The sequence below is a fragment of the Cuculus canorus genome, chromosome 5 (assembly GCF_017976375.1).
Source record: "Cuculus canorus isolate bCucCan1 chromosome 5, bCucCan1.pri, whole genome shotgun sequence".
In the NCBI taxonomy this organism is placed as follows: domain Eukaryota; kingdom Metazoa; phylum Chordata; class Aves; order Cuculiformes; family Cuculidae; genus Cuculus; species Cuculus canorus.
In genome coordinates, this window is record NC_071405.1 from 48,955,786 (window position 1) to 49,073,424 (window position 117,639).

The following is a 117,639-nucleotide window of genomic DNA, read 5'->3' on the forward strand; positions in this document are numbered from 1 at the left end:
TTGATTCTTTCTTGAAGCCATAGCAATCAAGTTCTCACCTGCTGCTGTTTAGTAGCAGATCTTAATCACTTTCTTAGGGAGCAGTTCTCTCCCAACGAGGAACCACCACCACAGCCCGTCTCATTGAGCACATCAGAAAGAAAAATGAAGTCTGAAAGACAGGTGGAGTTGCCTTCTGATCTGTAGATGAAATGTTGCAACCTTTTCCACTCACCTGAAACACACTGGTTTAAAAGATACTGTGTTATTATTAAAGTAAATCTATTAGCTCTAGGGCTTCTCTTGGTCAACGTCTGTTAGGTTTTTTTCTCTAATATTGTGTGAGATGCAAAATGACTTTTACTGAAAATATTTGCTACGGTTAACAGTAGAGAGGCCCTGTGAATCCAGAATCAGCCAACAGTGTGGAAAAAAGACCAGTGAGAGGTCATGCAGAAATGGAGAGAATTCCTATGAATGGAAGATTTCCCATAAAAGGCTGCACATTGTTACCTGCTTATTCTTATTTATCTTCCTTTCAGGTTTGAGATTGTACTGGAATGTAAAGCTTTTTTTTTCCACATTCTTTTCTGTGTATCATTTTCTTCTATTTCTCCACCCTTTTCCCCTCTTCTCTAATATTTGTGTTTGAGTTAAAGCTGGACACAGCAGGAGAGACATTCCAGTTCCCCTGTATTCTTCCCTTCTGATCTCTCATCTCTTATTTATGTTGTAAATGTTTTGAGTTTTTTTCATTTGATGTGCATTTGCCAGAGATATGTGGGGCCCAGCTCCAGGCAGTCTTGTTTCCCTCTTCCAACTTGAGATATTCCAGACCTGAACAGTGTGATCTTGCACAGCTAAATATTTGGGAGAAAGAAATGCAGCTGTGTCACCAAAAAGCTCTGAATATCCCTCAGAATAAAATGAGATTATTTAGTATGTGCAGAAAAAGATCTACCACACCTTTTCTATGAAAAGTCTTGGAGCAGACTGGAAAGGCCTATGTTTAAACTTCTGACTATTGTGATCAAGATAGTGTCTCACTTAAGACTCATATCAGAGGTAAGGTACCACCACACTCAACTCACCTCTAACCCCAGATCACTGAAAGATCCTGGTATGGTGGTGACTTTGCAGTCCATTAGGGTCCCAGACCCCTCCTACCACAGATCAGCTTCTTTTACTGAAGATCAGGGTCTTTGTGTTTCTTCATCTTATTCCTTTTTTAATCTTTCAGTATTTCCTATGAACATGGAGAGAAATTACAGCAAAGCATGCTTCACTTGGAGCACAGGCACTGTACTTCTCATCTTTGTTGAGATGAACACCACCTGCTGCTATGAGTTTCAAATCTGGCTCCAGTGACTTTGTATGCAAAGGTTTCAGAGATTTCTAAACCTCTCTTGAAGTTGATGCAGAAGTTTGCCAGAGGTTACCACAACCTGTAGGAGTGATAGTCTTCAGCAGAAGAATAAAGAAGCCAGCTAGGACTGTCTGTCTTACTTATACTGTTGCAGCTAATTTTGACAGAGACTGTGAACCAGAACACAAAGTCTGAAAAAAGCATCAGAGTTTTGGAGTAGCTTCCAGACATCAGCGCTCGTATGAATCAAGCTCCAAGCCTTCAGATTGGACAAGTCCATGAAAGCAGCTCTTTCTCCTCCATTGCCACATGCCCCAGATGTGATGGCAGTAGACAAAAGTGAAAGCAAATGGGATTCTTGAGAAAGAGGTCAAATTTATCCTCAGTGATGCTGGAATAACTCCACGCAGCGGCTCCTTCATGTCCACACAAACAAGAAAAAGACGAGACTGGCTGCCTGTATGAGCTTGCCCTGCCTGGTAGTGGCTAGAGTATGCCGCATCTTCCAGTTGCTACCTGCCTATCATAAAGGTTTTTAACTCTTCTCTAATAAAGTAAGGACAACACTGCATTTAATCAGTTGCCTTTCAGCTGGCATGAGGCCTTGAAGTGGTTTTGGAGAGGGAAGACAAACACTGCACACCTGCTTCCAGCCTCTGCCCAAGACAATCTTGGCAACATCAAGCACTCCTGTTCTGTTTGTTTCTAGGTTACACGGAAGTATTAGAAAAGGGCTATTAGTTACACAGACATACAATATCTTTGCACCAGCCTAGGCCCAACAGTTTACTCATTAGTTCATCAGTTTTATTGGAAACATCTGAAGTCTGGTTATAAGTGAATAAATATTCCCAGTAGACGAGACGGAGAGCTAAGCCAACAGCTTGACTGAATACAAATGAAAAGAAAGTGAGATAGCTTTGCATTGGCAAAGTCTGGATTCCTCTATCAACCTTGTGATTGCTTTTGCTTTTCTTTATGTCCCAGCTCCATGGAAATCAGCGTTTGCTTACTCATATTTGACTAGTGCATTCCTAGCTCTTGTGTTTGTAGCATAAAGCTACAACTGGAGTCTAAACTCACTAGCATCCTGAAAAAACCAACAAATTTATTATTGTTTCTCAAAAACTGGAGCTTTAAGGCAAGTATCCTGGCAAAGAGGTATTTTTTGAATGTTTGATAGCTCAATACATTGATAATAAAATTTTTGGTGGAATACAAATGCTGCTTTTAATTTCTGGTTTTATTAATTGGAATGAGTTTTATACAGACCTCAGGGAATTACATATTTTTGTGTGTGTTAATATTAATATACACATTTGTCTTTTAACTGAGCAGCTGATGGAGAAAAATCTATGAAAGCCGTAAATAAAGCTTCTTTTATTTCTCTCTTCTTGTAAATTGTTCTGTAAAAAATTATGCTTGGTTTTGGACCAGAGGCCAGACCTTGACTACTTAATCAGTGGGTCACCTGTGCTTTTTCCCCTGCATCACTTGGGAGCATCTGGTACGTTCTCCGCGTGGGACAGGCGTGTGGTGTGTACTTGGGTTTGGAAGGGAGGCAACGATGAACTCTCACTCTACCTGCAAAGGTTTGAGCACAAGAGAGTGCCTGGTGAGATAACACAGCTAAGTGGTGACTCCTGCCTTGGTGCAGAAAGTCTTCCACACCAGTGCCTTCTGCTTCTGGTTACATATAAGTGATAGAGAATGCTGCCTCCTGTGTACCAAGCAACAACTGCCATTTAGGAAAGTTCCTGCCTCAAGGGTTAGTAATGTAGATTAGATTTGGAGGGGTTTAAAACTAGCTACTATTATTAGAGCAGATAATATTAACTGAAATAATCTGGTTTCTGACAGGTATCCTTCTGTCTGCAGACAGAGATTCTATGAGGAGAGCTGGTCTGGAAATCTGTGCCATCTCTCTGAACATAACTATACTCTGACTTCTCTGGGTTTGCATATTTGAAATCAGTGAAGTTTCAGGAGTTTTGTGGAGACAGAGCGAATGAAATCTCAGCCATCAGACTGAAGCAGCCTGGGCACAGGCAGAACATATTTCCTTGTGTGCTGCCACTGCTTGCCAAAATATTTCTTGTTTCCAATTGAAAAGAGGCATATTTCCTTGAGAGACAAACAGCCTGCTTCAGTCATTACCTCTGGGCCAGCAACACACTTAAAGTTTTTGCTGTGAGGTATCACTTGATGGTAATTGAAATGTAACTGATTTCCTTCATAAAAGTTACTGTAATCTTGGTCACTTCTGAATCAAAGCAGTTTCAGTCAAACTAAAAAATAGGAAAGCAGAGGGAAGAAATACTGTTACAATACGCACATTTCAAAGGGAAGGTTTACATGTGTACTCTTTGATAATTACCCTACTTGGTTGCAATGAATCCAAATCTGCAGAGGAGAAGAGGAGAAGAGACATGAACTAAATATGGCCAGTAAGACAGCTTTTTAAGGGTAGACTCAAACTCGGGTTCAATTAAAGCAGTCCCAAGAGTGGGTAAGATACTCCTGGAGTATACAGTCAGATGGTAACAGGACAGACTGAAAGGCTGAGAAATTGGAAATGCGATCTGAAGGCTTTTGTGTGTAAGTCTTTGATAGTACTGCAGGTGAGATCATGTTTGCTTTGTCCCACCTGTCCTTGATTTACAAAGGATGGAGGCTGCTACAACAATCCTGGTTATAGACGCGGCTCAAATTCAAGCCAAGCATCTCACTTATTAAATATTGGTGATCACCCTTTCCTTTCCCATGTCCACTAGGGTGGTGATGGTCCTGGATGCGATCCAGTAGTCTGGATGGGAGGTTTGAGTGGAACTGGCCTTTGCTCAGTTTCTGTTGCACAACTCCCATGGCACAAAAGCAGTTCTCTTACTGAAGTCTTGCCAGATGCATTGAGGAATTAAATAGACATAGAAAGAAAATCATTCATCTCTTGCAGTTACCCACCACTGTGCAACAATGGCAGGGAAACATGGGAAAAGTTTTCTTTGTCAACTGAGCGTGACGTGCCCCTTCTAGTTGTATTCAGGGCATGAGTGCCTTGACTCAGTTCACTGGCACTATGTTTACCTATTATTTAATAAGATTACTTACAGAACCAGAGCAGATTCCTTTTCTCCCACCATGTATTATATTGGGAAAAAAACATGAACTTGCCAGCAGCAGAGACTGACTATTGGCAGGCTTGAGAGACCCTGCAAAGGGGTCTCAGCTTGCCAGAGATTTATTAGCTTTGGAAAGAGAGGTTTTGAGTGTTCTCTCAGGCTCTGGGATAGGAGTTTGTTGTGACAGTCTCAGATTAGGAGGTGATCTCTGCAGAAACCCTCTAGTCTTTGCAAATCTGAGGTTAGGGACTGGAAAAACATAGTTAGCATTGCCATTGTTCAAGGCACTGACATTTGATGTTATTGATATCTGGACCAGTGAGTAGCTGAACAGCCTGTCACTTAAAGATATAAAAGTATTTTCTTAAATGTTTTTAGAACCTTTTGTGAAGTTCCTAGAATGAATCACTGTTTAACAACAGCTCAGTAAATATCATACAGCTAAAATGACTGAACACAGTACAGTTTGAACTGAGATTGAGTTCTCAAATAAAAGGTTTCCCAAAAACTGCAAAACAAACTCTGTTCTTTTCCTTAATGTAATGAACCCCCTGTCAGTCCCCAAGGAATGAGATTTTCAGAATTTTCTAGCAATAGCTGTCATTTCTGAATGTTTTCTTCCACCACAGAAAGCTCACATCTCATGATTGTTAACCAGAAAACATGCTGCTCTTTAAATACTGCAAGGAAGGTATACGACCCTAGCCAAGGGCACAAGGACATGGCCTCTGATTGGGAAAACCTTGCAAGGGAGGTGTGTGATTCTTGCACATGCTTTCCTGGGAGCTCTTTGATGCAATCCGAGTCTAATGAACACACCTGACAAAGTAAACAAACACAGAACACTTCCTTAGCCTTTTTGCCAAAGTTATAGTTGCAGCTGTGCCCAGAGTCATAAGGCAAAATCTGACTGACTGTCCAAGCAGCCTATTTCTATTTTTGCCAGCAAAGTCCACAGGTAAGAGCAAAAATAATTGTTTCTTACTCCAGCTGTGTTTTGCTTCAGCTGTAAGGCATGGGGAAATATTTTTGTCTGCTTTAGACAGTGGGTATAGTTAATTTCTGGGGTATCCTAGTTCTGGATAAATGATGATGCTGTCATTTCTGGGCACTGAACTCAGAGAAGATGGTCAGCACCTCTTGTTGATACTTCTCTGCACATGTTTTTTTTTGATGTGTCACAAGTCACTGAATTGCTCTGTGCCTCTCATTCTTAGATGTGAAGTGAGAACAAGCTGAATGACTGTGTTGCGAGGTTACAATCATAAATACATGTGAGGCATTTACCTACTCTATGAGTAGAAAACAAGATTGGGATGACCGGCAGCCATATTTTTAAGAGTAATTTTTTTCCCCCTCTTCCAAATTTTTTGGAACTGGATCAGCATAGTGGCAGGATTGATAGTTGTCTCACCATTATTTGTTTGGTAGGGGAGAATACACTGGATATTGGGGTGGTGGAGCTGCATGTCGGACCAAAGCAGCACAGGACCCGCAAATGAAATTAGTTTTGTGGTAGCTGCCTGGATGGGTCTGCACCACTGTAAAGCAGAGAGTGAGAAAAAACAGTGAGGTCTGGCAGAGTTTATGAAGTCAGACTCAGCACTGCATGGTCGTTGTTGTTTTGCTTGAGGATTGAGTTGGTTCAGGACCAGTGTTGGAAAGAATGGACCTCTGACAGATTCAAACTGGCTTTGCATAGCACCACTTGGTGCACAGTGCAGTCCTAGAATTGCTCAGGCACTGCTTGGATGCATGTCTTCATGTTCCCTTGAACTCCAGTGTTGATGGAACTGGCCGAGATAGCTGCATAAGTATTAGGAATTATTTCTGATATATTATGGGAATAGATCAAAAAATGTAGGACAAGGGTGCATGTAATGATGGTCTTTGAAGAAAGGAAAGAAAGACGTGAGAAGGATTGGGTAGTAGTCACTATAGCTCCAATTCCTGGAAAAAGTAGAACAAATGAGCTGTGCATGAGTATATAGAAGATAATAAGGTGACAAGTTGCAGCATGTGGGCCTGTCAAGCAGAAATCCTATCAGACCAGCCTGCCCTCTTTTTTTCTGACAAAGTAACCAACTAGGGAAGAAAAAGGAGATGTCCTGTATTCCTAGCTGGGTGAGGTCTTCCACGTTCCTTCACATGATCCTCATAAGTCAGCTACAGACACACGCCCTAGCTTAAGCTTGTAAGCACAGGCCATGGAAAAGCTTATACACTGAAGAGCCCTCAGGTATTTGTATCAAATCGGAGGAGAGTAACCAAGGGACTGCAGGGTGTCTTTTGGTCAGTCAGTCTTGTCATTATTGGCTCCATAGATGCAAGATAAAATGCTTATCAAATGTGATAGCAGCATCATGCTGGGGAGCATGCAAGCACTCAGGAGAATAAGGTCAGAATTCAAAGGGGTCTTCAGGTCCTGGAGGACCGAATGGACAAATATTCTGTATGGATAGGCACAAAATAAAGAATACTCCACTGTGCAAATTCAAGGCAGGCAATAGTTTGGAGGACAGCAAAAAGGAAGATTTTAGCAGTTATAAGGGATCACAAAATTAATGTGTTTCAAGAGAACAACAGAGAACCTAACAGTACAGTTGTGAAAACCAAACAAACCTTTGGGCAAGCTATTGGTAATCCTGCTGTGAAGCAGACCAGTTAGTGTCCCTCCCAATCTGTGCCAGACAAGTGGCAGGGGCAGGAGGAATTCAAAAGGAAGAAAAGAAAAAAAGAAGTGCTTGGCAACCCTTATAGAAACAAAGGTAGCAGCAGGACCGGCACAATTTCATTGCCTGCTTCTGCCTTATTTTATTCTCCAAATACTAATGGCAGGTTGCACAACCTTCAGGACAAGCTTATCTTCTCCCTGGCTTCCATTTAAGTGTCTGGGGGCCACAGGCTTTAAAGGTATTTCAGGTTCTGGTTCCAGGTCCATGTGGGAAATCGGGAAGATTTCCAGTCTTGTGAGAACTACTTCCATCCTGACGACTTCTGTATTTCTTTCGCTGACCAATGCTTTTTCATCCACATACTACTCCAAAGGGAAGATAGACTCTTAGCAGCATTGATATGTATCTACTAAAAGGTATCAGATCCTTGTGCTATTCTAACTTCTGGTTTTGTCTCCTCTAAAGACAGTAATTAATTCAATGTGGTTGATTGAATTTAAATGTTAGCATAAAATTTATGCTAGCCTTATTAAAAAATGTATGTTCTGCAGCTCAAAAACCTCCCTGTCATTCACTCCCTTGAACAGCCAGACATCAATGATTTCCCCAGCCTATTCTCAGGAAGTTTGCATTAAAACTGTACTTAAAAATTGGATTTTTTTTTCTGGGTCACATCAAGTTCAGATAAACATAGCGTAGCTGGATGAAGCACAAAAGAGTTGTACAACTCAGGCAGCTGGTATTATGCAGTTCAGCAGGACTGATGACCCATAGTCCTAGGCTATTTCCCAACTGTGCCGGTAGTTATACAAGGATCATCCATTCCTGGGAGTGTTCCTGGGAGCAGCTACTGACTTCGTAAGGGCAACATCACTGGAGATCTTGCACAAGAAGGGGAGAGTGAGGGAAGAACAGAAAGGTCTCCAGCTCTCATGAACTGACTGCAAAGGAAAGGTTAAGAGAAAAATAGTATCTATGAGCAGTTATTAAGAAAGGTTAGACAGCATTGACAGGACATGAGGGGAACGTTCCTTTTTGAGGATTATACTTGGGTCAGGAAAGCAGAAGTGGAGCACAGCTCAGCTGGATGGGCACACTGATGCTGCCTTTATAGTTCTGTGTTCAAGATAAGCAGTAATGTGAGTTTTGCAGCCTCAGACACAAGGCTACCTATAAATGTTAGCATCATTTGTTATTCTCAGGCCTGGCAGAGCAGAAAAGAAGGTTGAGATGAGGACGCTGATCTTCTGTCAGTGCAGTGAGGCTGGAGCAGAATAGCTGTGGGGCTCAGGCATGTTAGGATTGAGTTGCACTGGCTGAGCTCTGTGAAAACCAGGGATATCCATAGAAGTGGGTGCTGCAGGCCAGCATTACAGCTTTATGGGGAAGTCCTCTTTACGTACATGGTTTCTCACTGTATATAAATACTTATTTATTCCTGTAATCTCAAAACACAACACTAACCACCGCCTTCATCTCCTACCACTCCCATTCCCCCACACAGTTAGAAAAGACTCATTGTAAATGAACATGTCTTGCTCGGGGCACATTAGAAGTATCCTGCTTAGCTTTTAGTCATGCTGCAGGAAACAAGATCCCAACTTCAACTCATGGTTATTTCAGGTGGTAGCAATGTAAACTCCTTACTATTATAAATGAAAATATAGAAGAATTCTTGTCCATGGTTTTATCTAGAAATTTAATCCCAGCTGTTTTCTGTGTCAGACCAAACATGGAGGTCTCAGTGTCTATCTTTAGCATAAGATCCAGTCAATCCACTCTCCTCCTCACCTTTGGCTTTTCTCTTCTAAGGCAAATGGTGACAGATCCTGAAATACGTCTTACTTAAAACTAGAGGGGCAAAAGGCTTTTGGCAGTTGAAGGGCACAGTCCAGCCAAGCACAGAGAGGGAACTGGGTTGATAACTGGTCATTACTTGGGGAAATTTCTCCTGTATTTGCCTCAGTGATGCAGTTTTGGTGTTAGAGCATTCTGATTTTGTAGAGTGATCTAGCAACACCTATACCCTTGCAGGCTGTTGTTGTGTTCCAGAGTGTATTAGCTATTTATTTAATATCTCTTTCAGGATAAAGAATAATAGCATCAAAATGCGTAGCCTTCTGTGGTAAAAACTGTAATCTTATCTTGTCAAGCTGAGATTTTTGTGATCTGCAGATGTGAGTTTGGAGGCCACAAAAGGGGCCGAGGGGTTCTTGGCTTTGTGTCTGTGGGTTCTGAAATGACGCATGTTGTTTTCTGGCAGCAGAGGGGAAGAAAACATTTGCATGTCTCCTTGCAAAGAACTGATAGTACAGAACAGAGCCAGACTAAGAAGCACCAATGGCCAAAAAGAAAGAAACTAGGCAAAAAAAAAAAAAAAAAAGCAAGACTGGCTAGTATAAACAGCATGTCAAGAGGGAAGTAAGTTTACTCATTTTCCAGCTAGCACCAATACCTATTCATTTCCTCTACTCTCTTCAATGCATTTTCTCTCTGCAGTCCTTTTCCAGTGTCAGTGACCATGACAAAGCTGCAAACAGAGGTCGCTTCATTAGACGTCACACCATGTGTCCTTCATGCTGAAGCCTCTCAAGGTTTCTTTAGGGCAATCCAAAATCACTGCATTTAGAAAGGGAAGATTTCAACCAAGGAAATTGAATGTACATGTGAATCTGCAAGCAATGAGTGCTTGTGCTTGCCTTGGCCACAAGATGCCCGGCAAGCCTTAGCAGAGGGATACACAGGATATGAAGCACTGCAAGAACTTTCTCTACACATAGTATGACACTTGGTAGTGTAGTATGGAAAGTTAAATTTCTTTCCTCTAATAGACCCATTGGGTTTGATTTCTTGCCTTAGACATCAGTCACTGTTGCTTCACCCTGAAGAAGAAAATACAGACCTTGTCACTCCCTAGTTAACTGCGGTGTGCTCATCAGTTTTGCAGAAGTGCAATCCTCTCCTGCACTGAAGTTTGTCACTTTTTCATCTGTAACATAGACACTTATTCAGTCAAAACTTACAAAAATTGTATTATAGCAGATGAATCTACAAGCATTTAAAGATCTTTAAAAAAGAGAAATGGCCTAGGTCTGAAACTGCAGAAGTAGGCTTGGTCACAGGAATCTGGATCCATTCCCTTTCTTGAACCCCATTAATGTATGAATTTAGACACTGGGATTCATTTTATCTCTGTTATTAGTCACAAGGTAAGCCAGTATTTAAAATACCCTCAAACCACTTGCTGTTCCACGGAATACCATAAAGTAGTTGCATGGGATGACTAAGCAGGCCTGGGTCCTATCGAAGTAATATGCACAGAAAGTAGGAAAACCAGTTTCTCAGTCATCTGTGTGGATGTCATACTGATCGAGGGTGGAAAACACTCAGCACTTCCACAGCTCCTTCTGCCTGCAATAGAACAGGTCCTGTGGGTCTGCCCAGAGTTTCACAGAAAACATGATGTGCTGTTTAATCAGTTACAGAATTGACACTTGGAGGGGGGGGAAAAATCAGTCCCAGAAAATCTTGGTGCTTAATAATCAAACTCTCCTGCAGTTTTCCTTGTCCATCTCCACTTTACCAAAGGTTTTTGAAGACTGTCCTACCGCCCTCTGCGGGTGTTACTGTAAATTACCTTAAATAACCCTTTGGGCACATGTTGGGAGCGAGAGCCCCCCAGAAACTTTCACTTCTCTCATGTCCGTCTGCTGAAACTGCTTATTAAAATGATGTCTTAATTTAACAAGGCAAACTATACCCCTCCTGTACCTGTGAATGCAATAAGAAGCCTAAGAGAAAATATCTGTAATGGTTGTTGGGGTTTTCTTTCTCTGAAAGCCAGTGAAATATAAATTCATCTCTGAAGAAGCAGAGATGGAAGAATTAATAATAAGTCAGGAGGATCCTGGTACATATGAGATCAGATCTTGCCTTAGCTTTTGTTCGAGTGCTTTATTTGAGTCATCATTTTGTGGTTTTCAGGGGATGGGCTGAGAAGTTTTGCAGGAGGATTTAGTGGATAATCAATATTACAAATAAGATTCATACCTCAAAAACTCTTTGTGGAGCAGAAAGCGTGTTTTCCAGCACTTCTCTGCAACGGTCAGTTCTTAAAGAATGTAAAAATAAATGCTACTTGATGGCTTCAGCTGCCCGGTGTCCCTTGGCAATCTGGGAAATGAGATGTGGAACAGAGAGTGCCCAGGGTGGTCTTCTGCACCATCTCTGACCAGGGCGTCAGCTCCGATCCCGAGAAACTAACAGAATTGAGAGAGTTTCGATTTGTTGCGATTTCTCCAATAACAGGGCAAAATCTCATATTTATTTACACTATTTACCAACCTAGGGAATGTAAGAATGTTTCTGTCTCGCCCATCTCTTTGGACTTTAATTTTTAACTTGCAGTTATTGCAAAGAATTTTTACCGGTGTGATCTCTTAGGAACTAGATCTGAATCTGCTCAATTCAACTAACTCCAAGTCAGTATTGAAACCGGCATTAGATGGTTGTGGTTTTGGTCAGAGTGCTCCTGGGCTTTAAGTGCTGCCAGCAGCACCTACGCTTCTCAGGGAAATATCCTTCTTCTGATCTAAAGCATCATAAGAGTCAAACCCAGCATCCTTTTGCACGTCGGAGGCTGTTGAAGAGAGTTGTGTTTTAGTCAACCGCAACAGAAATTTCCTCTTACACTCAACCACAGAGAGCCATGTACTGAACTTCTAGAAAACAGGCCAGCTGGGCTACTGACCCTCTGGTTCAACCCCACGCTCACGCATTCCCGGCCTGCCAAGGTCCCCTTGCCTGCACGTGCTCCTTCCCAACAGTGGCTTTGCAGGAAAACCCGAAGCAGCGCCAGCTGGGGGAAGGTAGCCGGGGCTGGAGCACCCTCTGCAGGGACCTTCCTCCCATCACCAGCCGCCGAGCCGCCTGCTTGGGCAGCGCGACTGCCGGGAACACGGCCACCACACCCAGGTTTTGCTTTCCTAAGCTTCGTCTCGAGTTCTGGCAGCCGTGGGAGCAGCTGAATGCCCTCTCCGCTGGGAGGGGATGCGAACGGCTTTCTTTGTAAGAGGGTAGAGTACATCGATTGTGGAGATGCCAACCCAAGCTGCTGATCATTATTAGCCATCCTCTGCACTAAGAAGGCTTCTCTAATTTTAATGCTTTATATATATATATGCATATATATATATAAAAGTTCCTGTAGTTACAAAAAAGATTTTATTATCACCATCCAACATTTAACTGAGTTGCAAGGTCTCCATTTGCTTTTGCAAAAATTCTCCCTACCGAAATGACCGTGATGGTTGTCACTTTTCCCAGCTGAAGGCTTGATAGTCAAGGGGCCCCTTCCGCTCAGCTGGAAATACAACATAAATAAACAGAAATTACAACTTCCAGGGCTTTCATTTCAGTGCCATCTGAAGCCATGCCATTGAGCTAGACTCTGTAACTAAAGAAAATTTATTTTTCATGTAATTGATTATGGGCACTGGGAGGAGAGCACAGCCCCCTGCTCTGATGGCCAGCAATGTGTAGGGCAAACACTGTTAACTGAGATATAGCTGGTCGTCAACTAGTTGCAGCAATGGAGACCTTTAATAAATTAAACTTAACAAAATAGTGAAACTCAGCACCAAAAGGGATATTTTCAGGATCACAAAATGAGTTTTGCTATGCAGTTTGTTCAGGGAAGGAATGCCCTATAACTATGGCACTTGGCTGTCATCTGCTGAGGTGAAACCGAGGCATGAAATTCTCTGAGAATAAGGAAGGTACTCTGTGACAGCATTCAGTTTGGATTCCTGAGCTTGCTGCATGAAAAGGAAAGTTAAAGAGGGATTTTTGTCAAGCAAGTGTTAAAAAAATTAGCCTGTCTTAGATACATCAAAGACTTTTGTCACTAAAACAGGTGTACAAGCCAGTTCAGAAAATAGTCTACCTTTTTGGTTTTGCAGCTCTCAGTAGCTTGCACTGTGCATATTTCAATGCCATCACTTCTTGCACTTTGGGATTGCAGCCCCTTAAGTCCTCTTTTCTGTCTGAATTGGAAAAGCAGCTCAAGGAACTGGCTGCTCAATTATCTCAGCAATAAAGCACCATGTGATCTGTTTGTTTCCAATGCCATACGTACCTGATTTATATGATTGCCAGGGAAGCTCTTAATTTCATTTAAAAAACCAAGTTTCCACTTCATGTGGCATAAAAGGGTGAAAACAACTGAACCATGAAGAGTAGTTCAAGATTTATAATTATTGTTGTATATCATTAATCTAGGTTCCATCCCTTTTAATGCTTGCATTTTGAAATAGTGGTTCTGTCTGAAGTCAGACTATATGTTGAGTTACATTTGAGAACGCTCTCTCTGCTGCTGCCTGGCTAAGTTATGGCCCTCAGCTATAACAGGCTGCAGCCAGGCTCTCAGGCTTCTTTGAAGAGCTTTTTAAAAAGACTATACTACGCCGCCTTTAATCTATTTATATTTGCTATTAAACTTCTATCATCAATGGCCCTATTCATTATTGTCCTGATCTCTGTGTGCTCTGGTACATAGTCAGTGTTAATGTCCTTATATAATTGAGTCTGTATTCATAGAATACAGAGTGCTGTTCCCATGAAAAAGTCTAGGAAAGCAAAAGCACATCTTTCTCAAGAGGGTGTGGAAGTACAAACTCTAGTTAAGCAGATCACTGCAAAAGAATCCAAACTACTGTCTGATCAGTAGTTATTAGGAAAGGTAGTATCATTTTTAAAGTTATCTTCCCCCTCCCCCAAAGATGGAATTCAATGTATTTCACAAAATATAATGAAGATCAGGATTTTTTATTTCCATTTCACTGGTGAAGAAATGGAATCATAGATGCTGTGAACGATTTATTAAAATCCAGAGCGAAGTTAATAAGGGTTGGTCAAAAAAAACAGCTGCTGCAATGAAGCTACCTTTTATTGTAATAGGAAAATAAAGACCAAGTATGCGCTACACAACCTGTACACTAACCGTGAGAACTGAGATACAGGACACAGGCACACTGTGTTTATTCTGTTTTTCTCATAAATCACTGTTTTTACCTTCACCCCTGCTGCCTGAGGACTCGGTCCTTAACCTGCCAGGCTCACACCTGGACTGACATTTCCAAAACAATGGGCCACAACGCAACACACCGTCTTGCAGCAGAGCTCGAGGCCGTCTTTGTGGCTGGTGCAGCAGGACAGGTCTACGAAGACTCGAAGACTGGTTCTGCAACTACAGATCCCTGTAGGGAATTTGACCTGATGACGTAGAGAAAAAGTAAGAAATCCTGCATTTGCTCTCTGCAGTCCTCCACCCCATTCAGGCAAGCAGCAAAGGACAGGAGGCACTTGGGAGGATTTGAACGGCGCAGCTAACTGATGGTTGTAGCAAATAGAGTGGTGAGCTGATGCACCTGCTGCTTGCTGAGCTCTCTGGTGTGGGAGGGGAGGCAGCCAAAGTGGATGCACAAGTCCTTCTCTGGTGTCCAGGGATGGCAGGCAGTGACTTGTCCTCGCTCCTCTCCCCAGGGGATGCGGAGGCTGCTGCTGCTGCACCTCTGCCAGAACCAGGCCCACCCCACAGAGCCACTCCGCCAGTGCTGATACAAGAAGTCCCTATTACAGAGAGAGGAATATTTTTGATTTAAGCTAAAGTTTCACCTAAGTAATTGTGTTCTTTGAAAGTTAGACAGAATGTCCCTCTGGTAGTATTTTTTCTTTAAAAAGATGTTTTTCAGACACTATTCATTTTTGGAAGATGATAATGCCTTGTATGCAGCCTGGTCTGTGATGAACACACATGTCTTCTGTAATCGCCTGTGTGCAGTCTCTCCTGATCTCAAAGGCAAGGTCAGGCAGAGCTGGCTCCAGAGCTCCAAGTCAGCAAGAGATTGGGCTGTTGCAAAGTTTCATAATACTATTAAAATCTGACCTTGGAAAGAAACAGAAAATGCATAAGATTTCTGGGAAAGTTTCTCCACGTGTGTTTAAGAGGGAAATCCATCCTGTCCCGCTGCACACAATGGATGGCAAGATCCGTGCTGCCCAAGCCAGATAAAGGATGCTTGCTTTCTAAAACTCCAAATCAAATCTTGGAGGGTTTATTTGCCGGCATTTTCACCATCACTGCTGAGCAGGTGAGGGACTTGGCTTGGCACGGCAAAGACCGGCTCGGCACGGAGTGGCTTAGCTCGACTTGGCTTGGCTCGGCTCAGCACGGCTTGGCTCGGCTCAGCTCGGCTCGGCACGGCTCAGCTCGTCTCGGTTCGGCACGGCTCGGCGCTGCACTGGGAGCCACAAGCCGGGGGCGGGGCCAGCCGGGAGGTGTGTCCGAAGCCCGCAGCGCTGCGCGGAGTCCAGCGCGGCCCCGAGAGCGCGTCCAGTGTTTGGCACGGGCTAAACTTATCCCGGAATAAGGCTGCACGCATGTGCGTCACCCCGGATGTGAACATGCCGGCCCGGCTCCCTGCTAGCTCGCTCCGCCCGGCTCTAGCCGAGGGGATAAACCGAGCCGAGCCGTGCCGAGCCGTGCCAAGACGTGCCGAGCCGAGCCGTGCCGAGCCGTGCCAAGCCGTTCCGTGCCGAGCCGAGCCGAACCGTGCTAAGCCGCACCATGCCGTGCCGAGCTAAGCCGAGCCGTGCCGAGTAGGGCTGGGGGCCAGCGCCCCGGGGCCCGAGGGCAGGGTCTGCCCCGGCGGTCGCCCAGGAGCGATGGATTTCCGTGGGAAGAAGTACGAGCGCGGCAGCAACTGGTCGGACCCCGAGGTGGTGGAGCTGCTGCAGCTCTGGGCGGACGAGTCGGTGCAGATGGAGCTGGAGAGCTGCCTGCGCAACCAGCACGTCTTCAACCGCATCGCCGAGGTGCTGCGGGAGAAGGGCATCCACCGCACGGGCGACCAGTGCCGGGAGAAGATCAAGAAGATGAAGCTGGAGTACCGGCGCATCAAGGACAACAGCAAGACCCCGCGGGGCGGCAGGACGTGGAAGTTCTACGAGGTGATGGACCGGGTGCTGACCAGCCGGCCGGCCCTGGCGTACGGCTCGCTGGGCGGCAGCGTGATGGCTCAGCAGGTGCTGCAGGGCACCATGGTGGAGAGCTACCACCACCAGTTCGCCTCCTCCGCCCTGCCCTTCGCACACTCGCAGCACCCCGAGCTGATGGAGATCAAGTGTGAGGAGGTGAATTCCGACGAGCACTGCTTGACCCCAGAGCCCCCACCATCCATGTCTTACCAGCAGGGCTCCCCCGAAGAACACGAGGTGGAGAGAGCCTTCTTGGAGAGGGCTCAGAATGACTCTCCCATCTCCAGGGTGGAGATTCCCATTGAAACCAGTGTTTCACCTTCAGGTAGGGATAGCGTTTTACATTCCAGCATAAAGTTTCTGCCCAGTTTCCCAGAAAGAGAGGTTATTTCTGCTGCAGAGATAGACACCTGGTTTTTGCACTCACATTCAGATCCTTATTATTCCACATCCCAAAAAGCTTTAAAGTTGAAGGTTGGTATCTGCTTTCATGGTCTTCTCACCATTCCTGAAACATATCTTGCTGCAGGTACATAAAATCTGAAATTGCTGCACTGGGCAGCAATATAGCGCGTACGAAATCCAAAGGGTCAGCATATCTACCATAATGCAGGCTAGGCATTTGTGCTAGATTTCTACCTATGATACTGTCAGTGCTTACCTTACTGAAAAAAAAAAAAAAAATGCATGCTTTTTGGGTATTATTAGAACATGACCAGAGCTGGCTGTGATCCTCATGCTGAATTGTGTCAGGGGACCTTCTTTTGCCAGGGCTGTCCTATAAACCTGCAGGTGAAAATTTTGTTGTGTTCTATTAAGATGTTTTCCAGACCTATTCTTTTAGGACACTCATCAATGAAGAATATTTGGGAATAATCATTGCCTGGTTTTCTACGCTTGGAAAGAAGATGAGTTTGAAAGTCACTGACAGAAACAGCTTATCAGTTTACAGGAGATGAGGCTGTTGTGCTGAAAGTGCAATTGATGGTTGCCTGAGGGCCGTGAAGGATACAATCCAGATATCCTCCGTATTTCAGACCAGCTTAGGACAGGTTTATGGAAGAGTGTGGTATGTTGGGGAAGAAGAGAGACAATAAACGGTGTGAGGTTACTGTCTGAGGTCAGGAAGAAATGTTACGTCCCCTTCGCCTTGATGGTTGCATAGTTAGCCCAGTGGAGGAAACCGACGATCATTTGGGTTAATTTAGAGGCTGAGTACAGAGCTGGGGCTGGCAGTGTAATGAGAAGCCCGATGCGTCAAGGTAAAAAGGAACTTTAAACAAACTCGCAGACTTCGAGATACACCTGACAAGTTTTACTTTGTTTTTCCTGTAAAACCCTGCAGTAGATAAAAGGGTCTTTTCTACAAAGAGCAGAGGAAGGCAGCAATGCATGACCACACCACTTTACTTGCTGCACATTTAATTTTTCTTCTTTGGCTTTACATACTCACAGGTTTCAGTGAGCCGAACATGGCAAACTCATCACGGATCCAGAATGTGGTTCCCCGGCCTGGCTTCTCTGCCTTGCATCGGCTGCGAAAAAAGCGGAAAGGACAGCGTGTGAAGGATCCGCTTGATGATCTTTTGCTGAAGACCTTGACATCTCAGCGGGCCATGGAAGAGCGCTTTTTGCAGATGGAAGAACGCCGATTTCAGCGAGATTTAGATTTCGAGGAGCGTCGGATGCAACTAGAGCAGCGCCGGTTTGAACTGGAACGAGAGCATGAGTTTCGCATGTTCAATGTCTTTGCTCAGATGCTGAGCATCCTAAAGCAGAGCCACAGTGGCTCCTCCTCCTCCACTGTGATGCCTCGGGGTACGGACTTCAGCCAGGCACTGTATGAAATTGCAGGAATGGGAGGAGGAGGAGGCAACCTGCAAGATACGAGGGCTCATCCGCTTGCAGAGAGGCGGGTAGACATACGTGGCTTCTGTAACCCTGCCCGTGATTTCCAGAAAAGCCCTTACCTCTCTGCTCGTGGCAACATGGCCAACATTTTCCATGGCTCCACTGAGGAAGGGTACGAAGCTTATCATGCTGACAAGTATGATGAAGACAAGAACCCCAATGTGAGTGTGAGCGTTAAAGTGTTTTCCTGGCTTTCTTGCTAGGAAAAAAACTTTCCTAGAGATTTGCCGACAGGTCTGCTAAATGTATGGGGGCAGTTTTTTGATCTAACTAATACATGGCAGGTCAAGCTGTTTGCTTGAGGAAGAGAAATAAAATGTAGCTTTGCAGATCATTGATATATCAAAGATGAACACTGTGTTCAGCTCAGATTTGCAGGTCTGATTCCTCTGTTGAGCACTAGTAGCAGTTGTAGACCTTGAAAGATGTGAGAAATCTGCAGGAACAAGCAGAGCTCCTGTTCCTACTTTCACCTCATCACCTCTGTCATCCACTGAAGACTGTCTTTGATTATCTGATTGTGGGTGATGGATGCAGGAGGTACAAAAATTAAGTTGTAGGCTTTTTTTTTTTTTTTTTTAAAAATTACTTTAACTGGCTCTCAGCACCATTTCTGCCTATTTACACTTGGCTTCTCAGTAGCTCATCATACCCCCCTTGTGGCACAAAGGCTGAGTGTTAATGCTTCGTGGCAAATTATTACTGAGTAACAAATATGGTAAATATAAATAACGATTTATACGTGGATTACTTTTAAATAGATCCCACATTCAGATACTGAACGACTTGAAACTTTAAAAATGTTTTACTACCAGCCCTGACTTCAATCACACTAATGTAGTGCTAAGTAAACAGGGCCAAATCTTAAACCTAGAACTGTAGAGGGGAAAAATTACTGTTTTGACTAGTTTTCATGACTACATCTTCATGTTGTTTCTGAGCAAATCAGTGAAACAGAATGGTAATGACTGTAAAACGAATTATTTTAGATAAAGAAATTTATCCAAAACTTTGTTTAAAACTGCTGCAGAAGAGTAAACCTTGGTTTCCTCAGAGCTGTTTTAGAGTTTCTTTTGTAGTTAGATATATATACTAGTGAGTGAATTCAAGGTAAAGTTAAACATATTCTGTAAAGTATAAACCATTAGTATGCATTCATTTATAGACAGTTTATTGACTAAGAAGCTGAGTGCCTGGGATATATATGTAAACACAGACACATGAGTACATGGCTTGAGTTATATATGGTGAAGTTTATGTGAACTGTGTTCTGGCTTTTCCTTGGTAAGCTTTTTGGAAGCAGTTTTGTGAAGTGTTAGCTAAGGTGATGTGTAGCTAAGGTGATGTATGCATGTTTCTTGTGTTCATAAACAAATTATATCTTTTTCTAGGGTATAATAAACTTTGGCACCAGTGAGAATAAACTCTGCTTTGATCTGATGTCTAAGCGGGTAAGTCCTATTCCAAAAAGAAACACCGAATTTGTTGTGTAGTTCCTCCTCAGTGCCTGCATTTTCCTAGAGTTATAGCTGTTGCTCAGGTTTCTCTGGTAAAGTTTTTCATTGGTAATTTTTTATTTGTTGGAGGTCACTTTTGAATCTAGCTATTTGTACATTTATTTATGTTATTTCTCCAGGAGGATAGGAACAAGAATGTTTTTCTATTTACCTTCAGGACGGGTTTCCATTTAGGGATATACTTGAAAATACTTGGAAAACTAAATGAAAATAAGATGCATTGTATTTTCTCTTGCTGACAGTAGTTGTTGCAATACAGAGACTTTGAAATTAGTTTTGAACTCTATTTAATTTCAAGAATCTTCACATCTATCCATTATAAAGTCACACAATTTGGACACTTAGTTCTGAACTTACTCGAAATGAGTGAGAGTGGAAGCAGTGAATGGTGGCAGCTCTTGAAATCTCTCGAAATTAGACTGGGTCAGTTGCTACCTGCTCACTTTGTTCAGTTGCGCCAGGGAGAGGCATACAACACATAGCACAACTCAAAAAGTAGAAAACATCAAGATAAAACAACGGATCTGTGCTGCAGAAGAATGTTATTTGATTTCCATCGCTGCCCAGGTGCAGCCTGCAAGGAGGTCAGGTTGCAGTTTTTCCTGCCTGAAGTTGACTGTGGGGAGGGAAGGTGGCTCAGGGTTGGACAGTTGGCCTCTGTGGTTTGAAGTTCATAGTTGCTCCCATTCCACCAATTCCCACCCTCAAAATGTTCCTTGTTTTATTTCTGCTTGCCACTCCACTGACTCGGGGAAACACTACCCCACCACGCCACCTTCCCGCTAAAAGAACAGGTAAGGTAGAGACACTGCCTGCAGTAAAAAGGTGCCTTCTAGGCTGTGTAGGTGGTACATTCCTTCCTTCACTGTCCTTTCCCCTTAAAACTCGCCCGCAGTAAGTGGTGCAGAAGGACACAGTAGTCTGCTGCATCTTAATTACCCTTATTATGGAAATGAGTTAAGACTTCATTGGCTGTAGTGAGATGAACTATTACACTTGTGGTAACAAGGTGAACAAAGATATTTTTGCCAGCTTCTCAGTCATCGCAGCCTGGAGTTACAGTATGGATTCACTGATTGCAGCAACAGCTGGGATTGTAGACAAGTAGTTTGTTGCTCTTTGGGAAAATAAATACTTACTGTTTCCACAGAGTAATGTATCAAATTTCTGTCTTCTTTGACCCTTAAATTAGAGAATGTTTTGTGGCGTGAGACCTCAGATGATCTTCCTTTCAGTTGGCTCATCTGTTTCCTTAACCCTTAATGCATTAAGGGTTCTCCTCTTCACTATTGCATAGTTATTTTTGGCCAAGTCTGCTGATATGTTTTATGTTGCATTGTCTAGATGAGTTTAGGAGGGAGATGGAACAAGGCACAGTTCTGTGCTACATAGGCTTCAAGAACATCTACAGCTGAATAAAGGAACTTTAATCCTACAATATCAAGTTGTAATTCTGTATAGTATAAGGACAGTGTCTTTAAACTCCAGAGTGTGACACCAGTTATTCAAACACCAATACAGAATATTGTGGTTTTGTTATTATCTGAGAAATTTTCACACCACATGTTGAATTTCCATTCTCCCTTGCAATATCACCTACTTGTGTCAACCCACCCTCGCCTTTTTTAATATTAACTCATAGATTCAAATGCCAGTAAATATTTGGAACGTACATTGTACATAACATTTGTTTATTCCCTTTTTGTTTCTGTAAAATGTCCTCATCTCTCTGCCCATATAACCACTGTGCTTTCCCTTGCAACTTCACAAAGCTGGATTATATGAAACCCTGATACTTACAACCTTGAAAATATTTAGATAAAAGCAGTGTGTGTACTTATATTTAAGTATAAACATTAAAAAGGCTCCACAATTCAGGTGAATCTATCTTTGAGATCAGAATGAACTCTGAATAAGGAACAAACACCTGCCCCAGAGAAGAATTATCAAGAAGATGACTTCATTTTTCTCATGTCTTTTGAAAGCTCCCGTTATGCTTTAACACTTACCAAAGCTTATCAGAATTATTGATCTCATGGAGCTGCAGTGACTTGGAACTGAAACATAAATGAAAACTAGAATTCATTCAAAAATAGTATATTGAAAGTTTATTAAAGAAAATACTTATCTGACTGTGAGCTTTCACAGTTGGGACTTCCCAGCTGAAGGCTGTTGTCCTCAGAGCTTGGGTGAAACATTCTTTGGAACCCTTTGGGTAGCTTCATATGCTGAGAAAGCCTTCTGCTTATGAGCATCTTTCTGTATCTTTCTTGTACATCTCTGTGCAGCGAAGTTTTGTCTGCAATAACTTAGCAGAGGCCCATACTTAACATAACCTGAAGTTATCACTGATCAGTTTGTTGGTCCTTCCTTCTCCAAGCTGCATTAATTTTGATGGTCAGTGGCTTTCTCAGTCCAGTTTTACAGCTGTTGAAGTCGCATGTGTGTGTTGCGTGTGTCTATTCAGTTATGTACCTGTATGTGGATCCTATCTCCATGTTTCCAATGTCAGTGATTGTGCTTTTAATGGTTCTTCTTGTTGCTTCCAGCTGACACAGAATGATATGAATCTGATGGAGCCTGCACTGCTTCAGTATCCTGACTGGAAGGGACATAAGTTGTAAGTCTTCTCTTTTCTTTAACGCTTCTCTTTTTGACTCTTTGTCTGGTAAGCAGAATGGATAAATATGAATCACTTCTGCTACGCTCGCTAGTTAAAACTTTTCTAGGTCATTTTAATTATCCTTTTCCTTGCAAAACTGAAAATTAACTGCCCTATCAGTTCATCCAGTTAAAAATCATTTTATGTAAGGGACAATGCAAATTTTCTAAAGGAAATGTAGTTTTAATAGCACTGTATACTTTAATGAACCAGGTAATTCTAAACAGTTCTTTGAATCATAGTGAACTCTTGGGGACTTTAATCCTGTCCTTCTGTGCCTTGATTAAAGCTCATCAGAAATATATGCACTGTTATAGGCATTATCCATGACACCATGTGTAAAAGTGGTGTGTGGCATGGGCCTGAGCTGTCCTCTTTTCTAGCTATTTTCAGCAGACTTTACTGTGCCCTGGCTTTATTTTCCTGAGATGTGGACTTGGGGAAGCCCAGCCTCTTGGAGAATAAGCTGAATTGCTGTTTGCTTTTATGTCTTTCTCAGTTTGCGGGAGGAAGTGGCTCGATTTTTGACCTATTACTGCAAGGCCCCTGCACCTCTTAAGGCAGAAAATGTGGGTAATCCACTTTTCATCTATTCTATTGTATTGCCATTTGTTGTCAAACAGTTTCATCTTCTTTTTATAAACAAATGATTTGGTAAGATGACTGCCTTTTATTGTGTAAATGAAATTGATTCATAGCCGATTCAGTAGCTGTTGATCTACACTTCAGCCAAAACACTTCGGGTCTACTGTATATTTAGAATCATAGAATAGTTTCGGTTGGAAGGGACCTAAAGATCATCTACTTTCAACCCCCCTGCCATGGGCAGGGACACGTCCGACTAGATCACGCTGCCCAAGGCCCCATCCATCCTGGCCTTGAACACCTCGTGCTTAACTTTTGTGCATCAACTTCTCAGGCCAGTGCGCTCAGTGGGACTTCGTATTTTCATCTCCTTCAGCTATGGGACCTACTGTGCCTGTATCCCTCAGCCTTGACAAAGAGTGCCCATTGTTTCAGTTGAGTTTAATTTCATCCCGTTCTGCTGTTACACCTCAGGACAAAAACCTGTAATTGAGCCAGGAGTGGGTTTAGCCTGTAAAAACAGACTTTTTCAAACTTTGTGGCAGTGTTGTAAGGAAGGCGTCAAGATTCAAGTCTCTGTAGAACTTGCTGGTCTGGGAGAGATGCAAGGTGAGCACAGGTGCCTGTGGAGATCAGGGACTCCTGAAGGCAGCGGGAGCTGGTGCAGCCATTGCTTTTCTGACTGCAGTGATTCAGCAGAAGCCCAGACTTCACGTGAACTGAAGTTACCACTGATCAGTTTGCTCATCACTGCTTCTTCGAGGCAGCAGATTCTGCCTGATACTGAGTGTGAAAATCACGGAACATGTGAGCATCTGTCTTCTAGAAGTAGGACCTGCTCCTGTATGAGACAGTGATTTCTACCTTTGCACAAATTTGGTAGGAGGTTGGAGCTGGTGTTACCACAAAGAGATGATAATACATATTAACTGATGAAAAGTAGCTTGTGTTTCTAGCTGTTCAGAACTGCTTCTCATGTTTTTCCCTTCTTAAAGACTATTCTTTTTTCTAAATTGCTGATTGGAATGTAGAACAGCACCAGGACAGAGTGTCTCTGAAGCAAAACTGGCATTAAAATTATTCCTAGTAGAAGTGGGATTTCAGCAGGAAAATTCTGGGAACATCCATGCTAGAGAATTGTTTTGGGTTGAAAATGTATTTCAGTGATATGGTCAGAAATTATTTTATAGTGTTGTCTTTCTATGGACAGATTTATCACTAGCCTCCCTCTTTCTTCTGTAGGTGATTGTTTTAAATGGTTGTGGCTCTTTATTTTCTGCATTAGCTACAGTCCTTTGTGATCCAGGGGGTAAGTAGTGTGGGAGATATTGTTAATGTTTGTTTTTGCTAGGAATTAGCACGTTACTCCATTTAAATGTTGTTTCATGGAAATGAACTAGTGGAACTGGCATTGGCCTATTGCACAGTTCTTGTTTACTGCAAGATTTTGCTGTGAAGTTCATCATCTCCATGGTCTGCAGGTGTTATGCACTCATGCTTGGTGTCTTGCTCTTTATGCCTTCACAGTTTTCATGGTGTCTTGTTTTAGTTTGTTAGACTGTGGGCTACACTCGGGTTTACCTGGGTTCTTGCAGAAGATGAAATAATTAACATAAAAATAAAGTGGAGGAAAGATAGTAATATTACAGCATTTGCAGAGGGCACAGGTGTAAAAAAGCTTTACTGTTTAGCTGAAGTACATTAGAAGAGAGAGAAGGACTGTGACCTATTGATAATCAGTTTTGTTTTCTCGGTTCCAGAAGCTGTTCTGATTGCTACACCCTTTTATGGTGGTATTACCTATAGTGTCTTCCTCTATGGTAATGTCAAGCTGGTGTATGCCTATTTAGACAGTAAGGTAAGATCTAAGGGAAGGGAATGCCAACCTCTGTTGTTAAAAAATAATTGCTATTGGAAAGGACCGAGCTTTGGGCGCCACTGAAGGCAGTCCTCAGAACATGAGTAGGTTATAGCCCACGATCATCTTCCCAATTTACTGCTGGGAAACTGGGCACATAATTTGCCATGAAGTTGTTAGACACCATAAATTGGGATTCTAGTCTTGCCCTTTTCTTGTCTCTTACTCCCAATAACTTCTCCTGAGAGGAAAAAGATGGCCATTTTGAGCCTTGGAGACAGAAGTATGTGCTACTAAATGTGATCTCAGGGTGGAAGAGCAGATGGAGATCTTGCATTGCTTTAGTTATTAAAGGATAACCAGAAAATTTTATATGTATGGCCAGCCTATGATGAACATTTCTTTAATTATATTTATTTGTTTATTCTCTGTTATATGAAAGGATAAGAAGATGGCTGCTGGGTCATTATTTTTGGGTTTTTATTTTCTTTTGGAGAACGTCCCTCAGGGGATTGGCTCAAGGCAGACTGTTGAAGTAACTTAGACTTTTTTATCTATGTGATGTCCTCAGATTACTGGAACAAGCACTCGCCCTTTTCAGCTTACAGTGGAAAAACTGGAAAAGGCCTTACTTGATGCCAGGGCAGAGGTAAGTGTACGTGAGCTTTCTATTACCAGTTAAGTCTATGATATGTTTGAGACAGCAGGTTCCAGAAGTGGCCTAAAGATCAAAACATTTTCAAAACCTAGCACCTGGCTTTGCAGTTGTCCTTGTAGACCACCTGAGATTACACTGCTTGCAAACTCTGGGGCAATGTAAGGGGGAATCCCTTAGTGTTGTGTCTGTCCAATTTTGGTCACAGCAGAATGAATAAGCCAGAAATACCAAACCATTCACAAAGCCCTGGAACCTGTTAATATCACAAAAAAAATGTACTTTTGTATGCAGTAAAAAATAGGGACTGCCCAGGGTTTCTCCTTCAGGAAGGCTAGCTGAGTTACCCCAGAACTGACTGCTCTACACAATAATGCAGATGAATACACTAAAACCACTGAGAGTTTTTGAAGGAGAGAGAGGTGCAAATCTAGAGGATAAGTGCAGATGGGTATCACCTTTCTGAAGAGATAATCTCTAAATTTTGATGTTGCCCTAAGCTCCATATGTGACCGGCTCCATCACAACGGGCTCTGACATCTACAGCCAAGTGTGCTCTGAATGAGAACAGTTTGCATCCATATAGCCCAAATGCCTATTTTTTTTCTCATTCATGTAATTTGTTACTCTCTTTGGTTATTTGTTACTTCTCAATTACTGATAGCACTCAGAGAAAGTTCTCTTCCATGCTGAGAGCATGTGAGAACACCGTTCTCATTAACTGGTTGACCAGAGGGCAACAGTTGTGGCCAGACTCCTTCTTTTCAAAATCAGAGATTCATTCTGTAATCTTTCCTCAGTTCACTTTGCAGGGGATAACACTGTAAAAAAATCCCTTAATTTGTGTCTAAAAGTTTCCTCAAACAAAGCTAAACTTTGAGATGAAAAAGGTGGAAGCTTAAAAGGAATTTTGTATCACTCACTGCTCGAGTAGAGGAGCTGAAAGTTTATCCCATGATGGGCATTCTCTTAATACTGCTTTATTTGTGTTCTACAGGGTGTCACGGTAAGGGCCTTAATTCTTCTGAATCCCCAAAATCCCCTTGGGGACATCTATTCCTTGTCAGAGCTGTGGGATTACCTGGAATTTGCTAAAAGGTATGTCAGTTTGGAAGGCTGAGGCATTCCGAGTTGGGTACAGCTTCCAGAATCTGGTGGACTTCTCATTGTTGCTGAATTTATCTGTGAATATCTTTTAAGTCTGACAAACAGTCTGTTCTTCACACACAGTGGTGGGCTTAAGGGAGGAAAAGGGAATGGTGGGGACAAGGGATCATGGGCCTGGATGCAGTCACCTGGAGTGGCAAAGCAACTTGCATCAACCAATGCAAGTTTTACTTGTTGGTAGTCCTAGCAAATACCATCGTGCTATGCTTGTTTGGTAAGAAATTTGAGTTTCTTTCCTCTCGGTTTCTCTGTATGTGCAGAGAAGAAGAAATATATGAATATGGTTTTCCAGCTTCATGATGGATCATGGATACTCTCTGAAATTTTGTCAATTCTGAGTGGGTGATGATGCATCTTATTCTAGATGGGTAATACATAAAGGATTTAATTTTCCCTAGTGCATTGAAAATGACTGAATTTTTATCTCATTATATCGTTGCAGTGGGTGACGGGTGGATATATCTCAAATCACTTCAGGTGCACATGATAGACCTTATGAGTTGTGAAAGAAATGCTTCTGTTCTGTAAAACTTGATGTCCCTCTTCTTGGTATAAAGCAAGCCTTTGGAGTCCAGAATTTATCTCTACCTCTAAACTAGAAGCAGCCTTCTTTCGTAATCTCCATTTTGTCCTTTTGCAGACACGAACTGCATGTGATAGTAGATGAGATCTACATGCTGTCAGTTTTTGATGAATCAGCCACGTTTCACAGTGTCCTAGGCATGGACAGGTAAAACCAGCTCCTACTTTCCTGGCCATCTTCCAGTGACAGTTCAACATGATGCTTTGCTGAGATGTTGTGACTAGAAGTTAAACCATGAGCTAGCAAATTCTGAATCTGCCTCAAGCTGATTCCTTTTCTTTTGTAATTTCTGAACAGCAAATGCATTTTGTCAAGTTCAATCTAGCAAGTAAAAAACAGTAGTTAGACTTTTGTCGTGGTACACTGTTTGATGCATGCTTCAGTATTCTCTTGTGGCAGTCCCCGAAACTGGAAACAAATATTTAATTTGTTGAGAGTGAGGCTTTTCTTCCTATCTAAACTTTGTTATCTATTTCCCACATTTCTGTTTATGACTTTTTATTGCTGTTTACTTAGGGTTTTTTTCATATAGTAGTCACAGATCAGGTGTTATTACAGACTGGTGAATGGGATTTATTAGTTGTCAATTTAATGAGATGGAAAATTTTGCAAATATCACCTTTCAGAAATACGGTGTGGTTGTTTTGATATTTTTTCTAATTTCTAGCTTTGACCAGTGGTGCTATCTTTCTTTTTGTCTCAATCACAAGGAACTAAAATACACTTTGTTAAGTGTTAGCTCAGTGTTGCTGGCCTTTGATGTACAACATTGCAAAAGAAGAACTTTATCTCCTTCTGCAAAATAATGGGATTTGAAAGAAAGAAAATTACTTTTAATTCTTGGCAAATACATTGGCACAGACCTGATTTCTAGCATTTTATGTACAAGCTTCATATGTGAAGGAAATCTGTGCATGAAATATCTTTCAAGTGTCTGTACATCTGAAATATTTTAAAATCACGTCTAACACTAGTTCCAGGGAGTCTGTAGCTTCTTAAGTTAGATCAGATTTGAATTTTCCTTACTTGACTGATGTTCCGTGCTGCACTGTCTGTCATTGTGTAATGCTGCCTCTCTGTTTCTGCAATGCTGCACTGGTGATCCAAAAGCTTCAGCACCTATGACACTAACTGCCCATCTGCATCCTTCTACATACAGATTGCCTGATCCGCAGCGGACTCATGTGATGTGGGGAATAAGCAAGGTGAGTGCTGATTACTATTGGGCTGCAGCTTCCTGGCTGGTGTGGTTGGCCTCATGTCCTCTGGTTCCTCATGTTGGAAAGAACACAGCAGCAGTAATAGGATCCCCATCTTCCTGTGCAATGAAGTAGTCTGTCTGTATCTCCTGCAGGATTTTGCTGTCTCTGGGATTCGTTTTGGAACTTTATATACAGAGAACCAAGATGTTGCTAATGCAGTGGCTTCTTTGTGTTATTTCCATGGGGTTTGTGGACCTGTCCAGTACAAGGTTGCACAGTTGCTTAGAGACAGAGGTGAGTCAGTAGCTTCATGTAGGATCCTCTGCAGTTCTCCGTATCTTGGTGGCTGGGGAATCTCTTCCTCATATTTTCCCAAATGTCTCTACAGCTTAATTGACAATCTTTCATAATCCTGAATCTGCCCATGTAACATGTGCCTGACAGTTCTACAAGAAAGGAACATTTCTGCAGAGCTCCTTATCAGCAGAATTAGAGGAGCAGCTTTGAAGAAGTGGAATAGCTGTTTGGATAGAAATAGCCAGTATTGCATAGAACCAGATGGATTTCTAGCTTTGCCCTAGACGGTGTACTAACAGTCCACAAGTAGTAGGTATGAATGTAGGGAAGCTTCCTCAGAAAAGTAAAGAAGATATTATTCTGCTTAGACATGAAACTGCTATATAGTTCTTGCCCTGTTTTTTGCTTTTTGAGGAAACAGAAACGAAAAATAAGAGGTCAAGGGTGAAATGGAAAAACCATTGTGAGTCTTTTGGAAACTTGAACATACCTGAATTCTTTGTCAACTTATGATATTTTTTTTTTTTTTATCTTCCCCTTCTGGTCAGATTGGATCAACCAAGTATTCCTGAGGGCCAACCACGCCCGCCTAAAAGCTGCCCATACATATGTGACGGATGAGCTGAAGACACTTGGGGTTCCTTTTCTCAATCGCAATGCAGGTTTCTTTGTCTGGATTGATTTCCGAAAGGTTGGTAATCATCCAGGCCTCTATTGGGAGGAGGGCAGACACAGAGTGCAACTGCATCTAGAGGAAAGTTTGTTGGTGTGATAAGCATTTTGTTAAAGCCCCGTCTGTTGTCTGAGCAGAGGGAAAGGCTGCTTGGCATTTCTGTCCATTCTTTTCTTTCTGTCTGTCTGTACATTTCCCTCTTTGCAGAAATATTACTGCTCTCAAGCCACTTTCCTCCCCATTTCTTCCTTTATATCACAACTGCTGTACTGCAGAAGTAAAAGGTGTCTGTCTCCCTTGGCCTTTGCAGACCTCATTGGTATTGCAAATTCATAAGGATCTTAATGAGTTAGCCTATATGTTACTAATATCTGGCCCTTCTGCTGACTCTCCTAGTACCTTAGGACAGGCACATTTGAGGAGGAGATGCTGCTCTGGAGGCGTTTTCTGGATAACAAAGTCCTTCTGTCCTGTGGTAAAGCCTTTGAATGCAGTGAACCTGGATGGTTCCGCATCATCTTTGCTGACAAAACCCACCGGCTACAGTTAGGTGAGTAATGTTTTCTTCTCTTTTTCCTCACACCAGAATTTCTGCAGCACTGTTTCTTCCTCTCCTTAATCCTAAACTCATCCTGTTACTATTATCCTCTTGCTTCTCCATTTTTAATCCCTTTCCTTCCATCCTCCAATTTTTTTGAGAGATCTGATGGATTTGGTGACACTAACCCACTAGTGTTTCTCCTCCTTATATCTCTGCAGGTATGCAACGGATCCGCAAGGTTTTGGAAGAGCGGGAGAAGGAGATACTGGCTGAGGAAAAAGAGCAGCCTTGTCAGTCAGATCACGATGGCAAGGCAGATAGCACAGATGAAGTAATTTTCGTGTCCCGCCACCAGGAGCCTACCTGTGCCAATACCTCCAACCTTGGTGACCTCATTGGCCTCCTGCAACAGCAGATGCGCTCATCTGACTGGCTACAGAAAAATACAGCCGAGCAGTTTGCACAGGAAAAGCCAGAGATCTATGATGTATTCAGCAAACTGATGGGGAAGCAGTAGAAGTCAGTGTGCCCTCAGGGGGTTTCCTGAGCAGTAACTGACCCTGGTCCCCTAACAGCTCAGCAGTGACTTCTGGCAAATAATATATTTTCTGTATGGCAAGAAAATCTCTTTGTAAAACTCCTCCTCTCTGACCTGTTTGAGATCTCTAATTTGTATTATATAGGTGCATTCCTTGGTTTGGGGTGAGAGTAGGGAATGGTAGGGGGCCTTGTTTGCCTGCTGCCCCCTGTCCTGCAGCATTATTGTATTTTTTATTTAATTTCTAATGAATATGCTGTTAACTCTATTATAAGGTCCTGTGCTGTCATTTTTTTGTGCTGCTTATGTCATACTTTCCAGGAAGACAGAGATTCAAGATTGTTAAAATGTGTAGTTTCCCTTTTCCTGAATGATGATTAGATGTAATTAACTATTTCAGGGCCAGAAGATGATTGCTTTCTCAAAGAGGTGTTCTTGGGAGGTAGTGTCAGCCCAACTTAGCCTCAGCTAAGGGTAAATAAGCATGTGTACGGGTTCATCTGCGTGGGTGAGGCCCTTAGGACTGTGGTCATCTAGTCTGAGTTCTGTAAAGCTTTTCATTTTGAGTTGGTTACCAGTCTAACCTCAGATCAGACAGTGTGCAACACCCTCAGCTGGTGAAATGCCCATTTTTGTTTCTATCTTTCTTTTTTTGTATTCATACAAATAAACAACGTCTACCGGCCTCTCAGCACAGTGTCCACAAAAGAGCTAAGAAGGGGGAGCTGACTGAAAGTAGGTGCATCTCTTCTGGTTAGCAGTGAGGTGTATTGGCAGGACAGTGCAGAGAATGCTGCTTCTGCCCTGCACTAGATCTAGCTACTTTAAGCCCACAGGCTTCCAAGATAGTACCTTCCACAGTTATTGTGGTGATTAGGGAAATTTTTTATCTATGTTTGTCAATTTGCAGGGTAATTTTTTGACTGAACAATATTCTTCCAAATCCTTCCTCTCTTTTCCATTTTTAAAGACACTTTTCCCTGTATGATGGTGGTAAAGTATTTCAGTTAGAAAGCTTCCTTCACAGATACAAAGCTCTTTAATTTCTGGTACTATAACATTTTAGGTATCTGAAATGATATTTAAACTGATCTTTCTGCATACATATTCATCTAGAGTTAAAGAAATTGCCCATGAAAACTAATGGAAGTGCACCTTTCTCCTCTTATAATTTATTCTAATAGTAACCAAGTTTCATCCTGGGCTCCGTTTATATAATGAGTTAGAGAGGTAAAAGATAAAATTTAGGCTAGACTCTATGCTGTTAAAGCAGTTGGAGTTTACTGATCACAAGTGAATAACCATCTTCTACTCTTCTGATCAAGCCTTCAATGAAAGGAAAGGCAGGAAAAAATCCTTGGTCCCATGAAACATGCATTTTACTTAGATTTGTTCCCTGTAGATCTTTTAGGAGAAGGGTAGTGTTAAGACTTAACAGGAAATTCACATTATTCTTTGATTCGTTCTTCAAGTAAAAGAGCTTTCATTTTGCAGTTGCTTTATGAGGTGAGTTGTTGGTGTTGGATGGCTCACAGTGGTACCATTGTGGCTGTGTTGGTTTTGTTCTTGGGCACTGTAGATTTGGGCAGGTGGGCATGTCATAATGAGTGACAAAAGCATATGTCTATATTGTAAACCAAATTACCAAGGCACAGGTAGCAAAAGTAAAGCCACTTTGGTACTTGTAATTGCACATGCAGCTATTTTTGTAAGACTGGCTCACCTAAGAGGGGATTGCTTTGTTTCTTTCTGCAGCAATTCAGACCACATCATGAAGAACAGGGCAAGGTAACCTAAAAGGCTATATATACAAGAAGACACGTATTCCATTTAAGAAAATCCAAGTGGAGAGCTACACTCATTATTCATTGCAATTAATGCTTTATTTATTACCAACTTGCATAAACACTGGCAACTGACTGATGACAAGATCCTAGATTATCTGCAGCCAGCAACTGTATTAACCAGTCTGAGATGGTTATAAATACTTTGCTTTTTGCCCTCAGTTTGCTGGCATCAGTTATTTTTAGCAAATAGCCAGTCGACCTTACCAAAATGAAGAATCAAAAATAGTCTGGAAAAACACTGCAAGGAAAGGCTATTTTTAGCTCTCTGTCTATTCCCTGCTGCTATCCAGCAAGGTCTCATGGCACAGCTCATGCACGGGCATTTAGTTATTCTAGGCAAATGCTTGTCATGACCTGTTCTTTCCCTGAATACCTCGCTGCAGAACGCATTTGATTGATTAAAGATTAATGATCTGCAAACCGTGACAGCTGAAAGCTTTAGAGAGGGGCAAAAGTACACTGACTGAGTGTTTCTATCTGCATGTTTCTGCCACATTATTGTTTTTCTGAAGGGAATTACTTGCCTGACTGAATATCCTGATGTCTCAAATCCTTCACTGGGAGCTATAGCAGCAGACCTCAAAAGTACATTTACATTTGTTTTTCCTCTCAGTTCATGAAGGCAGTAAAGGACATACAGTTACAGACATTGGGCAGATCACTGTATTGTCCAGCATCATCAATCTCAAACCAGCAGCACCAGAGGTGTATGATGGACTGGCTTGAGAGAAAATTGGCTGTTAGATAAGAGTTTATTGATGGGGTGGATTATAAATTCAACTGATATAAATAAGGGTATCATTTAGTTGTAAGACATAAAACAAAATGGTGAGCCAAAGCAATGATCTGCTTGTTACAATATCCTGCTTTCTCCTACATAAGACTTTTTTTCACTTAGTTCAGTACCTTATATATTGGTAGTAGCCATTAACAAATATTTCAGAAGAAAAACCCCTGAATTATGATTGTTAGTTGTGCTATGCCGTAGGTTGAAAATAAGGTGGAAAAAGATGTCCCTAAAACATTGGGTTTTGTATTCTAGATGAAACTTCATATTTGCCTTTTAAAACTATCTCCTTTTGTTATCAAGGACTTTTCAGAATGTGCTGCTTACAGCACTGACTGCATAAAGTACAACCATGATCTCACATGCAGCTGCTTTACATGCATGGAGACACAGCAGCAGAAGGGTCTCTGAGTGTTTCTACTCTTTATACTGATCATCCTAGCAGAAAATACGTGATGCTGTATGTGACAGTAAGCAAATGTATGGTGTGATGGTAAAGCCCTTAAAACCAAATTCCCTTAAAATCCCCAAAGAGTCACATAAGGCAGGAGATAAAAGGGCAAAGCAGAGAGAGGTAAATTACCTTGTGCATTTATAAAAAATGGTAGACCGTTATGCTGGTGAATATTTTTACAAGCTATAAATGGCAACCTGGAGTCTAAAAATAGATGCTGTGCTGCAGAATTGTCTGGCTTAGCTACATCACTAGAATATAAACAAGCTCCATGATGTAGTTTCAGGGGAATCTCTATCAAAACAGACTACATCCTCCATTTTTCCTGCTATTTTGAAATAAAGTAGTTGATGCTGCCTGCATTTCTCTAATTCTAGCTTTTAATACAATTTCACTGCTTTCCAAATTTTCCTACTGGGATGAACATTTCAGCTACAATCGATTTAATGCACTTTCTTCTCCCTGGTAGAGCAGAGAGACAGAGGAAGCACCTGTGGGAACCTCCTTGGCTGGCAAAGGCAGCACTCCGCAGCCCCCCCAGGCGCAGGTGGACCAGCCAGTGTCCCTGTCATGCGACAGGGCTGTGGATTCCCCTCCCTGGCTTGGTAACGTCCATGCTCAGGCTGATATAGTCTATTCAATGCAGAAGAGATCCACGCACTCATCCCAGCAGCCCCGGCACGTGATTGCTGCCCCTTTTAATTCACAAAATTGGACATGGTCCATCCACCCTCCAGAAGGAGAGCTCCTGCCTCTGATCCATGGACTGGGCAGCTCACAATTTCAAGCTGATGGGTTAAAATCATAACTATTATATGCTCTATCAAACCCTGATAACTTGCACTAGGGAGGAGGAAAAAGACAGTACCAGCTCAGAAGGGAAACTTTAACATTGGAATCCTTTCTGTTGTTGGCTTTGCACATCACAGACAGGGTGAACAAGGTAGCAGTGAGTCTGAGGAGAATGCTACATCACCTGCTATGCAACGAGAAGACATTGAGAGAAAGAAGAGGAAGCACCGCAGTGACAGCATTTCTTCTTTCTTTTTTGGAATACCAGAGCCGTCTCTGTGCATACATGTAGATAGATTTGCAGAAAGCAGTTTTTCCCAAGGGCAGGTGAAGTAAAAGAGAATTAACCCATTGCTGACAGTAAAGACTATACTCTGTGTGAGTCAGATTAATTTTAGAGGTTTAGAGTGGGGACAGTTACCCCCTCTCCCCATCCTTTCACAAATACATATCATAGGATGACACAGTATCACCTCACCATTTTACATAAGATATGAATATATAAAAATAGTTACAAGAAAAATTGATGAAGGGAATAATATATTTCAGGCCAGTGAAAGCTTATGCTGTGAGACACTTTGGCAAATCTTTTAAATAACCAGGGGGAGCACCGGAGCTGTCTTCTCTTACCATCCTGCACACCTTGTATACCAGGCACCAGAGAGCAGGTAGCAGACTGGAGATGCTTCTGGCCCAGAAGTCAAGCAGCTGAAGGGGCTGCAGCAACAGAAGTTAGCATGGAAGGACATTGCTGAGCTCTGGTAGCTCTGCGGCTGTTGCAATGTTCCCTGCAGACCTGCAGCTTGACAAAACAGAGGTCTTGCTCCTCAAACAGCCCATATCTGTCCTCAGACTGGCAGGAGAGGAGAGCCAGTAAACAGGTAAGAACTGTTTACAGGTGGGAGATGTAAAGTCATCCTTGTTTCCACCTCAGTGGCACTTAACATAGTCAGGGTCTACTGAGATCAGCCCAGAGAGCAGAGAAAGGTAAAGAATGTGGCTGCCACGTGCAGGGACACTACACTGCTACTGCTGAAATGTCTCTGCTGCACGGCTGCAGTATGTGTGGTTTAGCTGCAGCATCTTAGCTACTTTTTATTTTGCAAAGGATCAGTTTGCCTACAGACCAAGTCACATCCCGTTTTTGGGAATTATATCAGTGTTTGTGATTCCTGTACAGCTGGAGTTTAGCATGACAAATTTGTTGGGCTGTATTCTCTCAGGAGAGGGGTTGGTTTGTGTTACTCTTGGAAAGGGTTTGGGAGAGGTGTGGGTTTGCTGGTTTTCCTCACTTAAGTAGCGTGATCCAACCAGTTTGAAAGTGACACAGGACCCAAAATTCTTTGGTCAATGAGGAAGCGTGAAACAGTTTTGGAAAGGTGCACAGAACTGGAAGAAAGTGAGACAGGAATGCAAAGGTATGGAAAAAACAGGGCAGTGGCGGCTGGTGGGTAAAAATTTTGTGCACCCTGATAAACATTAACATCCTGGGACACAGGGAGTGTCCGTTCTGCGGAGAAAAGCCTCCCTGAACCCTGCAGCCGAGCCTCAGGCACAGGGGCATGGGCTCAGTGCTGCACAGTTTGATGGAAGGAAGTTCACCAGCAATCAGGGATACTCCTCAAAATGAGAAGCAGGCTTCGAGGGGATCTGAGGTGAGCGGCCAGCACGGCGTGGTGGGGCTGCACATGGTGTAGCATCTGCAGCTGTCCAGACAAGAGTGTGAGGTAGGGGAGGAGGAAAGGGCTCAGAAACGTCTGCAGTTGGAAAATACTGAGTTTCTTCTGATACAAGAAGTCACTATCACAGAGAGAGGAATATTTTTGATTTAAGCTAAAGTTTCATCTAAGTAATTGTGTTCTTTGAAAGTTAGATAGAATGTCCCTCTGATAGCGTGTTTTCTTTCAAACGGTGTTCTCCAGATGCTATTCTTTCTTTGGAGATGGTAACACCTTGTGTGCAGCATGGTCTGTGCTGAACAAATGTGTCTTCTCCTGTAATCCCGTTTGCAGTCTCTTCCAATCTCAAAGGCAAGGTCAGGCAAAGCTGGCTCCAAAGCTTCAAATTAGCAAGAGACTGGTCTGTTGTGAAGTTCATAATAACATTAAAATTATTCCTTGGAAAGTAGTAGAATATGCATAAAATTTCTGGCAAGATTTATCCACATGTATGGATGAAGAACCTGAAAGGATAAGCACTCTTTTAGAGTTGCAAGAATTTATTGGTCTGCTTAATTGTCTTGTGAGATGTAGTTGTCTTGGGTCAAGAGATAACCTGAAGGGAGTCTCCAGACATGGTTGGATAACCTGAAAAAAACCCCATTCTTTGAGGACTTACACAGTTCTTTGTCTAAAACTAGTCTATATACCCACGGCTTCTGTAAGATGGGATGCCATGTTTAGAAGTGCATCCCATTCAGCACTGAATTGTAAAATAAAAATATTATTGCCTTTGCTTTGAAGACTTTGTACTTTACAATACCTGACCAATGAATAAGCGTTTCTCACAGCTCTCTCATGTTGCCCAGACCAGATGAAGAACGCTTGCTTTCTAAAACACTGTTCTTTCTTTGGTGATGGTAACGCCTTGTGTGCATCACAGTCTGTACTGAACAGGTGTGTCTTCTCCTGCAATCCCCTGTTTGCCGTCTCTCCTGATCTCAAAGGCAAGGTCAGGCAGAGCTTGCTCCAAAGCTCCAGATTAGCAAGAGACTAGGCTGTTGTGAGGTTCATAATAACATTAAAATTATTCCTTGGAAAGTAATAGAATATGCATTAAATTTCTAGGAAAATTTATGCATGTGCATGTAAGTGGGAAGTCCATTCTGCCCCTGCTGCACATCATCGATGGAGATCTCTCTGTGTGAATTAATTGATAAGTTTTGCTGCAGCTGGTTTCTATATTTAATTGTTTATTATTATTTGTAATATAAAAATGTCTTGTATCAAATGATAACATGCGGACAGTCTCCAGACATGGATCTGTAAGGCAAGGTCAGGCAAAGCTGACTCCAAAGCTCCAAATTACCATGAGATTTGGCTGTTGTGAGGTTCTTGCTCTCTAAAACTCTCCAGCAAAGTCTCGGAGCGCTTACGCACCAGCGTTTTCCGTGCGTCCTCCCGTAGAGCCGGGCTGAGCGAGCTCGGAGCGGCACCACCCCTGCTCCGCGCCCTCCCGCCGCGCAGGGGCGCTCTGGCAGCAGGCGCGGCTCGGGGACCCGGGGGGCGGTGCCAGCTCCGCGCATGCGCCCCTGCCAGGCCGTGGGCGGCAGAGCTGCCCCGCGCCGAGCGGCCTGGGCGACGGCGAGCGGAGGTGAGTGGGGTCGTCACGGAGGGGAACCGGTTTCTGGCTCTTCCTCGGCAGCCCAGCCTTATTGCTCGATCCGTGTCACGCTTCGAGTGCTGCTTGACCTTACCCCGCAGGTCGCCCGAGTGGGTTGCGCGCGGTACAGCGGGGATCGAACGGTTCTGTGCGTGGAGAGTTACATTTTTGTGTGTTTTCACCCCCAGGATTCGATCTAGACGGCTTTCTGAGTGACTCAGATGCTTGCTGCAAGTGGGTAGTCTTTATCCTAACGCGAGTGGTGCTGCTCCCGTGTTAGGAAGGAGGAGAAAGATGGGCAACGGAGACATATGGAAAACTTATAGTTGTGGAACTGAGAGTAATGCAGCTTTCTGGCATATGTCGTGATAACAGCATCGTGCATGTATTGTTCTGCGCAGCAGGATCTAAAAGCTGATTTTGGCCTCAGAATGTGAATGTAAATTAATGAAGGCAGCGGTTAAAAGTGGAATTATGTATTGGCATCTGAGGTTATTTTTGTGCTGCTGTAAGTGCAGTCACTTTGTGTGTCAGCCACCCTAGTCTGACAGTCTTTTGTTAAGAACTGCCAAATAAACACCCCAGTTTGTTATAAAGACCATTTAATGCCTTATTGATGTTTATTTTATTAATATTTTCTGCCTACTGTACAGTTGACTGTCAGACTTCCTTGCTCACAAAATAAGAAAGCATCCCATTTATCCGGAAGGACAACGCATAATTATACCATCCATGTTCTTCTTCAGGAAAAACACGGTTTCTACATTTATAAAGCTCACACTGTGCAGAGTACAGGTGGGATTTATTTATTGTGGAAGCTTTAGTTGAAAACCTAGACAGGGTTTTGCATGCCACAGGTAGCTGATTCTTCAGTCTGTAATTAATATAAATTGCTTCTTGCCAGAACCACAATTCTGCTTGTAACATCAAAGACTTAAAGGAGTTGTGTGACTCTCTGATATATTACATCAGGTTTTTCACTACAAGTGGTATTCAGACTACAGTGAACTATTATTTAAAAGCTTTTTTTTAATGGGGCTGTGGTGTCATAGAACACTTTCCCCCCCTGCCCTCAAAAGACATATTGACAAAGATGACAAATTCCTTTTTCCGTCCAGAAGTCGTTAGCAGCATTGTAGTCTGATATTTTGTAAATTTCAGTTTGAAAATACTTTTACATTAGAAGCAGTATTGTGTGCTCCTGAGTTCTGTGTGATACCTCGTCATGAGTCCTTTGCAGGGTATCCAGGTTGTTTCTCTTCACTTGTAGATAAGCATTTTATTTTTTTTATTGGCATTCACTACAAAAAAAACTTAGAAATGGATGGAGTGGCACCTGTGAGGATTCACTACTTCTGTGGCATGTGAAATTCCCTCCACTCACTGCCCAAGCCGGGTCCTCTCTGATTTGTATTGTTAACTGGCCAACATAATTCCATTACAACCAGGTGCAGCAGATCAGCCTCATGTTGTCCTTGCCAAGTGACAGTCCCAGTTGGTATCTTATGTTCTGGTGGGACATGTGGACATGGAGAAATTTTTCTGTAATCTGCTGAGGCAAAGAACCTGTCTTGAAGGGTTGCCTGGATGTTTTTCTGTGTTATGATAACTATGTATCTCTTCCAGAGTTATCCCAAATATGCTCTCTTTCTGTTTTGTAGAGACAAGAGACAATTGATTCCATTATGTGTGCGTCGGCCAAATATAACACCCGGGGTCCAGCCCTCATCCCAAGGATGAAAACCAAGCATCGTATCTACTACATCACTCTCTTTTCCATAGTTCTGCTTGGCCTAATTGCCACAGGAATGTTCCAGTTCTGGCCTCACTCCATTGAGTCATCCAGTGACTGGACTGTTGAAAAACGTAGTGTCCATGATGTGCCTGTGGTCAAGCTTCCTGCTGATAGCCCCCTTCCAGAGCGGGGAGACCTCAGCTGCAGGATGCACACCTGCTTTGATGTCTATCGATGTGGCTTCAATCCCAAAAACAAAATCAAGGTATACATCTACTCACTGAGAAAGTATGTGGATGAATATGGGACATCGGTAGGCAACACCATTTCCAGGGAATACAATGAGCTGCTAACGGCCATCTCTGACAGTGAATTCTACACTGATGATGTCAACCGGGCCTGCCTTTTTGTGCCATCCATAGATGTGCTCAATCAGAACTCACTTCGTATCAAGGAGACAGCTCAGGCTTTGGCACAGTTGTCCAGGTACTTACTGAAACTTCAGTTTGTGAATTTAAAGAACACAAAGTGGAAGAAACTAAGATTAATGCAGGAGAGAAGGATGCAGTGAGTCAGTGCCAGAGTTAGGCTTTGACGGAACTTGTCATTCCCATGTAGAGAAAACCTTTCTAATTGTTGTCTGTTTCTTTTGCCTTAGGTGGGATCAAGGCACGAACCACTTGCTCTTCAATATGCTTCCTGGGGGGGCACCAGATTTTAACACTGCCCTAGATGTTCCTAGAGATAGGTATGTGTTTTGCTGTGTTTGGATGCATAGATCTCAGTTTAACTGCTGTTGAAGAAACAACAAGCTCAGAAGTACAGCTGGTAGCAAAAGACGTGCTCCTTAATCTTTACAAAGCTGGAACATGACTTCCTCTCTTCTCAAAAAAAGGGAAGTAAAGAAATCCCTGTCTTGTGTAGGACAAGTATTTGCTCCTGAAATCTGACAGTTAAGCCCCATCCGGGATGTGGCTGACAATGTTTGCTCTTAATCGTTGAGCTTGCTGTGATGGAGAATCTTGGGGTTAGACTTTTATCTTGTGTGTTGCTAAACCTGAGTGCTCTACAGAATGTCCCATTTGATGCAGATTACAGGTTCAAAGATGACTGCAGCTGCAGTATTCTGGTAGTGGTCAAGTACTTCAAGGGCATTTTAAAGCAGCTGCTCTCCTTGACAGACATATATGAATTTCAGTAGTTTTTGTTGTCTTAACAATTATGTTGTATTAGTAATCAGGCAAATGCTCTTAGTTATTTTCTGGCAAGTGTGTTTTGAAAGTACTTGCCAGAAACTTAAAAAACCTGAGTCATGAGCTCAGTTTTCACTTGCAGAGTAGTTTACTTTTGGAAAAGGAAAGGAGGTTATAAGGTAGAGAAAACTGAAGGTTGTAAGGTAAGACAAATCTGTTTAGTTTAGATACTGTTACTGAATATGGTTCTACTACATTGGCCTATATGTGCTTTGTTCTGCCGAGTCAGGTTCCGTGTAACCAATCCCTCTCTTGAAGGTCCAGATTAACTTCCTTCTCCTAATGTCAACAAACCCTTATCTGACATATGGCATCTTTGCTAAGATGACTGTTTGTGGGATATATCTTGATTTCTTTGCACCAAAGATGATTTAAAACATCCTTCAATGTCAGAACATGTTTTTTTCTGGACATGTCCAACGAGTAAGTTTAATTATGGTAGTTACATCAATGACTATGAAGTAAGGCTTTAGTTTTTCACTCTCTGTATGAAATGTTGTATGCACGTGGTTTAGCCTGAAGAGGGCAGTCAAGCATCATTCCTATGTCACCAAGCCTGTTAGTAAATAGTTGTATTTGTTGTCTTAAGATTTATACTTCTTAAGGCGAATTTCATTTGACAGTGCGCTTGTTTACTAGAGTGGACTGCTCTGGGACTGTGTGTTTGTGGATGCATGGTCCTTTTTGAGAAGCAGATTTATTAATTGAACACAGCAGATTTCTTACACTGAATAACTCTTTTTAAAATTTTTTTGTGTCAAGTGTCCATTTATATTTTACCTTATGTGTCTTGGCATACAGGAAATGTGTTATTTTGGTAGGTGTTTGTTCTAAGTGTTTGTCATGCTAACTTGGAGAGCTGAGTAATCTGAATAAAAAAATAAAATATTGTTTGGCATACAGCTGTTGTTGTAGCTTGCCAAACTGACTCACCCCGCAGCTACACGATCGCGAGCTGTAATATATAAGAGAGGCAATAACAGTACCTTGGACAAAGAAAAGGTGGAACCTCATTTTTGTAGGCAACCAACAGTTGGACTGTATTCAGTGTACTACAGAACCTGTACTACAGGTTACAGGTGCAAAGGCAGGGGAAATGTGAAAAAGTCAGTAGCGTGGACCTAACTCTGGAAGGGTCTGAGTGGTGCAATATGAGGTTACAGTATGACTTTGGAGACTTCTGGAGATGTTAGTTCATGTTGAACAGACCTAGTGACCTGGGTGTGTTTTCTTAATTTGGGAATGCCCGCACGTGTTACAGAATGGACAGTTAACAAAGCATGAAGGGCGGTTGTTTGTAGCACTGGAGGGTGAGAGGCTGCAGGTCAAAGTGAAGGTGCATTGGCAGAGTTCTGTAAGTTTTGAATGACTGGTCTGAACTGCATCAGTACAACTGCAGAAGGACAGGATTTGTGGGGTTTTGTGAATTGCTCCTGAAATACACAGATAGTTTGCACAGGCTTGCCTTCTCCATTTGGCACGTATCAGAGATCACATATAGTTGAATTGTAGAGGATCATGAGGATTGACAAGAGTTGTGCTCTCTTGATTTGTTGCAGAATATTAATCGAGGTAAAATAAGACATTATACACAAGGGGAAATTCAGTTATTTGATATTTTTATGGCTGGAAAAGTTTTTAGGTAAGTTGCCTTGCTAAAGGGTTGCTTGTTTATTAAATATTTAAATCATATCTCCAAAGACTTTGTAAAAGTTCTTTATTCCATGATATCAAAGATGGAAGTCTGCCTTGTGGTTAAGGAGGCTATGTTGTCATAACATATATAATCTCCTGGAATAAAATTTAAAAAAACCCAGCTCTTTACTGTTTGTTAATAAGTGCTATTGAATATAGTACAATACAATTAGTACAATAACGAGAATGAAAGGATTTATTTGCAAAGCTACTCTTTTAATGTGGAATTGAACATATTATCTAAGATACTTTTTGTTCTTTTTCAGTTGATGAATTGGGTTTTGGTGACTGGTGAAGTTTGGCAGAAAGCTGATGACAATGGTAGCTGGGCAGAAACATTTGTACTACAGACCAGTCGGGGAACTTCCTGGAGAGAAAGAAGGGTCAATATCTGAAAAGTGGTGAAAACTTGCTCAGGAACAGGCTCATTCCTCCCTGTTCAGTGCAATTGAAAGATGATTTGTCTTGAGTACATTAGGAGTTAATATCTCTGCCCCTTTACTGCAGTGTACAATAAAAATCTGAGTAGAGTTATTTAACTGGTGTTGGTTCCCTGTGGATTTATTTAGGTAAAAGTCTGCATGACGCACACCTGCTTTCTCAAGCTGATGAGGTGCTGTCATGTTTTCACCGGATCCAATTAAAACAATCTGGTTGTAGTTTCCCAATTTGAGAGGGGGGAGTGTTTAAAAAAAAAAAAAAAAAAAAAAGAGGGGGAATTTGAAGTGCAAGAACAGTTAACACCCAAGCTGTTTTTCTCTCCCTGCTTGTAACTGAATTAATATGGATAAGACGGAACATGCAGCTTCCAGGGTGAAACATAGTCATAACAGCATTGTACATGTAATCAAAGCAGGGGGTATTGGATAGGAATCCAGAATAATCCCTTGATTTGGAACATAAATTCTCAGTCAGCACGAACTTGATCAGCACGTACTTGATTTATCATCCTGTTCTCGAGTTGATTTCTGCTCCTGCCTTAGTTTGTGTTCTGAGTGAAGCAAGAAAGGACAAGTTGTTTCATTTTTTTTAACTGTCAAGCTGAAATGCATCTCTAATCCAGAGCATGGTGTTTTCAAAGAGCTTTCTAAAAAAAACGTAGGACTGCTTCTTGACTTGAGTGATTGTGGTGTTTGAACACTGAACAACTGTGCTACAGGTCAGAGCAGGAAGTGGGACATCTGCTGGGAGTTAGAACAGGCAGATCTATTCAGGGTGTCATGTTCTGATGGGAAAAAATGATAGGACTTGAATGATAATTAGGTACAATGACAACCTGTTATGTAACAGCTGTGGAAAACTGCTTCTCCAAACACTATAGTAAGGATTTCATTTTGTGATACCTGAAAACAAGGATAATAGATTGTTAGTGCCTCTGCCGTCTCACCTTGACTTTTTGTTCTGATATGTCTATTCTATTTACCAATGAAATGTGTGCCTGCTCTGATCTGAACTGTGATAGTACACAAGCTTGTGATAACGAGGCTTTTGGCTGTAATCATAGCTGCTACAATGGGTACAGCTGCTCAGGATCTCTGTAGTGCTTAGTGTAGTGGTGTAGTTGTGTCCTCCTGCTTTCATGGAGAAGGAGAGAAACTGGAATTGGAGAAATATTTTTCTCTGAACTGCTTTTACAGTACCTTAAGCAGACCCAGTATCCTTGGGGCAGTTTGAAGTATGGTATCCCTTTTGTTTGGTGACAAAGGACTGAAAGTTTCATCAGCTGTTTGAGACGTCTCACTGAAGAAACTGAATCTGAGCTTCTTTTGGAAAGAGGATGATGTTCATGTTGCCACTTGGTCACTGGAGACAAAATGGCAACTGAGAAGCTGATGACCTCTACCAGCATATTTCAAAGAAGCCTGATTTGGGGTAGGAGATAGTAACAAGCCCATTTTTTTCTGGCATTGTGAATGATACATTGCTTTTTTCTGTACACATTCTCTCCTGTTTTTTACAGCTCTTATATGTGGCAAAATGTTGTCCCATCTAGGAAAAGCCGCACACAATCAGGGTCATCCTATTGTGAGGTTGAATTACGTCTTAATTTATAAATCCTTGATGATTTTCATGCTGTCTAGCACATAATGTCCCAAGCAGTCTCTGCTGTTGGAAGTTAGTTTCAGAACATAGAGTGTTCTTGTTGTCATGTTTTCTGTTGATGGCATTTTTGTGTAATATGAAAGTGAAATAAACTTCACTGGTCTGTGAAGTAAGTATTTTGTAAAGTACTTTTGCGTTGTGAAAGAATCACTTTGAAAATGTATTTGCAAATAACTCTACTTTCTTTTCCAGCCTGAGAAGTACAGTCACTCTAATCTATGAAAATATTATGCTATTGTACCTGGACTTGTATCTGAAATATAGCTTGTGTCTTACACTTTGGGACTGTGCTATACCCTGTTTTAGACATCAAGGTATATTTTGTCTAGTATAAATAATTAAAAATTTATTTCACTAAATTAAAATTGACTTAGGACATGTAAGCTTGCAAAAAGGCAAAATTATCATAATGACAGCGATAGATTAAATTTCCCTATATTAATGCAAAAATGATCCATTCCTCAGTGATCATACGCAGTTGTGAGCATTGGTGACTAGATCCAATCTTGCAGTAAACCTTGTTCACAAAAACTGAAGTGAACTGAAAAATGCCATGACAAAAGCTGAGGGAAAAACTTATCTGAGAGCGTGCATCTTCTCAATGTTCTGGTAATGGCAATTAGTAAATTGTAACTTTCTTGTATTTTTCAGAGCTCTGCTAGCAGGTGGAGGCTTCTCCACATGGACTTACCGGCAAGGCTACGATGTCAGTATTCCTGTTTACAGCCCATTGTCGGGGGAAGTGGATCTGCCAGACAGAGGACCAGGGTAAAATACTTTTCATGAATTGGGCAGAATATATTCAATGTGTTTAATATTGATCCTGGTAAAATATAAATATAGCTACTAATTTGTTGGTAAGCTTGGGTAATTTTGTAAGAGTCACTGTGCTCATGTATGATTCTTCCTATTAAAATATATGCTGGTTCCAATGCTAATGGCCTTGGCTCATCTGCCAACATGTGGTTTATCTATTAACAGAATTTTTTTGGAGAGGTTTTGTTTATCCCACTCTAGAAGCTGAGGTGAGAGATGTGACAGCATGACAGCGTTTCTGGTAGAAATAGCTTCAGTATAAGATATTTTGGATATAAATAAAAATTGTTAATGTGTTTGAGTTTTTTAAGGTGTAAGTAAAGCAGGGCAGTAATTCAAAGCAATATAGATTCCCCAATAAGTGATCGGTTCAGCTAATTACTTTAGAATACTTAAGAGCAAAGTAATGGCAAAATATCACTGTTGCAATGATAAAAGGAGTGTACTATAACCTCCATTATGACTTTCAAGGGACAGAAGGGTTCGTGGGGACCAACTTGAGTGCCTCACGTAGTAGCAGCCAGTGCAAACTTTGAATGACTAATAGAATGGGAGGGGGAATGTGATCTTTACCTATGTATGTCTTTCAGATATATTCTTTGTAAATAATTTTAGATGTTTTTGTGGTTCTGAAGTAGTTCCAAAATGACACTGAGAGTTTGGAACAGGAGAATCCTGTAAATAGACCTATGAAGGAAAGAAGTTCTTGCAGAATGAATCTTAAGGAGGTTGGTGTGATTAGCTCATGAAGAAGAAGAGTGAGAGCTGTTTTGATTATGGGAATAGTTACATCCAGAGATCCAGAGATTAGAGTACTGATTTTATTTTTTTTTTGTTTTTAAAGTAATGGAGTAAGACATAAACACAAAAACAACCCCTGACCTTGCAGTTGGAAGTAAAGCAAGAAAAATGGGAAATAAAGCACTAATTTTAACAGGGAATGTTATTAGCTATTGAAATGAGCTACCCTGGAAAGCAGTGGTTTCCTTAATTCATTCGTGTCTACAGAACAAGAGTAGATAGAAGTCTGGAAGACATGTTTTAGTTGATTGTGGAAGACTATTCTTTTAATATTTCATAAGTGTCTTAATTATACAGTTGAAAGTGCTTCACTGTAGCAATGTCTTACCTCTGTTATGGTTTAAAAGACCAGCAGGCTGAGACAATGGGAATAAATGACTTGTCCACTGATTATGAAGATCAGGTTTAGAAAACTTTAGGTGCTTTTTTCTGACAGCATCCTGTAGAGAATATGAGTTCTTAAAGTTGAAAATTGTAATTGAAAAGGTGCCGACACTATCGGACACAAAAAGTTATTGTATTTTGGTTTCAATTGTCTTCTGCTCTGATAAGGGCAGTGCTCTTTCTGTTGCTCTCAGTTGCTCCAAGTAAGATACTACAGGCAATTACAGGAGAAACTTGTGCCTCAGTGGCTTGCCTTTCTCACGCCCCTTATGTTTCTGCTTGTGATGCTCCTGGATGGATGAGGCCAGTGTAGGGGCATCTACAATTGATTCTTCATAGATCTTAAGTATTATTATAGCCTGACACAGAGTGAAAGCATGCTTTGTATTTCAGTCTGGGAAGCACAAATGTGGTAATGGGCTTCAGCATGTATAGAACCAATTGTAAAGAGAGAGGCAGTCATATTATTCGTGTTCAAATAGTCAGCTAAGTGCTTATGTCTGGTTTTAGGTCGACTAACAGAAGCTGCTAGATGGGAGCTGGTGCAGTGCATGAGTCTGTGTTCAGTGAAGGTGTTGGAGATTCCATGCTCTCACAGTTGCTTTTTGCAGTCTCCGGAGTACCATCTAGTGGTCAGTTAGCGTTACTAGTTGAAACACAGTCACAGGTTGCTTTATGCAGAGCAGTGTGTCAAGGGGACGATGCTCAGAACTAAGGATTGCTTGGGGTGAGTTATTACATTACACTAATGTGTTATCTCCTGGGAGCTGGGACGTACTTTCTTTTGTAGTAAGATTTGATAGCTAGATTTTGAGTATCATAGGATGCTGACAGTTTCAAGGCAAAATTTGATTTTAAACATATACACAAACAAGCCTGCATGATTTTAACTGTTTTAGGCAGTTATTATCACTTATTTGCAGCAGTATTTCATTTTTGTAATGCAAATACTTTTTATTCCTCTTACAGAGCTCAGCTGAGGGTTTTGGTATATGCTTATTTTTATTTGGATAGTTCAAAATATTTTAAATCAACTCACCTTGAAATATATATTCTACAGAGCTGCTGGTAGGAAGTTGGTAGCAGCTAGAGGCTTGGGAAAAAAGAATGTTTAAAAAAGATTCTATGCATGTGTCATCTGTTAATTGGAGCAACTAAAGTGACTGGCATGAAAATGAGTGGAAGAGGTGAGAAGAGCAGCAGGAGACGTCCGATTTTATAAAGTGTGTGTTTGTATGTGTTTTCAGAGCTGTAAATTAAAGATAGCATCACGTGGAGCAGAACTGGAATCCTAAGCGCAGGCCTTGTGTTTCCTGTGTTCTTTTGGCAGCAAGAGGCAGGCACTCACTATGTGTTCCTTTCATTGGGAAGCAACGGAGCAGTCTGACTTAGCTGACCCATTTAAAATGGAAACCAAAGTAGGCAAGAATAACAATTATATTAGATGCTATTTTCCAACATTACTTTTTAAGGCTGTGATCCACAGTCATTGTGTTAGTTAGTATCTTGAAACACTTCAGTATTCATAGAATCGCAAAATCATAGAGTTGTTTGAATTGGAAGGGACATTTCAGGGTCATCTAGTCCAACCCTCCTGCAGTGAGCAGGGACGTCTTCAACTAGATCAGGTTGCTCAGGGCCCTGGGCAGCCTGATCTTGAATGTTTCCATGGGTGGGACATCTTCCACCTCTCTGGACAACCTGTTCAGTGATTCACTGCCCTCATTGTAAAAAAATTTTTTCCTTATATCTTGTCTGAATCAATGTCTAGTATTAGGCGTATTTTACATATTCATGGCTTTTGGAACATAGTGGGAGTTGACAATGAATGGGATAATGGGCCTTCAACTTTCTCCTGGAAACATTGCTTTATGTTGCCCAAAGGGACAGACCTGAATCACAGCTAATGAGATGAGCTTGTCCTGTCTTTGGTGTCATTATATCAAGACTAAATAAGCACCAGGTAGCTGAGCTGTCAGTTCAGCATCTTTTTTCAGTTAAAATAGATTGGAAAATACATGGGAGGAGAAAGTAGCAGCAGCATTCGGTGTCCTGTCTACTTTGTTATAGTGCAGAAATGTCAAACAAAAGAGCAAACAGTTCTGGCATCGGTAGCAAGCTGGTTTAATATGTTATTTTAAATAATGTTTGTTTGGTCTGTGATAGAAGTTATAATGCAAGTGCCTATTTTAATGTAATAAGCACTCTTTTCAAGCATAAATTTATTTAAAGTTGTAAATAATCCTGAGCCAGTTACTATCCAAGATTTAATTGTATGGCATCATTACCCTTTGCAGCCTTGGTCTTAGCAGTGCATCCACATTTAATTAATCTTGCTTTGTTTTTCCAAGTTGGAAGGAAACTTGGAAGTGTTCTAGAGCATCTTGGAAGTAAAATCACCATGCTGCCAGGTAACCTTGCTGTGGTTTTTCAGTCCTCGCAGGTATTTCATTCTGTCATCTCAAATGGCTCTGCACCCAGAATACCGATCTGAGTTGGAAGCTCTTCAGGCTGAGAATGGGGAATCAGTATTGATCCTAGACAAATGTACAAATCTGTCAGATGGGATCCCTGCTGTTCGCAAACGCTGTCACAAGAATCAAGTCTTTGATTATCCTCAAGTGCTTCAGGTAAGGCTGTCTCTCCTTCAAACTTCTTTTCCACTTGGTGACTGTCTTAGCTGTGGAGCTGTTCCTGTTTGGCACTGGTAGGGTAATTCCATGTATTTGGTTGACTTGCTGGCTATGTTTTGAAACGGCATAGTTCTTTATGTTGGATACTTTATTCTTATTTAGAAGAGGGCCAAAAACTATGTAGTCAAACTGATATGCAGACTGTGCTGTGGTTTGAAAACACTGCTTCATAACAACTTCATGAGATTGGTCATGATAGTCTTCTAGTAACGCATGATAACATCATTTAAACTTAAAAAATGATATGAAGATACTGCCAAGTCCAGTAGCAATGGGAGAAGAAACTTTTGGAGACCAGGCAAAATTGCTTACTTTAAAATTGGGGAAGAACATTGAAATCTGCACTGCCCAAAATAATTGATGCAAAGTGACCTTCACCAGGCATGGCTTTGGAATTGATTTCTCACATATGACAGTCCAGGCCTTACTAGATGGAGCCTGGAATGGAGGATAGCTTTGTCAATTGGAGGGAAGATTAAAATGAACTTTAAAGAACTTATGTGTGGATTAATTTGGGGGCACAATAGTGCTATGTTTAAGGAGAATTGTCAGATATTTTTTGTATGCAGCTTAGTAGTTAAACCCTACAAAATTCTCTGTATACATATGACAGACTGAACTAGAAGACTTGTCAGCGTGCAGCTATGAAAACATCTAGGTGAAATGTGTTTCATGGCCTTGGCCCAACTTCCAGAGACCTTTTGATGTGTCACTGAAGATAAAACCAGATAGCTTTCTCATACCTGTATGTCTCTTGGCAATCCACTAACAGAGAGGTGCTTTGGCATGCAGCGTGGTGAAGTGAGTTATGCCATAGGCCACTGTGCTCTGTCCGTGGCCACTAGCACATAATCTGTCTTTGGACTTCAGCAGATGATGATAAAACAACAAACAAGCTGAGGAAAGGCCAAGTTTCCACTCCTCCTGTTATGTTTTGTAGGAAATATGTTTAAAATTCCTTGCGGAGGATGGGGAGAGGGAAGAAAGGGTCATCCTGAGTCTTAAAGTTTCATCCAAAAGGAAAAAAATAATATTTGTTTGCTTTATTTTTTTAAATACAGACTGGATTACTCAGGGATAGCAAGTCAGGGAATCTATATCTATGTTTTGCTATATATGCTTTTATAACTCAGAAGAGAGCTGGCACATGCTGAGATTGTTAAAATACTTTCCTTTGCAGAGCCCTGTATCTCCCCTTGGAATGTCTGGCTGATAACAGTGGTGATGCGAGGAGATATATTTATAGTAACCTTTGTCTAGACAGGAAAAATAGTTATCTGGGCAGATGAGCATGTGTGTCCACATCTGGGCTTCTTTTCTTTTCTCGCCCAGGCCCTAACAGAGTCTCTTCCACCTGCTGCTGTGTGATCTAGTGAGTGAATGGTTAAAATGTGTTTTCTCCACTCCTTCCATTTCCTGCACTCTTCTCTTCTTTCTCTTCCTGTCTGAAAGTGGGGGAAGGGGAGAGCCTGAGGACTGCGGTCAGTTCATCCCTTCCAGCACTGCCTTTACAGACTTTCTACTAGACAGGCTTTTGGGCTCTGGGTTGCTAATGCTTCCTGTTTGCTCTATTCTCTTGGATGAGAATTTCAAGCCCTTTAGGACTTTATGAGTATGGACACAGGTCTTACAGTTACATTAGGAAACAAGTTAAAAGCCAGCAAACCTCCTTGTATTTCCTAGTTCCATTTTGATGTTTTGCTGCCCTGCTGAGCCTCCTGGCTCCTTTTCCTCAGGCAACAGAACACAAGCTGGAAAGATGTTTTCTTATCTGTGGGAGTCCCTGTATCAACTTTAGAAATCTTCTTTCTTAGACTTAGGGTTAATACTGACTTGGGCTTTTACCTTGTTTGTGTAGCTGTACTCTACAAGCATTTATTTTGCAATTTTAAATCTGCAGCAAGATTCCTCCGTGGCAGTGAGAATTGAGGTCCCTATTTGCAGGATGAGTGCAGCATAATCAAGAAGTCCTCTCTGCTGCAGTTTAATCTCATGGCATTTTGTCTTGTGTTGTGGACGTTAGTAAATGGTTTATGTTCTTCCTTCTTGCAGCAACTTTTTATATATTTGAAGCTTCCTTTAGGCATCTTCTTCCTGCCCTTACCCCTTCAGAATAAGTTGTATTGATATAGTCAATCTTTCCGTGTAGATCATACTTCAAGGTAAGTAGTCATCCTTTCTTTTAACCTCTGGTAGTGCATTGCCCAAAACTGAACACACTTCAGTGTCTATGGTCTTTTATTACTGAGATGAGTGAGTGATTCCTTCAGGTCTCTTAGATTGTATTAGTACTTCTTTTTCATTCTAATACAACCTGTGGATGTAGTGATTTGTTTTTTCAACTGTACAACATTGCTGACATGTGAATACTCTTTGTTTTCCTGCCCTTTTTGTAGGAAGTGTCCTCTTCTGCAAAGTGCAAACCCTAGCTGGTTACTTCATGTTTTATTATTTGTGCAATTATTTATTTTTATCTAAGTGTTGAACCTTGTAAGTGTCGTTATTTTTCAGTCGGATTATCAATATAATGTCAAACTCTAATCCCATTATCCATTATGCTCGCTAATCATACAAAATTGTAGGTATTGTCAGATCTAATCAATATGGTCTTAATTATGCTCCTTAGTTAAGCAAGGGGTACATTAAATGTTGTTGCGCCTAAAAGATTAGCAGGTCCATCACTGTTTTACCTGTCAGCCACGGCTAACTGCTTTATACTTAGAGTTCTAGCTTTATCTAGACCATGATTCCTGTTTGCTTATGCAAATGCTATCAAAGATGATGTCAAATGCCTTTTAAGGTTGAGACATGAAATTCTATTACTTCTCTGCTATCCGGGGAGCTGAGTTGCTCTATGATGGAAGAGAATGATGTTGACTTCATATAGTTTGTACTTAGTAAACCCACATTGATTGTTGCTCATCTTATTATGTGAAACTTCAATAACTTATTCATCCTCTTTAATTTTCTCAATTAGAATTTTGAAGTTTGGCCATTAAAATTAAGCGTGGAATAATCCCTTTAGCTGATTCTTTGTATCTCCACTCATGATATTTCTGAACCTCTGAAAGATAAATTTATTCAAAATAAATTATTTTGAAATAGCCTATGATTCAGAATAGATTAGTTGCATGGAGCAAGCTTGTTTTCTTTTTGGCCTGTTTTTTTACGAAGGGTAAAGCAGGGCAGCATAATGCATACATATGTACACACACATAATACAAGTCTCCTCATCTCTCTGTTGGATATAAATTTTTTTGTGTGTTGGATACCATTTGTTGACAGGAGTCTACGTTCTGTGTCGTTCTACGTGGAGCCCGCCTGGGACAGGCTGTGCTAAGTGACGTTCTTCAAGCTGGTTGTGTCCCAGTCATCATTGCTGACTCCTACATTTTGCCTTTCTCTGAGGTTCTGGACTGGAAGAGGTGTGTACCGTTCCGGTTGTACATGAAAGCACTGCATGAAAGACTTCGTCACTTTCAGTGATTTGAATAAAACGTGTGTTAAGTGTACTGGGAATTACTGGGAGTACAGAGTAAGATACATGCAGTCTTTGCCCTTGATATATTATGCATCAGAAGTAAGAGAAGAAAACGTATGAGGCAGAGATGACAGAACATTTGGTTTTCCTGCAGGTGTTGGTATTTTTTCTGAAACAGACAGTTTATTATCTTGTGTTTGAATTTACTGAGGACTGTTCTATGTTCAGGCTCTTTAAAGTATGTGCTAAAAGTTGCATAGCATAAATGCAAAATTCTCTGTTTTCTGTCATGATTTCTAAGTTCATCTGAGACTGAAAGGTATAATTATTTTGTAGTTGAGTGCACTGTGTTAAGAGCTTTGATTACTTTTCTATGCATGCACTATGCCGAGTTATGTAATCTTAGGATAATACATTAAAAAATTACTTATTTGTATACATCTCGTTTTACATGCTATTACTACTTGGTCACTCTAAAAATCTCATCTGACAGCAAGCCAGTGGCAATCTGGATATGAGAATTCAGAATTTTTGGGTCTCTGCCCCTTCCCTGTTTGTTAGATTGCCTGTACAGATCGGTCCACAGACTTCTGTGGAATTGTCTGTGGGCAGACTGGCTGATGTTGTGAAGGAACCGCTACAGAATAATTAATTATCTGAGAGAAGACCATTTCTTTCTGCTAATATCTTCTGAATGTGTCTTATTAGAATAGGACAATGTTTTGGATTGGAAAAGCTGTTGGCATCTTTTAATGTAGAGCTTCTTTTTTTTTGGTCTTACCATTTGTTTTCTGGTTTTTGCTTCAGGGCCTCTGTTGTCATCCCTGAAGAAAAGATTCCTGAAATGTACAGTATTCTGCAAAGTGTCCCCCAGCGGCAGATTGAAGAGATGCAAAGACAGGTAAAATAATGTACTATTTTTAGTTTATTTACCTTTATATATGGTTGGAGTGTAGGTTCATACACCTGCCTTACTGTGAAATCTGTCAAAATGCAGAAACATCCACTGTGCTCTCATGTTAATGTTTTGATTATTCAGCCTTCTTCTTTCTTTATGCTAAACATACTCATTTACTATTACTTTTCAATGTTGTGTCTCTACCCATCGCTGGTGCAGCTAAATGTCTTGAACAGCAGTTGTTGTTCAGTACTACATTACCCTTCAGGTCAGGAAATTAAGATTATTGCATATGATTGCGAATGCAGAAGAGCACTTCAGTAGGCAGACTTCGGTTACTCAGAGAGGGTTTTCTACAACCTACTATAGTAAAGTACATGCTTTTATAGAATCTTTAGCATCCACAGTGATCAAAACTTCCCCATCCTGGGTTGCAGCAGATCTTCTGAAATGTGAAACTGAGGTTTTGATTATCTGCTTTTTCATGTAAAGATCATGTGGTATTTGCCATAAGTGGAGACTGACTATTTCTTTCCATGTAGTCAAACTCCACTTTCATTAATTTCACTTTTTCTTGTGTCCCTTTTGCTTTCCTAATGCCCCGAGTGCTCTCCCCGAGTGCAGGTGTCCTGCCCACTCTCATAAATTAACACGTTTCTTACCAGATCACAACGAATATTTGTTTCTTTTTTTCTACATAGTATTGAAATGGTACCATAGAAGAAGTTTGAGAGTGTCTTTATCTCAAGAGAAGCTTTGGGTTGTAGGTAAATATTAACTGCTCAAAATGTGAGAGAAGAATTAAGTGCAAAATTTTTATTTTAATTAAAAATTTCTCTGAGAGGGAAATTTTACTTATTTGGTGACTGGAGGGGCTGAAATTGTACTTGAACAATGCAAACTCATGTAACCTGTGTTGGCTGGGTGTATATGTAGTCAAAAGAACTATTCTTATTTTTTTTAAGAGCTTTGCTGTTATGGACACCATACTATGACGTAGTCATAGCTGTTATAGTATGGCTGTGCTGGATCTTAAAGGTCTTTTGCAACCTGTACAATTCTGTGATTCTATGATCATTGGTTGTTTTAATGCTAGAGTTCACACATAAAGTGCAAGCTCAACAGATGAGGACTGTTAGCCAGGTGAGGATGTTCAAAGTGTGAAGGGTTTTGCTGTCAGATTAGGGGGTAGGATTCAAACACATTGTTCTTTTGGTGATTGGAATATATAGGTTACATTTTGGGGACAGTGAAGAAGTAAAATGTTAACATATGTCGTTGTATCCAGGATCTTTACTCCTTGTCACCTTATTGTTCCTGAACATATATTCTTTTATATATGTATTGTTAGTAAGAGCTAGATATGTGGGGAGAATGTATACTATTGGATCTCAGGTGAGTTTTAAAGACGCTTGGGATTTCTGTAGTCAGGCTTCTGCAAGAATTGTGAAGGTATGTTTCTGAAATTCCCTCACACAACTTTAGTGACGAAGTTGTCTTTTGTATGGCTCTTGAAAAAGGTGACCCAAGGCATGATTTTTAAGAGTGTAGCCTATAAGACTATAGTTATTTCTACCTAGACAGTGCTAAAAGCTGCACAGTGTATGTTAATACTGGGTATGTCCGGAGAAAATTGACTCTGAAATCTAGCAGTAAATCTTTTCGTGCCTGAATTCTCTTGCCAGCTTCAATTCATTCTCTGTACAGAGAGTCTGCAAATATCACAGCAGCCGTCAGAGGTCTCCTTTCTCTTTAGTCCCTTCACACAAATTGACCATTTTGGTAGGGCTCACTGGCAGCACCTAGTTGCCACCAGGGATGGCAGGTGAAAAACTAACTTTACTGCTACAGCTCCTAGAAATATGATTTTGCTTTATTTTATAACTTTTTCTCCAACATGAACATAAAGGTGCTAACACTAGGGAGTTTTGCCTAATAAAGCTTTAAGACTGACATTGATAATCATTTCAGGATGGTGTTCTACAGTGAATACACTTGACAAAAAAAAAAAAAAAGCCCCCTAAACATTTATGATGAAATAAACTAACAACTCCCCGCCCCCCCCCCCACCCCCCCCCGAATTCAGCTGGTCTGGAAGTTATCTATATTACATATAACTCCATAAAATTAAGTTAAAATAGGACATATTTTAATACCCATATAATATCTAGAATGTAGATCTAGTCTGGGTCTGGAGTGAATTTTGTTGGATTATAAATGGTTTGCAGTAGTCATTTTCATTGGGTCCAAAGCATCACTGAGCATGTTAGAAACTGTGATTGTGTTGACTGGAGGTGGAAAATATGCTTTTCCAAGGCTTTCTCTCACATATTGATGCTTTTTGTTGAGGGTATATTTATGTGTTGTGGTATTAGGAGTATGAGGATGAAACTACAAGGTCTGTCTTTCTCGTCTTTGTGACTTTATTTCTGTCTGCATATTGAGGATACTTGAATGTGTTGTCCATACACTTCATGTCCTGTCAGTCTTATCATAAAATCATAGAATGCTTTGGGTTGGAAGGGACCGTGAAGGTCATCTAGTCCAACCCCCCTGCAGTGAGCAGGGAGATCTTCAACTAGGTCAGGTTGCTCAGAGCTCCATCCCAACCTGACCTTGAGTGTTTCCACCTCTCTGGGAGACCTGTTACAGTGGTTCACTGCCCTCAATGTAAAACATTGCTTCCTAATATCTAGTCTAAACTTCTCCTCTTGTAGATTAAAACCCTTGCTATAGGCCCTGCTAAAAAGTTTTTCCGTATCTTTCTTATAGTCCCCTTTAAGTATTGAAAGGTTGCAATAAGATCTCCTGGGACTCTTCTCTTCTCCAAGCTGAACAACTTCAGCTATCTCAGTGTCTTTTCATAGAGGAGGCCTTTGATCATTTTTGTGGCTCTCCTCTGGATCCGCTCTAACAGGTCTTTCTTATGCTGATGGCTCCAGAGCTGAATGCACTATTAAAGGTGTGGTCTCACCAGAGCAAAGGGACAGAATCACCTCCCTCAACCCACTGGCCACACTTCTTGGATTGCAGCCCATGATGCAGTTTGCCTTCTGGGCTGCAAGTGCACGTTGCCAGCTCATGTCCAGCTTCTTATCCACGAAGATCTGCAGGTCCTTCTTCACAGGGCTAGTCTCAATCTCTTCATCTCCCATTCTGTATTGATACTGAAGGTTGCCCTGACCCAGGTGCAGGAGCTCGTGCTTTGCCTTGTTGAACCTTGTGAGGTTTTCACGATGCCATTTATCCAGCTTGTCAAGGCCCCTCTGGATGGTGCTCTGTCCCTCAGTGGCATCAGTCTCGCCACTCAACTTGGTGTCATCTGGAAACTTCCTGAGTATGCACTTGATACCATTGTCTGTGTCATTGATGATGATATTAAACAACACTAGTCCCAGCACAGAGCCCTAAGGGACACTCTCGTCACTGATCTCCATCTGGACATCAAGATTTTGACAACTACCCTCTGGGTGTGACCATCAAACCAATTTCTTATCTGCTGAATAGTCCATCTATCCAATCCATATCATCTGTATCTCCCAAATTTAGGGAGAAGGATGTTGTGGGGGACCATGTCAGAAGCCTTAGAGCAGTCCAGATAGATGACATCTGTAGGTCTTCCCTTGTACACTGATGTAGTCACTCCCTCATAGAAGGCCCAGAGGATTTTGAGGCAGGACTTGTCCTTGGTGAAGCCGTGCTGTCCGTCTTGAATCACCTCCCTGTGCTCCGTGTGTCTTAGCATAGCTTCCAGGAGGATCTGTTCTGTGACCTTCCCAAGCACAGAAGTGAGACTGGCTGACAGGTCAGTAGTTCCCAGGGTCCTCTTTTCTGCCAGGCGTGCTCTAGTCCCCTGTCCCTGAGGGCAGTTTCCCAGGGCATCCTTCTGTACAAGGAAAAGTTCTGATGTAAGCATCTGTGAAATTCCCTTGCTGATACATGGTTCTATGTTCTATCTATATCATATGGTGAAAAAGTACTTAGTGACTATTGATACTGGACTACCAGTAAACTGATTGCTTTTCCTCATTGATAAATATGCAGTAATATTTCACTTGTGCTACAGTTTTTTATGTCTTTCCTCCTCAGTCTCACAGCAGGGAGCAATTGCACACTTCTTGTCTTTCAATTTAAATCATTTGGGAAAGCACCTTAGGACTTTGTAGCTAGCCAAAACATCTCCCTAGTTTTTTCACTTCAGCTACATTGTACGGGAATTATTGAATAAAGATTCACAAAATAAAGCTGAAGTGATGATAGGAGAAGAGGGAATTTGAAGTTGAAATGAACCTTTTGAGGAGGCTGGTGCTAAGGGTAGTTCAGAACCGAAGTGAATTTGTCGTAAGTGCTTTATTTTGTTTCTTGGGCAAGAAAGTACTAAAATGAAACTCATCTAATAGCCATTTATAGAATGAATCTGCAAATGAGCTGGAGTGATTTAGACATGTTTTCAGGTGTGATCTATAGCAGTTGTTTACTCTGCTTAGCCATGAAAGGGCAACAAAAGCTTCAAAATATTCTGGTTTTGCAAGTAACTCGTATTTCTCCGTAGTATTTTCATTGAATCATAGAATTGCTAGGTTGGAAAAGACCTCTGAGATCATCAGGTCCAACCATACCTGTCCACTACTAAACCATATCCCTCAGCACTTCATCTGCCTGTCTCTCAAATACCTCCAGGGATGATGATTCAAACCATCTACCTGGGCAGCCTGATCTGGTGCCTTTAAACCACTTTGTGCTTCAACTTCAAAGGCTAATAATATGATACACATATTTTGACATATGTTTTTTGTCAAGCAGAAGAGGACTCACTGAAACTGTTCCTACAGTATGTTTTTTTCCAGTCCATTCTAGTTTTCACTGAGCATTGCTCTTATCTAGATGGAAACAAAGGTAGTTAGATCACAATGATCATGTTCTTTCTTGTGTTACATTGTGTAACACCTGGAGTTTGGTATAACACAAAAAGATTGGTCCATAACTGATGTTAAAATGAGGAAAAAGTGATCTTTCCAAAGAGCTGTTTTACAGCATCTCACTGATTCCTTTGCAGTTAGATGTGTTTAGGTTTTATTTCAAGAATTATTTTTGTGGAACATAAAATCACCCTAGGGGAGACTGTTTTTGATAAAGACATGTGAAACATGCTTTGTCAGTACCTGCCAAATAACATACTTTTTCAGTAAATTAAGAACCAATTGACATGTTCTGACATGACAGTGGTTGAGATCATCCTCTTTTTGGCCAAAGGGAACAAATTCTTGCTCTAAATTTCTCCTGTTTTTTAGTAGGATGATTCATCACACCTATAGGTCTGATAACCTTTGTGGATTGGAGCCTTGCTGTTCGCCTACTTTGGTTTCAGTTGTTGTTTTGATTATGACGTATTTCTTATCCTTAGTTGGAAAACTTAATAATTAAAACATTTTATTGTGAATGTTAGCTTGTCAGTTTTCTTTGTTGATTAGGTACTGTTTTTGCAGTATTTTATTGCACTTGATTCTCTGGAGATCATGTGTCAAAACTTATATATATACCACATATATATGTATGTATAGTTGTTTTTCAAGTTGAACTAGATCGTATGCTTTTAATGAGTAAACTTTTCTCTATGCTTAATTTTTACTTTGTTTCTCGAAGTACTTCTTGCCATACATCTGCTGGAGAAGAGAGGAAAGCTCTTAAAGACAAGTCATTGCATTTAAAATACATAAAAACCTGTATTTGAAAGTATTTTCTTAGAGTTTATACACTGATCAGGAGTATCACACAGTACTGTCATGAAGAGTATGGAATATGGGTGCTTTAGCTTTGGAGTCATCATCTGCTAAATCTGTGGCTGGTATGACACGGGCTGTGATTTCCTATGATACAACTTGTTTTCATTCAGTTGTTTTGTGAGACAGTACATAGTATAAACCAGAAACAAGGTTTATAGGCTTGAGCTGAGCTGGGCTGTGGGAAATAAGAATTCATTTCTACTGTCCTGCATTATACCTGATAGTACTGAGATCTCTGGAGCTTAGCCATATTAAATTATGCTTTTATTGTTCAGACTTGCAGAACATTTTGCACTCAGCAATTCCTATTTCAGTTTCCTGTCTTTCCTCACAAAAGGCAATAGTTTCTGTGCTTGTATTCTAGTCTACACTGTTGTGAAAAGTTGTTGAATAGTTTCAATACTACAGCCAATGTCCATGAGAACTGTAGACTATGATATGATAGCTCTTATAAATTCCAACATATTGACAATCAAAAAGAGCCTCTGCTATTTGAGCTGCTAAAATTAATACCAGTCTGGATGAAACTTATGCATCTCTGGGATTGCTGTCTTGTCTGTTTTCTACAGTAATGTTGTCATTCTCATTTTCTTTGAAGATTCCTTGAACCATCCCCCTCTCAAAAATGCTTCCATATGGAGGCTGAAACTCTGGCAGAAATGCCCAGAGGGAAGTCGATAAGCAGCTCAGCTGCACAGCTACTGATCCAGCAGACTTGATGCTACATCCTTAGGCTTTCATTTTCTCTTCACCACAAACCAGCACCTAGGTAACAGCGAAGTTCTAGAAGTAGAGGAGCAAGAAATAGAAGTAAATGTAGTAGGTCTATATTCTAGAGAGTGAAATTTGAAGTTTTGTCTTGAAGAGTGAAACAGGCAAAGAAAAAGAGCAAAACAACACTTTGCTTGTATTTGCTTATCTCATACCTTATGTAGTTTCCCTCATAACAGAGTATTACAATGTTTTGCTTTGAAAGCCTGTTAATCTCCAGAAACTTATTTCATCACTGTAGTTGATACATAAATATCTTCAACTTGTATGAAAGTTTTCCTCAACTAGCACCTAAGACTCTGAGCCTTTTTTCCCTTCTTTCTGTGAGTTGAATCCTTATATCTGAATATACAGACATTTTGTAAATGTTTATCCTCACTAAATATCAATGTACTTGGAAGTCTTTTAGCACAGATGGGCTTATTAGAGCATTGAATCAGAATATGAAAGTATTCTGTGATGGAAATAGAAGAGTTATTCCTCTGTTTGTTTGGGTATTCTTTCTCACTGAACGGATTTTAGGAAAGGAGGTTATTTGTGAAAGAAGGCTTTGTATGATTGTTGCTTTTTGACTTTATAACACTCCCCACCTCCCAGGAATAGATCTTTTAAATTTCTATGTAGTCTGGAAGACTAGGTGGCTTCGTGTGCTCTGATGGTACAAAAATGAAGAGTTATTGTTCTTGAGTGCAAGAATTCTTTGCATCCTGGTTTCCTAGGGAAACAAGGGTATGATCACATACAATGTGCTTGCATTTTTTTCTTCTGATTTCTGTTACTGCCCAATTTCAACCAAACTTACAGAGAGGTGGACACGTTGGAGGTAAGAAATTCTGTAGAATTATGTAGCTTTGTAGAAGGTAAGCACCCTAGAACAGCATGACTAGAATTTTTAAGGGAAAGTTTGGAGCTCAAGCTAACAAAAGTAGATAAAACTATTGTGGTTACCTCTTAGGAACATTTCTGCTTTGGGTAAAGGTTTTGTTTGGAACTGCCATATCTTAGGCCAAAGAAATTGAGGTACAGCGTGACCAAATGATAAAGCGACAAATGAAATTCAGTATACAAAGAAACCAGTATATATGCAATTTAAACCAGCCTTCTCATAGGCAGTGGTAGCTTTCAGCTAGCTGCAGTCACTTGGAAAACAGCTCTTAGAGCTGTAATAACTAGTTATGTGAAAATACAAATTCCGTGGTCAGTTACGGTCAAAAAGTTTGATATAAAGAATTTTTAGTAAAGAGGTTGAGAACAAAATAGAAAATACTGTGCCACTGTGTAAATCTGTTTTGTGTCTACACCCAGAACACAGTCCATACTTATGGTTCTTCCATCTTAAAAAAGATAGAATAAAAGTTTCACAAGAAGTGTTTAATTCAGCTGACACTTTTCATCTTGAAAATGAATGGCTGGGGATAAAGTAAGGAGCAAGAATATAATACAGAACTATAAAATAAGAAGGTTGTGAAGAAACTGTATGACTGATGACTGTAAATTGTTCGATACTATTTCATTTGATGCTTCCTAGGACTTCTTATTGGGAATCTGGTCTGAAAAAACAGAACAGGAGATGACCTTTTCCCAGAACTAGAAGGTATTCTGTGGGACTCACTGCTTCAGCGTTTTGTGAATGAGGGGTTTTTAATAGCATAAAGGGTGAGCGAAGAAATCCAGAGAAGGAAAATCTGTCAGACATGAATGCAAACATATACCCTCAGAAATTCCCAAGTTCCTCAGTTGCAGACTTCTAGAAACTGAAGGGTACTTTAAGGAAGTGGTGGCTTATGCTTGCTGTGACTGTGTGAGGGAGTTCCTAAGGCACCTGCTACAGTCCACTGTCAGAGACAGAATATGGTAGCAGAAGGCCTTTTGGTCAGACCTGGTACAGTCACAGTGATGCAACTTCAGGACACAGGTTTACAGGAGACCTTGGTATTACACCTTATGGAATAACCTTGTCAGATCATCTGTGTTATTTTAAATGCGTCTTAACTTCACTGCCAAACACTTCAGTGAGAGAATATTGACCATGATACGTAGTTTCATCCTTTGTATGAATAGATAATTCACTTTCTTGAAGCCCCACAAGGTACGCTGTCAAATAGTGGCCATGCAGCATTTTTAATTTCTATTAAAGTTTTAGATAATCACAACTTCTTGTCTTTTCAGTCCACGTGGACAATAAAAAGCTAATCAGGGCTGTAAATTCAGTTTAAAAAATGTGGATACGAAGCATGTAGTTTGCAATGTTTGTTCCCACACTCAGAATACCTGGATAAGCTGTTGTGATTTTTCTAGTGCACTTCCCGTGTTCCTCAGTCCTGACCTGAAGAAAAGTTCAGACTCTGGGTCAAACAGAGCTGAAGACACATGCATAAATCAATGACTTGTTTTAGTGCCAAGTAAAAACAACATGAGTGGCTGGGTTTTTTGCCCCCTCCTCCCTTTCGTTTAATGTGCTGCTTTGGCTCTTCTTTAAAGAGGGCTCTGTAGAGTAATTTCAACTCTTATCAGCTTGCTGACAGCTATATGAGCCTTTTTTGCTGGCTCCAGGCAATCACTGCTGGCGTGTGAAATATCCCATTCTAACAATGAAATGGTCCTCGATAGAGTTAAAGCAAATGGGTGGTGGAGTTTTCCTGTGTGTGGTGCAGTTCACATAAAAGAAATGGGATTTAGTTCTTGTTAGCCAGTTAACAGAACTTCATTTCAATATCTGGATACTGGAAGCTCTTTGAGCATAGTTAGATTTTTACAAGTCTTTTTAATGAGAATATTCAACTTCCAGCTGCAGATTTTTTCCTGTCAGGGGACAGCTTCTGTCTCTGGGTTCTTTAGACTCATCATTATCAAATTTAAATGAACTTTCATCTGTCTGCCACTTGTCGCATTTTAAGGAGTGCGATTGGAGAGGCTAACCCTACTTTAATCCTCCCAGAGTGCTTTAGTGGAGCTCCGTGTCCCCCATAAATGTCAGGCCTGGACAATTTGCCATCTTATCAGATGCAGTGAAGTTCCAGCCCTCTCACCCCTCCCCCAGAGGAAAGATTTGTTGCTGCAAACAGCAAAGGAAGAGAAGGCTTTTTCCTGGCTTACTGCCAGGATCACCAGGGGAGTTGTAGAATCCTTGGCATTTATACATGAGACTTTCATTGCTCTCCCCTCCCCACTTCGTTTGCTGCAGAGTATCCTTATCCTAGATTTTTTTTTTTTTTTTTTTAATTGTCTGTCCTGCCCTGCTGCTTTCTGGAATGAAGAAAACTGTTTTCATGCTTGTATTTCAGAGCGGTCTTCGTGGCATCTCTGAGAAAGAGCTCAGAAATTTGGAAGCCATCAGCACCTCAATGAATAATTGTGGTGTCTTTGTATCTAGGTTTGCAGACTCTAAACAACAAAAGGTTAAACTTAACTGCAAGAGGGAAATGATGCTATTTTAAGACAATATTATTTTGGGAGGGTTTTTAAGATTAGATTTTAAGAGTCCGTATGTTGTTGCAAAGTGGACTTTTGGTACTTACCCTTGGCAGATTGCTATACACAACTTGGACAGAATACAGATAAATCTGGATGATGCAAAAATTGGAAACACATGTACTACTTTTAGAAAGAATATTTGAGAATATTCTATGTCAGGCACATGAAACAGCTGCAGGTAAATGGGTGATAAAGCATCTCTCCTCGTGTTGCACTCATTCTTTGTTATTCTTGGTTCCCTCACACAGCACAGTCTAACATTAAATGCTTCCCAACACTCTAGCAAAAAAAAAAAAAAAAAAAAAGTTAAAAAATATCAGTGATGCCTGTTGATACATTGGGAAAAACTTTCCTGATCCTAGATCTGGTGACTAGATTAAGCCTGAGCGTAAATGCAACACCTATTAGCCAACTGTCCAAAATGCTTCAGTCAGTCAGCAGCACCAAGACCAGACTGTGCGCTTGTGCTCACCACATGTTTTGTTTCTGCACTGTTATTACCTGTGTTGAGTAGCCAGTGCTTCAGGGAATCTCCTGAGATGTGTTGTAGAGGCCATGTTATGTATATATCAAAGGAAGAGGGAAAACAACTCTTTCCTCACATTTCTAATTGTTCAGATGAAGCAAAAGATTACTAAAGAATAAATATGCAAATGCTGGCTGGTGATGTACATTTTTGGATGTTCTAGTTTGAGCTAAAGCTCAATGTTTATCTTAATTTATCTTATTGAGATTACTTCTCTTTTTTACAAAATTTGGCTTTGTGCAGTGAAGAATATTCCTCCTTAGAATGCTATTTCAGTTATTTGCCAAGAAGAAATAACTAACTTTTGTTGGTGTCTGGTAATTATTTTCTCCATGTAAAATTGTTTTCAATCCTGTTCTGTTGCATTGTGGCCACCACTACATGGTATTATCACAACTAGCAAGTATTAATCTATTAATGGTGAAATACTTATCTATTTCACCATCAACGATATAGCCATGCACAGTTTGAGTCATGAAGTTTGAGGTATTTTTATATAGCTTGAGCTAAAATGAGTTATTTTTAAGGTGTGGAGGAAAAAAAGCAGCACCATGCCTTAAACTGGATTTTTCCCTCAAATATAGGAAAAAAAAAACCATGGCTGCTAGTCCTTCAGCTTTTATCCCTCTAGAAGTCAGTAAGTTATATATGTGCTCAAGCAATGCTGACAGTAATGTCCCATTAAAGTTGTCCAGTGTTGAGAACTGAAGGCTGTGTGTATAGGGATATGTGTATGTTTATGCTTATGTAAAATAGAATTATATAGCATACAGGAAACTGAGCAAAATATGCCTTCATCAAAAGGGCAAGTTCTTCCTGATGTAGAGCTTAAGCTCTGAAATTGAGGTATGTGCTGATTTTTCACTACTATAATATGGTGGTAACCCTACCTAAATTTTTTTTTTTTCCTTGCTTCAAAAAACTGTTCTTTCATGTGCGTGATTGGCACTGGGCTTGCTTTGTGTTTAGCTTCTCTAATCAAGGGAATTTAAGCTTCTATTCTCCCAGCATTAGTACAGCAGTCATGGGAAAGCTCAAACAAGACAGATCTTGTTGCAGCAGTCCACACAAATAAAAGCAGTTGTGCCTTTATTTATTTATTTTTTATGCTGGATGCTGATTAAAAGTTTCCAAGCATCCTTTAGCTGTGTTATAAAGCCAACCAGCAGAGAGCAGGGCAGCTGCTGAGGAGAGGAGATGCTGGTGGACATGGGACAAGATCACAGTGGGAAGCATCAGTATGTGTAAGTCAGAAAGCTGGGAAAGGTGTAAACAGATCCCCAATTTATCTGTAGAGTGGGCTCTCCAAACACTGTTTTATTGGCTAGTGGCTCCTGCTTTACTAACCTCTAACCTCTGCAGTACTCAGAGGTGCTGCCCACCAGCCAGCCTTGTCTTTGAACCCCCTTTGGCTCCTGCCACCTCAAAGACTTGCAGTCAGATTCCTGTGTTTTGCTTGGGACCTCACCTCTCAGCAGGATGCCTGCAGCAAGGAAAACTGATCTACCCTGAGAACATAGACATATTTGAAGGCAGTACCCCTGGGACTAGAAACCTATTGCTTTCAGTTTCAGAAGCTGTCCATCATTTGACAAGAAATGTGTCTAGAAACTCCCCCCACCTCCTAACTTATGGTCATATAGTAGTTGAATATTCTCTGCAATAACATATGCATATTATTCTCTGGACTGCTGTTGAATCAATCTGTCAGTTTAGCTCACTGTAGATCTGGTTTCATGTGGTTAATAGGGTGTGTGCAAAGGACAAGCGTAGGACGAAAAGGATGATACAGATCCAAGTGATTTTGACAATTCCTCTGGTTAGGTGCCCCTTCACAGCAACAGCCTGGTGGAATTGGAGTGACTAGAGAGCCCTACAAACTCCTGGAAGACGGAGGGAGAGAGAGTGGGCTATTTTTGTGTCTTTACATAATTATCAATGATAACTATGTAGATATGACTATCTGGAAGCCAGAGTAGGATCTATATTACTCTCTTAACAGCTGTATTATTTCTGTGGTGTCAGCATATGTCAGTTGTCTGTCGATAGGGAGACTGAACTGAAAAGCTCGCTGAGAGGAATTCAGTAAATTGTAGCAATTTTTACATTACATGCTTTAAAAACTCTAAGTGCTTTACGAAACTTTGCTTTTTTCCTCATTCTGCTCCTTTCTTTGCTGTCTCTGTCTGCATGCTCTGTGACACCATTCCCAGCCACAGCTGAGAATGGGATGGTTCTTTGCTGCTTGTAGTGCTGATGCCTACTTGTTGGCTCCATAACTGAAATGTATTTTGGCAGTGGACTTGTAGGGTACCAGGGCAGTTAGTCAGGTTTCCTGGCTGGTGCAATGTTGCCTTCCTCAACAGAGTTGTGAAGTTGACATACTCATTAATCAAAGAAGCAAGCTTGAGTATATGGAGGGAGGGGAGAATGCCAGTGCTATGTGGTATTTTTATCTAGTCAAGTCTTATGTTCTTGTTATTTTTATAACTATGTTACTATCACTGGGATGAGAAATAGCAGAAATCTGTGTTTCAGGGATCAAGATAATGCAGGGTTTCAAAACCATGTAAAATGTTACTATTTCACGAGAGAGAATGAGAAGAATTCTGTTAAAAAGAGCTTCTTCTATATCATATATTTGAGTCCGATTTTAAGCAGAACAAAGCTCTTGTTCAGAACAGGAGATGAAAACCATTAAAAAAAGCTCAAACAAATGAAAACAGACACCCCAAAAGAAACAGAAACTCCCATAAATTTTCTGTAAGTATAGGAGCAAGATTCAAGGTATTAACTTTAACAGATAGATTTCAAAGAACCATGCTCATGCATGCATGTATCTGCTGTTGTATGCATGGATTACTATAATTTACATGATTGTTTTCGAAGCACTGAAGGGGAGAATTTGAGGAAGGCTGCAGAGCGAGAAGCTTAAGGTTAATATTTGAGCTTGCTCTAACATTTTCCTTTACCCTTAGCTGTCATGAGTCAGCATTTGTCAAGTAGTTTACAGCAATAAAACTGAGAGCTGGTAGAAGTGAGTTACTCCCAAGTGGCTTGTATCTGAAGAGTAAGACTAGCATTTTGAACTCTGACCTCAGTCCCCTTCTGAATCAGCAGCTTCAAAAAGAAAAAGAAAAAAAAGAAATTTGTGTAATGGAGAGATTAAGTTTTCATTCTACATTGTATCTGAGGTAGGCAAATGTGCTTGTTTCATGGCTGAAGTTACTACAGTGGAGAATATTGAGCCAGGTGATTAAATCTATGTACCGCTTTACTTTTGAAGAGAGATTCTTTGAGAGAGAATTAAAAGAAAAGCCAGCACCACTAAAAATCTGTCTAGAATCTCTTTCTTAAAATGTAGGACTGTAACAATACAAATTATTGTTTTGCTTGCTCATCCTGCAGTAGTGTCTTGTAATTAAGGAATATTCCTCTGTAGATCACTCATATTGTATAAGTTAAATAGGTGAATATTTTAAGAGCTTTACTTGGGAATCATGTATCAGAAGCAAGAGTTGAAAGATGGAATGAAAATTCAGAAGGAATTTCAAAAGAACAATGTCATTTTCTATTAGAAGCAAACCTTAGCTAAACATGGAACAGCTGAATGTGCCCTGCATATTTATATTGCTCATTCCTCCTTTTACTTTCTGGAGAAACTCCCTTTGAGCTTTGAGAAAAAACATTGTTGAATTATGGATTAATCTTCATCTGAAGTGATTACACACCTTCAAAAGTGTAATTCCTTGCTACCCCCATTTTTTGGCCTTAAAAGTGGCATGCTGGTGTTATGAGCACTCTTCATACAGTGCCTACGGTACTGCTTTTCTTGGGTAGGTCTGTGTTGGCAAATAGACACAAGACAACCAGCTTAGGTCGAATTTGAAAGATGCTTTTAGTCTTATCTTCTATAAAACATGAAAATAACTCAGAAAGCTTTTCAGTTTTAGGTAAGTTAGCATGATTTTTCCAGTATTGCATGTATTTAATGTATTAACTCTTAAAATCCCTACATAGTATTCTGTGTGTGAGGACAAGAATCTAATTTCTTCTTTCAGACATTGATTTCTAAAGAGTTTAACTCCCCTTTTGGATAACTGTACTGACAACCCAAAAGTGAGCCAACTTTTGAGAGCATGGCTCTTAGATTTTTCCATAGCCTAAACCACATGAATTATTTTTGAAAAACCTACCCTACATTCTTGTTTGTTCTCATCTCAAATCTTCATGCTTCTACAGGAAAATGAGAGCGCCCTCGGATCATTTTTTAAGATAGGGCTTTAAAGGGAGAGAAGGAACATGGCCCACAGCTGGTCACTTAATCTGTCTTCTCATACTCTCATAATAAGAGGAGAATGGATTGTTCAGGAGGTATTTTAAAGTACCAGAGCTTTAGATTTCTCTCTGAATGACCCTGGGTTTTTTTCCCACTGATTACAGAGAGAATATTGAGCCAGTGAGCTTTAGGTGTGTTGGACTTGATTGTGTGATACCACTAAGGGTCCTAAATCAAACAGCACCTTTTTTTTAATCCAAATTCTTACCACTTTCTAGAAACAACAAATTAGTGTCTAATTGTTAATAATTTAAAGTGTTCTGAAGGTTCTTCATAAGCCTGTGCAGAGAAACAAAGGCGGCACTGGTTTTAGCTGACCCAGATGATATCAACTTTGCTGAAAAACTGCGTACTAAAAGTAGTATGTGTAATCAGCAAGGAAGTTATTGGAACAGGGAACCACCTGTCGAAAGAGTAAGGCAGTCCAGAAAGAGGGAGCTGGTTACAATTCATGGGCAGAAAAATGTGGGAATTTGGTGTTGTACGGATCCCTAGTCTGAACCCACAGTTTGACTTGGGAAACTTTTTATAAAATATATGTTCCTCCAAACGAGTAACTTATGCTCTCTCTTCAGTCCCATTTCACCTTAGAGTGAGGTAGGGGGAAGTAAGGAGGCTCGAGAGCTCAAAGCTTACTATCTGATTTTTGTGTATCATCAGCTATCCTCGTATACATCTTTACTATGGGGTGAACAATTTATCTTGAACCTCGGTAGCCTATCTAATCCTACTGCACAATGGAAAGAAGTTGTGGGAGAAGGTTGCCTGTGACCAATTGCAGTAGCTTGCTTGATGGGCAATAACTTGTTCGGTCTCAGTAACTTAAAAAAACATTTGATTTTTTTTTTATGGTATCACATGTAACTTAAGAACCTGAAAGTCTTAGTTGACAAACTAAGCTGTTAGGTACACAGCAGAGCTGTAGGTGTTTCTTGAGATATTTTTTATATCTCTGCTGAAGGTACACATTTTAGCAATCAGTTCCCAGAGTCAGTCGCTTCAGTAGCATTGGATAGCTAAATATTAGTTTAATATGTGTAAGGCTTCTTTTTACAAATAATAAGAGACGATAAAGTTAATTTTTTTTCTGTTCTTCTATCCACTCCAAATTTTGAAAGGTCTGGAATGGTTAAGTCTCATAACATCTCGGTGAGGTGAATATTGCACATACTGTTGCAAGGCTGAAGTAGAAGCAAGAAATTGAGTGAATGTCAGGCATTTATCTGTAAATAAGTGACAGAACCAGGATTAAAAGTAAGATCACCGCTGGCTTTGGGACCAGTGCTGCTGCAGCAAGTAGGCCATGCTCTTTTCTTCAACCAGACTTCCCTAACCCAGCCAGTCAGGGAGTAAAAACCGGGAACACCCAGCCAGTGTGAAAATGGTTATATTTCAAGGCCTTGTAAACCCTTTCAAGGCATTTTGGAAACACTGATCTCCTGCAGTGGGGCAAAATCTTACAGCGTCATGGCGCCTGACCTAAAAGCTGAGAGAAGTAGTGGTTTATGGGCAGTTAACTTTTACTACTTTTTCACAAATCTTGTTTTTTTTCCCTTTTGTGAACTTTACCAACTCCCACAAAGTCATGGCTGTGAAAAGACAAGGGGCTAGAAAATTTCTTTCATAGACTGTTTTCTCTTTATCTAAATGTTAATAAAGTATTCTTTTCCTTGCCTCATGCCCAGTGTTTTTCTTTTCACAAACTACGCAAAAGATTTACATTGATCTGTCTTGCACTCTACGTTGGAGCACCATTAGTGGCATTAACACTAGAATTTATAAACATTATAGGAATGGACTTTGTAACTTGATGCTATGTTGGCTTGTAAAGAGGTTATAAAGAGATGCTAGGCCCCCAAGTGTGTTTATTTCTAAGGAAAATAACACCTAGATAAATGTTGCTTTCTGTAGTAGGCTACCCCGTTGCTGTGTGCTGCTGCCTGTTGTCACCTGTGAAAATAACTGCAAATATTTATATCCTAATCTCTTGCTTATGCCAGTATGTGCTGAATATTGTAAGTTTGTGTTCCTCTCCATCTGCCTTAACAAAATCCTGGAATTAAAAACAAGTGGAATTGACCTTCTGGGTTGGGTGCTTGGTTGCTTGGTTGAAGGAATGCAAAATTTCCCATACCATCTACAGTTTTGAGGAAGAAAACTACACACAAAAAAAGTTTCTAAACTTTTTCTTCTGTCTTGCAGATATTACTAATGTTCCTTAAAGTGTACCTATGAATTTGTAGAGATAAATTAATACCTCTGCATTGTATTAAGCACTTCTAGCCTTTACAGAAAGTGGTGAGTTTTCATGGCCGATTTAATGAGTATGTAGCAGTTGAACCTGGGATGGAAGAAACAACTTGGAGCTACCTGCCACCATGCCCATGTTTGTGACCTTCGTGTGCAGAACTTGCGTCTTGGAGAGAGGGTAGCATTTGATCTCTGATTCCTTTAGTCTTTCATGGTGAGCCTGTCTTGGCTTTGTACAATTTTCTGCAAAAGTTGAATTCAGTCAAATGAATTTCACAGGGAATCTGTTGTATTATAAGAGATTCCAGTCACTTCCAACCTGTTGGGCAAATCAATAATACCATATATTTCTCATTCTCAGTAAAGTCATTCAGTACTCTACCTTTGATTCTTCCACACATTGTTAAAACTGTTATAGAAAGTCTGTCTTTCATCTTGGATCTACCCTGGATTTTCTATTTATGTAGAAGTTCATAAGGTGAAGAGAAGCTGTGTTTCTTAAATACCTCTTTGCAATTTCCTTGTAAGCTGTACACCCAGAACAACATCTTATAGGTTAACGTGTTCATCTGCATTGTTTTGGCAATTGTACAAAGTACATGATAGATACCTGTTTACAATTTAGGTTGCCTGTGACCTAAGCAATATTTAGGTGTAAACAACATTGGCATTCTGTAGAAGTCTGTGGCCCACGTAACATGTTTCCTTAGAAAATTTTGAAAGCACATCAAGCAGACTACTAGAATACTAGAAGTTAATTTCAGTTAAGTCAAAAGGAACAGTAGCTTGGCCGTGTGGTAGTTGTTGACTGTATAATCAATTCTATATGGAAGAAAAGATCTATAATTACGGATTGTTTGTTTCAAGAGCCTGAAAGGCATTCTGGTAGCTCTAATTAGCATGTTACAATTGCAATATCTTACAAACATTAGCAAGTGTTTTAAAGGGACTCTTCAATATATAACCATTAGTCTTCTAAATTGATGTATGTAGAAAAGAGAAATTAACAGCTCAGAAAAACTGTGTGAGAATACTAAGAAAGGTGGCATAAGGGTCAGAAACAGATCTCTTTGTTGTTTCTCTCCTGTATCTCAAATAGGTTCATGGAGTGTTGGTTAAATTCCAGCATAAGCTTTTCAGTCACACCCAGTAGAGCAGAAAATACATTTCAAATGGAATTGACGTACATCTTCCCAATAGAAAACTTAAAATGTTTGGTAACTTTGCATGCTGAGCAGCAGAGACACTACTAGCAGGCCATGTTAATCAGTTCTACTTTATAAAAGCAAACAAGGTGGGAAGGAAGTAATGAGACCCTGAAACATCTGTTTGGAGACTTCAAATCCCCTTAGAAGGTTTTGAGTTCTGACTTAAAGAAACATAACTCCAAAAAATTACAACCAACTGTGGGAACATTTTCTAGCTCTTTACAAAAAAAATTAATTATATAAATATTAGTCTATAAAGAGTAAATTCCTTCTGCCCTCTTCTCCAGTTTTGCTTCTGGTATAAAGGTGTAATCTTGCCTGACATTGCAAACGTTCTGTCAGTAAAAAGAAGCTAGATCAGATCCATCCTAGTTTTGCTTGAAGGAGGAAAAAATGCTTTGATTTTTATGAAGCTAGATAATCAGATATTACGGTAATCATAAACAATACTAGGGTTAAACCAGTATGGAATGCTGTCATCTAATAACAATGAAATACACAGTCATATGTGTATTTCACACAAGTAATAGCTACTTTATTGCTCTATAAAGTTTGTGTGTTTATATGTAAAGTTTATATGTTAAAAGGCTGCATACAATAATTTCTCCTTCCTACTTAGTGCTGCTTGTAGCAGTGGTTCTAAAGTGTTATCTAATGTGAAAATGAAAATTGAAGTCTATGTCCTTACTCTTTTTTTATTTAGGACAGGTTACTTTCGTAGCGAGATTCACTGTTCTGGTCAATTATAATTCTCAATCTGCTTCTGGATTTCTTTTTAAATCGGTTGTTGATGACTTATGGATAATATATTTTTCTTAAGAAATGGGGCATAGGGAAAGAAATAAGTTTTTGCTTAGCATGTGATATTTGCTTTACTTAATGTCTTTTTGGTATTTTGATAAGGCAGATAATATTCTTGTTTATGTAATTCTTCTGCTTTTACAGTCGGATGTAATATTAATTTTGTTCTTCCTTCTTGATAATTGGCCTGTTATCCAGCTGTTAAGTCCTGCCAGGGAGAGAAATAAGAAGAGGGAAGAGATTCTGTTCTAGAGTGAAATTACTTGCACTCTTTCTGGATAACAAGCTCCAGAGAGGTGTAGTTTTTCGACATTCTCATTCATCTCCTTAATAAAATTTTGAAATGGTAAGGCTTATGGTTGTTAATGTTTTCTCACAGTAAAAGTAGTGCTCCAGAGAGCACTTGTCTCTTCCCTAGTTTGCTTTTTTAATTGTAACATGGATTTTTTCATCTTAAATATTTCACAGAACTATTCTGAAGAACCTGTTTTACAAACTACCCACAAAGTAGAGTTTTAGGGCCAGTGTTTTGGGCAATAGGTTTTTAGCTCTGAGTCGCATAGTTTACTCTCAGATTAAAGTACAGGGTGGCATAAGCATGAATATGCGTAAGCTCAGTTGTGAATTTACATTTTCCCTACATGTAATCTATCCTGTACACTTTTATTTAGCCTAGGAATGCTCCAGCACAAAGTGTACGTGGAGTAATCACCCTTTGTCTTCTACTAAAAATAATGACATGTTGAGTGAGACACACCGGCAACTTGCTAACAACAGCTAAATGAGTGTTATTTTTGGTTCATCTTAAAGTCTATACCTCAGAAGCTTGGTATTCCTTCAGTAAAGTAATATTCTAAGTAATATTATTTAACATTCTCATAGCATGTGATTAAAACCAGCTTGTCTATAGAGCCTTTTTGCTGTTAAGGAATCCATAGAAAGAGGGAAATAGCACTTGCCCAAATTTGTATGTTGTCTTCAGTAGTATTCTGGTCCTGAAAGCTTCAAGCTTCTAATTATAAAAAAGACTGTTTTGTTTTAATTGTTTTACAATCTAGATGCAGATACATACTGTTATAGTTGATAGTAAACCACAGGGAGACTGAAAATTAAATTACCTTCTGGACACTTTAAGTTGCTGGATTTTTCTGAATTAAAATTAAGTTGAAAAAAATCACATCTCTTGGGCCAAAACACTAGAACCACACTTACTGGTAAAGTGTGTTTCCTTCTGGATTGGATGGGGTCCCAGAGGATGATTTGATGGTTGCAGACATTTAAAAAGTATGTTTGCCTCTAGCAGAGAATCAGATAAATAAGCATTTTCCCTTCTAAAGCCCTGCTTCTCTTCCAATACTTCTGTCTTCTCTAGAAACTGGTACAATATTAAAACTTGCCGTACAGGAATTTAGCTTGAAAATGACTCATCCTTGACATTCAGTGGATGCTTCATTTCAGCACTTTTACACTGCTTATCTTGTAAATTGGCCAAGATTAATGATTGTAACAAACTGGCATATGCGTATACATTTATGTAAAAATCTTTAATATTTACTTGTATGAATAATATTTGGTTTTAGAAGACTTGTGAGGGTATTAGCTTGGTAGGGTTCATGAGTACCGAAATTCTTCAGCAGGTCAGCTGTCTTTGATGTTAAGAAGTTCTACCTTTTCGGCTGTGTGCTTTTATTTGGCTATTTAGCTGCATTGTGCCTTGGAAAAACTGAGTATAACTGCGATTTCTTCTGTTCTATGGTCAAACTGCTTTTGAGATTTTTCAAGAGGAAAACATGATAAGAGGGTGCAAGTAACTGATTCCTACAACTATTCTCATTCTGTTTAATCACTTGCAAAGTAATGCTGCTGCTTCTTTTTATTGTCTGTAAGTCCTGGTTTTTTTGGCAGATGGGATTGAGTCTGAAGCCTTCAGACTGTGGAAGTATCCTAGCTAAAATAAACATGCCTCCTAATTTAATTTTCACCTGACTTGTAGACTTTATGGGACAGATTGTGCTTGGCAATCCAAAATTGATTATTAAGCACTGGATCTGTGCAGTGTGAAAGTGAATTTTATTCTCTTTACAGGCAAGGTGGTTCTGGGAAGCATATTTTCAATCAATGAAAGCAATTGCTCTTGCTACTCTTCAGATTATCAATGATAGAATTTACCCATATGCTGCCGTTTCTTATGAAGAATGGAATGATCCCCCAGCTGTGGTGAGTAAATTCATTTGATTCACTCATAAAGCAAATTGTGGGGTTTGGTTTTTTTCCTCATATAAAAGGTATGTGCTGTGAAACTTGATAATAATTCTGTGTGTGTGTATGTGTTGTGTTTGACTTGCACAGATGAAGCTAATATATTTTATGACAACTGGCAAAATAAATAGCAGTTCATTTTATGTCCTGGCAGTGAAATGTGAACTTTTAACTTTTGCTGTTGCATGCACTAAATTGCTTACTTATTTATATATTTATTTATTTTTCATGTGTACGTGCACACACTTACTTCTTTATTTCTGTTGAATTTAGTGTGAATTTAGTGCTTTTAAAAATGGATTACTGCAGTGGAAATAGTCAGTGGAAATCCTGAAGATCTTAAGCAATCTCCAAGGCTCTTTCATGTAATTCTGATGAAATACCTAATTATTCCTATGCCTAAAATTTTCTCCATGTTATTTCTATGTAATTTCTTTTATAGTTAAGTTTTGCTGTCGTATATTTTTTTCTTAAAAAAAAAGTCTTACTGGTTGAACCCACCTCTGTTAAGAAGAAATACTGGAGTATTGATTTACCTTCTGCACCACGCAGCTGGTTCTGATTTCTAACTATAGAAAAGCCTGGAGATGATTTTCACTCATAATCAGTTAATTGTCTCTGTGTCAAAATATATAAAAAAATTCATTTTACTAATAAAACCAAACTTGTTAACTGTCTCACTTTATGGTGATTTAGAGAGAGTGTCTCTGAAATCCAGTTAAGAGTACTCATAGAATCATAGAATGATTTGAGTTGGAGGAGACCTTAAAGATCATCCAGTTCTACCTCCACCAGTCATGGGCAGCCCAGGATACAGTTAGCTTTCTGGGCTGCAAGCACACATTGCCAGCTTATGCTGAGTTTCTCATCCACCAGCACTTCCAGGTCTTTGTCTTTCAGGGCTGCTCTCAATCCCTTCTCCTCCCAGCCTGTATTTGTGCTTGGAATTGCCCTGACCCAGGTGTAGGACCTTGCACTTGGTCTTGTTGAACTTCATGAGGTTCGCACAGGCCCACCTCTCAAGCCTGTCCAGGTCTCTTTGGATGGCATCCCTTCTCTCCAGCATTTTGACCATGCCGCATAGCTTGATGTTGTCAGCAAACTTGTTGAGGGTACAGTCAATCCTACTGTCCGTGTCTGTGACAAAGATGTTAAACAACAACGAATCCCATGACTGGAGTGTGGCTGTCAATGGCTACAGGCTGTTCAGAAGGGACTGACCAGGAAGGAGGGGTGGAGGCATTGCCCTCTATGTCAGGAAAGGGAAAGTATGTGAAGAGCTGTCAATGAAGAGTGGCCACAAATACGTTGGAAGCTTGTGAGTCAGAACAAAAGATGGAGGAACCAATGGGAACCTTGTGGTTGGTGTATACTACAGGCCACCCGATCAAGGAGAGACAACCGATGAAGCCTTCTTCCTCCAGCTACAGGAGGCTTCGCGCTCGCAAGCTCTCATCCTACTCGGGGACTTCAACCACCCTGACATATGCTGGAAAAGCAGCATGGCAGGCTGTAGGCAATCCAGGAGAGTCCTGGAGTGCATTGAAGATAATTTCTTAGTCCAGCTGATAGAGACCCCCATCTGAAGGGATGAAATACTGGATCTGATGGTCACTAATACAAGGGAACTCATCACTGACATTAGGATTGGAGGCAGCCTGGGCTGCAGTGATCATGCACTGGTGGAGTTCAAGGTCTGGAGGGATATGGAAGAGCTGAGGAGTATAGTCAAGACCTTAAATTTCAGGAAAGCAGACTTCCAGCTCTTCAAGGAATTACTTAGTAGGACCCCTTGGGACACAGTGCTTCGAGACAAGGGAGCAGAACAGAGATGGAAAATATTTAAGAATGCTTACCATGAGGCACGAGAGTGCTCAGTCCTCATATGTAGGAAATCAGGCAGGAAAGGGAAGAGACTGGCATGGCTGAGTCGAGACCTGCTGGTTAAATTAAAGAACGAGAGGGAGGTGCACAGGCATTGCAAACAGGGACCGGTAACCTGGGAAGTGTATAAAAATGCTGCCCGATTGTGTAGGGATGAAGCCAGGAAGGCCAAGGCACGGCTGGAGCTGAACTTGGCAAAGGAAGTGAAGACTAACAAGAAGGGCTTTTACAGGTACGTCAATCAGAAGATGAAGGTTAAAGAGAAGGTACCCCGGCTGATGGTTGGAAATGGTAACCTTGTATCAACAGACGATGAGAAGGCTGATGTACTTAACAAGTTCTTTGCCTCAGTTTTCAGTGACAACTGCTCTCCTCACACCTCCTGGGTCATGAGACAACAAGATGGTGACCGGGGGGAAAAAACCCCTCCCACAGTAGAGGAGGATCAGGTTTATGACCACCTGAGGGACCTGAACATATGTAAGTCTATGGGACCTGATGAGATGCATCCCAGACTCCTGAGGGAATTGGCAAATGTGGTTGCCAAGCCACTCTCCATGATATTTGAAAAGTCATGGCAGTCAGGAGAAGTCTCTGGTGACTGGAAGAAGAGTAACATTTTGCCCATTTTTAAAAAGGGTAGAAAAGATCAACCTAGGAACTACCGACCTGTCAGCCTCACCTCTGTGTCTGGGAAGATCGTGGAACAGATCCTCCTAGAAGACATGCTAAACCACGTGGAGGACGGGGAGGTGATTAATGGCAGCCAGCATGGCTTCACCAGGGGAAAGTCCTGTCTGACCAACTTAGTGGCTTTCTATGGTGGGGTGACCACAGCAGTGGACACGGGAAAAACAATGGATGTGATCTATCTGGACTTCTGTAAAGCTGTTGACACAGTCCCCCACAACATCCTTCTCTCTAAATTGGAGACATATGGATTTGATGGGTGGACGGTACGGTGGATAAGAAACTGGTTGGATGGTCATATTCAGAGAGTAGTGGTCAACGGCTTGAAGTCTAGGTGGAGGTCTGTGACAAGTGGTGTTCCTCAGGGGTCTGTACTGGTACCAGTGTTGTTTAATATCTTCAATGATATTGACAGCGAGATTGAGTGCACCCTCAGCAGTTTTGCAGATGACATCAAGCTGAGTGGTGCAGTTGCCACACCAGAAAGACTTGGGGGTGCTGGTTGATGAGAAGCTCAACATGAGCTGGCAATGTGCACTTGCAGCCCTGAAGGCCAACCATATCCTGGGCTGCATCAAAAGAAGTGTGGCCAGCAGGTCAAAGGAGGCCCCTTTATTCCTCCCTTGTGAGACCTCATCTGGAGTATTGTGTCCAGTTTTGGAATCCTTAACATAAGAAGGATATGGAACTGCTGGAATGGGTCCAGAGGAGGGCTACGAAGATGATCAGAGGACTGGAGCACTTCTCATAGGAGGACAGGCTGAGAGAGTTGGTCTTGCTCAGCCTGGAGAAGAGAAGGCTCTGAGGAGATCTTATAATGACCTTCCAGTACCTGAAGGTGCTACAAGAAAGCTGAGGAAGTTCTGCTTACAAGGGCTTGTAGTGACAGGACTGGGGGCAATGGGTATAAACTGGAGAGGGGCAGATTTAGACTAGACATAAGGAAGAATTTCTTCACTATGAGAGTGGTGAGGCACTGGAACAGGTTGCCCAGGAACGCTGTGGTTGCCCCATCCCTGGAGGTGTCAAGGCCAGGTTGGATGGGGCCTTGAACAGTCTGTCCTTGCCTTGTCCCTGCCTATCTCAGGTGGGGTGGAACTAGACGATCCTTAAAGTGCCTTCCAACCCAAACTATTCTGTGAACATTCTCCTGTACTGGAAACACATCCATTTCTGGGAAGCTAATCTTGCTACACTAAATACTTAAGTAACCTTACTTAGCAAGCAGGTTTCCTTTTTTTCTTGTTTTTCCTTTTTTTGTTTTTAGTAGATACTTTCAAAAATATTTATATAACCTCAACCTAGAGGTTCTTGAGCAGAAGGTTTATTACCACAGATATAGCAACATACAGAATAGAACTCTGAAACTGTGGGGGAACACGCAACAGCAATACCGTGCTGAAGCAGTACAAGGAGTAAGCAGGAATATTGTATCAATGTGCAATTGCAAAGAAAAGTTAGAAGGCTGACTGCAATTAGACAGGCTGGAATTTATCCAGGACGTTGGAGTTAACACCTCCTATTGTGTCTCTCTCATCACAAATGGTCAGTTCCTTCGTGGGTTTTATGTCTCAGTTGAAAGAATTTGCTGTTTATTTTAGTCTATGTAAACTGCTTAATATGTACATGAATTCATTTCTTGCTTCAATATGAAACAGCAATATCATTAAAAGTTGCTTTATGGGCTGTGTAAGCTCCATATTAGCCAGCTCCATATTAGCCAGTGCCTGTGACCTTTTCTCACGGGGTCAGTTAAAGAAAATAGAATTCAGACTGGGAGCTGTTCAAGAGCCATTACATTTGTAGAACAGCAGTGTGCGATCCTGTGATATCTTTAACTTGGAATTTTGATAGCTACTCTGAGCATGTATGAAGAAATCCTTCTGTGAAGCTTTTTTTTTAAGCCAGCTAATACTGTTTAGTTTTGATCTTTGTTCTTTCATTTAAAGCAAATAACTAGAACCTTCTCCAAATTATCTTTGAGGGGTTTTTTTCTATTAATCTATTTTGTCACTTTGAGGTGAGAGCATATTGCAGTTGTGGTCTATAGAGGAGCACATTTTTCAGGACTCAGCTAATTTCTAACTTAGGACAGTTTAGGTGATGATATATACGATATCTGCCAGTAAATTTAATAAGTCAATAAATTTTATAATAGTTATTTTAATTATTTTGGTTTGGAGGCGGGACTTGTGGGGTTTGGTTTTGGTTTTTTTTTGTTTGTTTGTTTTAAAAAATAATTTTGCTATTAGGAATTCCACAGTTGCTGTCTGCTTGTCAGGGGATAATGGTTCACTTGAGCCTATGGGTGCCTCTCATGGAAGCTTATGCCTAATGTCCACTCATAATGCTGTCACAATTTCTAGTAAGCCTCCATGAGACATTATAGTTGGAAAGAAGTTACATATATGTGTTTGAGGGAGCAGAAGATGGCAGCTGTATCCTCTAATAAGAAGACAAAATAACTTAAAGCAAATTGTTTCAGGTTGGCCCCAGGGCCAGGTAACTTTAAATGAAGCACCTGTGAGGTAGCATTAATACCACAGTGAAATGCATGAGTATCTGGGTATCATAAATTTTTATGTTATTGGCTAGAGCTGTACCTCCAGAATTTAACATGTGTGTTCTGCCTTCAAACTTGGTTGGCTCAGCATCCAGTTTCTCTAGCTGTGCTGGCTGTTCCTTGTGATGTTGTGGTTAATAAGGATTAAACGCTCTTCTATATGCTCTTATTCCAGTTAGGCAGTTTAGGTAGGAATGTGGACTTGCAAAAGAATACACAGAAGCTGTAAGAAGATTAACAGAAGGTGCAGAGGTGCAATCACCATTTGAAGGCAAGGGGCTTACTGCCTAATTAGCCAGCAATTTTTTTTTTATCAGTACAAAGCTGTTCATAGAGCTCAGACCCCTGTGGTCTGAATAGTGAGGTTTTGAAAATGAGAGCATGGATTTCCCTGTGGAATATTTATACAGAAAAGGCCAGCTTTAATGGGTTTATGAGCTTACTTGCTAGGACAAATACACCTTTCTAACAAAAAGACGAACTTGCTGTCTGTGCAAGATTGTCATGCAAAGGAGAATCCTTAGCTAGAGAGAATCCTTGGCCATGGTTGCTTACCTATCTGTCTCCTTGGTTTAAGATTTCTTTTCCTTTGTGTGCATATAGAGGTTTTCTTTCTTATACTAAATAAATTCCAGCTTATACATAACTTTTTCCATTGTTGATATTATGGACAATATAGCTGAATACATGTGGTATACTTAAAAATATTGATATTTTTGTGTGTGTAAAACATGAATTAACAGTTGGTTATTTAACTAACTTGTCCAGAGACTGGAATTCTCTCACACAGTAGTGGATAACCTCACGGTTATCCTATATTGTGTGGCTGATATCCAGTGTGTGGGTTTGTTTCCATTGTAAATTATATACTTTGAGGCATAAACAACAGATCTTTGGAGTTGGTTAACAGAATTGGAATCTAGATTTCATATATTTCACTTGAATGACGTTTTGATTCTTAAGACTACACCTAATCACTTAATGCCGTTTTGCTTTGTCTTTAGCTTAGAAGGAGACATCTAAACATACGAGTGATAGCCATGATTTTAATCTTGGCAAAGCTGGTTTTGAGAGGCACCCAAAGAAACCACGATTTTACTGGCAAAGAGCAAGGATCTCATCATTGTTTTTCTTACCTTGTTTGTTGCACTGCCTGGTGCCTCCTGTGGCTTCATAAATGTGCAGCTTTATTTTATGTAATGGGAGTCATTAACTTAAAAAAAAAATAAATATTGAGACTTTATAACTTCGGATTCCACGGGTCATCTTTTCAGTACTCCCTGACTCTTCTGACTTTTGGAGCACAAAGGATGTGTTAAGGTCTGTTTTCCAATTTCAGATTATGTTGTACCCTGTTTTCTTGCATCAGGAGCTGCTACATTGACTTATACCAAGGGAAAAAAAACTTACAGAAAAGCACAAATCCTTTCCTTTCTTAGTTCTGTGGCTCTCTTTCAAATCATTTGAATATTCTTATTAAGGTTATAATGCTGTAATAGTCTTACTATAAAAGAATGGCAATAAAACCGATTGAGAGATTCTAAAAAGTGTTATGGCAGTTGTAAATATGAACTCAGATCTTGATAATTCTCCTAGCTGCAAATCTGTTCCTTTGACATATTATTGAAATTAAGCCGTTGAAGAGATGAGCCTAAAGCTAAGTTTTTGTATCAAATAATTTTTTCAGCCAGTAGATTCTATCAGGACTCAGAGACCTGATTACATTGAAGTAGCTAACCAAAATAAAAGATGCTGAATAACATATTGTTATAGTTATGTGATATATTTTGGCAATCAAAATTCATGATTTGTGACAGTATCAGACTTCAAACCTCAAGAAGGAATAGGTAGAAACCCCTGTGTGACTTGTGGCTAAAATTTTGAGGACGGTTTTTGATCTTCATCAAAACATGAAATGGTGGCCGCTGCAACTTGGCTTGTGATTCTTCAGAGTCCAAGCACTGTGGTTAGCTCTGGAAAAGTAGAGAGGCTTCATTCCTTTGGTTTTGCCCTATGACCGCTTGAGGATGGGAAGCATGATGAAATACTTTCTCAAAGTATTCAATAGAAACTTATCATGAATAATTGGAGCAACATAGAATAAATCAAGCTTTTTTTCATCTAGTAATTCATAATTGAAACCACATTGAGGTTAGGCTGATACTTAAAACAACACAGCTAAAAAAGCCTTACCAAAGAGGCAGGGACTATATGTACCTGCTTTGATTACGTGTTTAGAACTGCTTAGCAGCTGAACTTTTGAAGTTCAACATCCTATTGTCCTTATTTCTGTGCTTTTCAAAGACAGTGAGTTGTTGTTCAAACTATGTGGTTTCACTAATATGTTGGTTATATACTGAGCCTAGTTGTTGAAAATAAAATACACAAGGAGGAAACCCTGCTATCTTGTTCATGAGAGCAGTGAAATTTTATTCACTGTTGACTGAGTGTTGCTGAGTTTTCTCACTAAACAACGGCTGGGAAATACTTGACTCTCTTCTGTAATATAGGACATCTCACACAGCCTTGCTTTCCTAGAGACTGCTCTGTGATGCGGTTTGTAATGTGTCTTCAAGTCTCTTTCAATGGTACACATTGTACACCTGAATAAGAAGTTTTGGGGTAGGGCCTTGTCTTAGTTGTGTCTGGTATTTTGGCAATACCTTTGAGGCCCTGTAGCATTTATAAAGATTGGTCAGTTCTTAGTCCTATTCTATTCAATGATGTCCTGTAGTTCCCATCTATCTCCTGCTAAGAACAGTCTGTTTAAAACTTCTCTGTTAACTTGAACGTGAAGAATTCACATGAAGTCCAACCTTAGGCATCGCACATAATGAAAATTCAACTGCCTTGATATCTTGTCCTTAGAGTATTAACTTCTCCTGAAGTAGAGTGGAGTTGTTTTTAATGACCAATAAAAGCAATATTTGATGTATTTATAATAAGGAAGGTGCCTTACTTCTGAGCCATTATTACACATGCACACTTGTGGAAATGATGTGAAGGACAGCTCCAGCAGTCCAAATCCTTCCCTGTATAAATACCCATTCCTGAGTTCTCCTCTTTCCCCACCTTCACCTTCAGGCTATCCCTAAGTTTTCACTGTTGTTTAAGTCCCACTGCTTTTTAGCTTTTAATGTGAACTGCAAAGAGCTCTCAGACAGTTGAGACCTAAGTGACATGAGATTAGTCTTCAGAAACTGGAATTTGAACTTGATACTTTCTGCCCATAAAAACGGTTCACAGCAAGTAACCTATTAATCTTAGGTTAGTTACCCTGGTTCCTGGGAGGGCAAGAGTGAAGGTTGTCTTATCCATAGCTGAGTATCAGCCCATTGTCAAGGAAAGGTGGTGGATGATCAGTCCACTGTTGCTGCTTGCTCCTCTCTCTGAGAGTGAAAGTTCCTGTGAATTTCCATGAAAAGCATTTAATAAAGATGGGACTGGAGCAAATGTTCCTTCACCACTTAGTTTCTTGACCGGTGAATGGGAGAACCCATCCCTATCTATGTCATTATCCTTTCCATGCTTTGCTGCTATAATGGAGATTTGATTAGGTTACTGTTGAATTAATTGCCTGTATGGTTTGCTTTTCCCAAGCAGAAATCTGGAAAACTTTAGCAAATTATGGAGGCTTGAATTTGCCTGATTTCCTGCAGAAAGTGGGGTCAACAGGTCTCAGACTGTAGACACACTTTTTAGGCAGGCAGCAGGGGGTTTGGCTCTTAATGGCACTTGAGAGATTGCCTTTTGAAATGTTTTTTCTCAAATGAGAGGCTTGGTTCTCCCTTCCATTAGTGTGCGTCTACAGGCTTTTCCCTGCTTCTGTCATCCTTTAGTAGATGCATGAGCAAAAACATTTCAAAAGTCTGTGTTATAACCAGTAAGTGAGAATTTTCATGCCTTTCTTAAAGTAGTAAATTTGGGATTTAAGTAATGTATCTAAACCTTAGGTTTCTAAGAGAAAGCAAGACAGTACTTTAGGCACATATGCAAACACATGCATCTGTATTTTTTTCTTTAAGGCTTAGATGATAGAAAGGAATAATCATTTTCCAAGGGCATTATAGCAAGTTATGCCTTAGCAAATGCTGTGACCAGAGAGAAAAAGTTGCTACATAAACTTTAAGTGGGAGCCATTAATTTAGGTGGCGGTGCTCACCAATAAGTAGTAAATGCAGCTTTGTCTCTAGATTATCCGTTATTTCTTCTTCTAGGGCAGAAACTGAAGATTTTGTTGGCACTCTACTGACTATCATGTTAAACCTCTGCTTTAAGTATTAATGAAAAGAGATTGCTGAAATTTTTTTTAAGAAGCTGCTCAACATTTCAAGGGTCATTTGGGTAATAGCAGTCTTGGGGTGGGGGCTGTGTGGAAGTGAGTCTGTAAAGCTTTAATGAGATGGATTATGCTCTGGTAACATTTATATTGTGATTTGCTCTGGGAATTATTGAAGCTGGAGCAAAATCAGAGGGCTGTCTCCATCTGCCACCAGTTGTCTTGTAAAAGTAGCAAAAATATGTGTAAAAGCTTTAACTTTAGAAAACATAATGGTCTGAAAGCAAATTTCTCTCTGCACTTATCAGTTACTTAAGTAATGGATATTTAGTTTCTGGATTACTGAATGTAGTCCTCTGCTATCACAGTAGCCATGTCCCTTTTGTGAATCAAAGTTCCATATTACGCTGTTACTATTTCCACATTATCCTATTACTCCTTCTGGGTAAAAACTAGAACTTCATGTTTTCAATTAGCAGCCTCACAGTTTATGCTACTTGTACCAGACTTGATAAAGTATGTGTAGCTGAAGATTAGTCCATCTTCCCAGCTACTGGAGGAAGGTAGTATTACTAATCATTGCCTGGAATGTATAGACCATCCTGGATATAACAATGTGCCAATGCTATGCTTGTTCAAGTATCTCTTTTTCACCTCACATATTTATCCCTACTTCAGTGTTGATGTGTTTGTAGAAGGAAATAATTCGTATCAAAATGTTATGATCTCTTTTGGTAAATAGGCTCTCAGTTCTCCTCATCCTTGAAGTTATTCTAGAAATACCTAACTACTAAACACGAGGAGTATGATTGTTGAGTGTATAAAGTAACCCAAAGACTAAATAAGGAAATGGAAAATTGCAATTTCTTGCAATTATGAGCTGATAACTTTTTAATACTTGCTTTCCTCCTGATACATGCAGGCTTATGGTATGAGTTTAGCTGGAGATCCTCACAGTATTTCTATAAACCGCTGGCAGTTACTAACCTCTTATGAGTGTTCATAGTTTTTACAGGCTAGGATTCAAGACTTCTCTGCAAAACACCATAACTTGGTTTCTGCTTTCCCAGCTTCCTTTTTCACCACATCCCAAATCATCATCTTGTTTTTCCCTTTGCTTCTCTGTCCAACCCCTGCTCAGAAGAGCAGCTGGAATGGAAAAGTTGAGACTGAAATGCTGGCACTTCCATTCCTGTCTGATGGTCCCTCCACTGCTTCCCCTGCCACATTGTTGGCTCCAAAGGAGGTTGGCACATTCACTAAGAATTTAGTTGGCTGTCTTGTCTTTTGCCAGCTGAGCTGGCTTCTTTATGTTGGGCAGTATATTTTTGAAATCTTTAAGGGATACCCTAGTTAAAATTCGTGAGGAGCTGATAACACTGAAATTCATCTTTTCATCCCATGCTTTTTTTTTTTTTTTTAAATGCAGTAAATGGGGGTTTTACCATTAAAGATAGACAGTTTTGTGGAATCTGGTACATCATTCCTCTCAGTACCTGCTTTTGCCTTTTTTACTTGTGTACACATTTTATGCTAGGTTAATGCTTTTGCTGCATTGCTTTTGGTTTTGTCAACTCTTTTTCACTTCTGAAATTGTAGCACATATTAAGTTTCTCTCTGTTTATTGAGTCATCAAAATAGATATAAATGTCTTGATATAGTGATTATTAAGTGAGAACTGAGTCATGCTAGCTTGGTTCAAAATTAATCATGGTTTTTCTTCTCCACAATCCATCTGCCTCTTCCACTTTATTTTTTTTTACCTAATCTCCCCTTGTTTGCAACATTACAGCTAGGCAGAAATGAAAATGGAATTAAGAAAGAGGTTGGAATAAAGGTTTTAAGAAATCGCTGAAGTCCACATTTGCCAGAATTGGAGGATCAACTTCTTTGATCTGAGCGAATTCCAAATCTGATGGTTACTCCTGGCTACGTGTATTCCTCCCTACTGTAATTATTCATGTTAATCAAATTCTATTCTTGCTTTCTTGTTTTCCTTCACAGAAATGGAGCAGTGTGAACAACCCACTCTTCCTTCCACTGATCCCACCTCAGTCCCAGGGTTTCACAGCCATAGTTCTGACCTATGACCGGGTGGAAAGCCTTTTCCGAGTCATCACGGAAGTTTCTAAAGTGCCTAGTCTATCAAAATTGTTAGTTGTCTGGAACAACCAGAATAAGAATCCACCTGAAGGTAAGAATCCAGCTGAAGATAAGACCCCATGGTAGGTGTGGTGGAGGAGGGTGAAACTGGGGGTAGCATGCCTGCTGGCACCTGTTACAGAATGACCTCCTTCTGCTTTGTTAATATGTCTCCAAAAACTATTTTACAGTTACTTTGAAAATAATAAATTTGGATTTTTTTGGTGACAATGTTTTTTGAAAGTGAAGTAAGAAAAGCCAATGTAGATTCAAAGAAAAAAAGCATACCAGTAGTTATGCTGCTGACTTCTGAATCAAAGATAACAGATGCAATAATTACAGAAATATTTCTATCCTTAACTTTATTTTGGGGAGTAGTAAGGAGAAACTCATCTTTGATTTGTAAGTGCTTGGCTTTATTTCTCTATAGATGCTCTCTCAATGCACTGAATGCTACTTCTGCCAGACTGTTTTTCAGGGCAAATGTGATTCAAAGCAGCAAAGTAGTTTGAATACTTTGAGCTATGTAATAAGTGAGTATTTTGACTGATGAAATGAAAACTTGGGACATACTGGGTGTCTGAAAAGAAGTTCTTACACCACCAGAATGTCTTGTGAAAATGTTATAGGTAGGGGTGTAAGATGACGTGCCTATTTTTAAATGTGTGTTTCCAACATCTTCTGTTTCCATCTTCTAAGGACCTCTCAGGGCCAAGCAATTGCTACCGTTTGCGTGCTTCATTTGCCATTTTGGCAACTTGCTCCTGTTTAAAGCAGAATAGCCTTAGTGTTTGCTTTAAAAAGTGTTCTGTAATACTGCTGTGCTAAACACCTCGAGTGTAGTGGTTTATTAAATGTTTTGCAGTCCTTTAGTGTGAGAAGTGGTGTGTATAAATTGATAATAACTGGAATTTTTGCAGTAATGCTTAGTGTTATATTCAGTTATGTGAGCACTGTGAAATGCAGGTGTGTTTAACCCAAATGGATTGTTTCCACATTTTCCTTGAGTGAATCTGAGATACAGGAGCAAATCAATTGTTAGAATGATTTTTTTTTAATTGTTCTATTAATCTTGCATTTAGAAATTCTTGAAAATTAAAGCGTGTTTAATTTTGCTCTGCCTCAGTTGCCAGTAAGTCATAAAATAGTGTTTTGTGTTTTTTTTAAAAAAAGTAAGCCTTTGCCTGTAGAGCTTAAAATTGTGGATTTGCAAGCACAGTTGAGACCACAGGCAGTTTTGCTGTTACGTTAGCCCGAACATTGCATTGAAGCAAATACCTATCTTCTTCTAGTGTCCCTTGCCCCTTTGTTGCTGTTAAAACCATTGTAATATCTTGGCCTGTGGCTGGAGAGAGCTCCGTTTGATTAAATTAGCTTGTTTTATTCCAGATCTGTGCAGGGCATTCCACTTTGCTCTTCAGCCAGTCTCTTGTTCGGTCTGTCTGTTAGTGATCCTAATCCTTGGACTTCAAAGCTTCTGCTGTTTATAGCCTGTTAAAGCCAGGAAGTTTCTGATGGATTAGATCAAGGAATGAGTTTGAAGTTTGTAGTGTGCACCACTGCCACTGATAAAGTCTGGTTTATTACCCTACAGTAGTATCTGCACTTTTATGGCTATTTGCTTTTAATTGATTATAGTAAAGCTGAGGCGCTAAAGCTCCTCGAGCATCAGGTGCTGTATTTCCTGGTCCTTGCCATGAAAGGGACACGTTTAAGTACAGAAGCAGATCTTGCCTTTTGTCTTGCAGTCCTTTGTGTGTTTGTTTTAGTTTGCATGTGTAAGTGGGAGGGCTGGGTAAGGACATCCCAGTTGTCTTCTTTGGCAATTGTGTGGTAAACTGACAACTTAGGTCTTCTGAGATGTATCTGGCTCAGCAGGACATGCTCTTTTATCTCCTCTATCAATATCAGAAAAATATTATGATTGAAAATGATGTTGTTATCCCGGCCTTATGTATTGGAAATGGAAGGACGCTGTCTCTAGGAGTGGAAAGTTTTGAAGTACATGCAAATTCTAAAAATGGTGTTGTTGAGGGTTTTTTTTAAATGAATCCTTATGTACTTGTAATAATGTCTTTATGTAATGGAAGAGCAGATAGAACTATCTTGAGCAGATAGTTCTTGTAGCTAGGACACTGACCAGGCACAACTTCTGCCTGCTGAATGAGAGCAACTAATTTCTTACTGTGCTTCAGTTTCCATGTCTATAAAATAAATACAACAATATTTTCTTAGATAAGATGCTTTGAGACCTGTAATTTAAAACTTTTATTAAAGTAGCATTATTCATGGCATTTTTGTTGGGTAGATGCTGATATTTCTAATTGGAAAGTTAGTGTCTACTTTGAAATCAAAGTAAAATACAGTGAAGAGTTCCCAAAGATCAAGTCACTGCTGAAAGGAACCCATTTTTTTGGTTGAAGATGTGAAAGCAAGAACGATGGAGATCCTCAACAGCCTTTCAGAAAATGATCTGCAGAATTGCTTTGAACGTTGGCAGCACTGTATGCAGCTGTGTGTCAGCTTAGAAGGGAACTATTACAAATAGGTGATCATAGTTGATTTTCTTAATTGTTAAATAAAAAAGTTATAGGCACAGTCTTGGGTTGGTTTTTTTGTGTTGGACCTCGTACCTATATATCATGGCTATATACCCAGTAGATTAACTGATTATTCCCATTTTACAGCTTTAGAAACTGGGGCACACAGACCTTCTCACAGTCACTTAATAAATCAGCTTCAGGGCAAGGAAGAGATTTAAGAAGGTCCTGTGCTTTGGCCTTTGTTTTGCTTAGTTGGACATACTGCCTTCCCATATTTTCTATTTGAGAGATATTGTAGTGGTAGGTATGCGTAAAGGGGTGAAAACTTTACAGTATATTTTGAAGTCGTTGCTGAATCTGTGCATCAAGGTAGGAACACTGTGCTATGGCTGAGACTGGAAACCAAGGTTCTAATTTTTTTTGAACTCAAAATATGAGCAGTCTCTTGGGGCAAAAAAATGCAACTTCAACAGAGAAATGTGTACAAAGACTTTGAAGCACATCATAAGAGTGCTTATGATGGTAAAAACATTGGATTTTATATGTGAAATAGAAAATATCGCATAATTTTATGATTTTAGTGTGGAACCTTATAACTTTATAGCATCTATTGCTGATCTTAAGTGCTCTCTACTTTTAGAGGTTGTGGTCTCTGCTCTGTGTCTTTGGCTGAGTTTTGCATATATTCTCAGTCATACAGGGTGTGCATGAAGCCTGTCAACCCAGCAGTAATGTCAGCAGGTCCGTGACTGCATGAATAATATTCATAAAAGAAATAAAAAGCCTTGAAATACTCAGGAATTTTTTTTTTCTCACTCATTCTGCGTCCATTAAAATAAACATTGTGGTCCAAGTGTCTGCTGCTGGGAATATTTGTGTAGACAGGATGTTTTTTTCATTTGCTCCATCAGCCAAACTTCTTCCCTTTCGTTTGTATTTGTCTAAATTGCTACTTCTGAAATTCAGGAAAATAGCTTGTGGTAGAAGTTTTCACCAACATTTCATCACCTTTGTTTCAGATAGCTGAAGAAACCATTTTGTCTACAACATGAAGTGGCATTGGTAGTGGTTCCTAGAGCTAAGTTGCTGATAAATTTGGAATAAGATAAAACTGTAAGGATATTACTGCAATAACGATCTCTTCATTTCAGTTTGATGCTACTAATTGACAACATTGATATAAAAAACTGGGGATAAGGAACTCGGGTATCCTATGGATTTTTGTATCTGAAGAAAGTGTTACCTTTAAAAAAACCCAAACAATTAAAAAATATTCAATGGCAGTTTTTTTAAATACTGCGTCTTTACTAGTCAGCATTGGTAGGAGGTTGTTTTAACTTCTTTTTAGGTTTTGAATGAATTCATCTTCTTGATGATGGACTTGATGCCATTTTCCTTGATCCACTAGGTAACTAAGTCATGACGGTTTTTGAGTTTCATGAATCATCTTATGAACATTTCGTAGTGTTATTTCCAAAGAAAATCTAGAAATTTAGCTTAACAAACTGCACTAAACAAAACTCGGCTCTAAATAATGCCCTAGAAACCAATATTCGATTTTGTTATATGTAAGAAGATTTCTGTGTATCACTCTAGACCAGGATAAACATTGTAATGTAAGTAGAAATCACCTCTTTTGAACAGATAGTTCTTAGTTGAAGCAGTTAAAAAGTCTGTCCAGGTATTTCCAGTCAGCCATTATTGAAGAAATTCTGATAATAAATAGATGTAACACGCTTGATGTTGTTCCTGACAGTTTTAGAAACTCAGAGTCCAGATAAATTCTGCCACTTAGTTTTTGAGACTGAAAAATTACTTGTTAGGCTTCCATCGTCCATGTTCAGTTAGTAAATGGCTTAGAATGAGCATCAAATAGAAGATTTTGTAAAAGATCAAGCGTGAGAGTTGACCATGGTGCATGGGATTCTGTGCAGGTACATACAGAGGAGAACGTTTAGAGGTGGTTTCTGCTAGTTTTTTATTGATCTTGATCTACCTTCTACAGCTTCTGGAAAGGTTTTTCCTTTTCACAATTCCAAGTGTGCTCTTTAGAAGTTGTGGGAAATCTGAGTTTTAATATGAGTTATTGCTATCATGCCAGATTATCAGCAGTCCTGAGATATTCCTAGCTGTTTTTAAAGTAAAACAGGGCAAGCGTGTTTGTATGAGTCATCAAAATGTGATTATTTTGGCCACGAAGTGGGTTTTTATTTAATTTTAATTTGTCATGTTGTTCTTAATACTGGCAAACCTCCTTACCATAAAGAATGTACGCTGTATTTCCTGCTGCTCTTCATTATCCTTACCTGCTACTTCCTATTCCAAATGCCACAAACTATCTGTATTCAAGTATCACTTGTCATTTTTTAACTCAATACTACTTAGAATGAGCATCCAAGAATAGTGATTAACTCTGTACAGCAGCTCTGTTGATTCTCACTTTCCCTGGGTTGAATGTTGAAATGAGGAGTGAATGATTAATAATTAGAGCAAGTGATTTCCTATACAACTACACTTTTGTCTGCTGGCTAGAAAGGTAATAATGCATCTGCTGCTAAAGGACACCTGCAGATTATATTAACTTCTTAGCTTCTCAGAAGCGAGGATGCAGAGAATGATGCTATTTAAAAAGTGATGGTTTGATTTCTCTTATCAGAGATAATACATTCCATAGAAATATTACTCTCTGTTTTTAATGATCCCTCTTTTATGTGTGATGTAACAATTCATTTAGACCTGAGAAAGAGGACTGGGCTTTAGACTAAGAATTAATTTTTATATATGTTTTACAAGCTTATGTTACTTAGCTTTTGTTAAACATCTGATAGCAAGCCTAGGGAGGTATGGAAAATTAAAGGATTTCTAGGCATGAGAAGTTTTTCCTTTAGGTTTTGTTCAAGTTGCCCCCCTCTTGTGATTGTTCTCCTTTTTCTTCCTTATGTCTTTCTTGTAATTCACTGGGAATTGTAGCTGAGAAATGCACAGAGCATGGGAGGGTTTGCTACTCTTATATGTTTGAGTATTGTAAATAGGAAAGTAATCATGGTGTGTTTTTGATCCTGCAATTTGTGGATATCACCTTGAAATGATACTTGAAAAATTCACTGTGAGATGCAGACTTGCAGAATTTGACGGTGGGATTGTGGGCTGGCCAGAAAAACAGCCATGTTTGTGGTCGCTGGGGCTTGTAAGCCATTAGAGGTGGAAGCTGCATTTGAAATTTGGTAAACTGTTGATTTTGTAGTTAGAAGACCACATGCTGTTTTTTGTGGGTAGCTTCTGCAATCGGTGCATCAGGAGTCCTGAAAAGCACAAAGTGCCAAGAATGGCCTGAGTCTTGTTGCCAAAGAGCAAGCATATGTGTTATTCAAACACTCTTCTCTTGTAATTATTTGTGTATGATGTGCAGTAGGACGTGCCTGTCATTCTTGTCAGACTCTGTATATACATAGACTTTTATATGCTCTGAAGAGCTTTATTTTGATATTTTTACCTCTCTTTTCTCTGGCACCACAGAAAGTCCTTGCTGGTTTTAGTGGCAGAAAGAATAGTTCCCAATCCATACATGCACCTTTACTTCTGTATGCTTAAAGGTTCTCATGCTTTCTTGTAAGACTTCATCTGCCTTCCCTTCTTGGGCTTCTTTTATCTTTGTCATGCTCTGTTAAATAGTGCTGTACTCCCTTACGGGAAGAATAAAGCATGCGCTTTTACCTTGGTTCTAATAGAGTCTACTGAACTGAGAATTTCCCCCCTATGTGTTTTGCTACTGCTGAGGTTTCTCATAATTTTCCGAGCAATAGCTGAAAATACTGTGTGCTATTACAGAAGTGGCAGACGCTGTCTCTAACATCTCTTTAAGCCATATTCCTTCAATGTGTGAAAAAGAAAAATACAAATACTCGTGTTTTTTTTTTTAAATAAGCATTGATGGTTTTAACCCTCCTGATGGATTCTAAAACTGTGACTTCTGAAGTATTTGTTGATTTTTTTGTTGACTATATTTCTTTTGGAGTTCCTGCAGCAGGGGTAGTTTTGAAAGCTTGGATCTCTGGGTGAAGCCTGCTCTCCTTTGTATTCATTTTTGCCCAGGCTGCTGAACTGGCTACACAGGTGTTATCATGTCATGACATCTCCTTGCACTTCTATCTCTGTAGGTACAGGAGGCTTCAGTATCAGATCAACCTCTAGGCAGCACGTTTAAAGTTTAAAGTGTCTATGCTTACTTGCTCTTCTGAATTATGATTTTTTCAATCCTAGTGACTTTTCAGTTTCAGTTTTTGTTTCAGATCTTTGTTGCAATTTCATTGTTTGTCTTGTTTTTTTTCCTGCACGTGTGTAGGTAGCAGACATGAAAGGAAGAAAAGCCTCAATAAAAAAGTTCTTAACATGTATAAAATGTAGACTTTGTGAATACTTATCAATACAAATTTCCCAGCATGTAGGTACCTATGGCAATTTTGTTTGGTATTGAAACACTTGTGACAGTGGAGTCTTTTGGGGATCTAGCAGGTTGCTTAAAATTATCTTACCAATATTGGGATTATAATTGGATAATTATAGGCAATTAAGTCTTATTAAGTAGTTCGCAAATGTTAGTCTACAGTCTTCAGGGGACCAGTGTTATGTGTCATTGTGAGGTACTTGTAACTGTCTTACAAATAGGGATACTTGCCTGTTGCATAGTAAACCAGTAAGCAGTGAGTTGTCTTGACAAGAGCACTAATTTGCAATAAACAGTTCCAGTCACTCAGTTTTATTGCCTCCTGAGGTCAGGATGACTAGTAAGATGAAAATTTTGGAATTTCAGGGGTGTCCTGCTGGAATTGTTGTTTCAGATTATGGTTCGAGCAGATGGTTTCAAAGACCTTACAATGCTGAGAATAAAATCAGTTCATTGCGCTGTAGTTGGAATCCATGGCACTTGACCATTTTTGTTGTGGCCCCAAGGCACTTGCTGTATCACCCCAGCTGCAGACTGACTGTGACTTCCATTGGAGCCCATCAGTAGCAAGGGTGAAGCCTTCTGACTGGCTACTAGTCAATATTGTAAGCCACTGAAGTGTACATCAGCATTTAGGGTGATACTTCTTGCCCGCTACGAGAAGGAAAAGAGGTGGGGAAAACTGGACAAGAAGCTGCACACATGTCAAACGTGTATGCATTCATGGCCCTGGTCATACGTACAGGCCATGGTCTACAAGACCACCCAGACAGAGGTAGATTTGGCAATCAGTTTTTCAATCTTTCAGGAAGAAACTCAGGATAAGAAGCCAAATATAAATTTTGACACTAAACATCACTCTGTATTTCTTCTCCTTTCTTTTGTCTGCCCATGCATGTCAATCCTTCTTTCTAAAATACAGCCCCAAGGAAAATTGACGGTTGAAGACTCTTAGAGTGGTTTGGAATACTGTTAGGCTTTGTGCTAGAAAGTTTGTATGGTCAAATATGTGCATTGAGAATTAATGTTTAATAGTTGGTCTTATTTGTGTTTCTTCTAGCTTGGTGCTGTATACTTATGCTTGCAGTTATATTTTTGTAGGGATAAGATTTTGAAAATGTTTGAATGTATGCAAAAGCCTGCAGAAACTGTTAATGTGACACTTAAGTTGCTACTTTTTAAACATAGAGCAAGAAATGGAAATCTGATCTCATTGTAGAGTGAATTAGATCCAGTTTTCTATCTACAGGGTTTTTTTGTTACCAGTTAAAGAATCATTTGATTTGAATTTTCCAAAATTTGAATCACATCATTTGATGTGAATTTTTATGACTGTGTACTCCAGTGCTCTGCTCTACTTGTAAGGATATTATAGGACACAAGTATAATCCATTAACATTTATTTAGTTTATTTTATCACTGTCACTTAGGACTTCGAAGATGAAAGAAATTACTTATACACAGAATCTACTTCTTAACTGTCAATAGCGATTAACACTTTAGGTGTATCTAAGTTTTGTAATTGATATAACAAAATTCATTTTGCTCAGTGCTAGATAGAACTAACATTTTTTTTCAGTTCTTCATGACCCTGGACTCGCAGTCAGTGATTGCATACTGCTGCCTCAAATGCTTTTAAATAGTTGCATTTGAATAAAGTATCTTTTCGTGCTGTGTCCCCTAAACCAATACTTAGTGTCACTGGTTGTTGTTATGAGATTATTGCAGACTGCTATTTTGGGGAAGCTATCCACCATATAGCTGTCTGAGAAGCTCTTTGTAGACAGCAAAAAAGGGAAATGTAGCTGAACTTCTGTCTCTTGCTTTCATATGCTTACATTTTGTGTTACCGAAAGTCAGGTGTAAATTGCCCTATAAAGCTTTTGTTTAAGATGTGAAGGAAAAAAAGAGTAAAGAGGAGCTAAGACAGATGTGTGGGCTTGTTCAGAAGTAAAGTATAATGCTGAATTACATTTGTTTAAATTTTTTCTCTAGATTCCCTCTGGCCAAAAATTCGTGTTCCGCTGAAAGTTGTTAGGACTGCAGAAAACAAACTTAGTAACCGCTTCTTCCCTTATGATGAGATTGAAACAGAAGCAGTGTTGGCTATTGATGATGATATCATTATGCTAACCTCAGATGAACTCCAGTTTGGCTATGAGGTAAGTGAATTGGTTTTTTCCTCTCTCTTAGGCTGCCCACTTCAACATTGCATTGTATGAAGTGGAGGAATCGCTGTACAATCTGCTGATTCAGATTGTTGTATCTCTCTTTACCCTAACAGTTCAATGCTAACTGAAATATTTTTACAGATAGTCATTACTTTATGGAAAAAACTACCAGCTAACAGAAAAATTTTGGTAACTGTAACAGCAATGCCAAGAGACTCCAGGAAATGGTGTGTAATTGGTGCAATGGTAGCAGTCTGGAGACTGAGTCGTATTCTTCTTAAAAGTTTCAAACAGTTTTCAGACAAATCAGAAGTGCTATCCAAGTTAATGTGTCTTGATGGACAAGACAAGTTTCAGAGATTAAGTGTTGAGAACAGAGGAGGCCTCATGAGGACATGCCGAAGTAAGGTGGAGTGCAATGAAAAGAGAAGCTGAAGAATGTGAAGGAGGGGACGCATGTATCACATGCTTGAAATATGGCAAAGCTACAACAGCTGCTGTTGTAGTGGGGGTATCAACAAAAAGAAAGTTTGTTCAAATCAGTTACTCATGGCAGTACAAAGAGGTGAAAGCCCTTGTAGACATTTGAGTTGTTTCTTAAAAAGTGTACTTCCTTAAAGCAACACTTGTCTTCCTTTCAAAACTTTGGCTTGAATGAGTTTTAATTTTTGTCTTCTATTTGTAGTAGAATATATGACACATTCCATAATCTGTTATTACTGGTGTATATGTGCATTTAAGCCAAACATGCTATATTTGTGAATAAATCAGAACCATTAGAAAACGTAATCTCATATTTTAGGGAAGGTTTGAATCATTTAGTCATTGCTGTACCTACAATATCAAGAGTAAAACACTGGGCTTCTTACATGAGAGCTAGAACAAGAAACTATTGCCTAAATTGAGTGGAATTAATTAAAACCACTTTTCTAAAGGGCAGAAAGCAAAGTAGATGTGATAGTTGTCTCATTTTTAACAGTCCTGAAGCGTAGTTGTTAACAGAAGAAGATTTTTTTTAAGAGATGGTGGAAGTATCTCTTTAACGTGAATACGTATGTGGTAAAATATGTTCTTTCTCCTCTTTAATGGAAGACACTGCTAGCAAGTAAAGAGCTTTTGGACTCAAAAAATTACTTGCGGTAATGTAGGTATGCTGATATAATAACAAAGATGTTAAGTAGTGGAGACAGAGGTTTAATCTGTCATATGTGTCTCCAGAAAGGAAATACTTCCCTTGCCAGGTTAAGAGCAACTGGTTAGTATATGAAGTGTGAAAGACGGAATGAAGAGAAGACAACTGAAGGAAAGGGGATTTTGGCCACATATGCCTCCTCTGTGCTCTGTTGTCTACATTGAATGTTTTAAGCACTGCATTGTAACAGCAGAGCAATCGAGTGTTGACAGTTCTGCAAGCTGATTTACTTTTGTCTCTGTTGGTGCTGTAACTACTAGTTTTGAGGGTGAACTGATGGGATGAAAAGTAGGAAATCCATAATGTGCATGCTGTGTAAATCCTGGCTCCATTTGCAGTTCAGTTTTTTCATTGAGCTGTCTCAAAGTAAATAAAAATAAGTTTTATAAAAACTGAAGTGACTGTCTAAGTATTTTCAAATGAATCTCTGCTACTGGCAAAGCAGGCTTGGAGGGCTTTGAAACAGATTCAAACTGCAGCTGAGTTTCACCTGTGTCAACCAGAAGTCGTGAGAAGTAGAACTCTGGCACTTGTGTGTCTGAAGCATTAGTTTAAACGTTCTCAATGGAGAATATCTGTAACTTCACATAGGTTGAGTCTGGTCGCTTAGGCAGGAAAGGGTTATCCTCATTAAAATAAAAAAAAGGGATGCAAAAATAAGTTGACATTAATTCCTCTGTAGTCAGTGTGATTAGGTGGCAGTTGGGACTTAGAACTCTTCATCCCCAGGTCTATCTGTTGGCCTATGCTGGCTAATTTATTGGCCTTCTGTGGACCATATGCATTGGTTGTAGGGACTATCTGAGTAACAGTTCTTGCATTTGGTGTGTGGATGTAACTGTTTGGACAAGAAATTGTTTAGTCTGGCAGACTAAAACCTATTGCCTTTGCAGTTTTTTGTGTTTTATTATAAATTCTATTCCTTTTTTATTCTGGGAATTCAGCTTACTACACAGCCACATCAATGAAAAACTAAAATGCCTTATTGAGCAAATGCATGGGTAGTTTGAATCCTTGTATTTTGAGATTGCTTTTTTCACCTCTGTAAAATAAATTAATAGAAATAGTCTAGTCTTTGAATACAGAAACACGGTGGATTATTTCATAAATACACAATTTTACTCATGTAGAGGGTGGGTGATGTAGTTCCTACCCTCTGGCATAGAAATCAGCAGCTGAAGATTGATCTTTCCTGTCCCTGAGTGTCTGTGACTTGCTTGACAGGCCTGAACTGGCTCCCAGATGTTTAAATTGTCCTCAGCCTGTGGTAATTTATTTATCTGTTTATGTGTGTTACCAGAAAAGTGTATCTCAAGCTCTCATCTCATTTGCAAGGGAATCCAGAGGGAACAGTAGCAGCATATAATGTTACTAGAAAGTTTTCTTTTAGAAGTATGTCTGCTTCTGCTTTGGTCATAAGAAGGGCTGGAAACGTGACATTCAGTAATTTTCTTTTCTGCTCCTGACATCCTTGAGACTTTACATTTAAACATGTGGCAAAACCCTCTCTGTCACAGACTTGTCTGAATGTATAGAGCAAGTCTGAAAAAAACCAGAGAACTTTGATCTCTGTACACTTTCAGCCATAAAAAATTATAGTAACACTCAAAGTGTCAGACATTTTTTACTTGTTAAAAGTGGACTCTTATGGTACAGTGATTTATGACATTGAGTAAATCTGTTGGAGCAAGCAGAAAAATAGTCCCTGTGTGCTGCTGTATTAAGGTAGCGGAAGAATACTCATGACATTCTGGCTTTGAAAAAAGTATTTCTGTCAAGTTACATGATGAAATCACAGGCGTGACTTGGGACACTGGAAAAAAAACTGTTAGGGCTAAACAACTTCTTGCTCACTTAACAATCTCTGTTGTTCACGGAGGGAATGTCAGAGAGACCAAAAAAAAAGGAGTATTTAGATTATAATAATCTTAAAATAAAGCAGAACCATTGGCTGCTCTTGAAGTGTTTGAAAGCATATGTTGTGGTGTTCCCACCTCTGTGTTTCAGTTGGCCTCGGGGCAGATGGCTTAGGATTTCTGTCACCCTGAAAAGTAAGGATAACTGTTTCCAAGTATGAAGTTCATGAAGATTTCTTGTGACATATGTATGCAGCACTTTAATAAATATACCTTGTAAAGACACAGCAATAATAGGCATAATCTAAATTGAGATTATTGCTCTGAATTAATGTTTTTGTTCATAGGAAATATTCTTCGGTGCATTACTAAGTTTGTGGGGGTTTTGTTGAAAACTTTTTGTCTTCTGCTGGTAGATGATCTTCTGTCTTATAGCTGTTTTTCAGCACTTCATGTCTCTGGCATTCTTTTTAAAATATCAGCTCTGTGATGAATTGCATATTTTTCTAGGCTAAAATAATCATGACGTTTGAATGCCTTCTTTAGAAGAATTCTTCCATACTCATTTTGATTGTTAAAACTGTATTTTTCAGTGTTCTTTGTAGGAGGAATAATGTAACTGCTTACCAAAAGTCTTCTCCATGGGTAACTGCTGGCTACATTCAAAGCTCTTCTTCAAATTTAATTTAGTTACCAAATTGTGTGCATGTGAAGCACTACTTATTTTTTAATGAGCTTCATGTTTACATTTTGCTTTTTTTTTTTTTTATAATAGCGTAAGCTATTCCTTTGAGGACTAGGGGAGAATTAAGACTGGATAGGCCTCTGGGAAGAGAGAAGTAATACTGATTTATTGGGTTTTCTTTCATTCATAGAGAGTAGTCAGTGTTCCTTCTTGCAACATTGCTGTGGTAGCTTTCAAAATGCTAATTATTTTTCTTTATTAAATGTTAAAATTTTCTAGTTGTAATTAGCCAGTTCTTGAAGTTCCATGTGACTTAATATAGTCCAATAAATTTAATGCATAAATGTTGGAGTGTATTCTGGAAAAGGAAGTGCTTCTCTATCCGCTGGCTACATGGAGATTGAGCTGTGGCAGCTAATCTGATGGCACAGCAAAACAATTCAGAGAGTTCAGGCTAGGAGGCAGAGGTTGCTGTGGGGAGGTGAGACTGGAGGGTGTTTTAACTAGACTGTTTGTGTCACTTGGGGAACTCGACTTGGAAACAAAATTACTACCATTTTCTCTTGCTGTCTTTTGCAAGATTTTTAGTAAAACTACCAAGTAAGAATTTCTATTTGAATTTTCATCTGGGAGATACTTCGTCCAAAATATTTGTCCTCAGGGTTGTCTGGCAGTGTCATTGGAATGGTGGTGTCCCCAAAGAAGCATACGTCCTCTTCACTTGGCAGTATGTTTTGCCTTGGATGTATCCCTTACCACTATTAAATCAGGCTATCCTTCTTTAGTCTGAGAAAGCTAATAAGATCACTGGCTAAAATGGAATGTATTCATAACAGGCTAATAAATTATAGGCAGTCATCAAACAAGAAAATAGAAAGTAGTATAAGAATCGTGACCACTATTTCTATTCTGAAAGCTTCCTTATAAGCAGTAGCTGTATATATTTATTTTGGCGCAAACCCTACGTATGGATTTGGAAAATGAGCTAGATGCAGCTATTTGGAGCCTTTCCAGGAATTACTGTTGAATGAGCTAGTGATGAACGTTAAGAAAAAAGCCAAGCTTTTCTGCTGACTTAGATCCCTTTTAAAAGTAATGCTATCATTTAAAACAGCCAAGTTATTTTTTAGATGCATCAAACAGACAATTTTCAGAGACCAGAATTGGGGTAGGATTGAGCTTTACAGTGATACAAAGAAATCTGTATGAGTAACATGTTTTTGACTTTTATGTTGTTTGGCAAAAACTAGAAGGGATATGAACGTACAGTTCTGTGTTGTGAAGGCGCTTGGAAAGCCGTAGCTGAGTTTAATCTTTCTTTCAGCTGCCTTTAATATATGTATGCCATTCCGTCTACAAGAATTCTTAGCCCAGTACAGTGCAGATCTGTACTGTTTTGTCTACTCTTTTGTTGGGCTTCAGTGGCTTATGTAATGGTGCCTTTAATTAAATAATTTTTTTTTTTTTTTTTTTTTTAGTCCTAGAGAGAGAGGAATAAAGTTTTGGAGAAGGGAGTGGCTCTACTTTTGGTTTTTGGTTCTTTATTAATGTTTTTAACGTCATGTCAAGATAGGTATTTCAAGCCCTTACTGGCTTGCCTGCCAAAAATCTGTATTTTTTTGATTACCTAATGGTACCAACTTGTAACAAAGTTCTATGAATTTGCTTCCTTGAGTTCCAGATCATCTGTGCTTTCAAGAGTCTTCTATGTTAGTCTGTTGTCCTAACTAAATACTACCTAAATGCTGTGCCCTGGAACTGTCTAGAAAGATTGATTTCTGGATAAAGTACAAGTCAGGGAGTCGGAAGATCTGGTTCCCATTCTTGTTTCCCGTATGATTTTTGGCAGGTTTCCTCATCTGTACATTTGAAATAATAACTGCTTTCATCGTGGGATTCTGAAGCTATATTAACTGACAGCAGTAAAATGTGTTGAGATGTGTAGATGAAAAGGTACATAGTAATGCAAATCACAGCAATGTAGATACAGAAGCAGTAACTTAAAGCTGATTGGTTTATCATATTTACTTTGATGAAATAACTTGCATAGAGTCCTTATAGTCCAGGCCTCCCAGCTGAAACATGCTGCCACATATGAACTTCCCAGAGTGAACTGCTGGTGAGGGGTGATTTGCAAGATGGTGGGATTCCAGATAACATGTTCTTTATTGCAAGTTGAACTGTAAGGTTCCTTTGCCTTTTGTACAGAGAAAAGAGGTTTGTTACTAAAGAGGCTGTTGTGGATTTATGAGATATTTGGTTGTTGTTGATCTTGCAAACACAATGCAATTGGAGTATGTGTTTGTTTATTTACATAGTACTTCATTATTGATCAGCAAAATGACATACTGCGTATTTAGCAAGCAAATAACATTCAGACCCTTCTAAACAATTATAATCCTGTCTCCTTTTATTCCTAATGCAAAAATTGTCCATTTTTTAATGTGGCCAGCAGTGTAGAGAACTGGGGTTGTGTTAATGATGCCCTTCTCCTTGTACTTATCTACTGTGTTTGATCCTGTGGTCAGCTACAAAATAATGTATGGAGTGACAGTGATGGTATCTTGATTGTATCCAGCTGTCTGGAACAAGTCAAGGGCAGAGAGGCCTTCCATGTAGCAGTAGATCCATCCAAACAGCCAGTAAAGAATATGAGAAATATTAAAATATAAGCCTGTTCCTACTAAAGGAAGATTCAAAGCCAGCTGTGAAAGTAGTTAGGTTGCAGCCATGTCTACTGAAGTTAACATCAAAAGTTCCATTTTAATCATGCTTGAGTTTAGTTAGTCTTAAAATCTTTTTTGAATAGTAGGTTGTATTTCCCTACCACAAGGTGGTTAGTATTGCGTTAGTGGCCTTCCGCTCTGTGGTGTGGCTTCACTGAGTTGTAAGGTCCTTTCAAAGCAAGCTTGAGCTTTTTCATACTGCTTGCAGGCAGTTCCTAGTTTCAAGAATTGGGACTCAGAACTGGCGTGGTCTTGGCACCACTTAACTCTGTCTTCCCGAAGCAGACGTGTGCATACACACATTTGTGTTTGCTTGCTTTACAGGTCTGGTTTGCAGTGTGTCATGTATTTTTCTCTTCAGGTTTGGCGTGAGTTCCCTGACAGGTTGGTTGGGTATCCAGGCCGCCTGCATCTCTGGGACCATGAGATGAACAAATGGAAATATGAATCAGAATGGACCAATGAAGTCTCAATGGTACTCACTGGGGCAGCATTTTATCACAAGGTAATATACAACTTGTATAGTAATGTACAACATGAACCTTTCTTAGAGAGCTGCATGCGTTTGTCATTGTTCTGTGAGTGTTTTGTGGTACCATGATTATGCTTTCAACAAGGATCAAGAACCAATTGCCAACTTGCCCTAAGCCTCTTTATCTTTCAGTTGCTGTGGAAACAACAGATTTGTCTGCCTGTAAAATAAAACTGTTACCTTAATGAACTTGCAGAAGAACTCTTGCCAGTTTGCATGACGTTTAACTATGAGGCATAGTGAATTTTACAGTAAACATAGCTAAGCAATGAAAACTGATTGTATAGAAATTTGTGTGCCGCTTAGGAAAGACATAATCGTGCATTTAAGCACTCGAAAATGGTTTTCTGTGTGCTAAAAAAATCCTCAGCTGAAAGCAGTATCACAGTTCACCCATAATCCATCCTTAGCTACCTGCTGTTCAGTGACTGAAATATTTAGAGCCTTACAGTTACTGCATCTGTATCTAAAATTATCTTCTCTCTCTTCCTCTGTCCTGCAGTATTTCAACTATCTTTACACCTACAAAATGCCTGGAGACATCAAGAACTGGGTGGATGCTCATATGAACTGTGAAGATATTGCTATGAATTTTCTAGTGGCAAATGTCACGGGCAAATCTGTCATTAAGGTGAGAATTTTCTGCAGTTTAGCTTTACGAAGCTTAAAAACTTCGTATGCATGACGTACATACTCATATAAATTTCTTTAGTAGGCTTAGTATATTACTTCATCTTCCCTTTTCTCTCATTTACCCTGGTATGGTGTCTTGTTCTCCTTCCATGGTAGAAAAGCCCTTTTAGTAAAACTTATGCTAAGTGGGAGCAGAGAATTGGTTTTTACCAGTTGTTTCTGGTGGTTATTCTAGACATCAAGATGAGGTATGAAAAATGTATTTTAAATGGTAGCTATATATGTGTGTATATATATATATATACACACACCACTTACATATATTATAACTATTGGAGATCACTAGAGAAAGGAGAGTGCCAACTGTCCACAGCTCACTCAGTCATGGCCTGGCAACAGCTGATTTATAGGAATGTTAATTGCAAGAATGTTAGTTGCAAGATCAGCTTTAAATGAAGTTTTTATCCCTGAATTAATTTCCTGACATGTTTCAACACGTTTTCAGGTCTGGACATTCACTCTGTACGTTCATTTCAAAGCATGTCAACTTGGAATGAGTTTTAGAGGCCACCAGGCATTCCTTCAATTAGCAGGGTCCTTTTTGCCATCTGTCCATCATCATTTACTGGGACTGGTTGCTGCATTTCCTAGAACAGTCTTCAGAAGATAAAGTGTGTGGTTTTGCTGAAAATGTTTTTGAGCTGCATGAGGGCACAGCAGAGTAATTTGGCACCTCTGTGCGATTCGCAGAGTCTTGCAGCGTTTGCCAGTCAGCTATTAACTGGAGTGAGCAAAAGAGCGTCTGTTGGATTAACGTTACGGTGAAGTATGGGAAGCTATATTTCATCGCTGTTATGGCTGCAAGAACAAATGGTGTTTATACAGGGACCTTGGCAGTGAGAAAACAGTCATTAAACAGGAATTAAGGAGCTTGTCATCGCCACTTCTTTTCAGTTACAGAAGGAAAAACCCCTCCAAGCCATTTTTATTGGGCCCCTGTGAATTTTGCAGTCAGTGGGGCCAGATGGAGCTGAATGGAGGAATGGAATGGCTTTTTTTTTTTTTCTTTTTACCCCCCCCCCACCTTTTTGAGACAGCTCGGCTTACACTGTGTGTTCAGAGATATTGCACTGCTCTCTGTGAGAGGAGATTAATGTCCCTTCTGTTGATATTTGATGATATCTGGCGTGCCTTTCCGTAGGTGACCCCACGAAAGAAGTTCAAATGTCCAGAATGCACAGCAATTGATGGGTTATCACTGGACCAGACACACATGGTGGAAAGGTGAGTGACCACCCTTTATTCCTCGTGATTGCCTTGTTCTGATCCCTAGAATCTTATCCTGTGTCTCATTAAATTAGATAGAAGATGCCCACTGATTATATTTCTGTAAATTACTGGTTTTGAAAGAATGTCGCATGGATTTGATCAGCCTAAGTCATTCCTACAGTGTGACACGGAAAAGTGGACTACTACAAGAAAGGACTTGAGAAGGGCATAATTTTTAACAGCTTTGCTGTAAAGCATAAAGGACACAAATGAAATTCAGGTTGTTAGCAGTACTTTCAGTAACACCATATTTCTGTTTTACCATGGGGTATCAACTGCCATGAGTGTAAGTTTGGGTTGTTTTTTTTTTACCAGACAATTGCAAGGATGTAAATTCTTTATAATGTTATTTGAGTTGATGTTTGCACATTGTCTTTCCTCCAAAGCTCGTGAAGCACATTGCTTCCACTAATGAAGGACATTTGCCTGCACAATTGCATGTCACGTTTTTTAACAATGGCAGCATTATTATATTTTTGTGAGAATTGAGTTTTGAAGTTAAGTATGTATTTGGAAAGGCAGTGAATGTTTAGAGTGAAATACTTGAAAGTTGGTAAGTATAAGAGTTGCATTCCCTGCTTTACAGTAAAATGGCTTCCCAGCCTTGACCAAGTTTCTTCACTTTTACAAAGCTGTTCAACACCTGTGCTTGAAAAGGGCTATCTGTCAATATGTACATTATTAAGTGGAATTGACAAAGACATTTCACCTTAGGCTTTTTGGGTTGTTGCATCTCTTCTGCAAACTTTGGGAAAAATTATTTGCAGCCATAGAATTGATGGGGTTGGTTAGCAGGGTTAGCCATAGTCAAATCTGACCTGCGTTTAAAATCAGCCATTTCACATTTGCGGTGAGACACATAACATAGTTATCTTACCAGCTACCATGGTTATCATCTTAACAGTGAACACTTTTCTGTCTTTCTATACATTATTTAGCAAATTTAAAGTGTTGTATCCACGTACTGGCCTTTATCATATAAATGATATTTATATATTGTAGTATATGCAGTGAACTAATGCAAAACTGGTTAGTAAGTCAGGAGCTTGCTTACAAGAAGAGTGCGTGCATGCGTCAGTCTGATGCGTAACACATGTTGCACAAAACACACAAACACATATATAATTTGGCTGATTGATTATTAGCTAAGTGACATGCCAGGCATTGAGGAGCACAACCGCTAAGGTTAGAGGCAAAGCATTTAGACTGGATGTATAATAAGGCACACAATAATAATACAAAAACAAGGAGTATGCATCTCAGATGTTAAACAACAGTACATAGGAATTTTGGTCATGAACTATGTTCTCATTATGGTAAACACCATAAAAACAGAAGATGAAAAAGTGCTTTTTGCTCCAAAGTACATTATAATATGGGGTAAAGGTCACATTTCCACATCTGTGGCAATTCTTATATCTTCAAAGTAAAGTATCATTGACAGTTTATTGAGAACATGTTTAAACTGTTGCTTCGCTTCTCTGTAGCTTCCAACAGTGGAGATAACTGGGTTGTGGGAAATGTTAGATTGACTGCAAATCCACGTACTTTTCTTTGCCCAGCCAATGAAGTACATGCTGGGAAATAGAGTCTGAGTTCAGGAGAAGAGCCAGAGGGATATACAGTTTGGGTGACTTAAGGCTTCATTTTGGAGATAATTAATACACTGAAACTGCTTGCTGTATTGAATAATACCTTCATGCCCTATCTTCAGTATAAGGGAATTATGTGAAAATCTGAAAGGGTTTCCCTTTTTGAATCTTGCAAGCTACCTATTAATTTTAATTTATTTTCATTAAGATAGGAAATTATATCAACTTTTAGTGCAAGTTTTCCTGTCTTAACAGTAAGTAAGGCTCATATACATACGTATGTATGTATGTATATGTATACACGGACTAGCTATTTTCAGTGTGAGCAGGGAAGCTGAATGGGAAAAGTGTGTACATCAGGGAATCCTTTTCATAGTATAAAAGAATGAGTTTGTATAGGTAACTTCAGTTTCAGTATTCAGTACTGAGAACAATACCTTGGGCTATTGGGTGAAAAGCCACTATCAGCTTCACTTGCAGCTTCCCAAAGTGCCTAACTCCTTGGTTTTTAGCATTCAGAAATAGCAAGCAGGTAGTCTGAACTAGTTACTTGCCCAGATGTCCAGGAGTCAACCTCCTGTTTGTGAAACAAACAATTCATCAGGGTTATCACAGTCACACATTTAGTGTTAGATTTCTGGTTCAGAAATAGCAGAGAGATGTCCAGCAACCGACTGATGATTTTGTAAGTGTAAAAGTTTTGAGGAGTCAGTTGTGGAGTTCTGTCCAGGAGAGACATGTAACTAACCAGTTCTGTTAGGCCTATTGGCACTCTCAGCGGAGCCAAGGGATAGATAGTACAGTTGAACTCTGTATCTCATTAAGAGACATTTTTTTTTGGCCAATACTGACAGATATTTACAGCAAATATGGGAAAGACAACACTGCAGTTCTTCCTGCTGTGTAATTTCTCTGAGATAAATAAAAGACTTCAGTCCACAGGGTTATCAAGCTCCATCATTAAAATGCATTAACTAAAGAAACCTGTGAGCCAAGAATCCCCTTCTTGCCCTAGGTTAGCTTTTACATCAGGTCAAAGAAGAAGCTGTAGCAGGATCTCATAATCTTTGTATTTACAGGTACTGTTAAGTAGCAACAAGTTTTCTGCCTTTAGCATCTTCGCATCTGGCTCTCAGAAATGGAGACTCTGTAAAATGCAGCCTGGAGGGCAACTGCCTGTGCAGTAAATACAACAAAGGGCTGAGCTGCTTCTGCAGCAACACATTAACAGCAGTGCCTTATTTAGGACATGTAAATATTTGTTAAGAGTCAAGATAGGAAGCCATTCCCTTAAAAGGCAGACCAACCAAGTAACAGCTGGCCAAAGTGACCCTGCCAAAAATATTTTGGTTATAAGAGAGAGGAAACTGATTTAGAGAGACCTTAACAGATATGTAATTCACCCTGTCTGCCAGGGGCAACAGGGCTCTCAATTTCTCATTTCTCACAATCTTAATTCCTTGTCTGCAAAACTGTCAACACAGTCAAGCAGAACACCTTCCCTCCGTGTTAAGATGACATGTTCTGTTGTTTACGTGGCTTTGAATGTTTAATGTTCTAGATATCCTTTCTGGTTTTTTATTGTCCAAAAGTGGCAATGGTTTTGGAATCCAGGTGATTTAGTTCAGTGCAGGAGATGAAATTTTTGGAAAGAGGCGGCTTGCTTTCAGTCACATTTTGTGGCTTGTGTGTGACATTTTTTCATCTCAAAAAGCCTATTTCATCTTTGAATTTATTTCTTGAAGACTAACATTTCCAAATAAGCCAGAATTATTAGAACATATTTATTATTCTTTTTTTCATTTCTTTAACAATGAATTGATTTTTTGGTGGTTGATGATATTGTGCTGGTATGCTTGAGTGGTCTTGCCACCAGAATAAGTTGGACTGTAGAAGGATTCCATCTTGATATTTTCTCACAAGGCCTTGTCTTTGATTTGGGACTATAACCTCTGGAGAGAAGAGGTCAGGTCAGTCTCCGCTATCCATTTAGTTTTGTCTTTTGCTCTAAGAGTGCTGCTTAGTTCTGGTTATGACAATGGCTGATCTGATGTGTACACCTGCTAACAGGCAGCAGGCTGAGACAACTAATTCATTTCGCACCAGCTACCAAGCAGCTGTTGTATTACAATGTCTTTCAGTCATTACTGGCAGAGGCAGGATTTGAACCAATAGACTAGAACTATTCTTGTATTCCAGAAACCAGTGACGGCCAGCAACTGTGCAAACTTCTCACATGCACATCTCTCAGTGCATCTCCCTCCTTGCTTGTGAAGCTTTTGCTGTTCCTGCTACAAGACTTCTCCAATGCACACAACTTGGGTTATAGTTAGCCACATTTCTCAGAAGTAACAGATGATTTGGAAGTTTGACCTTATCTAAAAACCAGATGTCTTTAAAGTATCTCGTGTTGGGCATCTCATAGAGGCAACAGAAACTGCTTAATGTTCCTGGAGAAAACTCTCAGTTCCTTGTCTTTGTCTTACTGTACGCTTTCTGTGCCCAGGGCCCAAAGCTTATCCTCCTGATAGTTCACCTTGTTATCTCAAACATCGAACAACTACTTGGATCTCCTCCTACACTCTGAGTTCATTTTCATTTGTTTCCTAGTCCAAAGATTTTATTCTGGAGGTAGGAAGAAGCGTAAGGGAATGAGAAGCTAGCAGAAAGTGAAATATCTACTTTTACCTGTATATGTATTTTATTCAAGTATCACCCTATATGAAGTAGTTTTCTGACACTTTTCTCAGGCCTGAAATGTGACCATTATAGCTTGAAACAGCTATTGAGATGTAGCACTTTAACAACCTAGGCTTTGTGTTTTCCAGTCATTTACACCAGTTAAAGAGGGAGCCATGGGATGGCTCAGCAGCTGAAGAATTAAGTTTGAAAACCAGTCTTGCTGTCCCATCTACTTCAAAAGAGCATTTGGGGCAGTGTTGAGCAATCCCCATCACAAAACTGTCACACTCGGTTGGTATGATTGACCGGGTCTGTTGAGGAAAATTATCCTGGAGCCATAGTGACCCCGTAACCCTTCAAAAGGGTCGGGACAGAGTGCAGTGGTTGGCGAGCGAGAGACCTGCTCTGAGACCGCCTGCAGCACATCAGCATCTGTAGCTGAGTCAAAGTACTAATTTCTTTTTTGTTTTCCTTTTTGAATGGTAGAAGAAACATGACCCATTTTCTTGTAGCTTTCTCTTTTATGTTATGTGTTGGAGACTGTTATCACGGGTCTTGGTGCCTTAAGTTCTTAAAAGCTGTTTTATAAAGTACACAGTTGATGTTAGCTGAGCACTGGCTGAGGTGGGGTGAGATAAGTTTTCCCTGCCTTGCTTCCACAGGTCGTGTGTCTTTCAGTGAAAGAGTTAAACATCTGTTTGGTTGTTTTTTGAATCACTTGGCTGTTCCCTTCCACAGCATTACTGACACCTGAGATTATTAAAATTGAAGAATCATCAGCGGTCTGACCTTTTTTGTGCTAATATGATGCCTTACCACTCCATATATCTTTATTTACACAAGGAAAGTAAAGTAGTTGGTTTTATTTTATAGTTTTATTCAGCTTTTTATTATTTAGCTTTTAACTTACAGTGTAACCAGCACTGCCTTATACTGAGGCTTTTTGTGGGAAAAGATAGACCTTCTGAAGAAGCCTGGGGAAAAAAAAAAAAAGAATTTTTTTTTAAAAAAGAAGCCTTCACAAAGGCTTGTTTTTTTGCAAAACCTTCGTTATGAGCCAAACTGACCCAACAGTGGACCTTAAAGAGAAATGTTGGCAGGTAATCTGTTCTAGTTTACAGCATGTACGTTGCTTTAAGAATGACTGGAATTCTAGAGGGGGGAGAAGGGAAGCTCTGACCTCCATGTGCACATGTGCTGCTGCCAGCATCCCCTTGCTCGTCTCTGTGATTAAATTGATAAATCAAAGAACACCAGCTTCTTTTCAGTTCTCTCTGCAGTGAGGCTCTTTTTATTTGCTAGTAGCCAGCATGGCTGAAATACTTCCAAGTGCAAGAGGCAAGGTTTCTACTAGTTATGTTGGTGTGGGCGCTGGCAGCCAGAGCGGTTGTTTGGGTTCTTAATTTCACTGCTTTCCCTTTCACCAGATCTGAATGCATCAATAAGTTTGCCTCTGTCTTTGGGACCATGCCTCTGAAAGTGGTGGAACACCGTGCTGACCCTGTGCTGTACAAAGATGACTTTCCTGAGAAACTGAAGAGCTTTCCCAATATTGGCAGCTTGTAAAGGCAGCTGTGAGACAAGTCTGGGTGATGAAAACAATGGCCAAAAAGGTGCTATGAGGAATATAAGGCCCTGAAGACAACAATCACTAGAGTGCATTACCCTCTTTGAAGGTGACTGGAATTAATGGTTTGTTCTGGTATGTTGTCTTCCCTTTACATTACACAGAGATGTAATGGAAAGCTGAATAACTGCTTCTCTTTTGCTCAGAAGAGGATTGAATGTGTTCATGAGTCCTTTCAGAAATGCCAGACACATACTTTTCTCCAGAAGGAAGCTAGACACCTGGAAGAATGAAACAATCTTGTTTTCTATGGTCTGACTGGCATGACTGACTGCTTCTATCAAGTGTGCTGCAGTTCTCTGGTTTGTAAGCAACCATCCATTCAAAGCAACTGTCTGCAGTGTATAGCTGCTCTCTTTTGGGAGGAGCTTATTGCCTGTGTGGTTTGTGGGCCTCTGTCTTTTGAGCTTAATTGCTAGCTTAACTAACTGTGTAAGAAACACTTTTTCTGCATATCGAGACAAAGATTTTGTTTTTACATCAACAGCAACAAAAATCTGTGTGTTTTCACATGATTTAAAGGGCAAAGCATTTTGTTTTGCTTAAGTTATTTTTATGTCAACTGAGACAGCATCTGGGAGGATGGTCTTCAAAGCAGAGATGTGCAGGATGGAACACCAATTGCTGCACTACTTCTTGCATAAATCTCAGGTTTTCTGCTGTGTCTGTGCAAAAGACTGTGATTCTTTAGTTGTGTTATACAAAAAAAATGTACCTTTCAGTCTTACTTTGGTTTTGCTTTTCATTATCAAATCAGAGCAGTCAGGTTACCGTTTTATGTTGTAGCCATACATTGGAATAACAGCTATGAACGAAGGTTTTAACATCTGAAACCTCTCAGCAAGCAGCACGTTGTAGTACTGGTTTATAAACACTTCAATTAACAGAAATTCCCAGTTACAACTTCAGTGTCCAGGGATATGTGTATATGCAAGACACTATTAAAGCACGCTTAGAAACGTCTTTAAACCATTGTTGGAAAAACTGTTTGGTCTTTGCTTGTAATTTAACAAAGGAACACATGGCCACAGACTGGCACTGAAACATACAACTTAGGAAGACTTTTGGAGAGGCTTTACATTTCTCACAAGTATTGGAATTGTTTCCCAATACTGAGATTAACCTGAATTAAAAAAAATAAAGATGGCAAAATTAGAAATAAAATTGTCTGGACTGTTTGCTCTTACTCTTCGATATTAAAGGTGATCCCAAGTTAGGCTGAAAAAGGAATCTCTGTTCCAGCTCCAGTGACAATGTGTTTGTTACCAGGTTTGGTAACTGACTGACATGACTGTGGGTGATTTGACTGTCTTTTGAAATCTCCATTGCTGCCAGTTTCTGAGACATCCTATTCTATGGGCTGTTTCTCTGTTACATTGCAAGCAACCTTATTCCATGGATTTTGCCAAACCCCAAACAATAGGACAAGTGTTAGGCATCACGGTTCACCCCCTCTCCTAAGCTGGATAGGCAGTAATGACAGAAACTAAATGAAAGTCAGACTAGAAACAGGAAACATCTGCTCCTATTTGTCTCACCCCCACTAAGACTTATCTTATTGCCCATTGCAGTGGATGTGCTGTGAATGAAAATCGTATTGGAACAATAGCTCTGAGGGGATGCTTCACTTCATAACTCCCCTGGGACATGCCTGTAAACTATATCATCTGATTTTCTGGGAATGTTTAATTACTTGTAAATGTTTTTTTTCTGCAGTCTTTGTTTCATTCCTAGCTTGCTGTGGGAGGGGGTGTTGAGCTGGGAGGATAGCAGTTGCAGTGGCAACATCTACTATCTACACGGTGGGTATCACAAGGTAAAGGAAGGTTTGTTGCCTGCTGTTTCTCATTTATGGCCTCTCAAGTTCATTCACATGGACTTTCTTTCTGAATCTTCCTGTTGATTTATATCCTGGTTCTTGAGCATCAGGAGGTACCAGCATATTTCCTTTGAGAAGTTCACTTTAAAAAGGTAGCTGTGACAATGCAGTAGTCACTTCAGTTTTGGCTGTTCTTTTGGAGCTGATATCAGCTTGGCAGGCCTTAGCAATTTAACTGAGTTAGAACATTTTTCTTAGACAGAGTCGTAAAGCTGATGTGATTTCTTGGTTCTTTCTCAGTAAGCCAGTAAAATGTACATATTTTGCACAGTCTTAAAAAATATGGGGGATTTGAAATGGTGGGATATTTTTAGGTGAGATCAGCGTAACCAGCCCTCCTAAACTGATCTATAGTCTCAGGTCAGTAAAAGGCAACAGGTCCTTGTGCCGACATCCCAAAGCATCTGAGTAGACTCCCCTCCCACAAAACACCTACTGACCTCTATCAATCGTGTTCTGTCCTTTGGCATTTTACAGTTGCTTTTATAAAGCCATCTCATTCAGAGGGTAATTTGTGTCTGGTTTGTGCTATGGAGAAAATTGGGCAATTGAGCATGAAAAAATTCATAAACTGGCCTATTTCCCCTCTATGTTTATAATTGTGATGTTCTTGATGCAAAAATCTTTAAAGGTGAGATGTACCTGTATGGCTGATTTGGAAAGGGTTTGCTATCAATCTTTAAATTAAGATTATTGTTAACTTTTTATTGTATATATGTTATTAAAAAAAGGTTAATATTGGTTTATTAAAAAGTAAATCTAAGAAGTTTTGGTTGTCTTTTGCTTCTGGAGCTGCACAAGGAGACATGGATGTATTTAGAAGGGAGAATTGCAGTGACAGGCTGTTTTGCTACATAAATCTGTGTTAAACTTGAATATCCACAGTGTAATTTAGACAGACCTGTCAATATTTTGTCTTCCCCTGTAACTGGAATTGGATGGTTGTCTTTGAAGTAGAAGTTTACTCTGCATGAATTCATCCCAGTCACCTTTTTAGAGAGAGTAGTTGTTACTCTAGTTTTCTGCCAAGATATGACAGTAGCATTTGTCTTGGAAAAATAGGGAACAGATCCTTTCTTTTTTTGTGAAGAGAGACAGCAAATGTTGAGGAATTGTGCTTTTGAGAAAAGGGCTTTGGCTGAGTCATGAATAATAGAGTCATAAAATCATTAAGGTTGGAAAAGACCTCTTGATCAAGTCCAACCGTCAGCCCAACAGCACTATGCCTGTGAAAACATGTCACGAAATGCCACATCTACACATTTTTTGAACGCCTCCCAGGATGGTGACCACTACTTCCCTGGGCAGCCTGTCCCAACGTTTGACCACTCATCACTCAAAGACATTTTCCCAATATCCTATCTAAACCTCCCCTCATGCAACTTGAGGCCGCTTCCTCTCATCCTATCAGTTGTCACTTGGGAGAAGAGACCAACACCCGCCTCATTACAACCTCTTTTCAGGTACTTTTGGAGGGTGATAAGGTCTCCCCTCAGCCTCCTTTTCTCCAGGCTGAACAGCCCCAGTTTCCTCCGCTGGTCCTCACAACACTTGTTCTCCAGACCCTTCACTGACTTCATTGCCCTCTTCTGGACACGCTCCAGTACCTCGACGTCCTTCTTGTACAAAGAGGCCCAAAACTGGATGCAGTACTTGAGGTGCAGCCTCATCAGTGCTGAGTACAGGGGCACGATCACTTCCCTAGTCCTGCTGGTCACACTATTTCTGATCCTAGCCAGGATGGTGTTGGCATTCCAGGCTACCTGGGCACACTGCTGGCTCAGCCAGCCGTTGACCAGCACCCCCAGGTACGTTCCTACCAGGCAGCTTTCCAGCCACTCTTCCGCAAGCCTGTAGTGTTGCATGGGGTTGTGACTGAAGTTCAGGACCCAACACTTGGCCTTGTTGAGCCCTGTCCAGCCTGTCCAGCCTGTCCATATCCCTGTGTAGTACCTTCCTTCCTTCAAGCAGATCAACACTCCTGCCCAATTTGGTGTCATCTGCAAACTTGAGATGGTGGGATTTGTTGTGGTGGCAGGTCTGTTTCCAGAAGTGCTGCAGCAAGGTCCCTAGAGACCATGCTGTGAAAGGACAGTGTGTGTGCAGGGGGGTGATGCACTGCGGTGAGGGTGAGTCTTAAGGATACATTTTTAGTATCATCAACTATCCCTACAATGTGTTGACCCTTTTTCTCACAGCTCTGCTATCTCATTACAGGATGTGCCAATTTAAGCCTTAATGTTATGAATTGCTCTCTCCTGCCATCTCCATCTCCTGCTCTTGAACCTCCTACCATCCATCAGGTTTCTGCTTCTGTGGTTCAAATATGCTTTACTGCAGCAGCTACTTTATCCCTGTCAATTATCAGTTCATGTGCCTTTTAAACTCAAGGGCCTTGGAGGCATGGTATCAAAATAATTGTGAGGTAGGATTTAAGAGACGCTCAGCTCTTCTGACGCGTTTTGCTCTTAGGTTGTATTGGGACTGTTGAGCACTCGGGAAAAAGGCTGTCCTGAGACACATGAAAATGGATTTAGGTGGGCAATTTTAATGTTAAAAACACTTCAAGATTTGGCATGAATGCACTCTGTAATGAGTGTCTGGTACCCTGGGTACTTCTCAAAGGCAGAGCGCCTTTTGATGGGGGAAGACCTCAGAATGGCTTATTAGTACTGCGTCAGTCTTTTGTCCAGCCCTTTCACATGGAAGCTGCTGTCATAACAGGACTACAGCACAGGAAAGAAAAACTAAAATTGATGGTGCCGATGAAAAATGGATTTTACATACCTTACCCAGAGATAAGAGAGTGAGTATGATTTTTTTTCTTCATTCTTAAAGACTTGCTTCTTTAAATTCTACTAGGACTGCAGCAAAGCATGTTCTTTTGTAAACTAAAATGCAAACTACAGGTAGTTCTTGCAGTTGTGGGTAGTCTCCTCCCTGTACTTAAAGCAAGAAAAAAAAAATTCTGTAAAGTTACGTTAGATTGAATATATGTTAGAAAGTGAGCATCCAGTTGGCCCAGTTGCTAGCTTCAGCCCAATCCTGGGAAGAGCAGAGCAAATACTTCGGACCTCTTATGTAGAAAGGGATGGCATTTTCTTATCAGAAAAATCATCTAGAATACTTGTGTTACTGTTAAGTCATGGATCCTTCAGTTGTAACACATGCTGCTGGGAGTGCATGTAGGATGGTGTAAGATCTTTTTACAGTGCTTGCCACTGCTGTATCTGAACACAGTAAAATGAGCTTCGGAGTCCTCCTGCTTGAGTAAGATCACAGTCTCTTACCTGTTACTGCAGATAAGCAAATGGTGAGAAACTGTGGTATACCCAAGGTCTTAGGAGTTGTGTGGGTAAAACCAGGATCGAACACCGGTATCCCAAGCCTGTGTTTTAACAGGATGGCCACACTTCGTCTGAACTGTTGTTTGTTTGGAGTTCTGGGTAGCTCAATAGCAAGGTAAGGGATTGTTAGCCTTGACTTGCAATGTCAGCATGCTTCGGCCTGCTCTGGCTTGAAGCCCTTTAGAGACATTCCTGGTGCACTCTGTGTCTTTTCAGCCTGATGGAAGTGGCTGCAATGCATTCCCACCTCTGCTGATCTTCAGGATTCCCCTGTCTGCAGCTTCTTGTGGTTGCTTTGGAAGTGAGTTATGTTTCCCGTTAAAGGATAACAGCAACAATTGGGGCAATTAAGTGGAGTGGTATGGAGCTAGCAGCATGCAGGGAGTTTTCTGACTGAAAACAGGCACTGCAGCTCCAAGGTTCTCCCTGCAAAGCTGCCTGTTTGCTATCTTCATTTGTCTGGAAAAGGATCCAATAATTCTTCAAATTTCCTTTACTCATTCTAAGTTCCAGTTTAGCTGTGGAAATAGGAAGCGTCCATGCTCCAGACAAGCAGCTCTGCAGTTACTGCAGACCATCAACTTGGTCATGATTTCTTTAAGTCTATGTCTATGAACTTGAATCAGTGCTCAGTACCAGACTGTATGTTGGGGGAAGACAACAGATAAGATGGGCAAGCGAAGAGCCAGGTATCTATAAAAAGAAATAATCCACGTTGTTAACTATTTCTACAGAAACAAAAAAAAAAAAAAAAAAAAAAAGAAAATACCGGCTTAATTGTTAAGATTTTTAACTTAAATTGTAGTTGGTGGAGACTGGGAAAAAATGCAGCTAGACCATTTGACCAATAAAGTTGTGAAGAACGTGGGATATACATGACCTGCATGAAGTTTTCCATGTGTGATTATGAGGTGTGGTTGCTGTGGCACCCTATGCTTTTAATGATGAAGCTTATCTCTTCTACCCCTCACCTCCATTATATGCAGCAAAGAGAACCCATAAAACTAAAAGCCAGATCTCGAGACTAACTGAAAAGTGCCACTTAAGGATATCCACCTGTCCAGTGTGAACATCTCACTTCTACTGCTCATCCAGTAGATGAGCCTGTGATCCTTTATACATGAGGTTTTCAGGCCAAAGGCCCTATGCACACTTGCTCCCTTTTGCGTTTCTGTATAGCCATATGCTGAAGAAAAGCTGTTTCTCAGCTGCTGGTCTGGCCGTTCAAAAACTTACAGGTCCTTCTTTTTGAAAGGTGTCTTTTGAGAGGAGTGCCAGGTCTCAGCTGTGTGCTAGGTGCGGTTAGTGCTGGGTGCCTTTGGCTGAAGACTGATGGAAACAAAGCCCCCTTTGCCACACTTCATACAAATGAGCAGGGGAAAGATTTGAAGCAGAAAAGACCGTAAAATGAGATCCAGGAATTCAGCAAGGCTGCAGGGAAAGGAGCAGATTGCTAACTCAGAGCATCTGTCTTTGCCCTGTGAGTAAGTTACGACCTGAAAAGCAAGAGAAAGTGGAAGATCCTTTCACAAATAATAAACACTTGTTTGTCTCAGATTAAATGCAACACCTTTACATGTGGGTTCCAGCTGGCCATAAGTAAGTGCACCTTGCATGGCTGTTACCTTCCTTGCCAGTGAGATTATTGTACATCCATCTGCTTAAAGGTTAATAATCTGCTTTTAAAAAAAGAGGAAGACAAAAGGCAAATCTGTTTATTTAACAGGAAGAAAAAATTGTTTTTCATTAAACCTGCCCTAGCTCAAAGTCATTCTGCAGCAGAGAATGAATGTGTTAACCTAGGTGCTGTAGCCACATCTCCCAGAGACAAATTTTTCATGTGTTTTAGGCAACAACTGTAATGCCAATAGGACAGTGCAGCTTCAAGAAAAAACATGCATTTCTAATCTGGGTCCTGCCACTATCTAGAGTTTTATAGAGAAGCTTTTTAGCTCTTTGGCAATACCCAGGACAGGAGCAATTTCTGATGTTAAGCCATACAACCAGG

General features: G+C 40.1%; 2 protein-coding genes across 4 annotated transcripts; both read left to right on the forward strand.

The window, feature by feature from the left end:
- The first annotated feature begins 5,343 nt into the window (after positions 1 to 5,343).
- Positions 5,344 to 33,787, forward strand: ACCS (1-aminocyclopropane-1-carboxylate synthase homolog (inactive)). Of its 2 annotated transcripts, none has more exons than XM_054068352.1 (15): positions 5,344 to 5,422; positions 17,631 to 18,247; positions 19,478 to 19,537; positions 22,153 to 22,223; positions 22,765 to 22,834; positions 24,093 to 24,159; positions 24,611 to 24,708; positions 25,280 to 25,357; positions 26,361 to 26,461; positions 27,171 to 27,260; positions 28,273 to 28,318; positions 28,468 to 28,609; positions 29,161 to 29,303; positions 29,682 to 29,835; positions 30,045 to 33,787. In XM_054068352.1, the coding sequence occupies exons 2-15, from the start codon at positions 17,648 to 17,650 to the stop codon at positions 30,341 to 30,343; spliced, it is 2,019 nt and encodes a 672-aa protein (XP_053924327.1). In that variant the 5' UTR covers positions 5,344 to 5,422; positions 17,631 to 17,647; the 3' UTR covers positions 30,344 to 33,787. The 2 variants fall into 2 exon arrangements, with proteins under 2 accessions (XP_053924327.1, XP_053924326.1); XM_054068351.1 differs by lacking the exon at positions 5,344 to 5,422 and adding an exon at positions 14,080 to 16,500 and having other exon boundaries at positions 30,045 to 33,785.
- A 3,671-nt stretch (positions 33,788 to 37,458) lies between these two features.
- EXT2 (exostosin glycosyltransferase 2) lies at positions 37,459 to 112,983 on the forward strand. 2 transcript variants are annotated; one of them, XM_054068106.1, is made up of 14 exons: positions 37,459 to 37,556; positions 39,227 to 39,786; positions 39,959 to 40,048; positions 45,003 to 45,119; positions 48,787 to 48,982; positions 52,331 to 52,470; positions 53,334 to 53,427; positions 74,662 to 74,793; positions 86,256 to 86,445; positions 95,376 to 95,542; positions 102,372 to 102,515; positions 103,045 to 103,173; positions 104,377 to 104,459; positions 110,206 to 112,983. In XM_054068106.1, the coding sequence occupies exons 2-14, from the start codon at positions 39,251 to 39,253 to the stop codon at positions 110,342 to 110,344; spliced, it is 2,157 nt and encodes a 718-aa protein (XP_053924081.1). In that variant the 5' UTR covers positions 37,459 to 37,556; positions 39,227 to 39,250; the 3' UTR covers positions 110,345 to 112,983. The 2 variants fall into 2 exon arrangements, with proteins under 2 accessions (XP_053924081.1, XP_053924080.1); XM_054068105.1 differs by lacking the exon at positions 37,459 to 37,556 and adding an exon at positions 37,779 to 37,799.
- The last annotated feature ends 4,656 nt before the right edge of the window (positions 112,984 to 117,639 follow it).

Excerpts from the sequence above, each read along its gene's own strand:
- ACCS (XM_054068351.1), top strand. The coding sequence starts at position 15,864 with ATGGATTTCCGTGGGAAGAAGTACGAGCGCGGCAGCAACTGGTCGGAC. Across the intron at positions 19,538-22,152 it reads TTGATCTGATGTCTAAGCGG|CTGACACAGAATGATATGAA; the intron begins GTAAGTCCTATT and ends TGTTGCTTCCAG. Across the intron at positions 25,358-26,360 it reads TACTTGATGCCAGGGCAGAG|GGTGTCACGGTAAGGGCCTT; the intron begins GTAAGTGTACGT and ends TGTGTTCTACAG.
- EXT2 (XM_054068106.1), top strand. The coding sequence starts at position 39,251 with ATGTGTGCGTCGGCCAAATATAACACCCGGGGTCCAGCCCTCATCCCA. Across the intron at positions 40,049-45,002 it reads CTAGATGTTCCTAGAGATAG|AGCTCTGCTAGCAGGTGGAG; the intron begins GTATGTGTTTTG and ends TGTATTTTTCAG. Across the intron at positions 45,120-48,786 it reads CTGCCAGACAGAGGACCAGG|TCCTCGCAGGTATTTCATTC; the intron begins GTAAAATACTTT and ends GTGGTTTTTCAG.